A 144179-nucleotide genomic window follows, 5' to 3' on the forward strand; every position below is an offset into this window, starting at 1 on the left:
CAGGTGGAAGAGGGCGTGAGGGAGATAAATGATAATAGAAAAAATAAAATAAAATGAATAAATATTGTACTGTCTTATTTTTCATAATTGATGTCCTAAATTTCCAACAGGAATCGTCTTCAGTAACACAGACATACAGACATGTAATAGGTACTTCAGACACAACCTGTCGAAAAGGATCTTTGGTCCTCAATAAGAGACACCGCCATGCACTGAGTTGCTTATACAAAATATTGCGGATCGCCCGTGCGCCTTATCCTTACCTGTTCCCACCCTTCACAGTCAGTCCACCGGAGAACCATTAGGGCCGCCTCAGCCCCTAATCAAGGCCATAGCCATCCTGTGATCCCACACACCAGCAGGAGCTCTTTCTCCGAATTAAAGGAACGCATCCCCTTTATACCTATTCACTTAGAAAGCCATGGCAGTAACCAGTGTTCTATTCAACAAAAACTATTCTTTTTATGATTATACTCACTTCCGTTTTATGGTTTAAGCTATTACAGATATCCCCACCCCCACTTGCCCACCCGCACCAAGCCCCTGCCCCCCTTTCCGTCTATGCCTTTCAAGTCCTATTATACTCCTCCCTTGCTTTGCACCTTCTAATGGAAAAAGAATTCAAAACGTCACTGTGGCCGAAAAGGTTCCACATGACCTGGTCTCTACGCAGCTCCCTGACCTCCCGCTGTACCGCCAAGTCCTTCGGTTCAACACGCCTCGCAGTTTGTCAGACGCGGTGGTGTCTGTACCCCTGCCAGTCTTTCCTCCGGATGTCGTTGCAGGTAATCCTTTTCCACATTTGCATCATTGCTCAGAGGCTTTCTTGATTGCCCCAAATAAAAGGCACCCCCAATGTTTTCTATATTTTAACCAACTTCATTTTTCCTTGTTTCACTGACCACTCAGCAAGTGCTGCTGTTGGCTAATTTATCGCCTATGTTTTCACTCTCGAATGCAAGTTTCACAAAAGTAAGGCTCTTTTTTCCCTTCTTTCTTTTCCTTATTTTATTTTTTTAATCCCCAGTGCCTAGAACAATGCCTGGCACCTGGAAGGCATTAAATAAATATATGTTAAATGGATTAATTTAAAAGTAAATGACTAAGAGAACAAATAGAAAATACTAACTTAAGTATTAATAAAATTTCATTGTCTGAAACATATACTTAAAAAATAAAAATTCTGAAACACAAATTTAATCTGCATATGTTTTTTCAAGAACAATATAAGTTCTTCTATTTACATGTAATAATTGTAAATAGAACAATTTTATTCTGCTTACACGGAAGGAAACTAATAGTCACCTAAGTGAGTTAGCCTACATTCTGTGAAATGTTAATGATGAAGCTAATAGTATTTGATAGAATTTTGAGATATGCATTATATTCAACGCCATTTGTATCTGTGTCATTTGTCAAAATGTAAAGCATAGATCACTTGCCTTTTCCTCTCTTATTCTATACTTGTAAACATACTCCTCTTCTGACAAGACGATTTTGGAAAAAGATAGAGTTTGCCTACAGCTTTAATTTTATATACTCTGATTCTAGTCTGAAACTTTAAGGTCCTGTGTATTTCTAACAAGACTTTCCAAAACAACTAAACAGAAAATTTTAACACAGATTTCAACTTTTTAAATGAGAGTTATTAAAATAATCACAATACTTACTCTAGAGCTTAATCAAAAAGAGCAGTGTACTGATTTTATAATTGACAAATAGAAAAAAATAATGATTCTAATGTTTATCACTTACACCTTACAAAAATTAATAATATAGCTTCATTTGCCTTTTAATATGCATCCGGATTATATTACCTCTTTTTCCCGAATTGTCACCATTTCTGACAGGAAAGACAGAAAAGACGTGAAAGTAAAAGTTGTGCTAAGTCCTTAAGAGAGCCGGTATGACCGAAGAACACCAGCAAGGTGCCACTAGAATGACATGCCGTTCTCCTAACACTAACAGTTCCTTCTGGTGAATGGATTTCCCCAGAAGAATAGCAACAACTGAGGCAACGAGGAAAGGCTCAGCCAGAATGTGTGTATTTCCAACATCCGCGCACCCCCTAGGTGGGAGGGGCTTGATGCTCAGGTGAGACCACACCTCTGGTTCGTCGTCTTTTACAGCAAGATGTCTCACTGGCCAAGGTTATTTTTGAAAAATCCTCACCTGAGGATGTTTATTGATTTTAGAAAGACAGGAAGGGAGGGAGAGAGGGAGAGGCCAGAGAGAGAGCGAGCCACGCACACAGAGCCGTATGAGAGAGAAACACCAATAGGTAGTCTCCTGTTCACGCCCTAACCGGGGGCCAAACCTGCTGCCCAGGTACGTGCCCTGACTGGGTGGGAACATGAAACCCTCTGATGTACGGGGATGACTTTCCAACCCACTGCGCCACATGGTCAGCGTTCACTTGCTGTTATTGTTTTACAGTAAAACTAAAACATAGGCATAACCTACATGATTAAGGGACATGACACGCAAGCCTTGACAGTCTAACAAGGCTATGGTCTCCATCTGCTTCTGGATTTTGTCTAAATCCTATCTTGACAACTAATAACCCTCTTACCTTAATTCTCTGTAAGACACACTTTTATTGAGCTTTCTTCTAATATACATTCCTTCTGTGATTTCTGCAATGCAATGTTTGAACGCTTTTTTTTATGTTGTCCAATATTTTTAACATAAATACAACATAATAAAAATCTTTAAAGTTCAGTTTGGTGCAGGGAGTTCTCTAATTAAAAAATCGACAGATCTTTTTAAGTAATTGATAAATAATCATATAGCCCATCTTGCTTCAGAAGCCAGAAAATTCAGCTCTAAATTTAAAAATGCAATGCAATATAAACATTTAGCAATATGGTTATCATATTGAAATCTCCTCCACTGACATGAATTTAGGTACCCTATTTCTATTTTAGTATCCTTTTAAAAAAGATTTTATTATTTTTAGAGAGATTGGAAGAAAGGAAGAAAGAGAGGGAGAGAAACATGAATGTGTGATTGCTTCTCACACACCCCAAGCTAGGGACCTGACCCACAACTCAGGCACATGCCCTGCCTGGGGATTGAACCAGAGACCCTTTGGTTCACAGGCTAGCACTCAATCCACTGAGCCACACCAGTTGGGACCCATTGATTCAGTGTATTTTAGTTACTGCCAGTAATTTATTTGGTAGCACAAAGGCTGCTAAAGTTAACAGATTTAAGCAAAAGTTAATCCACAGTAATATTGAGATAATCAAATGAAACAAAATATAAAAGCCCTTATAAACTGTGAATCTTATCTAAAAGCCTTAATTTCTTATAATCAATGACAGTTGTCTGTTAAGTACCTATTATATTTGAGCACTGTCCTACACGTGGTCCAATGTTCTTCCCATACCACCTTTATTACAAAATAAGAATTAAATAATCAATTCAATGTTACAAACAAGAAATCGGTGACTCGTGTTGGATGAGCCAACTTGTTGCAGGTCATGTACAATAATTAATAAATGAGTTGAATATAAGTCTATCGAACGTCACCCTGAATTCTACTGACTGCACTCCCAACACCTCTAGAAAAAGAAGAATTCTCAGTAGATGCTAATAGGATGCAAAGGTGAAAAATCCAATTATTTACCAACTGCCGCATCTGGCGAGGTACCGGACAGATGGTGCCATGGCTATATCTCGTCCCTGTCGAATTTTCCTGAGGTTGACATGGTCTTACAGCTATTTTCTATTTGACTAAGTACCAGAAATACGTGTTGAAGGCTTAATACCTTAATTATTGAGAGGATATTGGGTTCCTCTCTTGGAATTTGTAGGAGTAATGACATTCTTAGCAAAATATCAATAGCTAATGAATGCCTAGGATGTGCCAGGTACTGACTGAGAAACTTTGGGATATATTAGAAAATATGCTTATGTGGCTCCCAGTCTCCCTGGGGGAGACAGACAAAATGTAATACACATAATAAATAAATTAGATAGCATGTCGGTAGTAAGTGTATGAAAAAAATAGAACAAGGTAAGGGGTTAGTAGTGTAGGGAAAGAGAAGGGGAGCCAAGTGTAATTTTAAATACAATTGCCCAGGGAGACAATTGACCAACGGCTGTAGGTGGGGCACAAATTAGATGCATACGAGAGAGAGGCCATTGGCTGAAGGAAGAATTGTAACAAAAGCGCCGACCCTAGCATACTTACAGCACAGTAAATAAGGGGGTGTGGGTGGGCACTGAAAAATCAAAAGGGTCTCACCTCCCAACATAAGAATTTTGTCGTTTGCAAATGGAGATGAGAGCCATCGGGAGCGCTTGAGTACAGGATGACATGGCTCAATAATGTCACCATGTAATAATTTTTATAGACACCAGCCCTGCTGCTGCATTGATGGTACACTTTAGGGGAGCAAAGAAACAGGAAATCATGGGGACCAGTTAGAGGCCATTGTGTTATTTCTGGTGAGAGAGAACGATGGCTCAGGCTAGCGTAGCACAGGGGGTGAAAAGCATTTCAAATCTATATCTATATTCATCTATATTTATGTACCTATATACCTATATAGCTATATCATCTATATCTATATATATATATCTAGCAGCCAATAGAAAGAAGTCCCTAACAGATGGCAGGCAAACCTGCAGGAGGACAGGTTGAGATGTGAAGTGGGATTACAGGAAAGCAAGGGTTAGAGTTGGCTCCGTAGAGTTGCAACCAAGGACTGGACATCCGTCTCATCATTCCCCTGCATTTGTCGGTCATCAGTGACAGCTATGGCACCCATTCCTGGAACTCAAGTATAACGACGAAGCCCACAGCAATAGAGCAGCCCCGATAAACGCTACCCGTTGACATAAGCTGACATCAGATGAGGAAGCTCTTTGCCATTATCACAAGCTGCTGGTTCTCAGCTCAAGCATTTACCAATGTTTCTACTCACTGGTGAATACTTACGCTTTTGCTTTCTATATACATTTGGGGCACAGCTTTAGTTAGAGTGCATTATTTAGATCATTTTGATAGTGGGATATGGTCACTTTAGAGTTATATTTTCTCTAAAAGTGCAGTGCTTTATTTTTGACTTGGAGTTGTTAAGAATTTGGGATAATTTGCACAGTTTATAAGCCACAAAGTCATAATCACATAATATCACCTTTTTCAACTCCATGTATTGATATTTCTGCATGACTTGTTTAGAAAGAATCCCTCAAATAATACCTATTTTTATCTCCCTTTACGCTTTATGTAAGATTTATAATAAACTATAAGTCTGGGTCAACATGTTATCCTAGTAGCATTTGAAGGTCAACGCCAATATGCTTTATTTCTTTAATATAAAAAACTACTTCACAGAAAGTATTCTAATTTGATATGTCTATGTTAATAGGGGGAAGAGGTTAAGTGAAGCATCAAACATGCAATTTAGAAATAAGGATAATGTTCAGAGAGTAGAAAGTGAAAAGACAAGAATGTATCTCTCTTTTGCATTGTTTTTTGTAAAAAGCAAGTAAAATAATTCTATCTATGAGGAAAAATAAGATAAATATAACAGCTAAGTGCCTCTAAGCACCAAGACCATTAATGCACTCATTTCGAACATTAGGATATTAAGAAAGATCTTGGCAAATGGGATGATGGGCAAAACCTGAAAAAGATATGTAACAAGGAGAAAGTAAATTCATAGTTTAAAAACTATGAATATATGAGTATGCAATTTTGTGGGAAAAGTCCAATATCTTAAAGATGAGAAAAATCTCCTCTTGTTTATAGAACAAGTGACAGTGAGCCCGGTCATCTAGAATATGGTGCTAGATCCTTAGAAAACCTTATAAGTGACATTGACAGGTGACGGCTGGAGCCTTGTCTCAGTGACTCTCATACTGAGGAAGGTCTGAGTTGGTCTCTAAGTCCCTTTCCTGGCGCATCTAAGCATTTCTATGAGCCCAGATACTGGCTGATATGGTGCCAGTCAAGTGACATAGCTAAAAATTTCTTTGGTTTTTATTCACCTATAAAATAAAAAAAATATTTTTGTATGTGTGATAAAAATAAGTACATAATGCAGACAACTTAAAATATAAGATTCAATGCATTTGTTTTCTGGGTCATAGAAAATTTTCCTACACATTGCCAGGATGTAATTCCATGTGAAGGCAAACACGGAATTATATTCTTGGAAAACACTGCCTAATATTTAATTACCTTTTTGAAAATTCTATTATAGAAGAGAAATCATGCAATGTCTGCTCTCAGAACACATTGGAATTAAACTAGAAATCAATAACAGAAAGATAACTGGACGATCTCTAAATACATGGAGATTAAATAGCATGTTCCTACATAATATGTCAAAAGATAAATCTCAAGGGAAATTTTAAAATATATTGGACCAAGTGAAAACACAACTTATAAAAATGTGTGGAATGTAGAGAGAGTAGAGCTTACAGGAAAAATACACAGTTTCATACTTAATTCACACCCATATCCGGAAAGAAAAAATGATCTAAAAATCAATCATCTAAATTTTGACCTTAGGAAATTAGAAAATGAAGAGCAAATTAATTCCAGAGTAAATGGAAGAAAATAAATAATAAGAACTGGAGCAGAAGCCAATGAAATGGAAAATAAGAAAATTAATAAAGTCATAATCTGATTCTTGAAGAAGAGAAATAAAATGGATAAGCTGCTAGCCATGCTAAGGAGAGAGAGAGAGAGAGAGAGAGAGAGAGAGAGAGAGAGAGAGAGAGAGAGAGAGAGAAAGAGAGAACACAAATTACTAATATAAGAAATGTAAGAGGGGACATCACTACAGATCCCATGGAAATTAAAAGGATAACAAAGGAATATCATGAATAACTCTATGACCAAATCTTGACAACCTAGATGAGATGGACTAATTCCTTTAAAGATACTATCTTCCAAAACTCATACAAGAGAAAAACAGGTGTCTAAAAAGGCCTATGTTTTTTTCATACATCCAATGGAACCACCACCATGCACTCATGCTGCCATTTGCTGAAAAATGCTTATGCACATGACCGGTAATGATGGATATGCTTCATTACACGTTTGTCCAAACCCACTGAATATACAACAGCAAAAGTGAACCCTAAGATAAACCGTGGGCTTTGGGTGATTATAATGTGGGGGTTCATCCTTGTAGAAAATGTCCCATTCTTATGAGTGATGTTGATAATGGCAGAAGCTATGTGTGTGTGGGTGCAGATAGTATTTTGGGAATCTCTGTATAATGCTTGCAATTTTGTGGTAAACCTAAAAAATGTTCTAAAGTAAAGATGTTTAAAAATCATACTATATTAAAATGATATGCAATAATTTTCAGGATGACTTTTTAATAAACACTGACAATGCCTCTCAGGTTATTTCATGGTTGTTGTTTCTTCAATGACTCATCCTTTTTCACTAAAAAAAATCATATTTTTATAAGGTGTACCTGTCCTTGGTTTCAATACTACACCTCACATTGGTTTTAGTCAAAATACGTCACATCTGTGTATTCATCTGAAAGTTACTGCCAAGAAGACGTACAGAAACCAAGACCCCTACTGCAGTTCTGTGTAACAGCGGAGACAAGAAAGATCCCATCAGAGAAAATGCACAGCCGAAAGGCTCGTTCCTACGTGTCACGAGTGAAATTCCTATGGGTCCACGAGGGCATTGCTCCCTAGCGCCCTGGAAGATCTCACCAGATTTCTGTGGACAGTGCAAACCCAGAAGAAGTAGCCGTGCTAAGCAGAAGCATCAGTTAGTAGCCTTCGGTCTTCTAACCTTAAAAACCCTGCCCGACACCCGCACAGTAGCTGCTGAACTAAAATGGAATCCCCAGGAACTTCTGATGAAGAGGCAGGTGGATGGTTTCCATTGCGATCGGATGTCAAATAACCGTAACACGCTAAACAACGCCCACAACATGACGTCTTCGGAGCACTTTCATATCTCCCTCAATGCATGAAAGAGTAAATGTTAGATATGTCTTGATAGACTTTTGGATGAAATTTGAGTCGTTTATTCAACTGGGTCTCAGAAATCTAAACCTCATCTCCCTCAATACGACATAAAACTGCCTCATTCAGGATCCAGTTTCCAGCTTCAGTGTTTCCAGAGGGTAAAAAAAAAAAAAAAAAAAATAACAAGAAAAAAAACAACACTAGACATCGTTTCACGAAGCCTAACTTTTTCCTATGTTGTGTGTGTCGCTTTGGCCAGGTGAGTCTGTCTGGAAGAACTTCACTTGCGCCACAGGCAACAGAAGGCACTGAGAGAGCGTAGGGGGTAGAGGGGACCAGAGCGGGGCAGGTGACAATGTTGGCAGAAACCTGCAGCTTTCCCGTTCACAGCAGCCCAGCCCCCGTGGAAGACACAGCCTCACCGCCCCACGTCCCGGTTTGTGCTCATTCGTCCGGGACCACAGGGCAGAGGAGACTGGTTTGCAGACAACTTTAAACACAAGGGAGCGCTCTGGCTGAACACGGATGCTCCCTCCTGCCCTGAGTCACTGCCAGGCACCCGGGGTCCCAGTCGCAGAGCGCGGGCCTGCTCACCCCTAGCACCCCTCCCTGGAAACGAGCAGTACTTTGCAATGTCGCTACAACTGAGGGCCAAGCGACACAACCGATAATTTCTGAGATAGAAAATTCACATACACATTCTGCTCTGTGCTTCTAAGAAAGTGACCTGATGAAAACTTTATGTAAAATGTTTTTCTTTTCATAACATGCTTTTTATTTTCAGTGTGTTTGTGTATATTATTGCCCTGATGTTACATGAATGTGAGCGATAATAAATGTTCGGTGAAAGTCTACGTGGCGATTTTCCTGTCATTGATTGCATATTATGTATCAATGAAACACGAGTCTTACATGTAGACACACAAATCCCCAGGCTGTCTCCCAATGCCAAGTCTGTGGCCCACTGTCATTGTTTGGGAATACCCTTCCTCTACTTTCAACGTAGAGGCAATTTATTGACATTTGTTGAAGGAATGCACACCCCTCCCCTCGTCGTCAAAGCAGTATTGTCACACTTTGTAAAGGTTAAACATTCAAACCAACCATCATCAGCAACAAAAAAAAATATGTATTCGATAATACCTGAATCTTCTGATGTAAATGCCTTTTTTCATTTTCTATGGCTTCCCTTGATTTTAAATTGCATACTTTATTCTCCTGACAGATATTTCATTATTTTAGTGTTATTCCCATTGTATTCACAATGTGTTCTTAAATCACTCTTCAAATGTTAAGTTATCAGATCTTTAAATGCATTTACTTCCAAATCCACAGTCTCCCCTCCCTGTGGTTCCCAAAATAGTTCCTGAAAGGGGAGGGCGAGGGGAGTTCTTGAGGTAGGTGACATGTTTGTAATAAGCGCCTCAAGTGACTGTCCCCTGCAATGGGAAGTCTGACTTTTGAGGAGACTTCCTGAAATTGGCAGAACTTCCCCCGGGAAACAACAGCCGGCACCGATCTTTGCTTTTTCTTTGCAGTTCATCTATCTTAACGCCAGCGGCCACTGGCTGAGCTCTCCGATGTAGCAGGAAAAGGATCATTCAGGGAAGTGCCAACAAACACTCTTAAATGTAATGAAAGTGTCTATGTGACGTGGTGGTAATAATAAATCCCAGTCAATGAGCACCTATTATATTTTGTGCCGGTCCCAGCACTCACTCCACATATAATTCACATATCTAATGATTGTTCCCATGACAACACAAGTTGATGATGGAGACTCCTGTCTAGCAGGTGGTCACAGGACTGTCCAGGTATAATGTAAATGGCAGCAAACTGGGTGGATTTGCAAAGAATCTCTGACATGAATCACATTTTTGTGGTTTACAATGTTTCCATGTGTTAAGTTTCTCTTACGGGGGGAGTACTTCTCTAATTATTTTAAGAATAATACAAAAAATTTAGCCTTTTACTCCAATAAATCACATTTCAGTTATGAAAATTAAACATACATGAGAAAGTTCAAAAACTACATATGAAGCCACATATCAAAAACTGCATCTGGTTCATATATTTATATCAAATATGATGATATGTTTTCAGGCATCAAAATGACCAATCAAAATGAGAGGATCCATCCTCACTTATTTTCAAGTGAAATTTTGTGAAAGATATCACAGAATGTCAGTACTATTAATAATGAAATCTTTAAAACAGCTTTCAAAAAGTTCAATGCATTTCAATGTTAAGTATTATAATTTGATTAATTTTAACATTTCATGGTTTAGAAACAATTTAGTTCACTAGAATCTGTGGGAATAATATATTCTTTAAAAATATTAAACAGATCCAACAGAAGAGAGAAAGCAGCTGGGGGGCTCTGGAGAGAATAAGCAAACCACGGGGGAAGACCACTGCCCAGCACATCAGGAGAGCCGGGGGGAGGGGGACTGAACTCCGACACTTGCCTCTGAGCTTTGGGACCTTGAGTTAGTCGCTTTGTCTCTTTGAGCATCAGTAAAATGAGAAAACTGAATGGGATGATCTCACAGGTATCTTTCATTATTCAGCCACTGATTATATTACTCAATAACATTTTTCACAACAATATTTAAGTAAAAGTCTTGCTGTAGATGAGAAAAATGGGGGAAAATCCAACTCTGGGGCAGTGTGTGTAATTGGATAATGAGCTGCTCTCTGGCGGTTGGAAGTCCGAACCTGAACTTGGTGGTGCATTAACCCTCTATGTGCCTGCAGAATACTGTACTCCTGACTTCCGAAGGCGTGCCAGTTTCTGAGACGATGGTCCAACGTCCTTGATATAGCATGACAGAACAGAAGCAGGAGACGTCTAATTTATGCTTTGTTTCAAGCGAAATAAGCCAGTCAGAGAAAGACAATTGCCACATTATTTCACTCATATGTGGACTCTAATGAACAAACTGAACCACCAAGCAAAATACAGACAGATTCATAGATGGAGAGCAAGCTGATAGCTGGGGGCAGGGAGGTGGGGGTTAGGGGTGGAAGGGATTGAGAAAAAATGAGAAAGTGCTCTTGAACACAGACAACAGTGCAGTGGTTACAGGACAGAGGGGTATAAGGGGGTGAAGTGATAATGAAGAAAAATACAATAAAATTTAAAAAAAGAAAGCCATAAATTTTTTTATTATAATACCTTTCTTGAACCAAGTCAATCTTCCTTTTAATATGCTTTCCAAATTTAGCAATGAAGACGATAAAAAGCTTTTCCCATACTACGTTTGGAAATGATGACAGCCAGAGCTTAATGACAAACTCGCGTTCGTGAATGCGTGCCGTAGCCCGCAGTCTGCGGCCACGTCGGCCTGTGATTTGAAAGCCAGTGTCTGCGAGGAAGACTGGCAGGATCGGGCCACATGATCTAGCGCGGCTTCCCATCCCTGAAACAGCTCCTTCCGAAGTGACAGCCTGGGAAATGGTGGCTTTTGGTTTATTTCTCAGGTGCAGATTCATGCTCTGTCCCTACACGTGGCCAAATGAAAACCACAACCGTGCCCTCCATGTTGGAGGTCTGAATCAAGTCCTTCCCTTTTGAGAAACAGACTGGAATGGTGGGTGTACCCCCAGACTGGAGTCCACATCGGGGAATTGCTGGATGTGGGCAAAGCACCTCCTTGTAACCTGTAAGCCAGTGCTCTCCTTTACCACATGATGAAAATAGGAACGTCCCCACCTTGAGGTCATGTGTGGAAGACAAGAGCTGGACCTTTAAAAATGCTAAGCACAGTGATCAGCAAGTAACAAGGGTCAGCCTTCCTTGTGCCACAACCAGACAAAGTCTCTCAAACCAGAGGCACAAGCCAGGCTTTGACAGGTGATGGTCTGTGTTCTGGGTGTCCCTCTGCTTTGCTCCCTGGACTGCTCCAGCGTGGCTGATACTGTCCCCCAAATCAGACTCCTCCACATGCAGATTCTCCCTCTTCCTTCTGTCACATGGACACAGTGGTATGGACATTCTCCAATTGTGTGACACAGAGATAACTAAAAACACTCACTGTCCTCTCAAGTCCTTCTTCTACTGTTCTGAATTATTCCCCAGGGCCCGCATTTTTTCTCTCTCCGGTGATTATTATCTAAGCCACACGTTTTCTTTCTAAAATCTTCTTTTTTATACAATTTCTTAAATTTAATTTAGAAGGTATTTATGAAATGCCCCCAAAATGTTAAGTCCTTGCTCTAATTTTTTTTTTATTTAAGAATTTTTGATATTTTAAAAATGATCTCATGTATTTATTTTTAGAGAGAGGTGAAGGGAAGGGAAGAGAGAGGGAGAGAAACATCAGTGTGAGAGAGAAACATGGATCACCCACCCCCAACTGGGGACCCGGCCCGCAACCCAGGCATGTGCCCTGACTGGGAATCGAACCGGCGACCTTTCAGTCTGCTGCAGGACACCCAACCCACAGAGCCACACCAGCCAGGGCCTTGCTTCTATTTTCAAGGATCTTAGAATGCAAGTAAATTAGAAAAGTAGAGACAGACACTCAGAGATGCTCTGCCTCCCTCTATGATTCCGCTGCAGGCGGTGCGGGCACCAGAGTCTACGTGGTAAACCCCTACAAGTCAACCGTGTGGCTACTTAAATTCCAATTAAAGCTGCAATTTCCGACCTTCCCCATCACACGGCAAGCACAAACTAGTTCCTAAAATTCTGCGGCACACCAAAAAATATATTACATTTTTTGTTGATCTGACCAAATAGATATAATTTCAATTCATTCATATCGAACAGCTATTGTTGTGTTGGCTGTTGTGATTTATTTTATTTGACCATCTAGGGGAAAAGAGGTCAGTGGCCCTGACTAAATAGTCAGGTGTTGCATGTTTAAAAAATTCTTCCAGCACACCAGTTGAAAATCGCATCAAGTAAAATTAAACAAGCAGTTCTTTAATGACACCAGCTAAGTTCAAAATGCCCAGCGGCCACACGCAGCAGGAGGCTACCTACTGGACAGTGTGGGGAATGTGTTCACCGTCACAGAAAGTGCGTTGCACACTCCTGACACACAGCACTTCGCCTTATGTCCTGTTCTGCATTAGTGGCGATGCTCTGGTTACTAAATCAGTTTTCTTCAACAAAATGTCCTTTCACTTTTTCCTAAATAAACAAGAATGCTAACAAATCAAGCGGTAATCTGAGCTCTATGTGTCTCGTCTGTGGCAGTATAAACCCATAGTATATTCTAGTCAAGGGTTTGATTTGGCACGTTTTGATTGATCTATAAAAGGGATTTGGGGGGAGAATTAAAATTGCATTTGCAGAAAAAACTTTCTATAAACAGTATCAGCTTTAGAAATTATTCAAGCGTGCACAAGATAGTGCAGAACACACAACATATGGTGTATGGGGGGGAGGGGGGGAGCCTTGCTTATTTGACACATCAGCACTTTTCACCTGAAAGGCTCTAACTCATGTTTGTCTAACAACACAATAATAATGATAAAATAACAGCCCGATTAAATAACTGTGCACATCTCAGCAGGGTCTTCACAACCATCTTCGGTCTGAATACAAATCTTGAGTTAGCAAAGGGCAAGAATGGAGGGAGAGGTGAAAGACATTTCAGAATTTTATAATTGTTCATCATACGAGTAAAATCATCTCGTTTTCAAAAATTAAAAATAAAAACAAAAGCTCTGCCTCTAACCTCTCCGTACATGCAGCCCATGCTGTGAACCACAGCAGACCTTTTACTGAGTATATATGAGGCAGCCTCTGATACTGAAAGTCTGCAAGCATATCCATTAAATCACTGCCCTTGTGTTCACGAATAGCCCTACAAGATGCTGTAATAACACATTTAATATGATTAAGGAGGGTGGGCCACCGAGTGAACAAAACCTCTTCAAATTCTGACTTGAAGCTGAGGCTTCATTTTCCAAAATTGTATAAAACACCATTCAAAAACAGTCTCTGCCAAGCATTCCCCCTGCATTCCACCTCCTCATCCGCTCGGTCAGTATTCAGCATCACAGAAGTTGTCTCAAAATCCCCACTAGTCTGGTAGGTCTTGCTCTTCCTGTCCTTTAAACACGACAGAACCCCTTCATTTGGAAAGAGTCGATTCAGAGTCTTAAGTCAAAGTCTGGACATCCCTGTACTTGAAACCTTGTCATGGATTCTTCATTGTCTTCCCGCGGTCAGGGGAGTCTTTTCTCACAGGTTCTCAGAACAAAAACTGAAGTCACCTGGACTATCATTATAGCTGGTTCAACATTTATCCTTCACTCTTGTTACCAGATGCAATCTAATTAAACCCACCAGGTGTCTCCCCTCAGGTTAGAGTACCTCCTAGAATCCTTGCTACGAATAAAATATGAAACAACAGAATGCCAAATACATAAAAAACTCTTCATGAAGAGGTTGAAAGGTAGGGTTTTAACATTAATTCTGACGACTGTAAGGAAGGCATGTGAACAAATTAACTAAAAATGTATAGACAGGCAGTGACGTACAAGATTATTCTGTCATTCTCTTATGCACAAATGGATTTATTACTGCAAAATTTCTCTTCTTAACCTAACTGAAAATGTTATTTGTTCATCATGCAGAATATAACAAAGAGCTAAAAAGTACCATGAATGATTTTTCAAATACTTATTATTTTACTTTTACTGTTTTAAGGGTATGTACACACAGACACACACACACACACACACCCATATATATATATACGACATAGAATAAAAGACATATCATGAAATCAATTAGAATTGTCTTTTAAACACAGTCTAGTTCTTTTACAACACAAGGTGATTTTTTGAAGCAATATTCTGAAACTGAAGTTTATAAAAAAGTCCAAAATCATGCCTTACTCTGCAGAATTTGAAGCAGGCATCCTTGACAGTAAATAATTTGTATATTTTGGAAAATGTTTGTACTTAGTTTGGAAAGATTTAACTCAAGTAACAGAATTTCCAGTTTCTTCAACTTCCAAAAATAAAAGTATTTTGTACTGTGATTCCAGCGTGTTATCTGTACATACCGTTTGATATACATGAAATTTACATATAAATCTAAGCAAAATTACATATATAAATAATTAGAATCTTTATGTTATCTAATTGCTTATCCTGTAAATTTAGATGACAGGACAGAAGTGAAATCACTGCATTTGTAACAAAACTTGTATTGGAATTATTAATTCATCTTCAAATATAAAATGTAAGTAATTTTTTTTTTGGTTTCTAAAAAAGGGAGAAAAGAATAATTTATTTTCCAATATCAGTGATTATACATTAAGTTTTTATCTTTTGTATTTAAGTTGTTGCATATAAATCATTATTAGTTAAATGCTTATTACTTCACACAAAACCTTCTGTGTTAATATATGTATTTATATAAAGGTGTTCCCATAAGCACTGGTGTATACAAATGTATTTCTATAATGATCATCAGTCTGAAACCTCAGACTTGATTCAATGACTATCTGTAGTTACTAATTTGCTTATTTATCAATGAATTTGACTTTGAACTTTAGTTTAAACCTAGACTGTATTGTATTTAGTTCCTGTTCCCATAAAAATGTTTATCTTAAAATATAAAATATTATATATTTATATAAATACAATTCACTAATATTATCATAATGTATTTTTATATGCAACCTAGATTTTTCCCTTTGGTAACTTTGATAATTTTTTCCAAAATAACAAATTACCTTCTAGATTTAAAAAGTTAAATAAAATATTCTTAAACTATTATAATTAAATTTATTAAAGTAAACATTAATTTAATAATACTTAGAGCAAATATTGAGCACAAATAGATAACTTACTCTGCTATCTATAACTTAAAAATAATTTTCTATCCTTTATTTTTTTATTTAGTGAATTTTTGTAAGTTAGAATGATATAAAAAAGTAAAAATTCTGACTCTCCCTCCTTGTTTCAACAAAAAATGACAAATATAGTTTATTGGTGAAATAATGCTGACCTCTAAATGACACTTATTATTGTCTTATAATTTGTTTTTATTCAAATGTGATGATTAAGTATTTGCCTATGATATCTCAATTTTTATTAATGTATTTTATACTGATATTTTCTTAGAATTATCTGCAACCCTTAATATACTCTCATTTATGAAAACTACAGAAGTTTTATAATTAGCAATCCACAACACAGTCCATGAGAACTTTTATCTCATTTTAGTGGCTCTATTTGATTTTAGGTTTTCAATCTATGTAATTATGGACCTATGGGCATATGTTGGGATAAATCTCACAGTTCAGTTCTGGAAGGCAACATTATGCTATGTTAAACTCTCAATGTTCTCTTACATCAGATAAAACTACTTCTGTTATTCAAAGTTGACATATTCTAAAATAAACAATCAAAGGAGGAATACAAGGGGTTTTTTTGTATTTGTTTTCCCTCATTTCTAGCAATTCTTAAAGCTCAGCCTCGGTGGGTCCTGTGACATTCCCCTCCTCCGCCTGCTAGGCACACTCCAAGGCTGCCATAACCAGATTAAAGCGATGACACACCAAGTGTGGCTCCAGGCTACAGTCCCAGCTGACGTGCGTCACCTGTCACTGGACACACTACGGCCCGTGACAGGAGATGGCTTTTGCGGAAGAGCTCCTCTCTGCCACACTGGGCTGACAGTTCCAGACCATCATGCATCTGCAGCTCAGCACTGAAGGTTTTGGAAAGTTGGTGATAAAAAGGGGCTAGTGTAGTTAAAATACCTTAATTATATTTCCAAATCACATCACCTTTAAGCAGCACACCCTGTGGTGAAGTGCCGGCCAGTCTTGTTTCTTATAGGCTCCTGAGACGTTTTGGCTGCAGGCTAATTTTGGTTCATGCGTTCAATTTAAAATAGCAGACTTGTCTCCAATTTGGAAAAATCAAACTAGTAGCTTAAATGCAAAAATAAAGATACACTTAGCATATTGTTTGGGTTATCACAGGTTGTAACATGGTCTACTTGCATCATAAAACTGTTCGAACTGGATAGAAAAAAAAAATTTAACCCCAAAATGTGGATGTTTCATTTTTATTGAATTTCTTTTACAAATATTTTAACACGGAGATCTGACTCATTGACCACTACGCATCTATAGGAAAACCAAGTTAAAAACCATGTAGTGGGGGGATGATTCTGTTGGTAACATTGAAGGTAGGCAAAGTTATAAAGTCAAGGATGCTCTGGGGAGCACCCTGCTGTGGCCGGTTTGGTTATGGGTGCTTCTATTTAATGAAACATAAACACTGATTTTCCCTCAATCATTACAAAGAACGGGACAGCAGTGATTAAGGAATTATAACTTAGGAAAACAGATGCTACTGATAATAAAATGTGCCTGTGTTTTCTAAAGAAAATTAGGTTAATTCTCAAAAGCTTACAGAAGGCAACAATCGGTGATAACTTTGCAACGATGAGATTTTTTTCTCTCCCCAAAACTGAACTTAAAATATATAAGAAGTATGTTTATCTGACTTTAAAGCTTGTTTTACAGATAAAACATATTTTAAAATATGGAATCGTATGCAGTGAAATGGGATTACCAAAAACACACTGTCCCACATTTTCTCTCTCCTCCTCGAATCACTTTGCTCCACTGAAAGCAAACTGTTGGTATTGTGAAGTACCGGTGATATCTATAAAAGTAGACATTATATTTTTACAAAAGTAACAGTTTGATATGCATGCAGTTTCTAAGAACGTACATGGTCATAGAACTTATATAGTCATAGAATCATGTAGTGAAGTGATTCCTTTGTCTTGAGAGACTGTAGGTGATTTCTGACAAAGAACTATAACTTAACAGGCTGATTGGTCCATATGTTTGGGGGTTCACTTCCAGCATTTATTTACATCATGTGAATCCTTGGAGTAATGCATACAAATTAGGTATAAATTATTTTTAAGTGATACTGGTATATGCAGTAATAATTATTTATGAAACATTACTGAAGAACCCTAGGAGTTACTTCAGAAAATGAAGTAGCCCTCTTTAAGTGTTTTTACAACAGTAAATGGTGTAGGTAATTAACAGATGTAATGATCTTATTACATGAAATTCTGATGACGTTCTGACTTTTATGAACAGTATTTGAGCTATAAAATAAATATTAAGCACTTACATCTAAGGAAGGCATTCCTGAGTTCCAGTCTACTTATTTCCAAAGTTATGTGGATCTGGGCTAATTCTGACACATGGTGCCAATATAAAAACCACACAGGTGGCAATGCTGTACGCTCATAATGTTACCTGGAGGAAAAAAATTTAAAAGCCTACAACCTAGGTAGATATTACTAACTTTTGAAAATGGGAGATAATTAAGCTGTATTTCAAGGAGAAATAAAATGGGCCAGTCTTTCCATTCTGTTCATAAGTAGAATAAGAAGGGTTTTACCTTAGAAGAGTCCCAATACTTATCTCAAGAACAAAGACTAAACCAGGTGAGTGACGCTTTTTGTTACCATTTACGACCAGAAAATAACTTATAGGAGTTGGAGCCAGTGCACCTGTCTCCAGGATGTCTGGCCATGTCTGCTCTGTTAGGACCTCAGGCATCCATGATGTGCATGTATGCATGTGTGTAGACATGCAATATGCTATGTGTGCATGCTTGGTGTGTGTACATGCATGCAGTTTATATGCATTCCTATGTGTAGGTGCATATGTAGTATGTAGGCATGTCTGGTGTGTCACCCATGCGGTGTGTGTGTGTGTGTGTTCAATGTGTGTGCATGCATGTAATACATGCATTGCATGTCTGGTGTGTGAGCACACATGCAATATGCATACGATGGATGTGTGCCTGTCTGATGTATGGATTGTGCATGCTGTATATATGTATGTAGTTAATAAGGATTCAGTCCTATTTTTCTTTGTTTGAGGACAACACTTTTCTCAGGCTCCCTTCACTCTGCAATTCTGAAAGACACGTGAAAGACCCTGGCTCATATGTAATGTACAAAATATCATTAGGTTCTGTTTTCCCTCCAGTATGTTTTAGCCTCTTTTACTCATCTTTCCAGACCCGTGTTAAAGTAAAACGACTTGTCTTTGCTTTCTCTTACCTCAGTCTTTCCTCACCCACCCAAATTCTCCTTCCTGGATTGCATTTCTCTTTCTTACCTATGGTTCTAAGAATTACCTACTTATCTTATTGAGCATTTCTCTTTTGCTCAGAGCTCTTGGGATATGGACTGATACATACGACTAATGCATTACACTTGTTACCTTTGAAATCTGATGGTAATACAAAGCTGAGTAAGAAAACCATGGTAAAACATTATGCTCTCGAAATACTCACTGTCAATATCATTTGCAAGTGTATAAAACGTGACTTAACATTTTTAACTTATAATATAGTCTTTAAGAAATCACATTAAGGCTACTGAAATAAGTTGGAGGTACATTGCAACAGTTTTAGAAAAGTTGTTTTGTGTCATTAGTATGCTGTGAATACACTCTCAATTAGCAGATCTCAGATTTTTACAAGATTCTTTTTTACAAGTGATTTCTTATCAAATTATAAATATATGAGCAGTAAAATTGAATATTTTTTTTTATTTTTCCGCTAAATTTCTCTTTTTACTTTTCTGAAACAACATAGTAAAGCATTCTAAGTGATCAGTCATCAAGAATTTTAAGCAACACTAGAAACTAAGAATTTCAGGGTTTTTCAAATGCTGTCTTTAGAGCCATTGCTAACTCTGTATAAGATCTAGAACCAAATAACTTCAACAGCAGATCAAGGCATTAAAACAAAAAACAAAAAACATTGTACCACAATATGTCTACATTGCATTTCAAGTTTTACTTAGCTGACTTATTTTGAAATATACGTAAATATTTTTACAATTTTTCAATGTTGGCCATTTAGTAAAACACTTTTAAAGGTTTTTTTTTTAAATATTGCCTTAAAAATCACCTACCCTTTTGCAGTCTGGAGGATTATTTCTTTTCCATTTTCCTCTGTTAAACTAAACTTAATCTTGCCTAAAGGTACAAGTATACTTATATGTGCAGGGACTTCAATAATTCATGATTTTGACATCCAGGCATTCTGTGACTTGCTGAATATTCTTAATTAGTTGGAGAAGGAAGCATCCGTGTGGACTCACAAATTATTTTAAATATGCTTTTAAATATTTTAAATTAGAGCTTCCAATTAAAATTGTACATGTCACATTGTCTCATTTCTTTCCTCTGTTCTTGTTAGGAGACTCGGCCTCAGCTGAGCAGGCCTCCTTGATGTGAGCTGAGCTCAATTAGTTTCTGATGTCCCGCCAAATCGCCTCATTACCTGTCACACAGACACTTCTGACACTTTTAAAGTCGGGCTCCGTGAGCCCATATGATTCTCTTTAGACCAAAAATAATTATTCTCATTACAGTAGTAAAAATAAGCAATTTGCTAATAAACAATACACCAGTACGTTTGTAATATAAATAATAGGAAAGAGACCAATGATGGGACTGATAAATCAAGTGTGCACTTACATGCATGCACATGTGTGTTGGCATGCACACACACACCCATACAAGATAATTAAGTTAGAAGAACTGTGGGTCCTTCGTGAGGTCCTGAGAGGTTTGGTAATGATTGATTTGTCCACCAGATTCCCGAATTGCCTCCCATGTATTGATGATCAGAGAAACTAGGGGCTTTCCAGTCTGCATATATTTGAGTTGAAAATGTGCTTCATCCTAGAGTCATAACAAATACATCTGTGTGAAAAACATCCCTTGTACATTTCATGCACCAGGGACATAAAACGGCTTAAAACAGATACCACATCCTAGAAGAGGAAGAATAAGCAACTACTTCATACAACCTTTACTTGTAAATCCTTCATTAGTGCTGCTTAGGACTTATCAAAATATTGACCCCCAGCTAAAGATTTATGTGGCTTTCCCCCTTGAATATTTAGTCCCACAAATGACTCTTCTTTCTCCCCTGTCCTGCATTCCTCACTGCTTGCATGGGGCAAGAGGCGGCCAGAAAGGGAGACTCTAATTAAGAGAGAATGTTTTTCAAGCTTAGCCCATACAGACGATACATACTGAAGCAGAGACCCAGTTTTCCCCCTGAATGGATGGCGTAAGGTCATTAGTAGAGAAAAAGGCTTGCATTCCATTAACAAGTGCATGGCACTGTGAAATGCTCTAGCTAGAAGAGTTTCTGTCCACCTGGGGCGGTCACCCCAGTTGCAGGTTGGAAGCCCGTGGGGAGTTTATGGAAAATACCTGCACCCGGGCTCCACCACAGACCAATGGGTTCAAAGCCTTAGGGATATTTCTGGGGACATCAGTGCTCTGTTGAAGCCTCCCACCTGATCCTCCTGTACAGCCAAGGGTGAGACTCATGGTTGAAGGACATCTATCCTTACAGATAAAACATAATCATAACCACCAACTGTAAGTTATGGCTTTCTTTGGGCCCTATGTCTACTTTGTAAGTCAACTTCGAAGGCCTCTTTAAAATTAAAATAAACATGAATATAAGTTTGTCTTTCATTAAACATCGTTTGACATATCTGTGTTTTATTAGTAGAGTTTGTATTGACATAGATTTATGAGGTTTATTTAATGTTGTAATGGAATTCAGACAAGCTGCGTACCTAGATATTTGTGTAGCCAAAAATACATTCTTCCCGCTCTGAGATTAAATGCAAGAAGTCTTGCTGTTGCCTTGGATACAAACCAGGGGTAATTATTAGGGGATCGGACCATCTAGATTCCTCCCCCACTCAAGTGTTATGTTGATCTTGCTATACATGCATTGTTACCAGTGTTCTTGGAAAATCCGAATCGCCCGGAGTCTGTGGACGCCGAACAAGCCTTCCAGGAAAGGAGATGCTCTCTCGTGCTTTGGGGTTCTCGCCGTCAGCACATTTCCCTGCGCACTTGGCTTTCAGCACCCCTTCTGCTGAGCAGGCACCACCTGCAGCCGCACGGGAGAGTCTCGGGAAACCCCCGACTGCCCACCAGGCCCCGCTCAGCGTGGCCCATACGCTCACCCTCCATGCCTCTGTGGCGCCCTGACTCTCCAGGTGGGTTGTTTGTTCATAAGTCTCTGAAGGCGCCTACAAGGCAGGTGTTGCAACGTGCGCACCGAGCAATAGTTTCCCCCATTCCCCTCATTTGGTTTAGCCTCAGTATTAACTTACCTTTAAATGTATGACCAATATGTTAGCCTGGCATCTTATTTTACTTTAGTTAAAGGGTCAGAGAGTAAAATTAAAGATCACTGTTATAAATTCAATAGACTTGGAACGGACTGCCGTAAATAGATTCTCTCGAAGAGCCTTCTGTGGGCCTCTGAGCTGCACACTGCGGACTTCCGTAATGAAACTGTAATACCCAGAGAGGCAGTCCAGGGACCCAGGCCCAAGCAGAGCTCGTATGTCAGGGCAGTTCCTCCTGATGGGAAGGAAAGGTAAAAGGACAGAGCCCCCTGCTTCCGGGAGAAATCCGGCGCTAAGGCCCTCTTCCAGGTGGCCTTGGCCTGGGCTTATTTAGGGTCCCCATGGGATGGGAATGATGTGGGGACACATCTACACCTAGCTTTCTCATCCTCCCCCATGGTGGAAGCTGATGGCATTTCCGAGTCACGCTTTTACAGGGGCACCTACTGAGTGGCAGACCGTGATTTTTGTCTCACTAATGTTAAATGTTCCCAAGAGTGAGCAAAGCCGGGGCTCTGACAAGGCGAGAATTTTGTGCTAGGCCACCAAATGCCTGGGCCCGCCCAGAGCACGGGCCCTTCGGTGGTGGTTTGATTTGGAGCACCTGTCAGGGGGACAGCCTCATGTCCAGCCGTTGCTTACCCACCACATTCAATTTCAAACGGCTGTGCTGCGTGACTTCCATGTTTGGCAATTTCATGTTTCGAATCCTCCTGCAGGACTACTGATCAGATGCAGGACTCTGTTCAGTTATATTTCCTCTTCTTTTCAGAACTGCGGGAAGTCTCGGGGCACAGGACGTGTGCAGTCTGGTAAGGGATGGTGTTCCCCAGGTGTCTGTGCGCATTACAGTCCCACGGGAGCTTTAGAAAAGGCACATAGTGGGCTTCTCTTCCCTGGGGAGATTCCGGTTCCCCAGCTCAGTGGTGCCGGGGGTGGGGGTGGGGGACTGAACCGAGACCCTGCTTCTGATTTTGCTTTTCCATCACTTCAGTTGGTTCTAATTCCCTGCCCTGCTGGCCCCATTTTGGGGAACCACAGAAAAGAACCCGAGGGGCCCAAAGAGGACGTTCTGGGTGTCGTGCCACGCCAGGTCCCATGTGGTGGTTCAGCGCCCCACCTGGAGCCCCTACCTGTGACGCGGAATGACAAAAAGTTCACTCATTTGAAGCAGCGCTCTGGGTCAGCTGAGTTTGGAGAAGTCTCCTTATTCAGGGTTTGTCAACCTCGGCGCACATGAGATTTTGCAAAGAATCATTCTTTATCACGGAGGATCATCCTGTAAACTGTGAGGTGTTTGGTAGCACCTGTGGGCTCCACCTGCCCGCCGCCAGTAGCGCTCTCGTGAAAAGCAAAAACATTTCCCGATATAACAGATGCCGCCGGGGTAGGGGAAGTTGCCCCCCCTCACCTTCGATTGAAACACCCACTCCTTTATACGGTTGGTGCAAAAATAATGTCCAATTTTGAGGTTTATTTTAAAAATGAAAAAGCCCATGATTATGAAAATATTTGTTAACATGACCTCCTTTGCTTTCTAGAACCTCATTCCATCTGTCAACGAGCTTATAAATGCCACGCTTGTAAAATTCTTTAGGTTTCGAAGCAAAATATGACTCCAACTCATTTTCAGCCTCTTCTCCCGATGTCAACCTAAGGCCATCAAAATGGTTCTGTGGTCCCCGAAACAAGTGATAATCAGAAGGAGCAAGGTCAGGAGAATATGGAGGATGAAGCAATATTTCCCAGCCAAGCTCTTTCAAGGAATTTTTGGTGAGTGGAGCTGTGTGAGGACGAGCATTATCATAATGGAAGATGACACCCTTTCTGTTGACTAAGGAGGGTCGCTTTTGGTTCAAAGCTGCTTTCAAACGACGAAGTTGTTCACAGTAAAGATTAGCAGTAATTGTTTGATTGCTGTCTAACAGTTCATAATGGACAATTCCTTCCATATCCCACCAATCACTCAACATGATCTTCTCTGGATGAAGTCCTCCTCTTGGTTGTTGAACTCCTCTTCCTCCTCGACTGATCCATGATCAGCATCATTTAACCTTGTGGTAAAGGATCCACCTCTCAGCACCTGTAACAAGCCGACCTAAAAACGGTGCCTGAAGGTGTCGCGAAAGCAATGACTCCCAACAGGCAGCACGCTCTTGCAGATTCTCTGGAGACAGTTCGTGTGGGACCCATTTTCCAACTACTGAAACCTTCCCGATCCTTTCCAGTTGGCACAGCACGGTCGTATGGGCTACATTACATTGTTCTGCAGGTTCCCTAGAGGTAACAGTGGGGTTTTCTGTGACAACAGCTTCCAACACTTTGGAATCAAGTTTTTTTTGGACGACCCTCTCTTGGCTCGTTTTTCAAACTGAAATTCCCACTTCAGAAATGGGAAAACCGCCTCCTGTGACTTCTTTCAGTCACTGCATCATCCCCATAAGCGCTCTGAATAGACTTTGCTGCTGTGCTTGCATTGGCACCTTTATGAAACTCATAGAGTAAACCATTTCTAACGTGGTCTTTAGATAGGACAAACATAGGTGCAAAAAATTGTGGATGATTATGAACGATAGTTTGATAATCTGAAAAAATAAGGTATAAAGTAGTCACTGTGTCATCAAAAAATTATAAGAAGAGGCACAAGTTTAATAAATACTATCTAAAACTTCCTTTTAAAAGAGTCAAATATTACTTTTGCACCAACCAAGTTCTGCTATCTTATTAGCCTATTTGAGCCCTCTGAGAAGAGACCATATCACTCCATGTTTGCAATATCAAAATCAAATTGTTTTCATATTATCGCAGACAATGATGGATAACTGGGGTTACACCATCGGCTGAGCCTGGTGTGTTTGCTCAGCACAGAGGGACCTTCAGTAGTCACTCGGGTCGGGGATGGCCCACCAGCCATTCCTGTTGCCGCCTTCGGTTCACAGTGAGCCACTTACCAAAGGGCCCACCCAGCATGTCAGCCTGATCACCTTGTCAATGCCACACTTTGCTGCCAGACACGCTTCTGGACCCAGACTCAGCAGGACAGATGATTCAATCACATGCCTCCCCTCTTCGCAGGGAGCCTTAGAGGGAGGGCACGTGGGCTGTGGTTTTTCACATCCAAATCTGAGACTAACAGTGACATCAGATCGTTGTAGAACCTTACAGGCTTCTAATAGAGACAGGCTCATTTCATACGTAAAGAGACAAGGGCCTGGGTGATTTAATTGATACATCAATGTCTGTCCTGACAAGTTAGTGTGAGAACCCAGATTAAACACTGCTCAGTCTCCTGACTCAGTCCACTGGTCATTGTTCCATCTTTGCTGCCTTTCTTACTGCTGTGAAAACCATATATTAACCATAATGATTGCTAAAGAAGAGAAGAAAAAGACGTTGAGAGCAGACCCCGTATCTGCGATATTTGTTACTTATGCTAGGCAGCTCAGACATTTTTTCAGGATGTTTCTATTCACTTCTACTGAAATCGATACACAAAAATTAGCCTGGTGAATTGTAACTTATAGATAGAACATCGCGTATGAGCTCACTATGCATTCAGATGGTGACCTAAATGATTAAATACGCCAAACTCTCAGTCTCTTATTGATAGCTTTCGAATTAAATTTTATTTTGTTTTGATAATGGTGAATAATAATGAAATGATCATGATAATGAAGTCAGGTTTTAGAGAAGGCTTGCAATTCAAACTTCGGGATTTTGCAAGAATCTTTCCATTTTCCCTCTATATACATCATAAATGCAGAGCCAACCTTCAGAGTTATTATCCACTTATTAATTAACAATGGTCTCTTCATTTTTCATCCCTATACCCTCTGTTGCCTGTCTTAGAATAATTTCACTGCACCTAAGCACATTTATTAGAGCAGACAGAGGTGGGGAGAGAGAAAGAAGCATTCAGTAAAGTTCAATTTTCCATTCCAAAGCAGGTCCTACTGACCTCACGGGATTTATGCTGCGTGGCACTCCATCTGTGACTGCTGAGCCTCTTGGTCCCTTGATATCAGCTACAATGCCACTTAGTTTTAGGCTAGTTTCAGCAAGTTTCTGTTACATAGTTTTGTTTGGTTTTGGTTTTTTTTGCAAGTGATCACCTCACTCGGTGCTCTGGCCCATCCCACTCTGTTCTTTCCTTCTCTTTCTCTTCTCTCTATAAAGAGTGCATATGTGTTTATGCATTTGACTGTAAATAATGTGTATTGGCATAAACCTTAACCCCGATCTAATGAGAACACTTGACCAGGTCACATAATTCCCCACACTTGCTAAACCCATTCAGGTTCATATGTGTGTTTGTAAGTTGGTTATTTTTAGTTCAGTACACATTTCCCCATAGAAACGACAGTTCACTTATGGCTCTATGGCTGCCGTTTGTAGGTGAATAAATATGGCAAATGTCCTTAATGTATACATTAAGAAACAGAGGCCCATGCACATTAAAGGCTCTTCAAGATCAGGTTCAAGTTCTGACTGACTATGAGAAAGGTATTACAGGCTTTGTGACGTGCATGCCCCTGTGAATAAGCCAGGGCACATGACCTGGGCATGGCCCCTCCCTCAGTGTCTGCCACCTAAGCCTGGGCACCTTAGGAAATAAACCCACTGGGAAGCCTTGACCTTCTATCTGACAAATACTCAAACATTAGTATCATGTGGCAGAAATTGAATACACTGGGAGTAAAATATTATTTTCTTATTAGTAAGATTTGGGTTGCAATAGGCATAAAATAATAACAGAAAGAAGGTTATTAAAACAAGTTCTGTTGGGTGGCACTTGCTGATTTCCATGAGGGAAAATACTCCAGCACCATCATCATCACGTGGTGTCGCCGAGTGCAGTGTGCCAGGTTTACTCCAGAAGAATAGCTTGCACCCCAGTGGCAGAGGCTGCAGGGAGGCTAAGGAAGAGCCAGTGCAGGCCTTAGTCCAGGGCTCTGGGTCAGAAGTGGACAGTCAAGGTGAACGCAACAGCATGAGGTTCTCCACCTCCTCACCATCATTGTCCTTTGAGGATCAGGACCTTGGCCTTGCTGTGGCTGAATGTTCATGTCCCCCCACATCCATATGTTGATATTATAACCCCCTTGCAATGGTATTAGGAGCTGAGGCACCTGGGAAGTGATTAGCTCATGAGGGTGGGGCCCCCAGGGATGGTATTTGTGTCCTTATGAAAGTGATGCCAGAGAGCTCTCTGGCTCCTTCCATCCTGTGAGGACACAGGAGGATGACAGCCATCTATGAACCAGAAAGTAAGCTTTCACCAGGCACCAAGTCTGCTAGTACCTTGAACTTGGACTTAGAAGCCTTCAGAGCTGTGAGAAATATATATCCATTGCTCAAGCCACCCAGTCTATGGCAGGTTTGTTTTATAGAAGCCTGAACAGACTAAGACATGTATCATCTACAAATTAGTTATACATATAAAATCTTAGCCATTTTCCCCACCTTAATCAGAATGCCTTTTTCAAGATTTTTGGGTGATTCCCATTAAATGTGAGAATCAATGGTCTAGAGACTTACCCGCATAACATATCCAGCATTTCTGCACAAGGATGTTCAGTCTCAACAATTCACCCATACTCTACTTCAGAACGTCACTTGGCAACATCATACAAGGACTCACTGTGGCAAAAGGCGTTGCATCCTTAAACCTTCTGTCAGGCCAACACATGCCTATCTCTGGGCTTGTGAATTTGCCAGCCAGGTGAACAATTTAGAAATCAAGGCTCTAATCTCTTAGATGAGAAAATCCCCCTTTCTTCGCAATGCCACAGGGAAATGAAAGGTTCTCCCTGAATGACGTTCCCCTTTGTGCATTGCATTCACTGTTACGAATCAGCCTGTGTGTTTTCCACAGTGGGGGCGGGGGTCACGTATAGAACAGGCACAACTGACCTGCTGCTAACTAGGCACCATGGGTGACTCTGCTGGCAGCGGGAGCAGCAATGAGGGTGTCAGGTGACCCAAGTATGGCCGAAATAAAGGACTTCCTTAGCAGTAAGGAGGGAAGGCCAAGAGCATGTGGGTTAAACAAGTTTCCCTTTCCCGCCTCCATGGGCAGCTTCTGTCTTGTGCTGGACATGAACTAATTTCTGCTCCATGACTCAACTCTCAGAAAATAAAGTAACCCCTCTCTTCTCTACCATATCCCTCCTCCTCCTCTCTGCCTCCTACCCAGGTGTCCCTTCCATCACTGAGATGCTTCTCTCTTAGACCTGGAGGGTCTTATTATTCAAGGATCCCTTATGGTGGCAGAGGTGATATGCTGAAACTTTCCCACTGGGATTTAAGCCAACTGTAAGCTCAGCGCAGTTCTGACACTCGCTGGATGACTTCAGGTAATTCCTTTAACTCTCTGATTTTATCATCACTAAAATGGTTTTGAGCCATTGGAGCCAAAAGAAACCATGAGATCATGATCGTCAATATTTCAGCAGTGTCTTTTTGCTATGTGCTTAGGACTTGAACGTAGTAGCTCTTTTTATTCTTATACCGTATCACTTTATACACATTAGACCCTGTACCAAAACTGCTCTCGACCACCAGGGATCTGAAATTGGTCAAGTTCATGGGTGTCTTTCGCAAACTAGAGTTTATGTGAAGCACTTGACTCTTTCGCTATATTTTCCATACAGATCACTTTCCGATTTCAGAGTTATCACTGTTGATTATAAATTATACTTGCAACTTTTGACCAAGCGTTTTGTTCCTTTCAATGAGCTTAAGGACGGTTACTCATATCAGAAGAGCCTTACCCTCTCTCACGAGTGGGGTGCTCTCCATGTTCCCTGCTCAGAGCTCTAAGTGTCCTGGACAGATTATAAACCCTGGCGTCAGGAAAACCCTGGTTCTTCACTCACCACCTGTAATCTTGGTCGAGACACTTGAACTTCATTATCACTTATGTACAAGATTCATAAAGTTTAAAAGAAAAGTATGTTCAAATACTAAGCATAACATATAGTAGATATTCAATACATAGCATGTCCCCTTTCCTGGTTTATAACTCATGTATTAATTGTTTCACTGTCACGGCTAATAAAAAGCTTGGATTCTACTAAGCTTGCACTGTTAAGTTTTATTCTGTAATGATCTCTTTCGTCACTTATGTATGCCACATTTTACCACGAATCATTGTTCCTAATGACAAATGTCTGCCTTGTGATTTCATTATTCTTAACACTTGAAAACAAAATTTGTATCCACAATTACTATCTATTGCTTTTATAAATGTGTCAGGTCTCTTCATTCGAACTTCATAAAACCTTATGCTTTGTGAAAATGCATTTGCTGTTAATGTGCCTTCTGTAAAGTTAGCATTTGGAAACAATATGTAAAAAAATGTCATTTTTCAAAGGAAGCACTTCAATGGATAATGGAAAATACAAAAACCAAAATAATTTCATTTTGATCTTGCGTAATGCAAGGTGCACATTCCCTTCAAGTGAGATCTATGGAATCATCGAAGAAGAACCTTACACAATTTTGAGATGGGAAACTTTAATTATGCCTACATTTTCTACTACAATTTTGATGGTAAAGTCCAGATCCCTTGATGTATTTACTTTGAGGTGCTATTTAATCAAAACTCAATGTTTTTATTTTTATTTTTGTAAAAGCATTCTGTGTCTAGATATGAAAGAAATCACCGGCTTTACTTTCCTGACATAATCATTGCAATTGAGCTGTTTCCCCGGTGTGCCCATCTGACCTGGAAACACTGAGCCACGTAGAGCCACAGAAAGACCTGGGACTGGAGAGCTGGCTGGAAAAGTAGGACTCGGCAGTGAAGAAGTTATAACGATTTTCTGTGCATTCAGACAACAATGCGCTTTCCTGCCAGGGTCTGTGCTAAGTCCTTGGGGGGCGGGGGCAAAATGAGAAGCTATGCGCCTGCCCTCCGGAGTTCTCCTGTCACGCAGCGCAAGGCCACGGTCACAAAGCAACATATTTACATTTCAAATGGAGGCCCCGTCCGTGACCCGGGGTTGGTGAGGATAGAGATTTCTTCAGGTGTGGATGCCGCAAGCTCCAGCAGCAGAAAACCAACGCCTCGGGTGACCTGAATGGGCTGACGGAGACGTGAGAGGCTCACGGAGCTCAGCCGTGATACGTGAGTATTTGCTCCCCTCTCGTGGTAGGTTTGGAAGTGGAGACTAAGGTGGCTCTCCGGTGTTGCCCGTGACCCTGCAGTTACCAAGAGGCGAATCTGGAGACAGAACACAGAGGCCTCACGGACTCATTAAGCAACGTTCTGCGTTCTCGTTGCCCCTTGGAGCGATCCGCGGAGCAGAGCGCCAGTATGCCAGCGTGTCTCTGGAGCTGCGACTGAACATGTGTCCTACAAATGTAATGACATTAAAGAATGCGTGGTCACTCCCAAAAGACGCAGTGTCTGTAGTGGGGAGCCACGTATGAGAAGTAGCTTTTAGGTTGGAGAAGTGGAAATAGCCTGCGTGGGTTTTTTTATTTTTATTTTTATTAGAACAGTGTGTGGTGCATGGACTTCACGCCAGGTGTTGGGAAGGAGGCTCCGAAGGTTAGATCCGAAACCAAATCGTCGTCGTCGTCGTCGTCGGCAGCTGTCCGTCTCGAGAGACGATGGCGTAGCTTCCCAAGAGTCCATCTGCACCGCCGAGAATGGTTGTGCAGTCCGACTCGGGAGTGACACGGTATCTGTCTCCTCCCGTGTTGAATCGACATCTTGTGATGACGCTGGAGTGTCCTCTCCAGTGAAGCTGAAGCTACAGAGCCTGGGCAGGGTGATATGGAGGGTCTGCTGTTGCCCATGCAGCAGACCCCCCCTCTCTTCGCAGCTGAAGGGCCCAAGGGAAAGACGGAGTCGATACAGCTTGGCTTCAGGTGCGCCGCAGGAGTTGCCGGTGTTGACTACAATGTCAAACCGCCTTAGGGACTTCGGCTCCAGATTTTCTGTCGGGGTTTACTCCCTTAGCCTTTCCCCTGAAGAGGTATGCCGCAAGGCAGCGGAGGTTTTTTGGAGTCAGAGTTTTCCTTCTCTGATGTGCCCTGACTGGAAGATCGAACCAGCGACACTTAGCTCGCAGGCCGACGCTCAATCCACTGAGCCAAACCAAATAACACATGCATTTTACGAGCTTCAAAAGCGGATTCCAAACCAGCAGTCTTAGGGCTTCAGAACTTGAAGGATCAATCCAAAGTAAAATACCATTCGCAGATCAGTCGGCACACGGCCCATGTGTGGCGGGAAGGGAGAGGGAATTAAGAAATTTAAAAACTACATTTGAACTTCTACACTATCAACACCACTGTTTAAAAAAGTACAAACTTTGCAGCACAAAAAGAGGAGGAAGTAAATAATTTCAAGATAAAGGAACTTTTATACAATGACTTAATTTTATAAAGAGGTTGCTAATGCATCTTTATTTCAGATGGGCCCCTACACAGGCCCACGAAGGAGCTTTAGGAAACTCTTAGATCGTTCACAGTTGGGATCTGGCCCCTCCTCCGGGAGAAGGTGGGGACAGCGCCCCTGCCCCTTTGTGGAACGCCTGCTCTCTGCCTGAGCCTGTCCTGTATCCGTGGGCCACTCTGTGAGGGCCAGTGGCCGGTCAGCCGGAGCAGAAAGTGCAGCATTTCCCTGCAGCCCACAGCCAGCACTTCCAGTCGATTGTAATAACTGCTGTTCAGCTTGGCAAGCGATGCTGCTTCCCTGTGGCCACAAAGAACGACTGTGGCAGGGGCCAAGGGGCAGGAGAGGCACTTCCTCCCTTCGCACCTGAAGAACTACTATGGTTTGTCTCTGCAAAGGATTTTGTTTATCCCTGGGTAAAATGTTTACATAAAGCCATGCTGGAACATATGCTTCCAATAGTCTTTGTAGGAATGTTTGCTTGTATGGAAATGGAAACCCTTTTTGAAACCTGTTCATTACTCAGCTTTAGCACGGTACATCTCTGAGCATGCTTAACATATTACAGGCGCGAGAGCGCCTCTCGGGGAGCTCCTACATGCTCAGGGATGACTTACTAGGCAGCAGCTTTTTGACAGTGGGAATTCAGCCAGTGCCCCGCAGCCCGTCTATCGTGCATCACGGATCCCTCTACATGTCGTTTCTGACCTGAGATGGAGAGCTGTACACTTCTCAGGAGTCACCAAAATAGTGCTCAACATCATTACGATCCCGAGCAAGCTGCTCAGACAGAAATGCTCCCATCCCTTTGGTCCGCACCTGCCCGCCCCTCCGTTTCAGCGCGCAGAGCACAGAACTGGGAGATCATGGCCCGCCCACCCCCCAGTGCCCTGCAGACCAGAGTCCCGTCAGAGGAAACTGAAATGGGGCCGAGCAAGGTGCTGAGAAATCCTTTCCCGGTGAGGTGGGAACCTCAACCTGAACGCAAGGAAGAATCCAAGCGAGTGACATAAGCAAAACCACCCAGCAACTGTGCACGTCTTGATGCAGGGAAGAGTCGATCTGGGGGGGACCTGAATCAAGGCAATGGGGCTGGACCACGGTCACGAAGGCAATGATAAGAGATGAGGATGGGGAGCCAAGCAGAAGCAGCATGCAGGGGACCTAGGCGAACTGACGAGCAGTCACATTTCACTTCCTCTTTCTTAGGTGAGGCCTGTCCCTGCCAAGAACCCTCTCCGCACAGAGGACCCTGAAGGAGAAAAGTCGCCTCTCTTCCATTCCCACCTGAGACACAGACAGAAGCTGTCTGCTAGAACTTGAATCTCAGAATATGGCCCTGAGAGGTGCCTTCATTCTTTTTTTCCTATTTTTAAGCATGAATTGGGTTTATTAGGATTTATGTTATACAGCTACATCATGAGAGCCTATTTCTTCCCATTGTCATTCTCGCTAATGGGGATGGCGTCACTTGTGCTCAGGCGTCTGTCCACACAGCTTCGTTATTTACTTGGAAATCTTCATTTCCTGCTGTCAGATACACCAGAACAGACACTGAAGCCTTGTCTGCTAAGCAAACGCTGCGTCTGCTGCGTCCCTGTCCTAGCCCGCCTGTCCTTTGTTTCGAGAAAGATGGTATTAAATTTAAATGCATAACGAAAGTAAAAATAGTCTCTATATAGCTCTGTACGCTGACAAATAATTCCGTACCAAGGTGTATTCAAAGACGTCAGCACAATCCAACACACACTTCTGTTCACGAAGGCATACAACTGAGGAAGATCTCTGTTACTTTGAACTTTCACAGCATATTTTAGTCACTTCTATTTGCTGTAGGGCTAGGGAATCATGATGCTTTAAGTATTTTTAGCTCTATTTCTTAATTATGTCAGAAAAAGTAATTTTGAGGAATTACCTTACAAATTAAGTGACCCAATGTTTTATTTTATAGTCATCTTGGATTTCTTTCATAAATAACTAATGCGTGCACACACACACACGCACGCACACGCACACACACGTGGTGGGGGTTAAGTGCCTCTTTTAGAAATACAAGTGCTCAAAATGTTTCAAATGGTACTTGAGAGATCCCGTTTTTAGACTTGGGGACATTTCAAAATGACATTAAGTCACCTTGGCTATATCTGAAGCATAAACATTTTCTTTCTTTTCTTTTCTTTTTTTTTTTAGTTTGTCTCAGTACATTCAACATAAATCCTTTTACATTTCAAATGCATAACTGATGAAAACATACTCATTAGTTAGTATACAAAGTCCCAAACTCTGACTTCAATCAACGTGTAAAAGCTTGGATGGCCCGAGGATTCTCAAATCCTCTGAAAGGTTACCTGGGACACCAGGCATAAGAAAAGTACAGCAGATTAACTTCATATTTAAAGCATTTATGACTTTCCTGTAATTAAGAAAAAGTAGTGCAATGCAAAACCTACCAAGTTTTCTAAAGATGGGAAGAAGGTTTAAATGCACCCAATATTTTAAACGCAAATATTTGTAAGCCTGTGTGTGTGTGAGGGGTTTATGATGTATCTCTGAAAGTCTTCGGAATTTGTCTTTTGTTAGGGTTTTAGAGTAATACATTTTGTTTAAAATATTAATGATCACTTATTTAGAAGAATATCCAATTTACAACTAATGCTGTCATTTAAATTAATGTGTCTTAAAATGCAACTGACCTTTATCCAATAAATCATGGATGAGTTCATAACTCCTGAAATCTGTTATCCCAGCTCTGGGGCCAATGTCTGGCATATGACCAGAAACAAGTATGGCTCTCTAACCCCTGAACATAGCTCACCACGGAGAAAAGACTTGTGACTTCTATCTGTTTAAATTCTCCTCCTCCAATGTCTAACTACAAAAATGATGATAAAAATATACGACATGGTAGCCCTTAGATGGAAAATGATTGCTTCCAGAATGTTCTTTGTATCTTCCCTTGAGAAAGAGACAAATCATACAAATGTTTTGTCTTATAGGCCAGTATGTTGGACGTTACCTGTGGAGCACTGCTAAGGAGCAACGTCCACTAGACCATCATCCTCGTGTGTTTATAGCACCTGGTCATAGCACCTGACGCAGACTAGAAACATACTGAATAGCTCTGAGATAAAGCAATAAATACTGAATACTCAATGAACAATAAATACCAGATAATAAGAATGCTTTGGTTCCTGATATTTATTAAACTAGAGTTTCCTATTAGGTCAAGGCAGCTAAGGTCATTGTAACAAAGTCCTCCACTTTTCAAAGTGGTACTCAGAAGAACACCTCTGAGCAATGGTCCCTTCCCCCAGCTGAGCAGCATCAAAGCAGAGGGGCCTCTGTTTGGGGGAGTAAGGGAAAGGTGGGAACACAGTGAAGGAGACCATTTAGTAGAGGGTCCCAGGATCTCCAGATACAAGTGCCAAGGTTAACACATCTTTCCTGGTTGCCTGATGTCATGAGAGACGACAGAAAACCACTTCTTTCTTTTCTTTCTCTGTGTGTGTGTGTGTGTATTTTGTTTTGTTTTTGTTTTTTAAACTACAGCCTTGCAGGATCCCAGAGTAGGTAAGAAATGTTTCAGACTCCTTCCCTTCCTCACAAATGTCATCACCCTCTCCGCTCCCAAATCAATTAACCCTTTGTTCACATAGAATGTGTACACGGTCCCTAAACCACCACCAAGTAAATACTCATGGTGAGAAGAATTACACAATTTTGCCGGCAGGTATTCAGACTACTGGACTCCCTGTAGATCATTTTTCCCCACAGAAGGGATACAAAATGAGCTTCCTAGCCACCCCTCAGCTTAAGCATCACTTTCTTTAAGGCAAGAACGCCACTTCACCCTAATTGGTATTGTTGTTTTTTTTTTTTTCACAGTTGGCACTATTACTGCATTCTTGATGCCAGTGGAGCCCACAAGAAGAGGGGCTTTAAACTATCGGAGAGAAGGAGAGACAGATAGTAAACCTGAAATACAAAATTAATTAGAAAGTAATTCATGAAGAGAATATAACTTGCTGATTTTATTGCCATCTTCAAAGCCGATTTTGAGATGAGAAAATTCCCTTTGACTAGCCGAGTGAAACAGTCAAAAATAAATTTTCGTAATTATTTTCTTTCACGTAAGAAAAGCCCTCATTTTCACAGACAGGGGCTTGCAGAACAAATAGCAAGTATAATAAACTTCTAATGATGTGCGAAGGCAGGAGATGTGATGTGGCTCAAACAAAGGTACCACAGGATCGCCCGCGTCTTGGCTCAGGAATCAGCAGCCTCAGCAGGGGAGTCACCCTTGGCTCGTTGGCACACGGCAGGCACAGCCTGGCCGGCCTGAGTCCCACTGCCCATCCACCCCGCCCGAGGCCCGCTGCCTCACCTTCCTTCCCTGACCAAAGGGAGCTAAGACAGCGAGCCAACATGAAAGGCATTTACAACTTGCGACACCTGTACACAAAAATCTCCCTTGACCACTATTCAGGGTCTGTCTTATGTTCTTCTCTAAGAGCTTTTTTAAAAAGCTTCTCAATGTTGATGATGAGAAAGAGGCACATGTTTTGTTTTGTTCTGTTTTGTTTTTGAGTTAAAAAACAAGAATGGAATTTGGAGTGAGCATCATTCCCCATTGCCACAATCACAAGTGTTATATCGTGGGGAGCTATAAATGTTCAAGGCCTTGTGGTGGGAGTAGCTCATTGTAAGCTAAAAACTCAAAACAAATAATGCATTGTTTTAATGCATACACAGAAAAAAAAATGAGATGCAATAGGTAGCTAGTAGCTAGACACAGATACACACATGCACCATTATTTACATTGGCAGAGATAATCTAAGGACATATTCAGGACCAGAAGACATTCCTGACCTTCATGCTGGTCACTTGCAAATCTGGGGTTCTCTATTCACCCTGCTTTCTCCACTGTCAACCTAGAGCCCACATTCGAATCAGGAAAATTCCCCAATAACTAACTGAAGACAATTTCTCTACAGAATGTTCTTTAATTTCTTTAAGAAAAGTTTTCTTTTTCTTTGACTCTTTCAGTAAATATGTGGCATAGCCTTGGCCAGGATATTTAATACCAATGAAAAGACAGCTACATAATACTGATGTGTATGATTTCAGGCATATATGTCTAATCCCCAACATTAGTCTGATAGTTGGAATGGCACGTTTTCAATCACTAGGTAAGGTTGTTTATATATTTTCTCTCTTTGTCTGGAGGGTCTTGGGCTCTTCTTGGCCCAGGTTATTCCTATCCCCTTCTAAGAGCCAGCTCCAGTACAGCCTCCCGTTGAAGTCCTTCCTGCTTTTCACATGTGGAGCATCTCTGCCCACCCTGAGCAACCCCGGACCTGTGTTTAACTAGACAAGACAGCGCTGTGCATTTTGTATCACACCGATCTGTTCTCCTGTCTATCCATCGGCCCCTGCTGAGATCCTCCAGAGCATGATCATTTATTTACCTCTGAGACCTCAGTCGTTACCGTCTGGTTCACGGCATAAAGGAGGTAAGCCCTGTTACCTGAGACAAGTATTATAGGAAGGATGCTGCTCAAAATGTAACCCCTGGGCAGTGCTTCCCAGAGCTGTGAACTTTAAAACCAGCGTTAAAAAGTTCCTCCTGTTTTGGGCCCTCTTTCAGTAAAAAAAGAAAAAAAATTCAGTTTGGCGACTTTAAAAGGACTTACTGTTGTTAAGGCTAGAGATGAAGGAAGGATCAGGAAGAAACTAAAGAGATGTGCTTCAGAAAGAGAAGCAAACAGTTTACTAACAACACAGATTTCATCATTAGTGACAGCTGGTGAAATGTGTCCACTTACAATGTCCTCTACAGGATCTCAAACATGTTTACCCATCTTACCTTTGGTCTGTAGGAATGTACTCTTCCCTGTATGGCATACGAGGAATAATTAACACCTCAGGAAGCAAGATAATGATAAGAATGAAGTTAATATAGAATATATCACCCCAACCACTGAGAGCACAGATGGGTGCATGGTAGCAATCAATCATCTATGTTATAGCTTTCAGAATGAATAAGAGAGTAACAATTCTTTTAAGATGATGCAATTACAGATTTGAACACTTTGGGAAATTTACACATTCTACTGGGTTCTGTAAAATTAAAAAAAGTCTTTAAATCTAGCAGTATGGTAGGAAATATTCTTCAGGTAGCTTGGGTTACTGTGACATTTCTATACATAATTCATCTGAGATAAATTTAGAGCAGTGTTCCCACAACTATTCCCCAGACCAGCATCACCTGTTGTTAGAAATGCAAATTGAGAGGCCTCGCCAAGACCCGCTGAGTCCAAAACCTTGGGGGTGGGGGCGGGGCATCAGGTGCGTTTTAATAAGCTCCGTAGATGATTCTAGTGCATATTCAAGTTTGAGAGCCCTTCTTGGGCTTATTTTAAGGAGTAACGCCATTCATACTTCCACTCTATTCATTTAGAACTCTTCACTGTAGCTTTGCTCCGCCTATTTAGGTGCATGACACCATAGTCATTTCTTTCTTTTCTGAGTTTTTTCCTTCTTTCTCTCTCAGACATGTTTACAGTACTTTGTTCACGGTTGGATTCCTAAATTTTGGATCTGTTGAGGTATCTGACAAATTTACTTATTCTGAGTTCAAGATACTGTACATAAATATAATTTTTCAGGGAAAAAAATCTTAGAGAACTTATTAGTTGGTACTAATTTTATAAATAAAGAAACCAAGACCAAAATATTAGCTACAACTAGAAAATTTCCATAACACAGCAAAATTTGCTATTATAGTTGAAACACATAAAGTCATGTATGTTGAAGTTTTCTTTAAGGGGAATAAGTTTTTGCTATCTTGCTTAAAAACCTTGACATTAGTTTCAAACAAACTTGGGTAAAATCATAGTTCTACAACTTTCAAGTAACTTTTAGCAAGTTATGTCCCTTCACTGAGCCTCAGTTTCCTCATGTTAAGTGGGGATAGTAGGGGTCCTTACCTCATTCTCTCTACAAGGACTGAACGGAACGACATACTTAAAACATTTACTTCCATGCTTCACACTAAAAGCACTCAACTCATGTTCTCTAGTAAAAGTACACATTGGATGTCACCTAGAGGGAACAAGAGTGACACTGGCCAGCTCCCACAAGACCAGCCAAGAGCCATGCAGTTCCATTATTCAAGGCCGATGGATGAGGGAACGGAAGGCAAAGAGAAGTTGAAAGCCTGCATGTGCCAGGCAAGATGGGAAGCAGGCTTGGCATGCCGTCCTGTACTTCAGTGCCAATTCAAGTAACTCTGTGGGGTTGGCTGGAAGGCCAGGTTGTTGGAGATTCTCAAGCTGGGTCTATGCACAAGAGCAATGATCGCTCAGATAATTAGGTCCCAGTTATGTTACCGCTCATGATTTTAGTGTGAGTGAAAGACTAGCCATACCGAGGTTTTATTTTGAGTCCTAGGCAATGTACAGTAGGAGAAAACCCAAAAGGTACCTCATTGGTGTGTTTTTTCTTCATTAATGTGCACACAAGTTTCTCCTGATTTGTTCGATCTAACTCTCCGAATTTGAAATGGAACTTATTACATTAAATCATTGCTAATATTTTAAATGCCTGTCTTCAACCTGATTTACCTAAGGAATGATTAATATCATGTTACTTCATATATCTCTATCCAAATAAAAATCACAATTTCAGTTTTTCCAAAAGTTACCTTTCGGCGTTCTTTGGTTGGCTCACATGACAGACATTTAAGGAGCCTTCTACATGGAGCACATGTCTAAAGGGAGCATTTTAACCGATTCCTTAATAAGCTACCACAGAATCTATGAATGTATTAGTGAAGCGTAGATCATTTGAAAATCACAAACATATATCAAATGGCCAACTTACACCTACATGTAAGACAGGATGTATAAAACTTCCCTCTGAATGATTTCTTTTTGGTACTGAGCCTTAATAGATAATAAAAATAGATTGTTATGCATGCTAATTTCATCAAACTATTTAAAAATAGGTACTCCTTGAGCATAAATTGAAAATATGAGTGATTTCCCCCAAATTTCTAACATATCTTTAGTAAAACACATCTTTAGTAAAAATGGCAAAGGTCAATTTTTGATGAATGAGTTTAGCCTAAATTTTTGAAGGAGGAATAAACGACTTATGTTATATCTTAATTTCCTAGTAACACGATAATATTTACAATATTTTATAATCTAGAAAATGTCTCCTTCTATAGCCGATACTTTTTACAAAAACTGGGAAACCAGTAAAAATGTGACTAAGGATGAAAAATCTCCTTGCTGAGGACCCACAACTTCAAAAATATAGGTTTGGCTAGAATGACACTCCCAGAGGAATCCCAGTGCTTTCAGTAAGTTAAATGGGCGTGTGCGTAAAAGCATTCCAAGTTTCAGATTTCTAACGAATACTTTCAAGTAACTTATTTGCAATCCAATGATACCACTCACTTCCTTAAAAGTTTGTGCTCAGAGTGATTTGTGCACACTGATCTCCCATTATTTATTCTAATTGGCTTCATCTCACAGAGGCACAGTCAGGGATCTGTTACCATAGAGATGTGTTCGAGGTGCCAGGAGGAGGCCAAGTTGGCTTAATCTCTGTGCATTACTTTTGTAACATATCAGTGCCATTAGAAAATAATTAAATTAATTAGGCTGGCCAAACAACACATGATGTTCTTGTATCTAAGGGGAAAAGTTAATCTTGTGTTTTTGCTTACAAGGCCCACAGTTGTAGTTTGTACTGTTTGGCGTGCATTTATTTTTCTCTATGTAAAAGAAAATTCCCAAGACAGATACTCTTTTCTAAAACAAGTTCTACTAAAGCCCAGATCAATACTCTGCAAATTGATAATTATTCATCGGTACCAGGATGCAGACTTGGCTACGAGGCATGTTCAGTTTTCATCCTCAAAGGTGGCCTTGTACAAGATAAAAAGGGGGATAAGCCTAGGTACAGGTAGTAGAATACACTCTGACAGCTCCAGACTGAGGAAGGCTTCAGATGGTGCCAGCTAGAACCACAAGGCTATTGAAAGGATTGCACATGAGTTCCCTGAACACCCGAAATTGTGTCTCAACAGTACACTTGGCACCAAGCATGGGTTTAATGTGTATTTGATGTATCTATGGCAGAGACAGAGATGTGATCGGATGAATGACGGAACAAAGACTCTGTCCACTCCGGGTGGGGTGTGAAAGTTGCAGTTCATAGGGCATTGTCCCCTATCCCTGCCATCAGCCACAGAAAAGGATGTTGTTGCTAATGAGAATGCTAGAACACCTGACTCAGATCTCTAACCTTGACCGTCACGTCCTGTCTTCCTGACATACACAAAGAAATTATTCAACTGACACATAGTTCAGAATACATTTTAATGACAATTTAGCTATGATTTATGTAGACAAAATCTCTACTTGACATTCTTTGAAGATTCATACAAATTGCAAAAAATAACAAGCCAAATATAAACAGCAAAACACATTACAATTAGTTAACTAACAGGGAAGTCTTCTTTCCTTTACTTACAAATTATTGCAGAAAAGGTCATGGTTAGCTCCAAATCAACACATTTCATAAACTCCAAATTACCATATTTCCCTTGCATGAATATTTGGTTACTCCCTCCCCATTTCTTTCTTTCTTTTTATTTTTTTAATTTTCCCAGATACTTCGTCATGTGTGATAATGTTTTCACTGCCACAATATTGACCCCACCTCTCAAGGGTCTAAAAAATAACACCCCATTAGTAACAGCCTATGACTGTGTCTCCTTAAATCACCGTGATGGGATTACCAACCACAGTTGCCAACAAGCAAATAAATACTCAGTTGCTTTTATAGTCTGCAAGAATGAAGTAATATCTTTCAATGAGTACATGCTGTAGTTAAGGCATTAAATGATGGGCTATAAAACATACATTCCTGTCATTTATTCCTCCCATATTTTGTGAGTCCTAGGATTACTCTTGATGCATGGTATGGCTTGATGGTTACTATTGATTCATTTGGTTCTAGCAGTAAAGTCACCAGCTGAATAGAGTGAAGGTCTGAAAATGCTAGTTTTCTGAGCTACATTTAAACTTGAAGCTGAAGGATGTTCAAAGAAACATGGGAGCAAAAACAGAAGTCCTTCCTCCTGAGCAGAGTGCATTTTGAAGGGGCCGTATCTGAGGTTGCTACGCTGCAGAGCTGGAGAGGGATTTGTGGGGGTCTAGGTTTCACAGATGTGAGGGCAGAGAAACCCCCTGAAGCAATTTCCTGACACAATTCAGAACAACCTCCTTGGAGATTCTCTTCAAGTGTTTTTGATGTTTCCTAGTTGCAAGGTACTAGAAGAGAAAGTCAAGAGCAAGCAATGCTGAAGCAGTCTTCATGGGTTCAGAAGGCCCGGGAAGTGGAGCCTGGGTGGGCAGACACCTGTCCTGTGCACAGGTCCTTCCTCTGGGCTGCCGGAGGTCTTGGTTCCAGCAGGAGAACCTGCTGCTCTCGTGGGACGTCTCGATACTTACTCAAGACACAGGGGATTCCTAGAGTGGTCTCAATCTTCCTGATATTTCAATGGCCTGGAATAATCACTCAACACTCTAGGAATGTTCAGTGCTTTGATCCTCTCTTCACCACGAGAGGGCCCTGCCCATGTCTTCTGCCTCACTGCCCAGTTTCTGCAAAGAAATAGGACTTGACCCATAAAGAAACAGATGACTTCTGTACAGCGAAGGAAGCCATCAACAAAACAAAATGGCCACCTACAGAATGGGAAAGCTATATACAGACTCAATATGGAAGGGCAAACCACAGTTTAACTGAAAAACAGGCAAAGTATCTTAATAGAAAGCTTTCCACAGGAGATACAGGAATGGCTAGGTGCCCAACAACGTCACGAATCATCAGTGAAACGTAAGTCCAAGCCACAACAAGACAGCAATGCAGGCCTGTTGGAATGGCTGTCATCCAAATGACAGCAGCTAGCAACTGCTGACAAGGACGCGGAGAAAAGGGAGCCATGGACCCTGCTGATGGGCATGTGAATCGGTGCTCACAGAAACACAGGTCAGATTCGTGGTCACGAGAGGCAGGCACGGGGAATCGGGGGAGGAGGGTGGTCAGAGGCACGCTGTGCCAGTTATAATATAAATAAGGACCGGGGGTGTAAGGCGCAGCATGATGGCTCCAGCTCAAAAGAAAAATAAACAGCCCTGGCTGGTGCGGCTCAGTGGATTGAGCATCGGCCTGCGAGCCAAGTGTCGCTGGTTCGATTCCCAGCCAGGGCACATGACTAGGTTGCACGTCAGGTCCCCAGTTGGGGGCACGAGTGAGAGGCAACCACACAGTGATGTTTCTCTCCCTCTCTTTCTCCTTTCCCCTCTTTCTACAAACAAGTAAATAAATAAATAATTTTCTTTAAATAATAAACAAACAAACAAATAAATAAAAAATATAAACAGGTGTGCGCATGCCCCTGAGTGGCTGTGCCCCGACTCTGCAGATTCGTAAATAAATGCCTCGCTTTGCTCAAAAAAAAAAAAAAAAAAAAGAAAAGAAAGAAAAGTAAACAACAGAGACGTGGATGGATCCTGTTTGTCCCCTGCAGCGTGTAGCCAGGAATGGCCCGTCCTCACAAGTCTGCTCAGACTCCTGTCCCGCAGGCGCCACATGCCCACCTGGGTCGACAGCCAGAATTTAACTTCTGCCAATTAGTTAAATGGCCTCCTTATAACACATCCATTGCAGCCGCCTCTCGCTTCACGCTCCAGATGAAAAAGTTTAATTAGTTGCCAGTCCCTGGATATCGTTACTCTGGTTCCTCCAGCTTCTTGAGTGAGTCCTAATTTTTATTTTATTTTCTTTATTTATTTTTTCTAAAATTCAGTTTTATTGAGGTATACTTGACAAAAAAATATATAAGATATTTAAAGTGTACTTCCTGGCAATTTTATATATGGGTACATTGTGAGAGGATTCCCCCACCTAGTTATATAACGCATTTGTCACCAGACACAAGTTCTACTCTCTTAACAAATTCTAATTATACATTAGTGTTATCAACTAGAGTCACTGTGTTTTACATTCGAAGTTCAGATATTATCCATTTTTAAAGGATACTCCTTACTAGGCACCTAGAAATTAACAATGCTCTGTGTCTTTCTTTAATTTTCTTCAAGTTAAAAGAGAAAGGGCATTGAGAAAGTCACACAAGGCAGGAGAAGTGAGCCAGCCGGGCTGCGTGGGCCCAGGGAACAATGACAGAGGCGGAAGCGGGGGCTCCATCAGAGCTCAGGACGGAGGAGGCAAAGGAACATGCCTGCGGCAGGAGAAGGGGCAGCAAAAGCCAGGGGGAGAGCGCCAACTGCTCTGTATCTTCAGAGCCTGAATGAAATATGTACCTAAAACCACATGCTTTTAATCATTAGCATATAAACAACAATAATGTATTTTAATTCTACACACAAGCTAGGACTATAGAAGATACTGCGGATTAGAAGCCAACAGGGCAGCACTGGTCACACAAAATAGTAGCAGATAGTGTTGGTGGCAGTACATGGAAAGGTGTCCAGTGGGACAGTCCCCAAAGCTCCTTTCCTAAACAGGGATGATGGGAGAATTAAGGGCATCAGCTACTCAAGCGCTGAGGCCTTTCCCACGGGAGGGAAGTCCTTACCCCGTCCGTGAGTGGGCTACATGCGGCATTTGCACACACAGACTGTGTCCTACAGGGTCCACGGCACCTGCAGAGAATTCAGAATCTCACCGACCTCCCCTCATTCTTCCTGTGTGTGCCCTGATCTTGCGGGAGGTCTTGCTTGAAACCACAAAACTGGCTCAACATTGAAGCAGCCTCCATGTCTCGCCTAGCTGACAGGCATGTCTGCAGGACGTCACGTCTGCTTGGCAAGCATGCTGCAGAAAAGAACATTCTTAGGTACTCTAATCACGAAGGGAATATAGGAAAAACGCCAACCTCATCGAGAAAGAGGGAGCAGAGCGGCCGTTCCCAGGACCCGGGTATAAGATGAGCGAGGCCAGAGGATCTAATGCACAACTCGGTGAGTATAGTTGCTGACGCTATTGTATCATTGAAATTTGCTAAGAAAATAGAACTTATGTGTGCTCACTAAAAAAAAAAAAAAAAAAAAAAAATAGAGAAATATGTGTGGTAAGGAATGTAATAAATATCTAACTGGGCAACATCCTTTGACAATGTACGCGTATATTGGATTACCACTATGCACACTTCAAATGTTCTTAATGTTATATTAATTCCACCTCAGTAAAGCTGTATAAAAGTTGATTTTACCAGGCAGGAAAAATTAACGTGGTTTTCTCATGGCAATACCTTTATTCCCTATATAACAGTGATGCACTAAAGCACAGTATAAAGGAACACTCGTCAAAGTGCGGCGTGGCGTGAGCGGAAACCTAGTGAGGAAAGTGAGCCGGGGAGCCCGGTAAGAAAAGGAAAAACTTGGATTCATGTTTGTTTTTCAGTCTTATCCTTGTTGACTTAGTTTTTTTTTTTGAAACTTTTATCAGGCACATGCTATATTAGTATAAAATACATGCAGGGGACTTATAAATAAATAGATATGCATCTCTTGGACATATGTTCTTAACATATTTTTACTAATAGTGTGCCAGGGAAGCCTAGTGACCACTGTTGCCATATATGCACATAAGTATGATATTACGGTTTATATACACGATGTTTACCAGCCCTGTGAACTGGCTAAGCACCCTACGTACCACTTATAACAGTAAATATGGGAACAGTGTATGCAAATAAGTCATCAGACTTCTCATTGAAATATGAACTCCCGTTATTAGCCAATGTGAATACTAGGAACTCTGAAGACTTAATAAGAAAACAAAAATAAACAAAAGAAGTAAGTTCTTACTAACATCTCTAACTTCTGATCTTTTTTGTCACCCCAGATCAGCCACCTGCCAGCTGGGTGTGTCCCGAGGGGATCACTCGCACGTCATTTTAAAAAGGCTAGCCAGGAAATTGGAGGCTCCTTCCCAGTGACCCACGGAATGGTTACATTTCACATCTGCACATCACCTGGCAGATCATAGAGCATTTTCATATTGATTATCCCATATAATATATTGATCACAGGCCTCTGGCTTCCTGGGTTTCCGTTTCCCACATCTCTCAGCAGGAAGTGCACAGCACTGTGGTTTTCACTGATCTGTTGGGTTTTCTGATGTCTTACCTTTCTTGGTGGATTTTACGTTCCTGGAGAATTATGACTGTCCTCGCTAGTCTTAAATATGTCTGTCTCCTCCACTGAGCACTGGGCCTTGCTCAGAGCGGACGGCAATCTAGACTGCTGAGCATTTGCTTCTCACTCTTCCCATCTGGCTTCCTTCCTGTCTGGCAAGCCCTGAGCTGGCGGGGGCTGTCCTCTTTCTTGTAGAACTTTCTTACCTACATGAAAGGGCTCCTGATACCACCCAAATATCCATCCCGCTCTTTCTTCCTTATTCTCCAACTGCCTCTTCGTAGTTTCCATTTTCTGCAACAGGGAACTGTGTGTTTTGTAAATCAGTATTGTGTTCATTGCACATACATCACACACATCCACAGAGCCAGCTTTTCTGAAAATGTTTCTCTACATCGTTGAAGTGGAGTTAATTTAAAAAGTTGTCACAGAATTTGGAAGTCCATGGTTTATGTTGGTAGTGGATTCTATTTGGCAATAATTATTCATTTAACTAATATTTATCGTGGGTTTAGCAACAGCAGCAAGTGAGGTGGAGAGCGTAGGTAGCTGGGGGTTATACCGCAGGAAAGGTTATACCCAAATAACTATAACACCAAGTAGACTGAATGAAATATAAAAGATACCTTTGTTTTCAAGTTCACGGGAAGAAAGAGTATATTTAACTAATGCTGACAAGTTCAATAACAATCAAAATGATTCATAAAGTTCCTACTTGTGCACAATACTTATTAAAAATTAAATTAGTAAAAACATAAAAATCATCCCCTGTGTTTTTATGAGCATATAATTTTTAATAAAAACATTTAGGGCATAAAGAAGAATGAGCATTCCACACAAATGCAAATTAAATATTAAAAGTAGTAGCAGAGAAGCGGGAGGGTTGAAAATTTTATATTTCTCCAGCTGCCCCTCATCACTTAAAGTGACTTAGAGACGTGGCTCCTGAAATAACACTGTGCAGGCGACGGTCATAAAAAGGCAGGGAAGATGGGAAAAGTCTATTGCACTGAAGCAGCCCTAGCATTTTGTTCAAGGAGATGAGAGGGCTTTGAAAATAACGCCTTTGCCTCTCTTCAGCAAAGTGTGACTTCAGCGCACGTGTTCCTCCAGGGACAGTGACTGCATTGAGGTGTGGCCAGGCAGACCTGTTCTCCACAGGGGAGCACAGTGACAAACAGAGAGGATGTCCTAAAAGAAAACGCTTGCCAGGTCTCACCACTCTGTCCGGAAGACTGACTTCAGGGTCCCAAGTTATTTTCATTATAACTACTCACCCGGCCCCATTTTTTAAAAAGCCACTCCCTCCAATTCTGGGAGACGGATGCAATGAACACACTGTCCTCTCTGTTTCCGCTCTTTGACTTCAGGCAGTGAGCCAGAATTTACACCTCGTCGGCATTTCATGATTGCATGGAAATGCCTATGCCAGCTCCCATCCACAGGTGAGCCTTTGACATGAGCCCTCCACAGCGTCTCGCAGACAGGGGTGCCTTCAACAAACGTGCTGCGGGGGAAAAACCTTAAGTGCCCGGGAATGGAAATGCTCTGGTAGACAATATTTTTGCCTCCAGGGTACAGAAAACTTGGCCAAAAGCCAGTGTCTAAATAAATATTCATTGCATCTAGCCGAAGGCATCACCATCCTATTTTACTAATAAGGACGTTGTTTAGAGGCGGCCTCAGAAAGGTCAGAGCCTAATGAAATAGCACTTCTCTCTTTGAATTTTCCTGAAGAAGTGAGGAATTAAGAATGTGCACTTTGTTGCCTAAATGAATTGAAAGAGTCCCCAGCGTGTCAAAACAAATAAATATACGTTAATTGCCTACGGCTGACTCGTAAGAATGCTGATGGATGCTCATGATTTTCCAGGGCTCGGGCTAATTAGAAAGGCCAATACCCCTTTGAGTGTGTTTTCACATCTATGCAAATGACCTGTTTAAAATGCTATTGTACAATTAATTCATAAACTCTTTCTTGAAAATTTGTATTTGGAAAAAATTATTTCAAACTGTCATTCTTTCAAAGCTTCTGAACTAATTGCATGTAAAGTTGATTACTGTTCGAGCCCATTTTCTGAACAAAAGTGTCCTCATTCAGCCAGGCAATTATTTAGTAGGTAAACCGCTGCGGTCCCCGTTTCCACGCCTGTGTGTGGCAGGAGCGCTGTAACTGCTGACTCACAGAAAGAAAGCATATTGAGACGATAAGTGTTTTATGCCATCTGCCTTCTATTGTCCAGCACCAGGCAAAGCAGTGACCTCTGCAGCCAAGGTCACAATGGTTTGAACAGAGAAACACACTTTTCTCAGTTTCGAAGGCTGACCTCATCGTAAATGACCACACTGTCCTATAAAAAATCGCCCTTTGCACCACCATCAAAGACGGTATTCGGGACAGACTTGGTGACTGACAGGACCGCAGATCTCTATCTGTCTGACATTTCCCACATTCTCAGATAATACACATTGCGAGGCCTGGATAAATTTCACGGTGCTGTGAAAGGCATCCCCTCAGACAAAGAGAAAAACGTATTCTGTCAAGATTTTGACATGTGTTTTGTAAAACGTGTATGAAGTTTTCTTGATTTCCATCTATTCAATACATATAATGAGACAGGTAGTACTCACAAAGTTAGTCGTAGTAATGATTATACATATATTAATATATTCTTTGTATATATGCGCAGTCACTTTTCGTTTTGCAAAATATGCTGTCCATGTTTACATATTTCATACTAATTATAATACTGAGGACTTGGTCAGTTGGGTATGCAGCTTAGTCATTCTCAATGTTTAAAGGAGTCAGTTATATAAAAGGAACACCTATATTCTAATTTTATGCAGCTAATTTAGAATTCCAGGCTCCTTACCTCTGACCAAAATATTCTGTTGTGCTTGGTTACTTTTTTCCCTATAGAGTCAGGGGTTTTCTTTCAGAATACCATTACAGGGCATATGGCTAATGCGACAGCTCAATCAGTTCATAGTCTAAATAAATATAAAATCAAAATTGAGACATGAATTCAGCAAAAGTGTTATCGAATGCTATGATAGGGCCAAAACCATTCTAAATGCTACATGAAACGAAACTCCACCCCCAGGACGTAGATTACGGAATTAGAGAACCATGGGCAACGTTACTTCCCGATGCTAGAAAACATAATCAGTGAGGAACTAATAATCTGTGCCCGGTCTCGCGTGAGGGTACAGAGGCGGGCAATACCCTTAGCGACTGTGCAGAAGAAGCGGCCTGAAGACAGGCCACGTGAGCCAGGGGCACGTGGTCAGCAGCGCGCAGAGAGCGCAGGTTCCGGAGCGGGGGCCGTGCTGGGGAGAAAGCGGTTCACGTTCGCAGGAACAGGCTGAGGAGGAGGAGCGCTGACTGATCACCTGCGACTTCTGGATGCAAGAAGAACAGCGGGGTGTTGCGCACGTGAGCAATAACACGATAGGTGATATTATTTTGGCAGTGGCCAGTCGAGTGCAGACTGCAGGCAAAATGGTTGGAAATAGATGGCGCTGTTGACGTGGAAAACGACAGGGCAGAAGCGCACCTGATCCACTCAGGGCGCCGAGTGCTTGGGGATTTAATCTCTGTCCAAACCCTTCGTGACGCCCAGCGAGGTGACATATTGGTTCCTCTGATTTCTCATGCTCTCTGGGAAGTGACTTCAGACTTCTAGACCCTGTTGACTATTTATGTTTGATTGAAAAATAGTGGTGGTATACAGGATATCAGAACCAAAACTCTCACTGGCTGCAGAAACCCCTGTTACTTTTAGGGAGACGACAATTTACCGCCTACACTTAACACCTCACTGAACACATAGAAGTAAAGCAGAGACAAGAACTCGGATTCCGGGTGCTAAGAGCATATGTAGTATTAAGGGTCCCTAAAAATTTAGTCACAGATGTATCATCTATTGAGTGAAATTTTCTCATGGATGCCAAATTTTGATTAAGATTACTTTTATTTTTACTATTATTTATGTCTTTAAGAACACAACTCATACTTACATATGACTAAAAATACCCAAAATGTATAAATAAAACTGTCAAGCCTCTAACTCGAATTAGCAGGCTGAATGTATGATCACTGATGACGTTGTTCAGATGAAACCACGTTACCACTTGCAGCGTGACTCCACCATGGAATGTCACAGTGGCAGCTTTTACAAATCCCACGTGGCTGTGCTATCAGTTGTCATCTACCGACTGAATTTTCCCGGCAGCAGCCTGTATTCTATCTGCACTGAGACGTTAGTTGGTAGCGTTCTAGGCTTCAAATAACTTTAATGTAACGGCAAGGCATTATTTTGGTGACATTTCTCTTTCTCCTCCTGTGATTTCTTATCAATTATGGTAATTCAATTTTAAATGGCACGGCACATAATATTATAAGGTGGTTAATCAGGATCTCATTAATATTAAGATTGTTACATTTTAAAAGATTACTACAAAATGAAAGCTTATAAACAAACACTTATCCATAAAAATTTCTTAGGAAGTACTTGGATCCCCAAAACGGTTTTGAGGACGCCCAGTTTCCGGAGACACCGACTCTGTAACCTACACATAGAATGTTGAAAGTCCTAAGGAGAGAGATACTCTAATTGTTTTTGTTTGTTTTCTAGGAACAATAATTACTTTTCTTTTGGTTAATCAGAGGTAGACATAATGTGAGATTGTTTTTAAGAAAATGATATATATTAAAATCTGACACTTCCATTGTATGAGTTGCTACCTTCAACACACATTTTCCTCAGAAAGGACAGTATTTATGTTAATTATAAAATGCTCCAGATTTTCATTCTAGCAATCGACTTTCACTGGGCTTTTTGCCAAGATGTGGAAACATGCTGATAACTCTGGTGACAATTTTTGTATCATGGAGGTCACTATCATAGTTACAAATTGACTATTTGAGGTGTAGGAAATCTCTAATTCTACAGTTTTAAGAAAAAGGAAAACAAAAGCCTGGGTTTCTGTTTTATTTCTATTTCAACTCTTTCAGTTATTTGAGGGTATAAAAGTATGCGTGAGTGATTGATGCGACGGCCACATGGTCATTCTTACATTACGTGGGTGCACGGGTGAGGGACAAAGATGGACTGGCATCACTCAACTCTGAAGCGAACGAGAATAGCCCAAGGACACCGTTTAATAATTCTGCCAGCAGTTCAGTATGGCCCACAGTTTTGTCCCCAAGTGTTCTTGGGTGTGTGGGACTCACTCAGCTCCTGTACTCCTACTTCAGGGACACGGCCTTCATGTCCCGAGTAGGGACCGCCTGGAAGAAGGGGTGAATGAAGCATGGCCAGTGTGAGTTGAGGGGTGTCCAGCACATGGCCCTGAGGGGCTCCTAGGGCTGCACCTGGCCTGGCTGCTATGCCTAACCGAGGTCCTGTTGCTAATGATGCACAGTGAGTCCACAAAACTTAAACCACATCCTTGTGGAAACCTAGAACCTCGAGATTCACCCTCCTGCGTTTTCTTTTAAAGACTTTATTTATTTATTTTTGGATAGGGGAAGGGGCGAAGAGATGGAGAGACATCATTGTGTGGCTGCCTCTCCAGCGTCCCCAAGGGGGACCTGGCCCGCCACCCAGGCCTGTGCCCTGACTGGGAATCGAACCGGTGCCTGTTTGGTTCGCAGGACAGTGCTCAATCCACTGAGCCACACCAGCCAGGGCTGTCTCGCGTTTTCCAGCGACCTGCCTGAGGTAACACAAAGATGGTGCAGGCCGAGAACGAGCAACGGAGAGCAGTTCTCTGAGAACAAGCCCGCAGCATTAGTAACAACATGCTGCCTGGAAACGGCTTCGACTGGTGCACGTCTGGGAACTTCTCCTAAGGAAATAACACGGGGTGTGCACACGCGCGGAGGTGCTCAGGAGGGGCGGCCACTTGCAGTGACACACAGCAGACAGGTGCCCGCGTGGGCGGGTGTCCGTGCAGCCCGCAGCGCTTACAATGGAGCAACCTTGTACTGAACGACTCGCCCTTGGGATATGAAAGGGCAGGCAATGCAACGCCCCGAGTCAGCGCCCAGCCAGAACCAGAGGGCGCACGCAAAGGAGGGTGACTCTCAGGCGGTTTAAGAAAGGAACCGGGGGCAGAGAGGCAGGCGGGCTTTCCACAAGGCCCGCGGGCCGCACACAAGGACTCTTCCCATCCCACATGGCAGGGGCACCGGGGAGCAGCCCCCGGAGCCCAGAGGAGCCGTGGGGGGCAGTGCGCACCGGTGGGGACTGCGGGTCACGGGAAGAGGAGGGGCCAGGAAATGAGCGCCTGACCTCCCTCTTCTCTCCCCTTCTGGTCTGCTCACCCGCTGAACCCAAAGAAGCCAGAGAACTGGGGGAGCCTGGTGCTGCTTGGGGCAGAGAGCAGGCGCCTACGAAAGGGGGTCGGCACACACCTGCACAGGTGCATGTACCTTTCTGCGTCTCAGTACGTTCATGGGAAAGTCTAGCAGAACACACTGAAATGTCAAGGGGCGGTCTGGTCCATGCCGTTTCCTCGATGAGCGTTCGCTTACTCGTGTTCGTGTGATTATACAATTCCAGTGTCATATCTATGCTCGTCTTCAAGAGGAAGGTTTTACACTGTTTATATTTGTTTAAATTAAAACAAAAAACTTAATCCTTGGGAATTTTGAGCGAAGAGAGGTGGCATATGAACTCCCCTAATTCACTCTCCAAATATGAGGGAGACAGACATTTAGTTCAAGGAAAACAAATGTATAAAAGGAAATGGAGGAACGAATGCACGTGGGCTTTTATTGCACAGAGCATGGAATTCACTGAAATGAAGGAAAACGTACCTGTTTTTGTGCTTTAAATATTCGCCCGAAACAGTGGTAGAATGATTTCATAAATATGCTAATGACCGACTTCTCAGTGAAAATAAGTCCAAAGCGGCAAGGTACGAACAAGCGTGAAGCGTGGCCGAGGAAAGGGGCGCGCCCCACACCAGGAGGACCCGGAGCGCTGCGGCGCAGGCGTCCCACGGTTGCTGGGAGTGACTCATGCGCCCGTGGGAGAAATGGAAAGGAGATGCCGTCTCGAACATGACGAGGAAACCAATAACGTATGATGTATGATTCCAAGAATGTGTGCAAGAGAGGACTTTACAGATTCAATGAAAATAACTGTCCGGGTTTTTCAGTCTTCCAGAAAAAAAAAAAATTTGCGTGAGGAAAAATCACATTTATTCAGAAAGGTTAACTTTAGATTTGAGTGCTTCTCGTAGGGTTACAGTGTGCATGACAAACAGACCCTCGTGTCCAACTTCTACCCTGTAATCCTAGAATAAACTCATGGCACGGATAATTTCCTCAAGGAAGATTTCACTCTTATGATCATCTAGCCTCTGAATCTGAGTTTATCAAAATTAATACGGCACCATCATTCAAAACAATTAAGAAACAAAGAGAAACCAAAACCCTCATTTGTCTGGCTGAGGAAGAGATGCGCTCTATGATGGGGATAATCGGTAACTTTGATACAAAAAGTAGTCACTTTTCAGTCACAATAGAAAATAAATCAGCATACCATTTTGAGATAAAAAACAAATGTCAATGATTTTCAATCCTTAAAACGACACTTATAACTCAATTAAAATTTTGAGATCCACTGTCTGTTTTTTTTTTTTTTTTTTCTTACCAGAATTAGTCAGCTGTGTCCATCAAAGTGCAGCAAGCAGGGCCCCCTACTATTTTCTCAAGAACTAGTCCGTTATTCCAGCACAGAGTTCTAGTTAAAAATGAATATGTCATTTATTCTTTGTAAACTATTTTCCTTTTTGCCTCTTGCTCTAATTTATTTCTTGTCAACTCCGCGTCTGCCCTGGCAAGTAGCCAGGTGGGTCTGGCTTCTGGAAGAGCTGAGTTGCTTTACCACATGCAGTAGCTTTGATTTGCTTTTCTTCTTTCTCCTATTTTGATAGGAATGAATAAATCCATCTCAGAGATGGCATTTAAATTGCATTTACGTGACTGGCTCTGGCGTCTGAAATTCTGAAATACTAGTATTCACCTATCTTTGCTTTTCTGACTGCCAGGTCACCTCTTCTTCACTTTCCTGGTCAGAAACACAAATATAATATTACCTTCTAGCCTTAACAGAACTGTTTGAGGTGTATGAAAGTTGGTGACAAGTAAAACATTTTTAAAAATGTAAATCATGCTTAAATTTTTAAGAGAAAGGAATGAAATGTAAGGGACCGGAGAAGAGCATAGAGGACATTTAAAATAGATATAGAGGAAAATGTGTTTAAGTTTTCAGAGGAGGCTTGGGTTTCAAGTCATGTGTTAAAGCTGTTTATAGGCACTGAGAGAAGGTAGGGAGAGAGAAAGAGAATAGGAATGAGAAGTCTTGTGTGCTTGTATAACTTTTATAGTAAGAATGGAGAGGAAGCAACCCCCCTTTTCATGGTTTACAGGGCTGCTTATGAAAGGCTTTTGGCCTCAAATATTCCCCATGCCACAGAGATAGATCATCATAGTCCCTTGAATTTTGGTTAAGTCACTGCAAAGGCTCATTAAAGTGGAAATATTACCAGGAAGGCTATTGAACCATTCTGACTATTTTACTACCCAATTACCCAGCAGCGTTTTAAGAGAAAGCATTGCAAAAAGGTGTCTTCCCAACTGAATGAATAAAAGCAGCAGGACAGGACCCTAGCTCCAAGTTTCAGTAGCTAGTGAAGAAGAGTAGGTCCCTGAAGAGCAAAGAGTCAAAACAGCACCACTGAAGGACAGACGAAAAAAGGAGTGAACTACTTAAGATACCCAAAGAGCCACCCTATGGAGAGTTGTTTGTGTTCACAAATGCCTGTGTGGCACCCCCCTGGGTGTATCCATGAACACCACCTACAGAATCAATAACCTCTTTACCTAGAAATTGACACGGGGCTATGCCTTTCTTTTCAAATGTCAATGCCCTACCAGGTCAGTGCACAAAGAAAGAGCAGGCCATCATATTATAGTTTTGTCAGAGCAGTAAGGAGCTGGGAGGCTGTGTGTACACGCAGGAGATTCGCCCTTAGAAGAAGGCAGGGAGCTGGCAAAGCACTTCTGGCATCTTCGCATCGGTCTTGCCACACAGGAACGGTAGCCCCGCCCCCTTACCCGCGGTTTCTCTTTCCCGCAGCTTTAGTTCCCTGCAGTCAACTGCCGTCCGAAAATATTAAACGGAACCATCCATAAATAAGTAATCATATAATTCCAACTGCACACCTTTCTGAGTCGTGTGATAAAGTCTCACATCCACCTAGGCTGTCTCCTGCCCAGGACATGACTCAGCCCTTTGTCTGGGGTCTCCACCCTTCAGAGGGGCCCTGCCCATTAACCACTTAGTACCTGTTACCAGACCTTCCACCCCTTGTATTGTGGTGCTTTTATTCTAGGCACCTTTCCAGCAGCCTGACGCACGGTCACAATGCCCACCATCACCTCCCCGCTCCTCCTCACCTGCCCTATCATAGCGTCCCAGCAGGAGGAGCACAGCACTGCACAGAGGTTTTCAGAGACCACACTCAACTTTCATCACAGTATATTGTTATGTGCTCTATTTTACGATTAATCATTGTGACCAACCCACTGAGCATAATTTATAAATTAAAATTTACCATAGGTATGCATAGAAAAACACTGCATATAGGTTAGGAGCTATCTGTGGATCCATGCACACACTGGGGGTCTCAGAATGTATCTTCTGTATATAAGGGGGGTATTGTATTGTTAAGCCCCGTTTGAGAAGTGAGGAGAGCATCCCAGAGAGGGTAACTGGCTGGCCTGCTAGTAAGAGCCGGAGCTGGGTGTACAAGTGAATTTTAATGGATTCCGATGCCGCAGCATTTGTATGAGGTGGAGGAAGAATCAGGAAATGTTTGAAAATCTGACTTCACTCGATTGTTTTTGTGAATTGTAGTCTGAACACTGATTATGATAACTTGTCTATCATAAGTTTATAGAGGTAAGATTAAACTTATTAAAAAAAAACCTGTTGTAATTTTATCATAGTTACTATCCACTTTGACATGGCAGAATTGGTGAACTGTGCTTTCAAACATACTTCTTGGTCACTTATTTAACATTTTATGAGGGCTCCTACTATATCAGTGAGGGGATTTAAAAAGTAACAGTTTTCTTTTCTTTTTTTCCCAAAGCGCATTTCTTTACTAACTAAATAACTTGACATAATGGTAGGTATGTTGTGAACCAGGCTAATATGCCAACTTCGCCTGATCATAGAAATATAGACTAGGTAATAAAACAACTCTTAGCTGAATAAGCTGTAACTTACAAGTTGACCGATCTCAACAACGTCATTAAATATACAGCTGCTCTGCTAGTACAGCCCACACAAGGGTTCGCTTGCCCCGAAGGCAATGAGTTTCTCTTACTACAGCATCCACAAGGATACAAGGAACAACTGTAGTCCACCAACCAATATAAACAAGTGAGCCCAGGGACCAAGAGCAGTAGCAGAGAAGGATGTTTGCCAGGAAGCTGCTGAAGGCATCTCGGGAAGATACAAACCATGACTTTTTTTGAGAAACAAAGCCTCTGTGTCAGGCACACAGTAACTAATAACCCCATCATGTCAGAACCGCCTGACTGAATGCTGAGAAATAAAAGCACAGACTGGCCATTTCTTGATACATAATAAAATATAGCATATACTATATTTAAACATTTAGTTTACTTTTAAACCTCATAGGAATCTTTAAAATTTAAATACTTGGTTGAGACAGCAATAAAACTTAACTTACGGTTAAACCAAATAGATTACTGAATTTTATAATATAAATGCTTTCAAGTAAAGAATATATAGTCTTATTGGCAAATACTTTTGTGAAGACACAACTGTTTTTAACTTTCAAAATGACTAAGGCATTCTGTAATCCTAACCAACGAAAGAAGTAACAAAGAAGGGCCATTAACGAAAAATGACAGCCAACCCCAAGTGGCTGCTAATTTCCATGACAATTGTTCAAAACCATCCAGAACTGAAACAATAGTGATCAAACTGAACTGTGCTTCCTGTATTTTCCTTCAACAGGCACTGCCTTTAAAATCATTGGGTTAATTGGTTATTCTTACTAAAATAGGAAAATGTACCATCCTCTCCTTTATACACAATGTGTGCACACCATGAACCATAATCTAGAGCTTAAGATAATTAATACTATAGAACCTTGACTTTGAACAACACAGTTGTCAGCCACTGGGTCTGAAATTAATAGGCTCTTCAAAGCCATAAATCAGAAACTATGATAATTGTGTATAATATTTCTTAAAACGCACTTACCTTTCGGAAGAGAAACACGCCTCTCGTAACAAATTGCCTGTTAAAATAAAACATTTCATTTAGTGGTATTCAGTATATAACATAAAGGATGATACACTGTTATACTTAGCACAACTACAGGGCAACTTTAAAAACTTTCCTTGATCTCATTTATTTTCTTTTTTCCTAAAAATTGTAATCACCTCCGTGGCCGTAATAATCAAACACCTCTGTGTTGAATGCATGAGCACTGTAACCACAAAAGCTAATGAGTTTCATGTCTGAGAGCAAAAAACAGAAATTACAGGGCACATTATCCAGGTCATGGATGTAGAGTTTCCAGCACATTCCATTCACTGACTATAATGAGAAGCACAAGAATTAATGTCTATACCATATATTTTAAGAGTTAGGGGTCATAGCGAATTTCATTTCTACTAAATTAAAATAAAATACCACCAGCTAGAAGTTATTAATATGAGATGAACTCTTTTCAAGTATTAGTTACTTGAGTTTCCTATATACTTTTCACTAAACTGCATTAAAGTCTGTGAGAGTTTTATTTACAAAACCTCACAAATATCACTGAGATGAAATAAAGTCATGGCTTCACACAATATGCAGCAAAGAGTGAACTTAAACAAACCAGCTTGAAACAATATAATCTTTTATCCCAATCAGGGGCAAAGGGATGATAGGCTGGGATAGAGCAGTAGAACCAGGAATTCTGCTCATACTTTCTTCCCAACAGGACCTCAGCCATTTTCTCAGAACGGAAAAACAAAATAAGTAGGAAGAACATTCTTAAGAATTCTGCTCATTTACACACGTAAGATTCCACAGATGCATTTTTTCAAACTGTCTGTATGTTACCACAAATGCTAACATTCAGGTGCCTAGAGTTACAGAAAAAATTAATTTTAACTGAGTTTCACTGTATCCTCAAAACAAGTAAGGTCCATGGGCTGGAAAAAATGAATAACGTTTCAATAACGAGTTTATCAACAGAGATGATTCCTTCTCCTGGAGCACTGATTCTCTCTGGTCTGATCTGTGCGAACATCCAGCCAAACCCCCTCTCTGAAGGGCCTTCTCAGCAACTGAGCGCAATGCTGACGAAGAGTACACAAAACAACTCAGGTAAATGTTCACCTGTCCACAGAGATGATTTCTAGCTGTCTCTTTGCTGTGATATCATGGAAACATTAAGGACAAAAAACACTTTTTTCCCTCAAATTTCAGTCCTGTGAATTCTTGGCAATAAGCAGGCTGCTTTCTTCTGCACCCACCATGGTAGCTCATTTCGCTCTCTCTCCTGACGGCTCTCAGCTTAGCGTGCTAAGGGGACCCCACTACTCCCTGCTGCCCACGTTCCTACACCCATCCCCGGTCCGTCATCCGCACCGAGGTCACAGTGAATCCTTTTTGTATATAAAGCAGATATAATCAAGTTTGAACACTGTTAAAATATTGTAATATTTTTGTCACTGCTCATAGAAAGGATTTACAATTTCTTGGCATCCTTCCCAAGGCTTGGTGTCCGGAACTCTGCCGTCTTTTTGGGTCTGATTTCTGACAACATGCTCCTCCCTCATATACGGCAGGCATTGGCTTTGGTCCTCAAATAAGCCGTCTTCTTCCTGGCCTGAGGGTCTGCACCCCACACGTGCGGCAGCCGAGGAAGCCACTGCACATGCGGACCTCTGACCTAAGTTACATATCTCACCCCTTCTCTCCTCGAGGAGTCTTCCCGTGAGTCCTAACCCGGGTCCCTTCTGCCATCTAGTGACTGTGTTTTGCCCGGTTTTCCTTTTCCAACTGCCACAGAGAGAAGTTCCCAGCTCTGCCTAGGTCCCCTAGGGTTAGAGGGGACATATATTTACTGTCTAGACTGGGAGACTTTGAGACTGAAAGAAAGCATTGGACGGATGAGACGCTGGTACCTGGATGTGGCCCGGGGCCGGTCCCAGCGAACCCGGGCGCGCGGCCAACCCCCTGGGGAAAGTCAGCGTGCGCGTGGGTGCCGACAAGGTTAAAGCTGAGCTGGCGACATGCAAGCAGTTGACAAACTTCCAAAGCGGATGCTTGCTCTCATTACGTGTTCCCCAAAGTATGAAATGTCCCCCGTGTTCCCTTCCTGTACTAAACGACTATAATAAAAATTTCTCCGAACATCATAAAGCCAAATCAAAATAGTAAACAATGAAGTCACAAGGTTTTCAGCAGCTCGACCGCAGCCCACATCACAGCCGTCAACTAACCGCTGTGTGGACTCGTTTCCGGGCCAGCCAGGAGCTGCTCTTTCTCTGCCCCGTTGTCCCCTTCCCTCTCTGTTGCCAACACATCTGCAACCATCAGCTTATTTCTCGAAGGACTGAAGCAACCGATACTACTCCCTGCCCCGGCCCCCACTGGCATGAGGATCGTCTGGATCTGAGGACAGTAGAAGATGGGCAGACACGCAGTCCTCCGAAGCACTTCCTGCCTCCATGGTAAGCAGGGCAATGTCAAGTTCTCCTTGAGAGCATCTTCATGTGAGCTGTGAGCACAACTGTCGTGCGAGGAAGAGCAGGGGCCTTCCCTTCAGGCCATCGGCTTTCAAATCAACTCTCCACAAGACGGGTTGAGAAGAAATGAATATGTGACTACCAGAGTCCCTGGAATAGGTCATCTTTTTTACTACATGTTTAGTAACCTGGTTAGGCCCATGTCCCTCTCTGAGAGTGAGAGAGAGAGAGAGAGAGAGATAGAGAGAGATAGAGAGAGAGAGTGTGTGTGTGTGTGTGTGTTGCACACGTGCTACTGGATGAGCACGGTAATTGATTTTTCCTTCTTCAGAGACTAAAGTGCAAGTGTGAATTGTGAAGAGTAGGATTTAATCAGACATTTGCAAACTCATAAAGGCCAAAGGCATAAAGAATCCTGACAGTCCTGAGCTCTGCTCTGTAGATCATGTTGGCTGAAGCCTTTGGGGGAGACAGGAAATGAGGCTGAAGGGTGAAAGGTCCAGGTCATATGCCATGTGACAATGTTTGCCCTTTTTTTAACGGAGTTTAGGTGATCTTAAAGGAAGCTTGATGACATGTTTTTGATTTTGATAATCAGGTTAGCAGGATGGTGGACGGTGACAGTGGGTGAAACAGGTCTTCTGAGAGGCTTTTGCAGTAATCCGAAGGGAAGGAAGAGATTCTCAAGGCATTTCAGAGGTCCGATGGCTACATTGTTCTGACCATCAGAGAGGTTTATAGAATATCTTTCCAATGTTGGGCGTGAGTCACTGAGTCACCGATTACCAAATCAGTGATTAGGAGAAAACTAAGAACATAAGAGAGTAACAGAAAGAGAAGCTGTGAGTTTGTTTACAAATATATAAAGTTTGAGATTTTTGGAGTTCAGCTAACATCTCACTCAGTAGACGGGGGTCGATACTTGGATGTACAGTACTTTAATTTCATAATAAAGGAAAGTAAAACTAAGGGAAGTCATATTTTCTGTCTCAAGGCCATAGAGCTACTATGTGTAGAAGAATTGTATTTCAACATCCTTGACTCCAAATTCCATTCTCATAGAACCGGCCTTCTGATTTTGTAAAGTCATGCCAAATACCACGATATTTTCATCTGTAATGCAAGAACGGCACTTACCCCTTTGATGATCTGAGATGGATATTGTGGAATTAAGACTTAGTAAATAAAAGCAGAAATCTCTCAAGTAAGCATTTTCATTCCCATGGTGCAAAATGCTCTCAAAACTAAAATTGTTGATGGGAAACTACCTTTAAAGAGAAAGTGAGTGGGTCGTGCAACACTTCCCTGCCATTCCTCCCTCATTGATTCCACTTAATTAGGGGATCAATACCATGTCCATGTTTGCCTTGCATAGGACAGTGGATATGGAGTATGGAACGAGACCAGATGGCTCTGCACGTTCAATCGGCTACCTCGCGAGACATTCACTCTGCATTTTTGTCATTTCTCCCCATTTCAGGCTGACCTCGAATATGCTTTTAATGTAGATTTTTATTTTTGCATTTCATGGTTGTTATATGAATGTGTTGCTGCTGAAAATATTTCATCTTAAGTCTTTTGTGAAAATTAATATGGTTCTTTGTGGTTATAAATAACAAATAGATTTTTCTTGATAGAAAGGACAATGAAAGGGATCTTTGTTATATTCTCATTCCTAAACTTTGTTCTTATTGAATTATTTGGATTGTTAATCACCACTAAACATAAAAGACTATTCCATGAGCATGTCCTGTAATGTCTGGTTTGCTCTTTGCTAGAAATGTACCATTACACTCCCAAGATACATTGTTAGAGTGATTTATTGTCTGGTCTTCACCCTCCCCCATTCTAGTTTTAATTGCAGGTCTTGCATTTTCATAGAGGGAAAAATAATTTTTCATGCCTATCATAAAGCAGAAGTATTATTTATTACTGAATTTAGTGAAGAGTTGAGAAATGTTTAATTGTGTAGTATATATGACAAAAAATTCACTTGCAGAATTTTAAAAAGTTGTATTTAGAAAGTGTTTAGTTACCTTATATGTTTAAAGCCATTTAAAAAGTTAATTACATAGTGTTTATCAAAAACAAATAGAGGTAAAGGGTACTGACTTGGGAGCCATACCACCTGGTGTCAAGGGCATCTCAATACTTATTCTTGTGTGGCCTTTGGCAAATTATTTATCTCTCTGTGGCTATTTTTTAATAAAAAAAGGAGGAGAATAATCATTTTTGCATAGGGTTATTATGAAGATTAAATGAGTTAGTTTATGTAAAGCACTTAGATTATGGCTTGGCACATAACTAGACCTTAATATATGTTAGCTTTTATAATGATTTGAGTGACTCTATCATTCTATATTTTGGCATAGTAATACCCAAAGGATATTTGCTATATAAGCGTAGGCTTTTCCAGTTATGAAATGATGCCATAGTGCCTCAATTATGCTGAACTCAGCAGGAAATTAGCTACCGTGAAAAAATATGAGTAGCACGTGTATGTGTATGCTGCTCAATATATATCAGGAAAGCCGAAGTATGTTGGACGTACAGAAAAGCCCCAGCTTGTCTTAGTTCCGGCAGGATCCTAAAAGTGACACAGAGACAAACAGGAATCTACCCTTAGGCAACTTCTGATCTAGTTGGAAAGTCAATAAAAATATATACAAATTTGTATAATATAGTATTACTTCTATAAGAAGATTACAAGGAGAAGGCATGCAATTTTTGGCAGAAAGACAAACTTCTGGAAAGAATTTCTATCCTGTATCATCTTATGTGGACCATATTATGCTTTGGCAATCTATTTAATTCTAGAATTATGGACTCTTGCCTCTCTAATAATCTCAAGCATCAGGATTTCTAATGGCTAATGTTTTATTTCTAATTATTTGTGTTGCTAAAAAAATCACCAAGTAAGGTGAAACACAGTAAGATGACATTGTGGAGACTTTACTAGTGTGTCCTGAAGTGATAACAATGAACAAGCCATAAAATTCCAGAAGAGCTGAAGCGAGAGTCATGCACTCTAATTTAAAATTATACCACAACGCTACAGTAATCAAAACAGTATGGTATGCCATAAAAACAGACACTGAGATCAATGAAACAGAATAGAAAGCCCAGAAATAAATCAATGCATATACAATCAACTAACTTACAATGAAGGAGTGAATGATATACAATAGGGAAATGATAACCTCTTCAATCAAAAGTATTAGGAAAAATGGAGAGCCACATGCAAAGAACGAACCTTCCACCATACATAAAAATTACCTCAAAATGAATCAAAGACTTGAATGTATGACCTTAAATCCTAAAACTTTTAGATGAAAACTTAAGACAATAAACTCTTTGTCATAGGTCTTTGAGATTATTTTTGGATTTGACAGCAAAAGAAAAGGCAACAAAAGCAAAAAATAGTAAGTAGAAATAAATCAAACTAAACACCTCTGTACATTGAAGGAAACCATCAACAACATGAAAAGGCAACCTACTGAATGGGAGAAAATATTTGGAAATAATGTATCTCAAAAAGAGTTAATATCCCAAAAGAGACAGACCTCATACAACTTGATAGCAAAATAGCAAACAACCTAATTAAAAAATGGGCAGAGAATCTGAATGGATATTTTTCCAAAGAAGACATGCAGACGGCCAAGAGATTCAAGAAAAGATGCTCAACATTACTAATGACCAGAGAAATGCAAATTAAATCCAAAATGAGATATAACATCACACCTATTAGAACAGAAAATATCAAAAAGACAAGAAATAAAAAGTGTTGGTGAGGATGTGGAGAAAAGCGAAGCCTTGTGCACTGCAGGTGGGAATGTAAATTGGTGCAGACACTGTGAGAAACTGTGAAGTTTCTTTAAGAAATTTAAAAAATAGAGATGCCGTATGCTCAATTAATTCCTTTTCTGGGTGTTTATTTGAAGACAAATAAGACACTAACTTGAAAACATATCTACATGCCCATATTCACTACAGCATTATTTATTGTACAATAGCCAAGATATGGGAGCAACCTAAGCATCCATCTATGGGTGAATGGATAAAAATGTACTTTACTCAAGAATTGTATTCTGATATGATGAAGAAGGAAATCCTGAAATTTGAGACCATATGGATGGTCATTAGGGCATTATGCTGAATGAAGTAAGTCCCTCAGGAGATACCATAAGACTTTCCTTTCCTGTGGAATCCAAATGAAAGCAACAAAATATGACAACAAGTAAGTGTGAAACAGAACAACCGAGCTGGCGGACACACAGAACAGACTGGCGGCTGCCAGAGGTGAGAGGGAGCGGCATGTGGGAGGAGGGCGATATGGCGAAGGGTGTAAAAAGCACACATTTCAAACTATAAATCATGGGAATATAATGCAAAATACAGCATGGTGGCTACAGTTAATAACACTGTATTTTATATTTGGAAGTTAGTTCCTAAGAGAGTAGACATGAAACGTTTTCATCAGAAGGAAATAATTTACTTGCTGATGGTTGTTAATAAAACTTATTGCGGTGATTATTTCATAATATACATGTATATGTAACAAATCATCTATTGTACACCTGAAACTAGTATAATTTAACATCAGTTATATCTGCTAAAATTTCTATTAAAAATTAACAAAACAGTGCTGAGGACTGTGACTAACACAAGGTGATGGTCAGTGTCAGTGGGTGGGAGAGGCCATTTTATTTCTCATGGCCACAAAAGCATAAAAGTGCATTCAGAAAACAAGACACTCGACCTAAGATAGGAATGAATGGCCAGAGTGTCTTGTGGCAGAACATTCCGGGAAGAAGGAAGCACAAGAAGGAGGCCTGAGGGGAGATAAAAATGCTGTGGTCTGTGAAGCGAAATCTTCTCAGAGCGAGCAGTCTCGTGAATATGGACTAGGAGATGCGGAGGGGACCAGTTCATGACTTCAGGGTCACCGTCCAAGTGCTCAGGCGCAATGTTGGGGTTTGGGAGGAGGAGTGATAGGGTCGATTTGCTTTTAAAGAGTTCTGCAGCTGAGGTGGGACTGGCTAGCAGAGGTCAAGAGCCAAGTCAGAAGGCCAGGTAGGAGACTCCCTCAGTTGACCGAGCAAGAGGCGACGGCGCTCCTACCACGCAGACGGGGAGAAACTGATGACATCCGAGTACAGCCTGGGGCAGAGCTTACGGGGCGTGTTGACGGATTGGATGTAAGGAAAGGACAAAATTCAGTCCAGCTCTTAGGGTTCAGGGAGGCCAGATAGATTACGCTGCCATTTGCCAAAAGAGGGAAAATAGATGATTGGGGAAGAGAAGAAAGGGACATCCCAGCCATGTGAAGTACGAGGACCGCACTGACATGTCCGTGGTAATGCGTGCGTGATCGGGAACAGAAGACGTTCGGGCTGCAGGGCTTCCAGCCTCCACGCGGTTCAGCTGGAGGCTGCGTGTCGGCCGCGGGCACTGCACGGCGGTCCACAGAGCCCCTCGCCTCTGTCTGCGCGGTCACGGTGCCTCCTCACCCCGCTGTGACCCACAGACGTGCCCTCCGACACCACCGAACGGGAGGGGCGCACGACTCCTCCGGGCTGAGCCCCACGGCGCTAGAGACACACAGAGGAAAACAGGGCGGCTCAGTGTGACCCCGGGAAGTGGCCGGTCTCGTTATGGAAAAAGGCGGAGAACACAGTAGAGGGTTCAACCCCAGGAACGTCGAAACCAGTAACCGAACAGAAAAGAGGTTCCAGCGAAAAAGACAGGTTGACAGGAATTGAACCCGATGCACGTGATGGGTTGAAACTCTGGAGAAGAAGCTTTTGCTGGCAGAAGAGAGTAAGCGTCTTGGTCGATCCGCGTGAGCATGATTAGGTGGACAAGGACGGAAAAATAGCCCCTTCCAGGTCCGCATATACAGAGAACTGGTCTACACAAGCCACGAGGCAGCCTAAGTACAAAAATTTCAATAGTCTTGAATTATTGTCGCAGGAGAGGATGCTTGGGCTCAAGTCTAACAAGAGCTTGGAGGTGCCTGGTTAGCAGCCTTTCGTCAACATAAACAGTAGCTGTGTTTGAGGCTTGGTACTCAAGGGGCTGGAGGCGGGGGAGGCCGGGTGCTCACAACCCTCTTACCAATTTATACCAGGGGTGGGGGTACCCCCAGGCAACCCCGAGCTCCCGCCTGCTGTCCCCTGTACCATGGAATATAACACTTCATGAGCATGTCCAACGTCTGAAGTGCTGCTGGCCGAGGCCATGGCACAGAAAAGGGCCACGCGTTCCTGAGAGGGGTTATCATGAGGACAGAAGGGGTCCTGACCAGGACGCTGGGCTCTAAGGACAAAGAGTCAGGGGCACGCTACCCAGGACTCAGCACATGTCTGATAGTGGGGACTTACGTGTCTGCCACTTGGACCTTAGGTGAACTGGGGACGGGGCTCCTAGACGTCTATGGACTGGCGGGCCGCATTTCCAACAAGCTGTAGTGTCAATATTCGGGGAGGGCCAGAGGAAGCCTTGCCACCTTCCTCCCCAAACCACAGTGGCCTGTATTCCCACACAGCACAAGGACAGCGGGAGGAGAAAGCACTTGGAGACGGTGACTACGTGGTGGTGGACTAGCAATGTAGCCTGCAGTGATGGCAGCAAGTTCAGACCCCCATGCCCACCAAGGGAAGTGCCGATCCAGATGTTTGCTCCATCGTGACTCATCCGATTGTGATACTTGGGGTAACGGAGCACAGATGAGGGGGGTGTGTACGTATGATTGTGGAAGACATCTGGGAGGTGAGAAAATACAGAGGCTGAAGAATTCAGCCACAAAGGAACTTTGTTTATATATAAATGCTCCTTTTCTTTTTTCTGTAGAGTTAAATGTTCCACGTCAGAGGATAGGATTAAGGTTATGGTTGAGGTCTAGGACTTAGTATATTAGTAGCTATTGGCAGTTTATAATTTTAAAAACTGTAATAATTCATAACCCCACTAATCAATTAATACTGATTTCCCTAAATTTCATCATTTCTATATCTGAAGACTCTTCAATTTTGGCAATCTGATGGGTAAAAAAAATGTTATCTCAATTTTGTTCCAATTTGTATTTTATGTCCCCTATTGAAGGCAAATGTGTATTTCTAGAAATTGCCTATTCATAATCTTTGGTTATTCTTCCGATAGCTTTTTAATCTATTTCACATTCAGTTGCAGAAAATCTTTTATATTTGTGACATTAATCTTGGGTGACTCTAGTTAATAATACTGTATTTATTTATATTTCAAAAGATCATCTCAGTTAACATGGATGTATTTCTGCAAAAAGCAATTCACCTGTCCCCATGAGGGCTGCTGTGTACCTGGTGCCAGCTCCCAAAAGACGGAAAACTTAGACACTCCCTTGTGAAAACTTTGGAACGAGCCCCCAGAAAAGACTGACGCTCCTGTTAGTAAGTCAGGTGGAGGTCCAAATGATTAAGATACAGGTTATTAACATGATCTTTTTTTAGAATAGCATTGGCTAAAGGAAAAACAAGCTAGTTGCTTTAGGATAAGGATCTCACTCACCATTCCTCTGCTTTGAAAGACACTTGGGTCTTCCTAAACTCTCATAATGAGATTTTTCATTTAAGGTAGATTTCCAAGCAAAATGTTTTCCCTGCATGCTACAGTGTGTGAAGGGAGAAAAAAGTCTGTAGCCAAATATATTCGGAAATGATTTTATATAGAGTGTTTCTACGGAAGGATTTCGCAGACCCTCTTAAGTGCTAACATTTATTATAAAACTCTAAGTAACACTTGAGTGGGCAGAATTCCCTGAATTATTGCACGACAGCCCTTTGAGATTTCTTTTTGAAAGTACACCACCAGAGCTAGTATTTATGAAAAGAAAATGTTATAAGTGTGGACAAGAAAATGTCTACACGCTTGCTTGCAAATTAATGCCTTTCCTTGTGTAGCTGACTTAGATTTGCCACCTTGGTACCACAAATAACTGAGAAACAACAGCAAATATAAAATTACCACTGAAAATTTTTTGAAAAGATTCATAAATTCAACATGCTTTCAGTTGGAAGAACTTACAGGTAGTTGGAAGCTGTAGGGTCATTGTGTGGTGGGAGTGGCATGTGTGTGCTGTGTGTGGTGAGTTGTGTATGTGTTTTGTGCGATGTGTGTGTTGTATGTGCATTGTGTGCATGTTATGTGTGATGTTTGTGTTGTTGCATGCATGTGTCATGTGCATGTTGTGTATGTGTATAAACTATGATCTCCATAAAGGTTATGAAAAGGGGTCATTTTTTTTTAACTCAAAGAATATATGATGTAATATGTACACACAGATGATAACTTAATTTATTGAGGAGCCTAAATAGGCAGAGCTAAAGCACAATACTTCTAATATTTTAAAATATATCTAATATTACTTTGCTTATATTTCTGATCGATTTTTTTCTCATTTAAAAATCTATAAGCCTTTTATCTTTCCAAATGTATTTGTTGTGATTTTCAGGATCTACCCTGAATTCATTTGTTGGTTCTAAATATAATTATAAAAATTAGTTTAATTTTTACCCAATCAAATTCATATTTATGAAGAGAGGAGGCAAAATTATAAGGCACTAGTAGGATTGAGAGAATTATCCCAAATCACCTATGAGAACGTGACTTGCTCGTTGTCTATTTAAGTAGCATTTTTATTGATAAGATATAAGTAAGTCATGGATACTTATTTACTTCTGGGGACATAGGCCTGCCATCATCCCTGTGGTTTTCAGTGATTACTGGTCCCTTGCCTCCTCAGCCACAGCAACATTTCTTCAAATAAGCAGGACTATGCAATGCCTATTAGCTGTGGCCAGCGCCTCAGAACATGAAGTAAACATTTTCCCAACAGCATGTCCAATGAATAATGCTGAAATCAGACTTTCTTTTTCTCATTGCAAATGCCTCAAGTAGTTGGCTGCTTTCCAATGGGCTACTTTGTGAGCACGAATATGACAACATGCCAGTGATTCACAGGTGCCAGCATGTGACAAGCAGATACGATAAGGTGAGGGGAGCAGTGGTCTCAGCTCCAGGCGATTGCCATGAAGACACCTGCGTACAGAGGGCTCACTATCTGTACCACACAGCCACCAACTCTAATAGCCTGAGCAGGAGAGGGACTCATCTAAAAATGCAAATGGGTGAGAAACTAAAACCGGGTTGCATAGTAACGTCTTAAGCATATTTCAGGGCTCTATGTTGGGAAATCATAAACTTCAGTCTTGAAGAAATGTTGTTTTGTTATATTGAACATATGTTGGGCTAGCCTGAGAAAAATGTAACAAAATCTTAATTCTTTAAAACATTCCTTTTCCAAACCTCTAGCCTCATAAACAAGGTCATATTACGTGAAATAACAGCTCATTTCTTATTTGTATCGTAATAGAACCTTATTTTAAATGAACGTGTACTTCATAGATTAGGGACTATAATTACATCATGAGAACAGAGAAAATAGACTGTAAACTTGCATCTTAGAGAGATCAGCTATACCTTCATATAAACCACTTCTCAGTCTTAAACTAGAGCATTCAGGAATAAAAGAATCACAAACACACAAGGCTGTGTTACTGGTTGCATATATACATTTACATAATCCCATTCATACATTCTGATTTCTGCCAAACTGGGTTGTCAATGTAAGTCATATGAGCTCTTTTATGGCCCGAGTTTATATTTCAGTCTGTTTCCTGTCAAATCCAGAATAGGCTTTTATTAGACATAACATAGTACAGATAAATACCGTTTCACCAGGGTGATAAACTTAAAGGCATTTATATGCCAAACTAGGTGTCAAACATTGTTCACATTATTTGTAAATAAAAAGGTAATCTTCCCTTTAATGCCTATATTATTGACATTATTTGAATGTATCTACACATTTTAAATAACAGTGGTGTTTAAAAAAAAAATTATTCAGCACAGGAAAGAGAACTTTACCCTGGCTGTTTCCCTAATTCATTTTTAGAAGTGTTCATGGCGAGCTATAGATTGAGAAGTTATTTAGAGATGGTAAGCTCCCTGCGAGAAGGGACCATGCTTGTTCACCATGGTATTCTAAGACTTAGCACAGTGCCACATACACAGTATATGTTTAATAAGTATTTGTGGAATTAATTTATGAATAAATAAATAACAGAAGCCAGCCCTGAACAACATGGTTCAGTTGGATGGGCATCATCCCGCACAGCAAAGTTTGCCTGGGTTGCGGGTCCCTGGTTAGGGTGCGTAGGAGAGGCAACAGATAGATGTTTCTTTCTCACATCAATGTTTCTCTCCCTCTCTTTCTCCCTCCCTTCTCTTCTCTCTCTAAAAATTAAAAAAAAAATTTTTTAAACCCTCTTAAATAATAGAAGCCGTTTTAAAGAAAGAAATGGGGTCTAATCAAACAATAGTGCAAAATATCCAAGTTCAGCAATTAATAAAAAATATAAACTACCATATGCCTAATTATATAAATTAACTTAAAAATTGGAAATTTTTGGATAGAAATTACTCAAAATATTTCTGTGTCATTTTTTTTCTCCCTTTAGGGTGGCACACGGGGGAAGAGACCCCTTTACCGCATAGCAACTACACTTCCAAAAGCAGTTTCAAAGATTTTTAAACACGGTGCTACTTATTTCACGGCAACTCTATGGAGAAAGGCTTGTTCATCACCCGACTTCAGGTTTTCTCGGCCAGTAGGGTATCCAGACCTGAGACAAGGGCCGTGTGATTCTCACAGTGAGATGTTCGATTATACCTGCGCCCGCACACTGCAGGGTCTGACAGCGTTTGCTGATTGTTATTATTGCTCACCACACTGGAAGCACACACCGAGTTCTGTAAGCACGTTATTTTCCCCTCTGCACAGACAAGAAAATGTAGACTCAGACAGGTAAGGGAGTCCCCCAAGGTCAAACACTAAAGAAAACGGTGGGTCAGGGCTGGCAATGACCAGGCAGAGCCAACACCATTCCGTCAGCGTGTCTCACCTAGGTGGTCGGAGAACCACTATGAGCGCGCCCACTAGAAATCAAAAGAAGAGCGACACTGAGGAAGATAAGGGCTGAAGGCGAAAAGAGTGTTTGCTGCGTTCTGGATGAGCGGTGCAGAACCGGTGCAGAGGAGTATTTGGGGGACGCCAGGTGGTGGCGCACTGAGGACTTAATACAATGTTCCGAGGTGGAGATAATAGATGAGCTGGCATCCGGGGAAAGGAAGGAGATTCACTGGTTCCGCGTGGCGGGGCAAAGGAGAAACAGTTGATAGCAGGAAGGATGGATGACCCAGGTCTGGATCGAGCCTGAGCGGCAATGGTCCAATCAGCAAGTGAGAGAGGGATTTAGGAAACGAGCCTCCTGGAGTTGGAGTTGGGGGTCAGGGGTGCGAGAGCTGTCTATACGCCTAGGCTCAAGTGAGGTCCCACTATTGACACAAAACAAACAGGCTGCCAAGCAGATTTTCATACTGCTTTCATATAAAATATCCGTATCTCCTATAGCCATTCCACAATGGTGTCTCTGGTCATTGTATAGATACATGTTTATTGCATAACACAAGACTGCTGAGATTTATGGACAGTTTATCCAGTCACGTGAGTGGACACACACTGTTCCTGCAGTCGGGGGTCAAGAGGAAAGACTCAGCTCTGGCCTCGGGGCCTGAGAGTCTGGCAGGTAGGACAGGTGAGGTTTGCTTCAATCCAGGATGGACTGAGAGCTCTGGGTTTATGTAGATGGGAGACTGAAGCCAGCAGGTGGGAAGGGCAGGCTTCCGAACAGAAGTACCAGGAACTGAACACCAAAGTAGAATTTTAATGCTGAAATACGCACTCATGTATTAGGGTGTATGTATACGTCTGGGATATTCGTCTGCAATCAATATTGTATTTCAGAACCGGGGTCTCTCCGATCACATCATTCGGCTATTTGAGACCACGACCTAAGTGATGGGCAGGTTTATAAAATGTAAAGTTTGCTTCGCTCTGAATCTCTAGGCATTGATTTGTTGGATAACTTCCTTTTCAGATGGAATGACCTCGAAATCATGAAATTCAAAATCATAATGCTTACTATCTGGTGTGTACTTTTATTTTTGAGGGCCAAATGTACAAGTTTAAATTTCAATACATATACAATGAAATTAGGGTCCATTGGGGCAAATGTCTTCCCTGGATAAGTGTAAAATAATAATAACAGCAGAAACCATGTAACATGTATTCCTCACAATATCTCTGAGTTTTTATAGATGAAGAAACTGAGGCACAAAGAAGTTAATGAACTGGCTTCTCTTCCCCAATTGACGTTAAAATGACACCTTTGTTAATAGGACGACACTGAGAATATATCATCACAAAACTGGTAAGGTGAGGAAGGGTGTTATAAAATATCAGTGGATGACCCCAAAAAATCTTAATACTAATAATGTGATAAAAATTTAAAGTTATAAAAAAATGGCATTAGCACAGCTAATTCTAGACACAAACCAACCTGTAAGAGCAATTAATTTTCATAGATCATGATGAAGGGACCAAAATCTATAAGATAACAAAGAATCCTGATCAGTATCATGTTGAAAGAACTTTTTGCTTATTTATTTAGTTTGGAGTATTGCTACTGTGATCAGCATCACCTCATAAGATTCAAACTTTTAACATTAATATAATATATTTAATAATTTAATATAGCAAAGAGATATCATTAATATGTGAAAACATTCATATTTAACATCCCACTAGAGGTTATTATGCTAAAGTGTCCCAGAGTATAAAAGGACGGTACTGTACAGGTGACAAATGAAGTCTATACCAAAATAAGACATCACCAAAGCCTCTCATTTAATGGACTTTGCAGTATAATTACTTTTCAACTAAATAAAAGGGTTGATTTCTATCTCTTTCTTTCCCTCCATTCATCTATCTCTATTTGCTCTCTCTCCTCCTCTATTTTCCCACATAAGCATGTATAACTTAAATAAAGCTTAAAAAATATGAAATATTGAAAACCTTTGCATACTACTTAATATTAAAAACTGCCCCTCAGGGATCCTTCTGTTAAATTGCACCTTTGACTACTTTTATGCAATCTAATATTAAAATCATCACAGAGCGGGAGGCCAGTGTACCATGCAAGAGAATAATGAGGATCCTCATGTTGGCACTGGGCAGAAGATCCTTGAATACCAGTCAAGGAATTATCTACTTCATTCAAAAAACAGTAGGAAACCACTGAAGGTTTCTGAGCGGGATGACAATGGCTGATGTCAGTGTTAGAAACAAGTCTCCCAGCAGTGCTCGAATCCTTCAGAAAAAAGGAACTCCAGGCACTGAGAAAATATTTAGGAAGCCCACTAAGTTGTGCACAGAATAGTCCATGTGTCTGTTGTCATCGATCACATTCAGATTAAAGGTATTTATATTGTTTTGTAAATTAATCATTAAAAATGCTGTCTAATATCACAGATCGTGGTCTCAGGCAATAATTATTCTTCATATGTCATGTGACCATCTGAATTAAATAATATGTTTTAAAGAGTAATACTACTGAAACATATTTTGAACAAAAATATGCTTTAGAGGGAGAAGGCTAGAGGAGAGGCAGAGAGACAGCGGGAGAGAGGAGAAGAAGGAAGAAAGAGGATTGGGGAAAGGAGAGGGCGGGAGAGAGGGTGAGGCAGAGGGAAGACTGTCAGAATCCTGCGAAAACTTGTCTACTGCGCTGAGAAATTATTCTCTAGCGCATTGCGTTCCGGCTGCATTTTCAGAAATTATATTCTAGTACTGATCAATATTTCAACCCAAAGGGTGATATTTCTCTCCATAAATTTGATTCCCAGTCAATATTTCTTATATATAATATGATCTAGGTAGTTCACTGTTAAAAAAACAAACAAACCCAGGTTCGATTGTCTCATTAATGCGAAGTTTCTTTAAGCATCTGCCTCGTAAGGTGAGTGCCGGAATTCAGCTGTTGGGGTGAAGTGTGACATAGACCCACTTGTCATTCTTTCCTCTTAGGCAATTTCAACAAATAAACAGAGAAGCCATTTTTTATAGTCCCTGCCCCTCCTTCTATTCCTGTTCATAAAGAAGACTGTGCCAGTTACTTCTCTAAGAGGACAGAATGGGGCTACTTTTACAAGTCAAAATATGCCACAACCACAGTGAAGTTGATTGAATACCGGTAGGTGATCAAGACGCGAATGATTCATTCTGAATACATAGTTACTGACTATTTCTTGAGGTCATATCCCTAATGTTTAAAAAACCTCTAAGCTTGTTTTAATCGGCTCAGGTTGGATTCTAGCACCCAGCTCTGCAGCATAGCAGGGCACTGAAACGGCCAGGGAAGGTGGCATCTGTAAGTGGTCCATCCCCGCCTCTAACTCACTCATTCAGCTCCAGAGCAGTCCATCATTCACGGGACCTGTAACACTCCTTCTCTGCCCCAGGAAATGTCATGTAAGTCTTCGGTCCTTATTTCCCTCTACGTTCTTTACAAGTCAATACAAAGCTTTTAACTTGTTGATGTTGCTTTGAAACCCAAATCTGTCTCTTACTAAACTCATTCTTATCCCCAATGAACAGCTTCCTGCTCATCATGGCCCATTCATCACTGGACTTACTGATGATGTCTGGAAACTTAGAATCTTGTGTAACTCTGCTTGTTCTATCAATCCCTAAATCCTGGACACCATTTTGTGCATTTCCCTCTGCAGAATCTCTTTGATTTGCTTCTTCCTTCCTTACCATTTTAACAGTGGACTTCTTCACCCCAAATGACAGCAAGAGCTTTCTAGCTGTCTTCTTGGCTGCCCTGCCTGTCCACCCTGCTTGCTGCCACGCCTTTAGTCATCTGAGAGACCATTATACGTATTTACCATGACTCTCCTGCTCTAGAACCCAACGCAGCTGCCGTTGTACCTGCCTAGTTGTCTCTGGAACCCATGAAGGGTCTTACCCAAGAGAAGAGGCTTGTGTGAATCTGCAATGTTAAATATTCTATCAATTATGCTTTTTAGATTCATTTTGGGGTTAAATAGAAAACGAACACTAATGGGCATCTCCTATATGCATGCTGTCCCATTCCCCTGCCATCCATGAACTTCTCAAGTAGGGGTCTTGCCTACTAATCTTTAGTGTCAAGAACACAGCATAAGACCTACCTAGTGACCAGGCAAACATTGTTGACCTGAAATAATGATAATTTCTGAAGTAGGATACAGAATACCTCTTTTTATAAGATAGGAATCTAACATTCCATAGGTTAAATACAGTATAGTTTAAATAATATTTGATAAAATTATATTTCAAAAGACTGGATTCACAGAAAACTCACTGTACACCATTGAATAAAAAAAGATAAGATACATTTTAATAGTATTATTGGAGGTAGTTTGAGTTAGAGACTCCCTTAAACAAGATTGAGGAATCCTAGGGTTTTCCTGGCCACACATTGAGAAGTGATGGGATATTAAAAATGATTCTATATGTGGGTTGATTGTCTGGAGTTAAATGGTAAAATTTGCATAAATTACATTGTTGTTGAGGTTTTTTTTTTATGTCAATGGTTACTATGAAGATCTTATTTCAGTATGCATCCAATTTTGCATTCTCCAAGGTTTTTGGGTGTAATATTGTTTATCTTGGGGAAAAAAAGATGTTTTCTAGCCATTAGGATTAGGAAATTCGAAGGGAAGCAACCTTTTCCTCTAAAAGCTACTATGCTCTTCTCCAACATCACCTTTGCCTCCTTCACTCATTGATGCTCTCGAAACCAGCTGTGGAGGCACAGAGTTTCAAATTACGTGGGAGAAAATCAGATTTCTATTTCCCTCATTTTCTAGGAAGCACTTTCAGGAGATACAGAGTCACCTAAACATGAAGGAAGGAAGGAAGGAAGGAAAGAAGGATGGAAAAAAGGAGGGAGGGAATAAGATCCTTTCATAAAGGATGTTGTTTAGATATTTGGATAAATATTTTGAAAACTTTAGACTTAAAAAAACTAGTTCTACAAAATAAAATACATTAAAATATTTTAATAAAGTCCATTTTTCAGGAAATTGTTTTTAATTTACATTTTTAAAAGAAGAGAAAAACATTTTGATAACTTATCGAAACTCAAGATGAATATATTCACTTTTCATCATTTTTTAAATTAGATTTAGAGGACTATGATTTCCCATGAAACAAGAAGATAATTCCTTATTTTTTAAACTCTAAATATACAAACCACCATGATAGGTAATTTACAAGAAAGAAGACACACGAGGTCTCTAGTACTGAACACATCTGATGTGTTAAAAATAATGTTCCCCTGTCTAATGTGATTGTGCATCATTTATCTTTCCGTCCAAAGCTCCTAAACAAGGATTCAGCACAGTAGCGACAATAATGCTATTGCTACTTATTAGTAATTCGTCTGTGCCAGACACTGTCCCAAGCACATTACACACACTGACCAATCTGCCCCTTACAATACCACTTTATGGTAGTCGTTACTAACCTCACTAAATAGTCACATTAACTGAATAGCAGCGAGGTTAAGTAATTTTTCCAAAATTACAGAGACCATAAATTTGGCATCAGACTTTGATGCCAGGCAGCCTCTATTGAGAACTGTTCTTTCTACCACCAGACCAGATTGCCAAACTTGGAAAAGAGAAAATGCCTAAATGAGGGAATTAAGGACATGTTGTTCTTCTTAAAATTTTAATGTAAACTTGCTTTCTCGGTACCATTTCTACAAGAAGACAGGTGACCTGGTGTCAGTAATGAGAACTGACCAACACAAAAAGACAACGATGGAATTCTAAAGCTGGCATAACCAGGGGCAACTCCATGAATTGGGAGCCAGGAAATATTTTGTGTCTGCCCCAGCCAGCGAGCCCCAAGTGTATGGAACGACTTTACACATAATTTCATAGCACATTCTTCTAATCTCTTCTCTCATTTCCTTCCATTGCTCGATCAATGGGCTGCAACGGCCACAACAAAACGTTACAACCAAAACATAGGTTGTGCCTAGAGATTGTCTTGATCGCACAGGTATGCCTGATTAAGCTGGTAATTCAATAGGATTATCTATTCCTGTAGTCATTTGAATTTAAAGAGTTTTCAGTTTATTGAAGTTAATAAAATATGTGTCCAGTATTACTGTCCACGAGACAGCTCCACTTGACTTTCTCCCTGACAACTTTTCCCCAACATTTCCGTGATGGAATTAATCATTTTGTCCCCTACTTTCTCTGCCTTCTCTCTGCCAGCCTCTAAGAACAGTGCAGCTTCCAAAGGGGTGGTCTTGCCAGAAGCCTGCGATCCTTCTGAGATGTGCGTCTACGCCCTCGCCTCCCAACCGTTGGCCGCTGAGTCCTCAATCCTGCCTGTTAAGCAGTGGTCACTGTCACCCTGGAGGCAACCCCTGCCTCCAGAGTGGCCCAGACCAGTCACCAGCCCTCCCACTGCTACACAGCCTCTTAGAGACATCCTGTTCCCGTCCTGGCCTCCCTCCGACTGTCCTCCAGCCTGAGCTGTCCGTCCCCAGAGACGATACTTTTAAATCACAAATCTGATCATGCGCCACTCAGTGTCACATCCTCGGGACTTCCCATCCTCACAGAATAACAGGAAAACTCTCCAACCTAATACACAATGCCCAACACCATCTACTCCCCTTTGCCCTTCCGGTTTTAGCCAAGCAGCTCTCCTCCTCCAGACTTGTCTTACACTCTCCTCCTAGTCGCTCTGCAGTCTGGAAGGCACACCGGGCCCCCTGCCTGCCACCTCTGGGCCTGCCTGGGGTTTTCAGCCAGCTTCTTCCTCCGCCTCGCTCCTGCTCATTCTTGACACTGCATCTCCTGTCAGGAGCTCTCTCAAACCTTCCATTTCACTGCCTTTGTTCCTCCTGTCAGCTGACATCAGGGGCACTTTCTATGGCAGACAGTGCCAACTGTGATACAGGGCTTGTTTGTTTGTTTTTTGTCTGTTTTCTCCTTCTCATGAAAGAGATGGTAGCATGCACATCCTTGTATTGCAAGTGCCTACAGCCCCTGGTACAGGATAGCTGTCCAATAACTGTGTTTAACAAAGGTCCACATTATAAAGGAATTCATATTACCATTGTTTTCTTTTCCCTTTGCTATGTTTTACAAAAATAAAATAAACCTTTATATTGCATAATTTGCATTATGCTTTATTAGCTTACTCAGTGACTCTTACTTTGAATTCTTAAGAGATATAAATAACTATTTGAATAAAAACCAAGTTATATGTTTAATATTGGATGAGTTAAAATATTACTTTTAAATGGTAGCTTAATTGTAATAAGCTAAAAATAATAAAGTAGAATCTCATGTCTAAGTTTAAGTAAAATGGTACTCTCTGCTCCCTTTAAGAGAATTCTAAAATAATTCATTCATAAACTAATCTCTAAAGAAAAGAATTTGTCCTGGTTTAAAAATGTTTGAAACAGCATTTATTCATATATTTTAAAATCTGCCCGCAGTGCTTAGAGGGGTTTTTGGAAGACGTCAGCTCTCCTGTCTGGGCAGTGTGACACATGCTCAGATCACAGGTCCCGAGTGAGCCTTGCCTGGATTTAAATATCAGTTCTCTGGGACTTCCCATCTGCAATATGGGGGGAGTTACTTACCCTCACTAAGCTTGCTTGGTTGGTTGGTTTTCAGCTGTAAAATAGGGTCAACCATAGTCTTTCTTGGGTTCTTGGTAGACTGATATAAAATAAGGCATAAACAGAACTAAATGCACCACCGGACATAATAAGGCTCTACAAGTGATACCTTTTGTGCATTTTATTATCATCTTATTACAACCGTAATGTTATATTTAAAACTGACACGCCTTTGGAACGTATCCCACCAAGCTCTGCCTTATTCATTCCCCACGTGTGCCTGGCTGGCAGCGCTCCTGGGCTGCAGCGTTATCAGCCTTGTTTTAAGAGGCAGGGAAGTATTTTCAGCGTCTGGCTCTTCAAAACCAGCTGGCCTGCTTCATAAACCCTGCCTCTTGGTGTCCACATTCCCCAAGTCAGCAGGAAACTCATAGGGAATTCATGGAGAAGACCCTGCTGGCACTGAATAAACAATCGTTTATGATGCGACCAGGCCACAAGTCGCTGCCTTTCTCAAGATGGCACACCCTTGATTTAACAACTGTTTTTGCCTAAATGACTCCAGCAAGACTTTCAGGGATGAGTTCTGCACTGAATACTGGCGCACGAGCATCTGGTTAGCAGTGCGCCACGATGAATGGATCGACTTCTTTTGGGGATGAGGGCATGCAAATAGCCTGGATAAAGTCCAGAATGGACTAATGATGCAGACTGCCAGCCAGGCACACTGCAACCCAAATCACACACACTCTTGATTCCCAGCAGTTGGTGTCAGAGCCAAAGACAAGGGCTAAGAGAACACCAAAGAGAGGGAACATAATCTGTTATTCCGTAACTCTGGACACTCTCTCTCTCATAGTCCACACCACGTTTCTCTTTCTATTAAACTATTTGTGCAACTGTTTTATCCACTTGCTGGGTTACGAATTCCATAAAAGCAGGCTTTATGTCCAATGTTGCTATGTATGTGAGGTTTTACTTTTCTATTTACTATAAGAATTCTGAAAGAATGTGCTAAAGGATGATGAATTTAAATCAGGAACTAACACAATGCCCAAATTGAAAACACATCTTTAAGTAGAATGTTAAATTCTGATCTATGCCTTAGATACTAGACAGCAAGCAAAATAAATATGAATGTCAACCACAATCAGTGAAGCCATTTCAATAATTTAAAAAAGACTATTACAATTGATTTCTCATATTTAAGTAAGACGAAGAAGAGGTTAAAAGTAATGTTCTGGGGCAATTATCACTAGTCTTCAGTATTTAATCAGAATAGGGGAACACAGTTCCTTGAATGGATTTGTAACTGATAATGTCCCCAAGACGCAATCCAAGACATTAGAAGGAATATGTTTTGATCAAAATGAGATAAAATAGGGAATAAAATAGGAAGCAGGAGAGAAACTTATTTGTAGATAAGTCACTGCAGCTGAGGAACATGTGTGGAAAAACTTGGATCAGATATCCAATGGAATTTTTGTTTGTTTGTTTGTTTTGGTATCACTGATTGACTATGTATCTCTAGAGAAGAAAAGAGAGAAATGAAGAGTGTGATAAATGTAATGAGGTCTATAAAATCCCTACAGACTAACTGGCTTTATAATCTAAATCAAATTACAAGGTCTACACTCAATGAAGAATTCAATTAGGCAAGATCAATTATAACAACTGTATATTTCCATCAAGTTAAAAAAGAGGGACAAAAGTGTATTACATCTATATTAAATGTAACTAGAATTAATTTATATTTTATGACAAGATGCTTGGGAACAGTAAAATCTGACAACAGTTAAGAATTAATTTGGAAGTTCCTAGTAGACATTTATCCATATAAAAAATAGAGCTAAGTTATAACTAATTCAGTGCAGGACAGCTACATATGAGAGCTGGCAAATTGTTTGGCTTGGTTAATCATCTTTTTATGCTTTGCTGAAAAAAAAAAATAATGGGAATGACATCTTCTTAATAGGCAGAAAAGTGTATTTCACTTATTTTTTATCCTCTGTATCAGTAATAATCGCTAATATAGAGAAAATCCTAAAGGCTCATAGAAAACCTCTTAGACACAATAAACAAATAAAGTTGCAGAATACAGAATCAATGTGCAAAAACACACTGCATTCCTATATACTAACACTAACAGTTCAGAAAAAGAAAACATCCCTTTTGCAATTGCAACAAATCGAATAAAACACCCAGGAATAAACTTAACAAAAGATGTAGAGGACCCATATACTGAAAACTATAAAGCATTCTTAAAAGAGATTGAGAAAGACACACAGAAATGGAAAGATACTTTGTGTTCATAGGTTGGAAGAATCAACATAGTTAAAATGGCCATATCACCCAAAGCAATAATACAGGGTTAATGCACTTTCCATTTAAATTCCAATGTCATATTTTAAAATACTAGAACAACAAATCATCATCCTTGTATGGAACCACAAAAGACCCTGAATAACAAAGGCATTCCTGAGGAAAAGAAAAAGCTGGAGTTATCACACTACCTGACTTCAAGTTACACTACAAAGTGACAATAATCAAAAGAGCATGATATTGGCAGAAAAACAGACACACGGACTAATGGAACAGAACTGAGAGCCCGTAAATAAAACCACATGTATGTGGGCATATAAATTTTGACAAAGGAGACAAATATACACAGTGGAGAAAAGAAATCCTCTTCAATACATGGTGCTGGGAAAATCGTAAAGTCACATGCAAAAGAATGAAACTAGGCTACAGTGTGCCCCACGTATAAAAATTAATTCAAAATGGATCAAAGAACTAAATGCAAACCTGAAACAATAAATTACATAGAAGAAAACATAGGTAGTGAACTTGTCGACTTTGGTCTTAGAGAAGATCGTATGAATTTGACCCCAAAAGCAAAGGACTTAAACACAAAATAAATAAATGAAACTACACCAAACTAAAAAGCTTCTGCGCAGATAAAGAAATCAACAACAAAACAAAAGGGAAACCAGCCAAATGGGAGCTAATACTCGCAAGCAACAGCTTCAACAAGGGGTTAATAACAAAAATATACATGAAAACTCAAGACAACTCAACACTAAACAAATAATCCGATTGAAAATGGGCAGAGGACCTGAACAGACACTTCTGCCAAGAAGACATATAAATGGCCAACTGATGCGTGGAAAAAGGCTCAGCTTCACCAGCTATCAGGGAAACGCACACCAAAACTACAACGAGACATCACCTCAGCCCTGTTAGAGTGGCTGTCACCAAGAAGACAGGCGATAACGAGTGATGGAACGGTTGTGGAGAAGAAGGAGCCCGCATTCCCTGCTGGTGGGAATGTAAACTGGCATGACCACTGTCTGAAGATTTCTCAAAAAACTAAGAGTAGCTACCCAGAAACTCCTCTTCTGTGTATCTACCTGAGAAACTCAAAAATATTTATTAGCAAAGGCAGAGGCACCCCTGTGTTCACTGCGGCATTATTCACATAAGCAACGGCATCAAAAGCAGGCTTGCTTCTCTCCAACAAACACAATTTATTTAAATGAGGAAACTTGTTTTCAATGGAAACTCCTGTGTCAGGTATGATCTCTATACGGGATTTTATTAATTAAAAAATGAATTTTAAAAATTCATAAAGAACATAAATATTGATATTGTGAAGGAAAACAACAACATAACCATCTGTTTAAATCTACAAAACTACTAGCCAGTTATGGAACTGCTTCAGGAAGTGAAACTATTCTAGGCTGGGAGTGACCGATGCACCCTTGTTAGCCGGAGGCTCCCAGGCTTAGTACTGAAATGCCCGCATGCCAAGAAACTCCTCAATTCTCTGCTAACCAGGACAGTTGGTCACCTTATAACTAGGGTCTACCAACTAGCATGGAAGAATCTACAATTCTGAGAATGGTATTGCTCCTTTAGAGGTGAAAGGTAAGATTCTGGAGAAGACACGCTTTCCAAAGCCCATATGGTGAAGAGTTTATCCAAGGGTACGTGGAAATGCTCCATCTTAGGGATGGAGAGCCACGTGAGGTAGCTGATTAATGAGGGCCTGCTCATCCCAATATGTTCACCAGGTCTGTGGTGAGGGCCAGACGCCAGCCACTACTGATTTCCAAAAAAGAGTGAAAAACCTGAAAATTTAAGCTAGGCCATCTGTTCTGGGATACAACTTGGTATTAACTCTCAATCTACACCGATCACGGGGTGTGGGAGACAGCTCCAGAATATCCCTCTGTTGTTATATTGACAAGTATTTCCAAAGCGCTCAGTAAAATAGTGGGATGCATTACTACAGTAAGACCTAGCTGGTTCATAAGATTAAACATAGCCCATGACTATTGGAAGGTTTACTGGCACTTATGACTATCAAAATTTCCTTGTTATGTGCAAAACTATTAAAGTAGTCCTCAGCATATTCAATTATATAGGGACAGAATGTGCATCTGATTTAAGACAGGGGTTTCAGGAAGGAAGCTGATTACTCTATAGTTGTGTTACATAATATCATGCACTGCTACATTTTACCAATGGTATTTGATCTGAATATTCTTTTCCTTTTTCTAATCCTCCCTGGAGGATATGTTTATTGATTTTAGAGAGAAAGGAAGGGGGATACAGAGAGAGAGAAACATTGTTCAGTTGCCTCCTGTACTTGACCCAACTGGGGATCAAACACACAACCTAGGTATATGCCCTGACCAAGGATAAAACCTGCAGCCTCTTTTGGTATTATGGAATGTCATTGCAATCAACTGAGCCACCCAGTCAGGGCCTGAATGTTTCTTGATTACATCAATTACATTTTTTCCTAGTTTATATATTTACACATATGTGATGTGACTCTCCTGATTGACTAATCCATCAAGGTCATTAAAATAACTCTACTTAAATCAGCACCCTATCTAAAGGAAATATAAATTAGGAAAAATGTTCAATCTTTAAACCACAAGAAGTATGAAATAATGGTAAATCATTAAATTAATTTATCAAGGGCTGGATAAGCGTGGTGATGTAAGTCTTTGCCAAATAGAAAAGTACCTATCCGTGTCAAAATGTAAAAATTTAATCAGTCTTTTAAATATTTTGGTAGCATTCATATGTTTAGTTGCACAGATATTTGGATTCATTATATAGACAAAACATCCCAAAGACTGCCTGAATTGACTAAATTCATTCAGCTCTCTTTGAGATCGCTATTACTATGTGGACAGTTTAAACATTCAACAATTTGTCAAATGCCATTTTTTAAAAAAGAGTTCCAGTCCTGGAAATCTTTAGATGCCAACGTGTTTTTTCTCTTCTTTTTTATTTGAAAGAAATGAGTAAGGGGTTGATGCAGAACAATCATTTATCCCGGTCTGTCTATGTATAGATGTAGGACCTTGGCATAATTTGATTTTATCACACAGAGACTGCAGTCAAATTAAGACCATGGATTTTCTTATTTATTTTTTTACCACTCAGTGGGAGTCTCCTGAGGAACCCTTCAATTACACTCAACAATGAACTGTAACCACCTTCCGTTTGTCCTCAACTTTAACATTAGTATCATTGTGAAACCCCATCCAGTAGCTCAGGACCAGGTTTCCCTTCCCTCTGGGATGGAGCACAGTTCTCAGCCGGTCGTCCATTTCAGGCAACATTCAGCTCGGACGTCATGGCCAGCTGTGTATCGGTGTTGGACGAGAATTTCAGAAATCACCATTTTGCGGGCACTTCAAAATACCGAAAGAAGTAGCCTCAAGGGCAAGATAAGAAATTATAGAATATTCTGCTGTATCAGTGTTATAAATGTTATGTTCTTATATTTCTCAGCATAAAATGTATTTATACTTCACAATTGGAGAACTACCTCTTGATATATGAAATCTCAAGATTCTATTTATTGCTTTAACTGCTTATTACTAATTTTTGTGTAGAAAAAGTCCCTTTCTTCCAAAAAACCCCATTAAGTTATCAATTGAAAGGCTTTTTATACCAAAAACCGCAGATTTTAGGTAAATGAATGGGATTATGGTTTAGTAATTTGTTCTCATTTACTTGGCCCCTATCCATCCCCTCATCTTTCTAAGTCCATTGTTTATTTGTAAAAATCACTGCAACTTCTGAGTGTTTGTGGCATTGGTAATCTCTCCTTGTTTCCTGAGCACACATTTGAGGAACAAAATGAGTTTATCTTCCTTTAGTCCAGCTCATTCTCCCCTTTGCTTCATGTTCTCAGCTGGAAAGTCAAGTCTATCTTCCTGGACACACCAGGCTGGGAAAAGGAAGATTGCCACTTACTGAAAAATCTCTAGATTCTAGACAATGTCCTCAGGTTTATACTTGTTATTATCTCGGAGGCACAAAATCTGTCTTACTGATGAAGAAACAAAAACTCTGAGATGAAATACTTAGGAACCTATTCAAGGGCATATGGTGTCAGAGCCGATGTAGACTAATCTAATCCAGTATCTTTGGTCTTTTCATTGCACCTCAGTCATCTTCATCCTGGGAAGTGTAAATTAGATTACAAACATTGCTTAATCCCTTCAACTTAAAAGAGCAGATTTCTGAAATTCTAGCCCAACTTAAATAGTTTGCAACCCAGTTGAATGGCAAGATACCCTGGTTCCCACTTTTGGTCTCTGTGATCTTGAAAAAACCATTTCGTCTTTTCAAATATAGCCACATATCTTTTTAATTTAAAGAGAGCTCTTTATACATGAAACTCCTATAATGACATCTGGGATACAATATTGTTTTCTTCCACTAATCACTAAGTATTATTTTAGTGAATTAGTCTTGATTGCACCTATTTTAATATTTTTCTGTTTTGAACACAAAGGGTTATAATTTTTGACTCTTATTGTTTGAGAGTTCTGTTATATCATTCAAAATAATATAAAATGTAGTCACTGAACAATATCAATTTGAGTATATGTCATATACACAAGGCTTTAGAGAAAACTACTAAAATATTAAGAGATTAATTACATATCCACAAATGGTGAAGATAGAACCTCATAATAAACATAGAATTCTGAAATAATTGAAGGGTATAATTCACATAATTTTATAAAATAATAATGCTCATGTAATATGCCCACACAAAACAATTTGTAGCCAAATAATTTGTAGAAACGTATGTGTTAAATTCAAAAACTAAATCATATTGCATATCATGCAAATAAAATTAATTCAGTAATTGCCATTACTTCTACTTCTCCCTTTGAACCAAACAGAACAAGCTACTGGCCTTGACTAATACACAGAAGACACAATGACAGCTGAGAGCTACTAAAAAACAAACAGCAAAATAACTTTTCATGGTTTTTGTTACTGCTCTTTATCTGTTAGTAATTAGCAGCATTTGTGTCTTGAATTTACATTTTCAGAAATAGGGAAATCTCTGAAATCAATTTAATACAAACTATGTGACCTCTTCTAACACAAAGTAAATATCGTATCAACTTGGTAAATGAAACACAGAAACGGTAAAAGGACAGAGCATATCGGTAAATGGAAGTTCTTCGCCAGGTGGAAGGGTCAGGACTACTGAATACATCATCAAATACAGATAGAAAGAGAGAGAGATAACAGCCTTTGATGAAAATGTGTGATGCCCCAAGGCTGAATCAATTTTGTGTAATTCATTGTTTTTAAATGCACACAAACCAAACAGATAATTATGTGTGATTGCTTTTGTTTACCTTATGTATAAACTATATTTTTTTGAAAAATATAAGCTTTTTGAATTATAGTAGAAAGTAATAAAGTGTCATTTTAGTAAGGAAGAAAAAAGGATTAAGTACCTTTCTATAACAACTGCAGAGAAAATATTAAAATATATAATTTCCATATTAGTAACTCAGTAACATGCATGAATTAAAAATTAAAGATTCTGAGTATTATAATTGGTGAATAAGCATTTAGAACAGTATTGACAATTCTAGTCACAGTGTATAATATTTAAGCTAATTTATAGTCAGTGAATGGAAGTAAGTGTTTTTGTTGGAAAGCAAGTGAAAACTTTTAACAAATAACTAAGCACCTTAGAGATGAGGCTGATAGCTAAAGAAAAGCCAGCTTTTGAAAGCAGACGTGTTCTGATCCTCTTTAAAAATATATCCTAAATGAAAAAAGAGGCATGTAGCTCTTACTTTAAATAAGCAGATGCTAATGAAAGGCAACCAAATAGCATCATGGCCACATTGTGCATGGACAGAAAATTGAAGGCATTCTTGATTTATTACCGTCACTATCACCAGCACCAACATCACCAAGTTCTCCATCATCATCATCATCCTCACTCAAATTATTTTACTTCACAAACTCTTCTAACTCAAGGATTGCAATGCGAGGAACAAAATGAAGTTCACCAGAACTGTGGAGGGAAACATAACGTGGCAACACAACTTTCAACAAGACAGTGCATGCTATTCACGGCAAGGCGCGGCAGCATCGTGGAGAAGGCAGGAATCTAAGTGAGCATCATTCAATGACAACAGAAATAGAGTGGAGCTTCCAAGGGGAAGAGACAGAAATATGAACAGCATCTGCCCCTGCAGACCACAGACGCAGCTGCTACCCAGAAGACATACTGCCGGTGAGCTCTCGATGCAAACTATTTGACCATAAATCAGGACAACGGGAACCAAGTTATCTTTATGCTTTGAATTAAATTCCATTAAAGTCAGTGCAATGTTCAAGACCAAGGACTGTATGTCAATCACCAAAACACAAACTTAATTATTTGCAATATGATTTTATACACTCAGGGTTATTATTTCCCAGAACTCTAATGACCTGACCAAAAGACATGTGGATCCCAAACACATTGACAAATTAATATTTCAAAAAGGCATACTAGGCAATACTCTCTTCAGAAGCATATGAGAACATCTATTTCACAGCACCATCATAGCTCATATTAATATTATTTTTAAAAACTTGTCACTAATTTCTTATGAAAAATGACCAGGACCATCTATATATTTCAGTGATCTGTCTTTATCGTTGAAGAAGGCCATGAGCTTAATGAGGGTGCCAGTTAGGTCTTACTTATTGTTGTGTGTTTCTACATGCCTGGTTTAAAGCACTCAATAAATTATTGATATTTGACTGAATAAATAAACTGTTTTCCTGAGTCTCAAGTGTGTACTTAATTGACCATGATCTACCTCCATTGGAAGAACTCAACATATCATAACTTAAACACATGTTACTTCTACACTTGATTAGATCCACAGTCATCCTCAAAGTCACCCACATTTGACACCTTCAGAGTCATTTTTGGGTGTTCTTCCTAGTTCAAACTCTATATTCCATAAACCACCAAGCTGCATACATACATTTGTAAGTATTTTTCTACCGTATCTTCTCATAGTTCTCAATTGCCTTGTTTTATGCCTAAACTGTAACAACAGTGTCCTAAGTGGCCGAGACACTGCAGACTTCACTTTCTACCTGCCCAGGGATCACATGGGGGATTCTCAACAGCAGCCCTATTGCTGTAATGAACAAGGTCATTCTTTGGTGTGGAGTGTGTGTGGTGTGTTGTAGGCTGCTGAAGAACACCCCAAGCTTTTCCTCACTAGATGTGGATTAGGACTCCCCAGCTGTGACAACCAGAAACGTCCTAGACATTATCAATTAACCCCTGGGAGGCAAAATTGCCCCTAACGCCACCCTACCCTCATTAGGATCAGGGATCTGCATTACAGCTTACAATAGTTGCTGCTCTTCTCATTTCCTGAGCCCAAAGCCCACGTTTCTTGTGACATTCAGGTTCCTTGGAATCTGACCACTTCCTCGCTTTCTCAGCTTTATTACTTATTATACCCTATTTCCATTTTGCTCATATCTTTTCCCTCCAATTAAATAGAAATCTTGCTATGCCTGGAGCATAACGTGTCTTCTATTATAAGTAGAACCTACTCATTCTTCAAGATCCACTTCATGTGTCAACATTCTATGATTCCTTTCCTGGTTCTTGTGATCCAATACCTCTCTTATACTGTGCTTGGTTCCATCATATTATTGCTATGCTGGTTACTCTACGAGAGCAAGGGTCGCTTTGCATTGATCTTTGTACACCCAATTCTGAGCAGAGTGATCAGTCCATGGTGAGCATTCAATAAATATTTGATAAATTCACGTGTACTATCGATTGTTTTAGGTGTGCACACATTCACACCTCAATACATCTCTAAGTTCTGGTGTCATTTAAGAGCATGTCACTCTACATACTGATACAATAGTCCCTGTGCTAGCATAGGCAGCTGGATATGAACAAAAGAGAAGGGAACAAATCTGGCTAAGGTTAATTGGGTCTGAAGCTATAGCCTCACACACTCCAGGGGATAGCAGCATTGCCCGCCAAGGGAAATGATATCCCTCCCCCTCCCCCCACCAAGTAGGGAAGAATGACCAGCTTTCCAATCCCCCCAGGGTACAACCAGTCCACTCGCCTGAACTATGGGGGAAGGAATAAAAACAAAGGGGAAATTCCTTTGCTGGGTGCATGCCCAGTAGAAGCCGAGAGAGTGCAGACGGAGGCAAGCACATTCCCAGTACAAACCCAGATGGCAACGAGGAGAGGTAAATGCATGCTCAGTAGGAGCCGAAATAGCACAGGGGGAGGTTGGTCCTGCTACTTTGAGGTGAGTGTAGTAGGAGCCAGGATGGTGACCATAAAGGGCAGATATCTAATCTGGAGGAAAGACTGAATTAGTTAGGGGGAGGACTCCCCAAAATCCTGTGAAAAAAAACTTGCATATGTGAAAGTATTCTTATATACTGTATATATCTGTATTTTTGGTGCAGTCCATGTACTGTTATTTAAGAAAATTAAGTAGAAATTAATATAATGTGATTTAAAAGGCACTTTGTACTCATAATGTATAATTCTAATTTTCAATCATCTTTGACTCAACTCTCCTGCCTCTGAATGTTCCCCTATTTCACCTGAATAATAGATAGTTGGGTAAAATTTTCATTTTTGATTGAGTACGTGTAAACCAAGCACTTTGCCAGTTTATTGCCTTCTACTTAACTGCAAGAGAAATTTAAGAGGAAAGTAGGAAATGGACGCAGCTTAGAAGTCCTGACATATATCCCCACCGCCTGTTCGCAAAGAGGAGAAGGATAATGATGAAGGGCCTCTAGAGCATATTGATGGGTTCCCCTGAAAAGGAAAGGAGGTCGTTAGAAGCACTGACGTGGAGAAGCACATATTAACTATGGTTTGGCGGAAAAAGCCATCAGCCATTATCTGAGTTTGCACAGAGGTCAACATTGTCGCAGAGGGGAGTTCATCCTTGGAGCCTGTTTTCCTCATATGCGATTATCTGTTAGTGTGAGCATTGCGAGGCAGTTTAAGATCACCAATACATATCAATAATGTATTAAATCGTCTCCCTTAGACAGGTGACAAATGCTGTTATTTCCACATGAGCAATAGAGAGATACAAGAATATATTAAACGACTTGATCATCACAGCAAAATCAAAAAAGGAGGGTTTCTGTTAGATACCATTCACAATAAGCTATTCTCTAGAATTTAATAATTGGCCTTAAACGTTGTGCAGGCCAGGCTCAGACATAAGAGAAGCCATCAGTAACTGTCTACGAATAATGAAGTCATATTAAGTATAAGAACTCGGGTGTCAAGGATGTTCTGCTTTCCCAGGGCAACCCACACACAGTGCCCTCTACGTGGAGAGTTTTCAATGAATACCCTTAAATAAGAAAAGAACACAATGTCACCCTTACCACGGGCTCTCCTAAGCAATTAATTATAAAGCAGTATTATCTTCTCTGGTAATAAATATAACATAGAACTTTATTGTATTGCTTAAAGTAACTCAATGTGGGCACTTCAAATATCTGTCTGGTAGAGAGGAAAAGGAACTTGTCCTGTCTGGAGTCCAAGTCTGAGTTCTAGCTCAGCTTCTGGCTTAGCTACTGACTCACTGCGGCAGCTGGAAGAGTCATTTTAGGAAGGTTATGCACTCCTACTCTTCGCGTTTTTCAAATTTTGGGTTAAACACAAAAGGCATATGAAGTAGGGAAGAAAACAATTTTTGCAAATGTAAGAGAATGTATACACTCTTCTAAATGTCAAAATCTATGGATGAAGTGAAGCTGTTAAAATGTTCTCACCCTTTAACCCTACATTGGGATTGCTTAGGTGGTACAACTGTTTTTTGGAAGCGGATAGGGAGAACCGACTAGACAGCTTGAGAAAAAAATATGGCATTGAAGGGAGCACGCTTTGCTACCCCAAATAAAATATTGTCAGCATAAGTATTATTTTAAGCTAAGGACAGTCAACCCTGGCAGTTAAGGATAAGTTCTTTAGTTCTCTCTCATCTGCCTGGTTTACATTAGAAATTGGCTGGGACCAGGAAGCTACCTACTCCCTGAAATACCTTTTTCTTTTCTTTTTTTTTTTTACTAAAATACTTGTTTACATAACAAGGCAAACTTTGTTTTCCAAATATATCCTCCTTTCCAATCACCTTCCTCCTCATCGAATACATAAACCTGCTTCCTTAGCTCAGGATATTATATGAACTTGAAGTCCCTGGCTGCATTTTGGGTCTCATATTTTTATGGGACTGCCATATCTACATAATTAACTTGTTATCCTCGTGCTAATCTATCTTATAACAATTTAACTATTAGGCCAGCCAAAGAACCAAGAAGAAACGGAGGGAAAATGTTCTGCTTCTATAGCTTAAAATGTAAAATTTGCAGAAAATACAGTCACCTTCTTCCAGTGACAGAAAATGTAAAAATCAGAAGGGGAACATTTTGACATATACAAGTATAAAAGAACCATGGCGTCTCTTTATGTTTGGAGTTGCTTATAGGTAACGAAAAAATATATAAATGATAGAAACAGAAATGATGACTTTTTTCGGGGTTTAACAGCAGAAAAAGAATGTTCAAAGAAGCCAGCTTCTATGAGCCGAATCACAATTTCTCATTCACTATAATTCAAAATACTGGTTCCGAAACGCAGCGGAATGCAAACGGGGGAATGGCGCACCATGAGGATGCAACAGGCAAAGAGAGGTAATGCACTTAAATAAAATCGCACATGTGTGTACATTTGCATTGTAACTGAAATGGGAATCTCCGGGCTGAGCATGAAGTTGTGTTAGGTATAGAATACAGATGGAGAAATTTATGACTCTGGTGGTGCTAACTTGGCAGGCTGCTGAAATGGCCAGTGTGAAGACATGGGTACTTGAAATATGAAAGAAAAATAGGAGGTAGAAAGGAAGTATTATAATTTCACTGATCTCTGTAGTTATTTTTCTAGTAATTTCATCCCCAATGTTAGAAAGAGTAAACTTATATTTCCATTAAACACTTTTAAGAATGCAGATCCTTTAAAATAAAAAGAATAAAATGATTACCTTCTCTTTCTAATTCTTGAATCACCTCGTGTTTTTTTCCTACTATAAAATTAAGGCCAAGAATTCCTTATCCATAAAGTTCAAGCGAGAATTGGTAAGTACATAAGAGTGACTGACAGCCCTCAGCAATGAAAGAAAAGAAGGCTTCTCCATCTTTAGTACCTTGAAAATGAACCATACAAGACAAGGTACACATTTTAAGAGCAATTTGCTGACTATTTGACAAAACCCTTTCATGCAATTTTCCTCTTCCATTGAGAAAGGAGGAAAGAAGTTGGTGGTTAACATATAATCGTTACATTTTACACCCGGGAGTTTGGGAACAGAGTGCGTAACAAGACTGGGTAGGCTATCATCAGCACTTCAGTCCAACAAAAACATAGATCCTCACCAGTGGTTAGCTGTGTGGGTGAGAATCTGAGCATCAGACGGTTTTTGTTTCTGAGCCCTTGGTAACATAACGTAAACAAGATACCTGCACTCCTACTGCTGACATAAGCCAGGAGAGCTTACCATGACTTACAAGATTTCTCATCAATTAAACATCAAATAAAACTAACGGTTATACATTAAACAGGATACCACCACCCACACCACCTCTGATGCTGTAAGTCACAGACAGTCATAAACCACGATATCCCTGAAGCAATGTCTAGGATATCATGTTACTACAATTCGCTTTCCTCAGCACGCTAATTTTCCACGATGACATGTTTTTAAGAGCGTACCTAGACAAGAAGAAGAAATAATAGACATGTAATTGAAAAAGGAAGAAGTAAAACTGTCATTATTTGCAGAAGACATGATACTGTACATAGAAAACCCCAAATGTTCCATCAAGAAACTACTAGAACTGATAAATGAATTTAGTAAATTAGTAGGATACAAAATGAATATGAGTTGCATTTTTATATGTCAATAACAAACTAACAGAAAGGAAAATTAAGAAAACAATCCCATTCACAATTATTAGGAAAACAGTAAAATACCTAGGAATAAAGCTAACCAAGGATGAAAAATACCTGTACTCAGAAAATTGTAGGACACTGAAGAAAGAAATAGAAGAAGATACAAATAAGTGGAAGCACATACTGTGTTCATGAATAGGAAAAAACACTACCACTAAAATGTCCATATTACCCAAAGTAATCTATAGATTAAATGCAACTCCTATAAAGATTCCAATGGCGTATTTCACAGAACTAGAACAAATATTTCAAAAATGTATATGGAATCACAAAAGGTCTCGCAGGGCAATAGCGAGCCCGAGAAAGAACAATGTTAGAGGAATCACACTACCTAATATGAACTTATGCCATAAGGCCATAGTAATCAAAATAGCCTGGTACTGCATTAAAACAGACACACAGATCAATGGAACAGAAAAGAGGGCCCAGAAATAGTTCCTCATGTTTATAGTCAATTAATACTCGACAGAGGAAGCAGGCACATACAATGGGTTAGAAGTACTTTATTCAATGAACGGTGTTGGAAAAAGTGGACAGATATGTTCAGAAAAATGAAACTAGACCACCTTCTTACACCACACACATGAATAAATTCAAAATGAATTGAAGACTTAAATGTTAGACCTGAAACCACAAAAATCCTAGAAGGAAACAGAGACAGAAAAATCTTGGACATTTCTTGTAACAATATTTTTTCTGATATGTCTCCCAGGCAAGGGAAACAAAAGAAAAAGTAAACAGATGGGACTACATCAAACTAAAAAGTTTTTGCACAACAAAGGAAAACATCAGCAAAATAAAAAGACAATTCACAGAATGGGAGAACATATTTTCTGATATATCTGAAAAAGGATTCATATCCAAAATTGATAAATAACTTTCAAAACTCAACACCAAAAAAAAATTAAAAATGGGCCAAGTATATGAACAGACATTTCTCCAAAGATAATATACAGTTGGCCAATACACAAGTGAAAAGATACTCAATGTCACTAATCATAAGATATACACAAATTAAAACCACAATGAGATACCATTGCACACCTGTCAAAACAGCCATCATCAATAAATCAAGAAACAAGTGCTGGTGAGGATGTGGAAGAAGGGGACCCTTTTGCACTGTTGGTGGGAATGCAGACTGGGGAAGACACGGGAAAGCAGTGTGGAGATACTTCAGAAAATTTAAAATGGATCTGCTTTTTGCCCCAGCAATTCTACTGCTGGAAATATATCTGAAGGAACCCAAAAACAGTAATTTGAAAGAAGATAAGCCCCCTTCTGCTCACTGCAGTGTTATTTACAGCCAGCAAAGTATGGAAGCAGCCCGAGTGTCCATCAGTAGATGAGTGGACAAAACAACGGTGGGACATTTATACAACAAAATACTAATGGGTCATAAAAAAGGAAGAAAATGTACCCTTTTTCAACAGCATGAATGGACCTGGAAAACATCATGCTGAGTGAAATAAGCCAGTCAGAAAAGGACAAGTACCATATGATCTCACTCACATGTGAAATCTAATGAAGAAACTGAACTAACAAGGAAAATGGAGAGACTCACAGATGGAGAGCAGATGACAGCTAAGGAGGGAGAGGTTGGGGGTGGAGGAACTGAGCAAAAACGATAAAGGACTCCTGGACGTGCACAGCAGCGTGTCAATCATCGGTGGAGGGGCGTATAAGGGGCCTCAGTGGTAATGGACAATACAATAAAAATCAGATTACAAAAAGAGTGCACCTATAGCGCACAGTTGGCTCGTGAGGCAGTCGTACCTGCCCATACCTTTCAAAATGAAGACCATGTACTCCCGTCTGCTCCTGGGCTCCCTCACTCAGCAGGCCCCATGTATACATACCCTGACCCATCCCCCATTGATACCTAAGCTTCCAGACGGCAACACCAATAAACCGTGTGTGGCGATGGTGGTTTGTGTAACTTGCAGGCCAGGCCCATTAACATCCCTCAAGGTCTATCATCCCATCTCTGTAAACCCCTGTCTATAAGTTCACTGTCACCTCAAAATACAGATGTTGCGTATGGGACCTTTGTCAGTCTAGGTTCACGGAGTAATCTACCACCATTCTGACCTGCTGCCACTCGTGTGGGTGCAACATTCCTGAGACAGAAAGCTCCGGAAACTTTGGGTTTATCTGTCACAGTGCACAGCCCTGGCTTTGTTAATGCACTTGGGGGGCCTGCCTGTTTGGAATGCTCTGCTCCATGGCATAAAATATTTGTCAGTGATTTTTGCACAGGTTTCTTCCACAAAATATCAAATTTCTGAGCTTCACTCTGACTGGGCCAAATGCAATGATATATACACTCATAAGCAGACTAATTAATGGATCTGAGGACAATCAGTTTCTTTAAGCATATACGCATGCTGATAAGGGACCCAGCCACAAGGGCACACGATCTCAAACAATTTGGAGCTTGTGTGGCCTAGAATGAGAGGAAATTCAACCTGTGAGATGAAAATCGGCAAATCTTTGCAAAGCTAGGGATAAAAAGATGAGTAATTCCAAGTTCTGTTATCCTTAGTACACAATTAATGTTACTGGTAACAAATCTAGGCTTTGTTCTGATCAGCTTCTACAGCAGTGATTTTCAACCTGTGTGCAGTAAGAATTTTTAAAACGTACAATACCAGCCTATCTAGTCAGGGGCACTGAGCTCTTTTCCTTTATATTGTCAGATAAAAAATGACAGCAGCCAACAGAACAATAGCCATCCAGTGTGAGTGAATCCAAATTGTAACTATTTTTTGTCAGACTGGCAAAAATGTATTTTTTTTGGTGTATTGTAGAATTTTAGTAATCAGTTTATGTGTGCCATGAGATTTTAAAAAGGTTGAAAATTGCTGATCTAAAGACATCTTATGGTCCAAAGATGTTCTGAAATTTAAAACATCCTTACAATGTCATATTTATTAACTTTGTGGCTTAACAGCTGTACATGACAATTTTATATTTGACCTAAGCTACAGTGCAAAACCTATTTTTTATTGCAAGCATGTGTTTTTGCATAATTATTTTTATCTTTTCAGTTTAGGGGAGACTGGCAAGTGTCTTATCTTTTCAAAGTCCACTTTTTATAATTTTTGTTCTTTTACTTTTATATGATGAAGTACCGGTAGGCAAGAGTGACAGATCCTTGGCTTAATGGTTTGCTTCCTCAAACTTCTGCTCAGAGGTCACTTACTAGCAAGCCCTCAAGACACTCTGCAGGAAAGTGCCATCTATAACTATAACTCTTCATTCCCTTAAGGGACTTAAATTCTTTTGTAAGGTATATTCATCAACTGACAAACACCATATTAATTTTTTGATTTGATCTTCTCACTAGAATGTATGTTACATAAAGTCAGGGATTTTGTTTATGTCTGTATATCTGTCAATACAAGGCATATAGTAAATGATAAGTATATTTGGATCTGTAGCTGACTTGAATGCTCATTTATTTACATTAATTTCATTCACATATCTGGTTATAAATTCTCAGATTTTGCTGTTACTATAGTGACAATATGATTAACTGTCAATATACAAGTGGTATTAATATCAGCATGTTTAATCCATTTTTAAAAATGTCCAAGTATGTCAATGCCAGCTATGGAAAAGCTACTCCATAAATACTTCTTTAAACTGTGACAGAATTTATTGAAATATCTTATTTCTTAAACATCAATTTTCCTTTTTAAATATTGAGGTTTGTATGAAGTAAATTATTAAATAGCTTATATTTAAATGATTATCATGATAAACATAAACATATAACTTTCTTTCTTGCAAACTGACTAAAAAGGAGAAAGTGAAAAGTAAAAAGGTACATTAGTAAAGAAAAAATACACACACAACTCACACAACCTGTAAAGGGATCCAGGAAGGAAACATGAATTGGTTGAAAAAATTATTTTGTTGAAGCATTTTGAAAATAAGACAATAATATTTTTATATTTGGTAATTTAGATATATGCTCTTATGTTCTATGATTGGCTGCAATTCCTTAATATGTCTTCCAAAGGTGGGGAATTATATGTCAGACAATGGTGTGAACAAATCCACTAAAATAATTATGCCAATGGTGACATTATTCTATATTATTAATTTCCCACTCGTCTAATAGTGAAGCTCTACCTATTTGCTCAGACCCCTCCCATCAATCTGCAGACTAAAAAACTTTTAATGTGAAGTTTCAAAATATAAATTGATAAATAATAAGAAGGAGCAGACATATATCCATCTTGCTGTTTATGAAATAGCACAATTTCTACATTTTTGAGGCTCTGTGTTCTCTCAAATTCCATCCCACTAAGACCCTAAGAAATCCTATAAATTTTGTGATAATTACTACTATAATTTGACTTGTGGTTTTAGTATATATGTATTCATAAAAGATACCATTTATATTTTACTACATAAATGTTATACTCGCTTACTGGGGGACCATAGAGAAATGTTGTAAATATATTAGCTAAAATAATACTAGTTGACTAACTTGGTATCTAATTGGTAATGAACTGGCACTTTCTAAGGAAGCCAGAGCCAAGATATGACCTCTTTACACTCTCATAGCCACTTGCTTTGTTTATGTTGTTGATGACTCTAAGAACAAAGAGATAGAAATATATTCTGTGCTCATGGATTAGAACAGTTCATGTCCATATTACTCAAACCCATCTACAGATTCAATGAGACTCCTATCAAAATCCCAATAGCATTTTTTCACAGAAATAGAACAAAAAAAGAATCTTAAATCTTTTATGAAATCACGAAAGACCCCAAATAGCCAGAGTAATTTTGAGAAAAAAGAAAGAACAAAACTCAAGGTATCACCTTCTTTGATTTCAAACTATACTACAAAGTGATAATAATCAAAACGGTATGGTACTGGCGGAAACCCACACAAACCAATGGACCAGAAATGAGAGCACAGAAATAAACCCGCATGGATAACTGATTTACAACTAAGGAGTGAAGAACATACAATGGATAAAGGAATATGTCTTTAATAAATGGTTTTGGGAAAACTGGACAACCACAATGAAAGAAAGAAGGAAGGAAGGAAGGAAAGAAGGAAGGAAGGAAGGAAAGAAAGAAAAGAAAGAAAGAAAGAAAGGAAGGAAGGAAGGAAGGAAGGAAGGAAGGAAGGAAGGAAGGAAGGAAAGAAAGAAAGAAAGAAAGAAAGAAAGAAAGAAAGAAAGAAAGAAAGAAAGAAAGAAAGAAAGAAAGAAAGAAAGAAAGAAAGAAAGAAACTAGGCCACTACCTTATACCATACACACATATTAATAGAAAATAGCTTAAAGACTTGGATGTGAGATATGAAACTGTAAACTACATATAAGAAAACATGGGGTGCTAAGCATAGATTTGTCTCCAACAACTAGGGAAACAATTTTTTTTTTAAAGGGACTACCTCAATATAAAATGTTTCTGCACAGCCAGGAAAATGTCAACACAATGGAAATGTGCCCAACCAAGTGGGAGAGGACATGTGCAAATGACGCCCAAGGGGCTAATACCCAAAGTATATAAAGAACTCATACACCTTAACAACAGTGAGAAAACACACAACACAATTAAAAAATGGGCAGAGCATCTCCATGGGCATTTTTCCAAGGAAGACACACACATGGCTGGTGCGCACATGGTAAGATGCTGGGCATCACTAATTATTAGGGGAATACAAGTCAGGACCACAGCGAGCTGTCTCCTCACAGCTGTGAGCATGGCTAGCATCAAAAAGAAACAAAACTAGCACGTGTTGAAGAGACTGTAGAGAACAGAGGTGGCTCCTGCACTATTGGTGGGATTGTAAATCAGTGTGGCTACTCTGGAAAACAGTGTGGAGAGCGCTCAAAGGATTAAGAAAGAGCTACCTATGACCCAGCTATTCCCCTTCTGTGTATGTGTCTGAAGAAGAGGCAAACATGACATTGCAATGATTTATGCACCTCCCTGTTCAACGCAGTATTATTTACAGTAGCCAAGGTACAGAAACAACCTGAGTGCCCATCCACTGGTGAACGGATAAAGAAGACGATGCACATAAATCACGAAGTACTACTTGGCTATAAAGCAAAACATGAAATACTGTCATTTGCAACATGGATGAGCCTTGAGGGTCTTACTCGAAGTGAAATAAGACAGAAAAAGAGAGGAATGATATGATCTTGCTCACGTGGACTATAAAACAAACGCAAAGTAACAAAGGACCAACAAGAGCTCATAGATGCAGAGAACAGCTCAGCAGTCACCAGAAGGAACAGGGGTTGTGGGGAGGCAAAATGGGTACATGGTGTCAGATGTCCGGTGATGGGTGGAAACTAGACTTTCAGTGGTGGGCACGTTGTAGGGTGGCCAGATATTGAATTATAAGGTTGCACACCTGAAACTTAAACAATGTTGTAAAGGCCAGTGGGGAAAAGGGGAAAAAAGGAAAGAAGAGAAAAACACGAAGATGGCCCTAGGCTATGGAAAGCAGGGGGCTGTCTGGGAAGTCCCAGGTTGCAAACAGGAAGGCACTGGGTTCCCGGGACTAGAGATGGAAGCATGGGGAGTCTCGCTTGGAAACAGTTCCCGCTGCGGGGCAGGTAGGTGAGAGATGATTTCTCTCGCCCTGCAATCAGAAGACACACTAAACACTGTTCTGGGTCCTCAGCAATTAGAAACTGATATTTCCAAGTAGGTCCTGAATGTGGAAAGTATAGGAGGAGAGATTGTTAAAACGATAAAAAAGGCACAATTTTCCAAAAAGAACTGTTACATTTAAAGTAAATTGAGAGGCTCTTTAGTATCAAAACTCTGTTGCTGTTTCTTGAGAGGAGCACGAAGCTTGTCAACAATAAAATTGAACTTACACATACCTTCCTTCCAAAGAAAAACTTTTCAGAGAATGAGAGTCTATAAACTCCCTATGAAAGAGTAAGTTTTCTGTTTATATTTAGCATGGGAGAAGAAAAACCTGAGGAAAAGTTCAATTCAGTGTTCTCAGAAACCAAAAGCCTCTACTACAGAAATTAAATAGGAGATAGTTCTATTCCCCAGCTGCCTCGTCTAAATGACACAGTGCATTATTCTGAGCACAATAAGTAACTCCCTAAGAGCACCATTCTTATGCATGGGTGTGAACACTCAGCCATCGGAGATTATTCACTCAGCAGACCCTGAAGTGAAGCTGTACAAGGTCCAAGGGTTTTCTCCGAGACGTTTGCTCCGAGCTCTGTGTTCAGTCTTAGGAACTACATTTACACCTGCCATGGCAACTGCTTGGCAATTCAGTTCAAAATCAAGGGGAACTATTATTCTGTTACTCAGAGGGTAAGCTGGTTTGTCTTTATTATCTGCCTCTGAATGACATAACACCTACTTCAGGGCTGTGAATCACAACCCTGATTTCTGAAGAATATGGTACTTGGCTGTCTTGCTAGTAGCGGTGGTGAGGAGGTTCTGCTTAGCTCTCCGGTCACCTCTTCTTACTGCTGCCACTGCTTGTCACCTGCTGGCTGCGGCTGATTTCTCCCTGTGCCCAATGCTGTTGCACACCCATTGCTAAGTCCATACACTAGGCTCTCTTGTTTGCGTGCACCTGTTTCTATAAACTAAACTATAAAATTTCAGGCTCAAAAATATTTTTTTAACAAAAGGGAAGCAGAAGAAAATTACTTTTTTTCTTCTTGTTTGCATTCAGATACCTTTACTCTCCGCTCTTTACTTGAAAAGTTATCTGATGAAGTTACATCAAAGTCTTTGCACTGTGAATTCTCTCGAGCCATACTGAGTACTGCTGAATACAGCTCCGTTATTCTAAAGAAGAGGTCGGCAGACTTGTTCTATGTAAGGCCACAGAGTGAGAACTTCAGGGTTTCCCGCCTATATGGTCACAGCTAGTCATCTCTGCTGTTGTAGCACAAACATGGTCGTGCACCATGTGTAAGTGAATGAACGTGGTTCTGCTGAAAAAAAATAACATTAAGTGTAGACACTAGAATGTGGCTTTCGTATCTTTTTCACAGATCACAAAATATTCCCTTTTCCTAAATGTAAAAACCCATTTACAAATGTGAGAACCTTTTCTAGTGTGTAGGTCCATTAAAGAGAAGCCCTGCTCACCTTTGGACTATGGGCTGTTTGCACGTCTCTGCTCTACAGGACAGGGTTTGAACTCTGGATCTTTCATGTTTTCTGTGAAGCAGTCTGTAATCTCCATGTTCTATTTAAACAAAAATAAAATGTATAAAAATGCCCTAAGCATCACTATAATATATGTTCCTTTTACAAATGCAGGCAATACATTTTCCCTAATTATTATGTGTGTTCAAGCTCTTTGGCGAAGCTCTCTCAGAAACCAATACATTTTCTATGCTCGAATCTTTTGAGTAATTTTTTCTAAGATGAAAGGGTCGACTCTCTGCATTGTAATCAATGCAAGAAACACGTCATGAGCATGTGGGTCTACCAGCAACTTCAAAGACTCCTTGGATTAAACCATGGGGTGCAAACCAAAAGAGAATCAGCCCATGATCCAAACCATCACGTAGCTACTGCACACCCGGGGAAGAAGTCAAGAGCCGGAAAATGTTAGAACTTAAGCTCTGTGCTACTGTGCACTATTGCAAGCAAGAGAATTTCACAATTAGTTTGTCTCAAGATACCCATATTTCTCTCCGAAACACTGATAGGATTCTCATTTCTATCTTTGCTGTTACTAAGTAAATTGCACCCTTAGAAATTATTGCTTACCTCAATCAACTCTGCTACAAGGCAACCTGTGAGTAAATTAAATAGCTGAAGGTCACTTATGAAAGCAGTGTAAAGAAACAAATCTCTATTCCAAATTTTAATCATGCATAAATATTTCCCCCAACATGTCATGTATTTTTTGTTAATATTACCTATATCCCTGAGAGAAAGTTAATGTTCAAGTATCTTAATAGTGGAAACCAGCAGAGAGAACCTCAGATCCTCATCAAGGTCGAACCACCATTCAATGTCAGACATTCCACTTTTCCCAGCATGCAATGTGTGAACCACACCTGGGTCTGAGCAATACTAACAGGGTTAGTCACACAGACCAATGGCATACGCAGAAAATAAGAATAAAAGGAGGTAAAAGAGAAGTGTTTAAAAGGAGGGAAAGAGAAAAGAAAACACATTTGGTTCATGCTTCACTGACCAGTCACCAGAACCCCCGAATATGCCACATTCTATTTTATCTTATTTTTCACCACATTGCTTACTCTGCCAGGAATGTTTCATGCCTCCAGGCCAAATGCTCAAGAGTCCAAAAGGACTCGTCTGATCTCTCCAGGTGACAGAGACCCCCGGCCCTGAGCTCCCGTACTGCCATGTACACATGGAGTTCCAAATTCCACTTCAAAGGGCTGGAAAGAATATTGCATGCGCTGGAGTCCAGGCTTACTTCAGACAAGGATCTTTCCCTCTTTACATTGGTACCCGCTTCAGCTAGAACAGGGGTCCGCAGAGACAGTTCACAGCCAAAGGCACTAAAAGCCAGCGCAGCAGCCCAGAGCCGTGCCAGTGAGACCCCACCCGTGACAACAGGTGCCGGTCTGGAGAGATTCCAGTTTCGTCTCCTCATCTGGCAAAATACAATGGCCCACCAGGGGAGAATCAAGGCAGCATGAGCAGCGAAGGCCACTTAATGTTAGCAAGAATAATTAAGATATTAGTGACAGTATTAATGAAAGAACAGTATGTTCGGCTGCCTGTCGCTTTGCTGAGCGTGGCATGGGTGGGCCGCTCCTCCCCAGCTTTTGAGCAGGACGGAGGGACCTGCTGACCCTACAGAGCAGAGCCTTTGCCCCCTCCTTCCCCTCCTTCCCAAACCCACGCTCGGAAACCTCCCCACTCCGCGTGAGAAGGCAGTTTCAGGTCTGAGCAGCCCTGCCGCCCTTCGGTCCGACCTGGATGGTCAGGAAGATGGAGCCCTGCGGTGGTCGGCAGCGTTTGTGTCACTGAGAGTGGAGTCATGCCCAACGGCCACCACGCACACGTGGCTTAGGGAGAGAGAAGACAAAAGGCGGGGAGACGGAGGGAGGAGCGCAGTTCTGGGCGGCGGATCGTTCCGGTGTGATATTGAGCACGCGCTTATCGCTTGCTCTTCTGGAAATTTCATTTGCGAAAGCTGAGAACCTTGTCACATTTCAGCTGGTATGTAAGCGCGTCCTCCACGGTTAATGGGAGTGCCGTAAAGCGATGATAAAGCTCTCAGCGGAAGCGGCCATGTCAGCAGACTTAATATTTTAAATGATTAAATGGGGTTTTTATTTCAAAATAATGTTCAGATTTTAGTTATTTTAAACAAGGTCATTGATGACTTTTACACTCTAGTATACTTATTATCAAACTGCCTAATACCCCCATACCACAGAGAAGTAGAAATTTTTGTCTTGCTTTAATGTAGAAAACCCAGTTTTAATGAAGCACTGAAATTTCCCATAACGAGCCACAGATTATGCATTACAAACACACAACCCTTAACAAAATACCATTGGTAAATCTAAAAATCACCAGTTTTTATGTTCAAAGATTATTGAGAATATTTGGAATGTACCCAGCATTATTTGTAGCTCCAATATATACACACTTCACCAAAGATTTCAGACTTACAAATTTTTGTTTTAAATATATACCTCAGATTTGTTAAAAACATTATTTAAAACTGAATTAAACAATCAACTAAATCATCACATACGTGAAAACTGTAAAATAATTCAAAATAAAATAGGAAATGTGTAGTTCATTATCTGCAACACATTTATCAGTTTATAACTTTAATTCCAGATGCTATTACATCTACACCATTGTCGTCCAGGTAATTTTTATTTACAGGGTACAGCGAAAGACATCACCACCATTTTGCCAGCTTTTTGCTATTTTACAGGAAGCTACATTTTGTTTACATTAACACCCCTGATGAGAACAGCTGGCAGTTACCCCTTTGAACATTTTTTAAAGTATTAATTACTGGAGTTTAATTCTGTTGTGTTGCACACCAGGTGCTTTAAAAAGGTAACACGTTCAAGCTCAGAGTGAGTATTTGCGGCTCATTTATAGCAAGATTGTTAAGTGGAGAAAATCTGCTGTCATTTTGATTAATTCATTTGGGATGCATCAAACTTCATCATTATTGATAACTGTTTTTGTAAAAGTTCTCTGATATTGCTTCACCTTCGAAAGGGGGGATGACATGTCATACTTATTAGTAATCATAGAGCTGAGATGGTCTTCCCTGTAGTTTAAAAGCAAACGTGTCCATGGCTGTAGGTACTGCACACACCTGATATCACCTCAGTTCTAGCTTTTGTCCTTGTTATGATACAGAAAAACAAATTTCTTCCTCAACTGTTTTGAGATAGAATTTTGATCAATAGTTTAAAAGTTTATTGCAAGGTTTAAAGAAACATATTTAAGCATGCTTATAAAACAAACTGATAAATGACTAATAATAGTTACCATGTATTGAGTGATAACATTTTGGAGCTAAATTCTCTACTTATATTTAACAAACATTATAAATTTTATTCCAGAAAAGAGATATAAAGAAATTAGTGACAAGATGTTAAAAAAAAAAAAAAAAAAAAAAACTTTTCAAGAACTGTTTTGGATTTAGGAAATCTCACTTTATCCATCTTTTCCAGAAAGATGAATGCTTGTAAACGAGTCTCTGACAGGTCTGTGGAGGAGTATCTGCACCCACCTGATATTCTCTAATTGAATTTCTACCTTAGGCATCCTCCCAGGCGCTAAGGCTACAGCAAGGAATGAAACCAACACACTACTGTCCTCAGGCAACTTCCATTAGGAAGTACAGTAAATAAATGACACATGTGGGTGGTAGTGCTTTGAAGTATCTGCAGTCAGGATGCAGGAGATAGAAAGTCCTAGAATTATTGGTGGTTATGTTTTTAAAGATCTCACAACCTCACAAACACATCTCTAGTATTTCTTACAATCTGTGAAGAATCTGAAAACTAGCTAGTTGTATGTAAGTTAAATGAAGGATTTATACCTTTTGAGAAAATGTTGTTTTCTGAAAATGAATGATTTTGGAGGGTTTTTTTTGGGGGGGGTGGGGAAAAGAGGGGTTAATAATTTTTCTTTAAATCTTTTCCTCAGCTTGGACCTTTAAACATGTTGACTAGTATCGATCTGAAGCTTTAGCCCTCCTTGCATATTGTTTTAATAAACTATTTTTTCAAATGAATGAATGAAAAATAATAGTCACTATGTAATAAGGACATCATGCATTCTAGAATATTTGTTAAGAAGTATCTAATTCTTACAATACTCTTGCAAGACAGGTGCTATTGTTTTCATTATGTGGAAAAGAATATTTAAATTACAAGTCACTACATCACTTTCTAAACTTCACATAGCCTTGAATATGTGGAGACCTGAGACGTAAGCCCCACCTCTGCGCTGTGTCCAATACACTACACCATCACCCTTGTATTATTTTATTAGTCCTATACTACTAATAATAAGTTAGTGGGTGTTTATGAATTTAAAAAGGTATTTTGACCATGCTAAAACTTATATTTAATGTTGACACTTCAAATTAAAGTTCATACAATAAGTATAAATTAGAACTAAAAGATGATGACAAAACTAAAGGAAGAAAATATTCCAAAAGAACTTAAAGTATAAAATCCTTCAAGAAGGCAAAAGGTTAAAAGCAACTGGTGGAAAACCATTAACATTGGTAGAAGACAGAGTGAAGAATCAAAACCCAGATCTTGAAATTATCATACTTTTCAAGCACAGAACTGAGCAAGCACTGAAGAAATAAACAAAAGATAAGAAATGAGAATATAATTATATTCAATTTGATATATTTCTATTATAGCATCTGTCACCTGTACATTGCATAGCAACAGTCGATAAAATAATAAAATATGTCATTAAAAATCACATTCTGTCTGGACTCCTGTATGAGACACATACTGCCGATGGTTAGGCAAGTGACAGGCCACAGTGACAAGTCCTGTTCTTGTCAGGTGTAGAGTGTTAAGTTCTCCACCAAAAGGAGTTAATGGGGCCTCCAGCCGTAGTGCATCATGGGCTATCAGGCCGTACCTTTTCTAGTGTTCACTGCACACTTGTCAAAAAGGCAGCATTGTTGATCGGGAAGAGCATGTAACCTGGGCACAGATCAGGGTTCTAGTCTTATCCCTGCCCTTGTCTCCCTTGAGGTAAACAAATGTCTGTTGAGCTCGAGCAGGATATAAAATGGAGGGTTGGACTAGAGAACCTTGGGACTCGATTATGTTGCAATTAAAAAACATGTATGTGTGTACATTTTTGTCTGTGTGTCTGTGTATATGAATGTGTGCATGTATCTTTGTTTTCTTAAAAAATGAAAAAGGTAAGGTATTCAATGCAAACGAATTTTTCTTCCAGCGTATGAAATACATTCTTAAAAAGAACTGTACTTGGCAAATGCACTTGGTCATAATTCTGCAGTTCCTTGCAACAGGATTTCATTTAAATCATGATGAAAGCTTATGAGGAATGTTGAAAAAATGAAATGACTATAGACCAGAAACACCTGGAAAAGCTTATTAAGAGGGCCAGCAGGCTGAAGGAAATGGGTGCATAATTGAAGGACTCTTAATGCACATTTTATGAGCACATTTGTTCCTGCAGAGCCCATAAAGCAGAGAAGTAGCCGGCGCAATTTCTTTATTTCTGAAAAGCAGAAAGGATCCAAATATACATTGGGCTATTACTATCTAATTTAATGACCACTGTGGCAAATGTCATAGAAACAATTTAAAAGGATCCAGTGAAGCATATTTCACATTTTGATTAAGGCAAATACAAGCTATTTCACAAAACTCATCACTTTTCTTTGAAAATGCTATTCCTGTATTTCTGGCGCAAGATAATACCATCATAGGGACACTCGCAAAAGTCTCCTTGATGATTTCAAGCTTTGAGGGGAACCTTGGACATTGTATGACACCAGTCATTACGTAGAATGTGCACATTCTACATGCATGATGCTAATTTAACCTCAGTTTCGGAACACGTGGAGAACTTTGTCCTGAAACGTTTTCAGCCGATATCATGAATCACTCTGGAAAACAGCTTGACTATCAAGCAAAGTAAATGTTTGTGGAACAAAGTTATATTATTGTGAAATATTAAAACATTCATACAGTTGCCTATAAACAAAGCAAATGGAGTAGGATAAGTTCTGTTTATATTCTGAACTTAAAAACAAGGGGAATAATTATTTATTTCAATTTCCTACTTTGACTCCCAGAGCATGGAGATTAAATATATAAAAAAAGATACCCTTATAAAGGGAGGACTTCTTTACTGAAGCACATTACAAAGACACAATGTTTCCCAACCCTAACAAAAGGTCAACCATCTAAAAAATGATACCAAATACACAGGAAGGGAAATTCATATTGTCAACAAACAGCTTACATTTAAATACAAAGTTCACTAAATCATATATCAAACATAAATAGCAAGAAATATAATGACTCAAGAGTTATTGAGAATAGTTTCAGCCTACACAACCTCTTTCAGATAAAATTGATCATAGAAATATATATTAACTTATGTTCATGACAACTTCTGACAACCTCAGAAAAGAAGCAGTGAAATAAAGAGTTGACTACTCATCCCTTTCAGTCTGGCCTGCAAAAACAAAAGAATTAAAAGAAAACCTCTAAGCTAATGTTGTTACGTATTCCACAATGAGTTTATGATGGGAGAAACATGACTATGTAAAGATCTACCAAGAGTGGATTTTATCCTACTATTCCAAATAAAAATAAGTGTTCTCAATGGCTTTGAACTTTCTAGACAGTAGTATTGATCCCATTCCTATCCTCTCTTTACTGATGGACATCCCCTTCCCTAAGAAAACCTCACAGACCAAGTGCAGACGTCAAAGTTGCCTTCACCTGGGAGAAAGTCCTTTCCAAAAGACATCTCGAGACCTGACACGTAATCAACTGTGGCAGCCCAGATGTCCTCACATTGCCCACGTCCTAACCCGTTGGAAGCTGACAATGTGATTTCCTACATTGCAATGGAGACTACAGCTCTTGAGATGGGAAGGTTATTCTGGATCACCCAGGTAGGCACGTTGTCATCACAAGGATCCTTGTAAGGGGAGGCAGGGAAGGTAAGTCAGAAGGCGTGATCCTGTGATTGTGTGATCGTGGAAGCTGAGGGAGAGGCCCGTGGGGCTAGAAGCCTCTAGAAGGCCAGGAAATGCATTCTCCCCTGGGGCCGCCAGACTTCCAACCTCCAGAACTAACACGTAAGAAATCTGTGCTATTTTAAGCCATTATTACGGTACTTGTTAGGGCAGCGATCAGAAACTAATACACTGCACTCTGGGGCAAAGGCAACCAACCCTGAGTTGCTTGGGTCCTGGTCCTTGAGACCCATTCTCACCTGTAGTCCATGCCTAACATATCCCTGCATGATCATCCACGCTGTTGAAGAGAACTGAGGGCTAATGGGTAGGTTGTAAATAAAATAGTTATTTTTATTCCATGGTTAACAAGTGCCTATTAATCATGTCTATGCTTACAGCCACTGAAGGTTAAAAGACACTTTTGCATATCCCATTATGCAAATAGCTGGGAACAGCACCGGATTTAAATTCCCCTTTAAAACCCACGGATTCTTGGTGAAAACTGTATTTTCAATACAATACACGAATAACCAGTTTTTAAGCGCCGGGAGGCTCAGTCACTGCCTTGATGATACTGAAGAAAAGGGAGATAAATCTTCTGTCTGCAAAGATAATTTTACAAAGCCAACATAGTTAAAAATTTAAACAAAAAATATTCTGTGTATGTTGGTATATCAGACCCTATATTAGTCACAAAGGTGAGCACAGCGTGGTCTTTCCTGATTGTTAGTTTGTGTTTTCTTGGTGCTCAGACTGTTGTAGAGGAAGCCCCTGCACAAAGAAAGGGAAGATGCTAGAAGTGCCGATTGCTGGGGTTATCCAAGGGCTGTTGGCGTGGCAGGTGGACGACAGAAATTGTTAGAGACCATTATTACTAAAATGCATGGCGTAGAGGAACCAGTAACCTCTGTGAACTTTTTCCCTGACCTCTAACCCGGGGTCGGTGGGGGGGTGGCTGTCCTGCTTTGAGAGCTCTGTCACCGTGGGCTGGCGTGACTCCTAGAATACAGGGACGATTTAGGTAACCGTAAGATGTACTGTTCCTTATCTGCCCTCCTCTGGACTGGGGGTCCTCAGAGAACAGGGATGTTGCCATCTGAATGTCACCTGGACTGCAGGTAAGGAAGCTGCAGTTACATTTGGGGTTATATGTTGTCACTGTAAATATCTTCAATGCCTGCTTTCATCATTTAAGTTATCATTATAAACTATAAAAAATGCACCTAGTTCTTGTCACAGTAAAGAGTGATTGGGAAAGATTCAGAAAGTAAAGCCATGACAAGAAAAGTTTTTCTTGAACTTTACTTTTTTCTGTAAAACATACAGTCAAAAAGGAATGTCTTCCTATTTTTTCACAAACTAAGCATGTGCAAATTATGCAAGACTTTACAAACTATGATTGTCAAATAATTTATGCATATTTTCTGAGTCATCTCATAAATTTTAAAAAATTATAATAATATTATGTTAAAAAATCTAAATTGCATTTTAGGACTATTCCCCTAGGTATCTTGATTTATCTACTAAATTAATGAAAGTATTAGCTTTGGTAGTATCAGAAATGCCTGATATATAATATTAGTTCTGAAAGGCATTTTTTTTCTTTTTCAAAATCTATTTGTTCTGTAAGCATAAAATAAAACTTGAAGTAAACTTTTAAAGTATAATAATTATATGATGTTTAAATGACAGTAATGACCACAACCACAGTATGCTTGCATCCACTAGGCAATCAGCTAGCACTTTACATATGTTAATGTTAATATGGGTGGTTAAATTTAGTAAAATACTTCAAACCTAAATGTTTCCTTTTTTTTACTGGGATACTACATTCCCACGTTCCTATACACAGGGGTTTAACTAGCCTAATTTGTTCTGATTTTAGTCACGAGCAGAAAATGCCAGGTTTCTAATTCAACACATTACAAAGAAAGGTCACGTGTGTACACACACACACACACACACACACACACACACACACACCCTCTCCCCCCAAGAGGCATATGGAGGCTTGCTTTTGTCAAGGTGAACTTCGGAAACATGGCCTGAGGATGATGGATTTCTGATGCTAACTGTTGTTCTGCAGGTATCATACCCTTCTTGGTCTAGACAGTTATGACGGAGGAGGTGCTCCAGCCATAATCAATTCTGGCGCAAGGGCTGCAGCGCTAGGAGGTGAGGGGGAAAATATGGACCAGGCATTGCATCCATAATTGATTACCAACCTGGCGAGTATTCCACAAACCCCGATTTCAGTCATCGCTCATTCCTATTAAACAACTTTTTCCCTGTTGCTCTTTTGCTTGTAATGAAGCCTTTCCATGACTTTCTAAAACTGGCCTGTTAAACCACAACAAAGTTCTTTCACTGCAATCCGAGCAACTGAAGGCTCTAGAGCCCGCCTATTTCCTTGGGATTTCAAACTCCACAAACTGCGCACAAACAATGCGTTATGTTTTTGAGACTACTGAACATTAAGTAGGAGATAAACTTTCTTTGGATGCCACGCATGCGATTCTTTTTTGCATTAGTAAATACAGACATGTCAACCTCTACAGAGCAACTGGTGGAAGGGTTAGTGCTCTGGAGCTGTGAGAAATAACAAGGAGTTAAAATAGTATTTTTCAGGTTATGGTCTGACAAAATGCTATAAGGCCAAGAGAACGTTGTTCTAGCTTTTGCACTCAGCTCTGTGCTACGTAATGGTATGTATTTATTAGACTTTGTGATCGTATCTTTAACATGCATTAAGTTAATCTATATTCCATGGAAAATACAATTTTGCTAAGACCTCTGAGGCTCTTAAAATTTCTTAGCTGTTTCTATGCATTCACCCTTTTCATTAATTGAGGCCAGGTAATCAAATCTTTATCAATGACCCGCTATGCATCAGAAACAGTACAACGTGTTCAGGAAATACTCATTGAGAGAACCAGTGCTTGGTTGACTAAATGAATTTATCCCTATCTAAAATTGTCTCCTGGCATAATGATACACTTCTGCTTGCTCCCTGGGGGTGAGGTGGTTTTCTTTTATGTAACAAGTATTAACGTTTACTTAATGTGCTCCATGTTTAGGCGGATCTGCCAGAGACCTGAAATTAAAGGCTGTGCCAACTGCACACACCGACTGGGAGCTGTGTAGGGAATTCGGCCAGTAGACTTGCTTTCCATCATTTCGGAGGACAGCGTGAAGGAGGCTAATGCATTCTGGGCAATGACACTTTTTGAAAAAAAAGAAAGACTAACTGGACATGTGGACGATAAGCAAGAAACAGCCAGGTAAAGAAAATATTTGTGAGTGGGCGTGAAAATGAGTCCAAGCGGAGGGAAGGGCACATGCAAACGTCATATGCCCTGATTTCCTCACATGTATGTGTGACAAGGCAAGGGGCACCACGTCACGGTGCCGGGTGCAGGTAAAGCAGAGCAGCCGGCTGGCATGCACAAGGGACAGGAGACAGTCAAGAAACACAACTCAGATGTCAGCAGAGTCTAGAGGCCTATGAGGTATGTTAAGACATTTAGAATGTTTCCTTCAGGCAACCAAGAGCAATTAAGCATTTTTTAGAAGGTGATTAGACCAATTGGATTTGCACCCCGGCAGTGTGGGGAAGGGAAGAGAACTCAGTTCAGCCAAGAAAGCACTGGTCTATAGTCATCACAGTTTCTGCTGTGTGACTCAGTTCTACCCGTGGGCCCTTCGACCAGACACACATTTGGCAACACCGTGGTGAGAGACCATGGCAGCAGTTACCTGGGGAGACCTGGGGAAGCTACAGCTTCCCTGAAACTGTTAACTTCCAGTGAAAAAAGTACTAGAAAGGAAATCTGGGCATGCATACATTGATCTGCTAGTTTCTTTCATTCTAAAATATACTTTCCTTCTTTTCAGTGATCACATATTAATTTCATTATTTTGACTTATTAACGATATTTTAAGTTTATATTCTATTAAAAAATAAAAAGTAGCTACTATTTCAAATTTAAACCTGTATTTTTTACATAATGGATGAAAATAAGAAAATAGTGATGCTAAAAGGTATACTTAAAACAACATATCTTTATCTGTTTGAAAACATTAATGTTTATGTGTATTTATATGTCTTTATCTAGATATCCATTTATCTAAATTTCTAGATCAAACCTATAGTATTCATTGCTCTAGCATAATTTATTAATGAGATTATAAAGTGTATTAGGCTTAATTTTACATATTGCATCTTTGTGTTGTGCTTTTTAATTTTGTAATTAATTTAAGTCTATGAAATGTAATAGAAGTTACTTCAGACAGCTTTTATTATCTTGATGAAAACTAAGCCTCTCTTCAATATTAAGTATATTCTAAACTTCTTTAGACAGCCATCAGAAACATATATATGTATAATATATATATGTATGTATGTGTATATATATATATATATATATATATATATATATAGACTGGCTGGTTTGGCTCAGTGGATTGAGCGTCGGCCTGCGAGCTAAGTGTCGCTGGTTCGATCTTCCAGTCAGGGCACATCAGAGAAGGAAAACTCTGACTCCAAAAAACCTCCGCTGCCTTGCGGCATACCTCTTCAGGGGAAAGGCTAGGGGAGTAAACCCTGACAGAAAATCCGGAGCCGGAGTCCCTAAGGCGGTTTGACGTTGTAGTCAACACCGGCAACTCCTGCGGCGCACCTGAAGCCAAGCTGTATTGACTCCGTCTTTCCCTTGGACCCTTCAGCTGCGAAGAGAGGGGGGGTCTGCTGCATGGGCAACAGCAGACCCTCCATATCACCCTGCCCAGGCTCTGTAGCTTCAGCTTCACTGGAGAGGACACTCCAGCGTCATCGCAAGATGTCGATTCAACACGGGAGGAGACAGATACCGTGTCACTCCCGAGTCGGACTGCACAGCCATTCTCGGCGGTGCAGATAGACTCTTTTTTTTTTTTTTTTTTTTAAGATTTAATGTGTTTTATTGATTAAAATATTACATTTGTGCCACTTTCCCTTCCCTCTGCTCCCCTCCACCCGGTGGCCCCCTCCCTCCAGTTGTCCCCCCCTTTTAGATTATGTCCATTAGTTGTGCTTACAGTTCCTCCCAACCTCTCTCCGTCTATTCCATTCCCTCCTACCATGATCTCCAATTCCTATATCGTCTCCCTCCCTCTCCCCACTCCCCCTCCCTGTTGACCTCCCCCCACTATATTTCCCTTACCCACAGTTCCTTTTCCACTCTCGTTGCCTGTTTCGTTTGCCTTTGTTTCATCTCCCTAGCTTCTGTTTTTTAAACCAGTCCCTTTAACTTCTCATATAACAGTGGTTTGGATCTAATGAACTCTTTCAGTTTTATTTTGTCCTGGAAACACTTTCTCTGTCCTTCTATTCTGAATGACAATTTCGCTGGATAGAGTATTCGTGGTTGTAGGTTTTGGATTTTCATTACTTTGAATATTTCTTGCCAGTTCCTTCTTGTCTGTAGGGTTTCCCTTGAGAAGTCAGCTGATAGTCTAATTGGGACCCCTTTGTACATAATTCTTTTCTTCTCTCTTGCTGCTTTTAAGATTCTCTCTTTATCTTTAATTTTTGACATTTTGATTATAATGTGTCTTGGAGTGGTTCTCCCTGGGTCCAGTCTCTTGGGAACTCTCCTTGCTTCTTGGACCTGCAAGTCTATTCCCTTCCCCAAGTCTGGGAAGTTCTCCTTTATTATATTTTCACTCAATTTTTCAAGTTCTAGTTCATCTTCCTCATTCTCTGGCAAACCAATGATTCTTATGTTGGGCCTTTTATAGCTGTCCCAGAGGTTTCTGATCCTCTCATTGTTGCTTCCCAATTCCTCTCGCTGCATTGGTTGACTGCTAGTTTCTTCTCCATATTCCAGTTTGTTGAAATGGACTCTGGATTCCTCACCATCTGTCTCATATGTGGTTTTGTTCCTTTCGTTATGAAAGTTTTTCGCTTCTTTCATATCTTTTTCCTGCTCTTTTGTGAATTCTGTAAGCCACCTGATAACAATGGCCCAGAACTGAGCCTCTGACAGGTTTCTTATCTGTTCATCTGTCAGGTTCTCTATCTGGTGTCTGGTGAGTTGTGTTACCGGTATTTCTAAAGTTGCCTGCCTCATTTTGACAGATGCGTTTTGTTTTCCTGGGCTGGCTGTCGGGAGCAGGGGGCAGTGCCTGCGTACGCGTCACAAATCAGCGACCGGCAGGCGCGCGACCTATTTCGCAGCCCTGTGGTGCTTTCTGTGGGGGCGGGGGTCCAAGATGGATTCACACAGTTATTCAGCTAGGAGACCGGGATCCGTCCTCCCGCCCCCCTGGGCCTCACTGTTCAAGGCGATGCTGCGGCTGCCCCCCAACGCCGGAGTCGCGCAGGAGTCGCGCAGGAGTCGCGCAGGAGTCGCGCAGGCCAGGGGCTTGAATGCCTCCAGGATTTTTCGCCGCCCCGCCCCGCCGCTCCGCAAGCAGCTTTGCCTTCTTTAACTCTTACCTGCCCAAATGGCACCGCTGGTTTATAACTTCATATGTTGGGCTTCCGTGTAGCTTTATTTTCTGGAATTTCTAGTTATCCTTTGTTTTGAAGTAGTTGTATTCCACTATAGTTGTAGAGGGAGACCTAGCGTGTCCGTCTAAGCCTCCATCTTGGCCGGAAGTCCCGCAGATAGACTCTTAAGAAGCTACACCATCGTCTCTCGAGACGGACGGCTGCCGACGATATATATATATATATATATATATATATATATATATATATATATATATACACACACACACACACACACACACACACACACATACACATGCATATATATCTTAATTTATGTGTGTGTGTATATATACTCCAGAAAAATGTTCGGCCATTGTTAATACAATGAGAATGGTTTGTGTAACATTGATGTAACCCGGCAGCCAAGGAGAGTGGGGTGGACTGGAATGCGCATGCGTGAACAATGACGACTTCACTGTACTAGTCAGTGGGAGTGGTAGACACCATTGAGTGAGCATGTGTACTGTGTGGCCGTCTCATTCAAATGACTGAGTGAGTAGAGCAACAGATCTGCATCAAATTCTTTTTTGTCACTGGTTTCTTTTTCTTTTTTTTGAATTTCAACCCTCTGCTTTAGTTAACCTACTATTCATTCTTTCCAGTGTATTATTTATTTCAGATATTGCATTCTTTTTTCTGACTGGTCCTCTTTTATGGTTTCTATGTCTTTTTTTTTTTTTTTCAGGCTGTTGAGTATCCTTATAATCATTATGCTAAACTATCTAATAAATTGCTTGCCTCCATTTCATCTAGTTCTTCTTCAGGAGAACACTCTTCTTCTCTCACCTAGGGTCTGTTTCTTTGTCTTCCCACATTGGCTAATTCTTGGTATTTGCTTCTATGTATTAGGTAGATCTGCAAGACTCTGGTGCACACTTAAGTCAGACCTTTCCTGTGACTAGCCGTGGGCAACCTGCCTGGAGCTATCAGTGATCCACAGCACGTGGCTTCCTCTGCTGGGTCTGGGTGTGTGGAGAGAGAACTTCTGCATCAAATTTTGCATTAAGCTTGAACACTTCTCCATGGAAACTATTTACATGAGTCAGAAGCCCACAGCTACGGACAACTGGTGACTGGCAGCTTCATCACAACAAAACACCTGCTCATGCATCACGTCTCATGCAGAGATTTTTTATGAACTTCAAATCAGCTAGGTGACTCAGGCCCCACATGGCCCAGATTTGGTGTCTTTTGACTTCTGGCTTTTCCCAAAATTAAAATAATCTTTGAAAGAGACAGATTTCAGGAAAATAGATGTGGCAGCTGATGGTAACTGGGAGAACTGTGTGAGGTCCCAAGGTGCCTACTTTCAAGGGGACTGAAGCATCATTGTCTTACATACAATGTTTCTTGTATCTTGTGTCTTCCTCAATAAATGTGCCTATTTGTCATACTACATGGGTGGATACTTTGTGGACTGACCCCGTGTATATATCCTCATAGCAAAAAAGTACTGACAGAGGAAAACTAGAAAAGAAGTACCTGGATAAATGATAGTCGTGACAATTGCTACCAAAGTAGGATTGAAAAAGGCCAAAGGACAGTTTCTCAGGTGTCCTAATGTTATCAATATGCCTCAATTTTATAATGCAAGACATTTTTGCAACAGGGTATATGCATTAGGCATTGTTACTTTGCTATTGCAATTAATATTTTTAAAGGTTCTTGAATGATGACATGGGATCTTTAAAAAAATAGAAATAGAAGATGTACCAACATGTTAAGTATCTTTACTCTAGGGTAGGCTACAATAGTTAACACCAGAGCCTAAATAACCTTGTCCAATAAATCCCAAACTGCAGCAGGCATTCACAACTCTGTATGATGCTGTCTGCTTCTCCTCCACTTATTTACCTGGTATTTATCATCTTTAATGTTTAATTTTGCTTCACACTTTTCAAAGGGTTTAATGTGCTTTATAGACATACATGTAGTTCAAGATAAAATATAAAAGGGAGTAGAAAATTGAGAGGGAAAAGCAGGTCATTTTGGTTGCAATGGCAATGGTAAAACTACCTTCTATGAGTTCAGACCTTTGCCTAGGTCTAAGACCAGAACATTCTATTCCAATCATAGATTCAACACACCAGATAGCCTTCCTTTGGGAATTGTATATTTTAAAAGTAAATCATAAAATCTAGGCCACAAATCTCAAATTTCCTGACTTTTAATTTAATACTAGTGTTTATTTATTTCAAATTTTTTATTTTCAAGAGGTAACACTGATATTCCTCACTTCTAAAATCAACCACTTAAATAAATTATCACAGTTTTCCAAGCCAGATGGCATTGCAACTGTCTTTTTCAAATAAGGTATAACGAAACCAGTTTAAAAAAAATCTTTCAGAGTGAAATTACAAGTGTAAGTAAGAGGGAAAATTCATCTCTCTTTTATCTTTCTCAGTAAATGCATGTGAATAGGAATCATATTTCTGACACCTAAAAAAAGGTCAAAGATTTTCATGGTGTTAAGGATCATTGCTAGATGTGATTCTGAATAGTTTATAAAAACCAAGCAAACAAATATATATACATATATATATTTTCCCTATAATTTCCTTTTGTAAATGTAGAATCTATGATTATCACTGAAAACAAAAAGTAATTGAACTTCTTTTCACACACATGCCTCCTCCTTTGACATATCTTCAATGTGCTACCTTTATCAGTAGGATAGTTAACCCCGTATCTGTGTACTAGGAAGGAACTACCTTATATACTGCCTTTTTACTAGATGCATAACATACGCCAGGCACTGTGAGGGGCACAAAGGTGTAGAAAATCATTAGGTAAAAGACAATAGCACGAGATGACACTCAGGTAGATCCTGCTAAATGATTATATGTGAACAGTTGCACGATACAGGTGCTCAGCACCCCTCAAACAGAGCGGGAGACTGCCATCTGAATAAAATCATGAAGAATGGCGTGTTGGCTGGGTTGAGAAAAGGAGAGAAGAAAAACATACTTCGAGCAGAAACTAGGAGAAATAACTATATATATTTGGCAGTCATAGGGGAATTATCTTGCAATTTGATATACAAAGAACAAGTTGGAAAAGTGTGAAAGAATTATACAAAAGATAAACATCTGAAAGAGAGTTCAGACTTTGGAGGCAAACTGAAAAGGCAGAGATAACCAAGGAAAGATTTCCCATAGGTTTTTAAAAGAAGTTATTTTAATAATAGAGAAAATACTTCTGTCTACCAAATTCTCCCTCAATACTATTAACTGGTCTTTTTTAACAGGCAAAATTCCATGTTGAAAATCTTATACACAAACATTAAAACTTCTATGTTTAAAGTAAAACACCACGTTATTTCTTAAATCATTTAATTGAGTGCTCAAATGTGTGTAAACAACTGATAGAAGAGAATTTACTGAGACAGGAGGATGAATTAATTTTCAACGAGCCATGTTCACACTTGTGATTAATGGTTAAGCATTAAGAGTAAAGTAGGATCATAGAGCAAATCATCTTCAGGATTTCTGCAGTCTGGCTACAAGCGTGACGGTCAGACACTGTGACTGTAACAGCCTGCCTTACATTACGTAAACACTGGCTAACATTCATTGAATGTCTATTGTATGTTAGGCTCAGTGCATTATCTACATATCTCATTAAAGCACATTAATTCCTTAAAGTAGTGTATAATACCCCCATTTTAGAGAGGAGTAAAATTAGACCTCAGAGAAGTGAACTGTATAAGCTCATTTGGCTAGCAATGGGTAGATCTAGGATTTGAACTCAAGTTCCTACTTAACAAGCACTTTATAGTTATTCTGCTAAAACTGTGGAATTAGAGAGGGAGAGAGAAGAGAGAAAAGGAGGGAGAGAGAGAAGGGAGGGGGTAAGGGAGAAAGAAACAGAAAGACTGAGAACTGCGCCTTTTCCTGGATGAAAGCAATCCTCCCAAGACGTGTACTTGACGATGTGGATTGTAAAGTATTATTCAATTCTGTGGTTATATAGCAACCGTTGGGAAATAAAATGGTGCAAAATATTCAAATGCTCATCACAAAAACATAGATATGTGTATAAAGAGACTACCGAAGTAATGCTATTTAGCTACTTAAAAGATTCCTTTTATGCCTGTAATATATATGATATTTGCATTTTGATTGGATAATGGTGGTCAGCAACATGTTCACTAGATCAGAACAAAACCTCTCCTGAACGTCCCCTGCCCATGGAGTGGCAACATTACACTCCAGCTGCCCCTTAGCTTTTTGTCACATTGATCCAGGCTCAAATGCCAGACAGTTGATTTGTCTTTCAATATCATTAATGTAGGCACGTTGACACTACAAAGGTTTAAATCTTAATGCTGTGAAATGGATAAGTATGATACCTTTTTCCCCTAGAGAGTGGAAGGTACAATATCAATCTCTATATTTCCCCTTTATTCTATCTTCTGCGTACAGCAGTTTATGAATGCCACCAATGAGTTCACATGAAAATTCCCCTTAGATTATCAACAGACATCATTCCAAAACCAATGATCCTAGTGTTGTGGGTGTTTTTTTTTTTTTTTTTTAACCTGGAAATTAATGCCCATAGTACATGCACGTTTCAACAATTATGTAGGCACCGCCATGAAGACATGGCAGCAGCTACGCACAGGTTATTTTTATTTACTCCACATGCTAACCTAAGGGCAAAACCTTCGAGGAAAAAAGTCAGAAGTCTACTATGTGTCTAATATTTTTCAGAATAAAGGGACAAGTAGCTTTTTAACTTAAATGAAATTCAACATGAGATATTGTCCAGCTTTCCCACCAGAAATACAGCCCTAACCTGCTCAATAAATTTCCTTAAAGTATCTGATAGAAAGACACCAAAGGTCATGGCTAAAGATGCATCTGCCCACCGCGCTATGAGGAGGTCAGAATTACATGGCTTTTTTTATTTATGGCTATCAATCCACACTGCAGCCAGGCACTGCCTAATGGAGTCCCTGGTTCCTGGTAACGCATTTCAAGCTGCCAGAATGTGCAACTGAAGGAAAAACAGAACATAAATTTCTTCAATACACATAGTAAGCAGCAGGTGATCACGAAACAGTTTGAACAAACATGTTCTTCCTCCCCTACCACCATGAGGAGAAATGCCAAAATGCCAATGGATCATTGATAGTCTCAATTTTCAGTAAAATTTTAAGGCAACTTATTATTATTATTATTTTTTTTGCTGTAAATATGGTAGAACTCTATGCTTGTTTAACATATTGGATGATATTTTCCAATAGTTGCAGGATTTCAGTCAGGATATTTTTTCCTACCAGTAATCGAGTATTTGTTTAACTTTGTTTTCTAGGTCATATCTTCTCAGGAAGTTTTAAACAAGTCTCCAAAGTATGCACAATCAAAAACAAAAATCAAACGTGGATATCAGAGCAACTCTTCTTTGCTCAGCAACTACCTTGTCAACTGCTTTTCAATGAATTTTGCATGAGGGTTTGTTCACTAAACTAATAAATCAAAGTAATGACATCAATGGTGTATTTTTCAAAAATACATTTTAGGCCCTGGCCTGGGAGCTCAGTTGGTTAGAGCATCTTCCCAATATTCCCAATACACCTAGGTCATGGGTTTGATCCTCAGCCAGGGCACATACAAGGATCAACCAGCAAATGAATAAATAAGTAGTAAAAACAAATTGGTGTCTCTCTCTCTTTCCTCCCCATTCCTCTCTCTCTAAAATAAATAAACACATAAAATTTTAAAAACATTGTAGCTACATTGACACTTCCCTGCATGAATCCTCAGACACAAACCTAAGTTAGTGTGGTAAGATCTAAAACAAAATTAATTCAATCAAACCAGGTGATATCTGTAAGAGACATTACAAATTTCAAAACAATATCAATGCAGATCTGAGCAGACATCAGTTGAGCCAGGCAGTATCTATAAAATAGTATTAGAATATAAATGACTGAAAAATTGGGAAAGTGATCAGAAATAAACCTGATGCTGCTCAAACTCAAGAAATGTAGAGAGGGGAAAAATCACTATGCAAATCCTAAGGGTAAATAAACAGAATAAAGTCTAGCCCATCACTAAAATAGCTTGAATTTGAAGTTTATTCACTGGCTTATACAGGATTCTAAATTCTTTCAATTTGCCTTGCTTTACCCTTGGTTACTATGAGATAAAATTACGGTATGTAAAGTATATTTATTCACATCAGGCTTAACTAACCCAGAGAGGCGAAGTTATATTATCTAACAGAATCAGTTTTTGATACATAATTTGCTTACAAATATTAAAAATATCTAATTAGAGCATGTTCAAGCATGAAGTACTTTTTCAGGCTATGAAAGCAACCATTTACTTCATGCTGCTCAATCGTTTTCTCATTCTTCCTGATGCTCTAATTCTACGGGAACAACACTATGGCTCTTGTGCTTAAACCATCAAATGCTGTGTCATGGACCGAATTTGTGTCACTCCCCAAAATTCATATGTTGGAATCCAAACCCCATGTGTGCATGTGATGGTGCTAGGAGGTGGGGCCCTTGGGAGGTGACAAGGTCATGAGGGCGTTGCCCTTGCCAGTGGAGTTAGTGCCCTCATAAGCTGATGAGAGAGACTTCAGGGAGCTTTCTTGTCCCTTTCACCACATGAGGACATGCAAGAAATAGGTGACAATAAAGCAGGAGGTGGGCACTCACAGACACCAGATCTACTGCTGCCTTGACCTTGAACTCCTCAGAACCCAGAACCGTGAAAAATAAACATTTGTTGTTTAATTCACTCAATTGATGGTAGTTTTGTTATAGCAGCCCAAAGAGACGAAGAGAGTGCACAGAAAAAATGGACCTTTCTATGTATAGTTTGCTTCATTTTATGTACAGTTCCCTCTTTCCTGAGGGACGATGCTATATCCTCTGCGGAATGTGCCCTTCCCTGTCTCTCTGTACTGCTCTTTCTCCTAAACAAGTCATAAAAAGATTTGAGGGTTTGAATTGGGAGTGGGGTGATGGTGGGGATAAAAAATTGCCTCTCATAAACTTGTGGGCATATGGAATCCTATAGTAAATGCATTATAAGCTCAAACTGGAAATAAATAATTACTGGCAGAATGTAATCGATTCCAATTCATAAATGTTCTTGGGTCACTAAATATCTGGTGTGTATTAGTATAGAGGTAGGAGAAAATGCAGCTATTTATAAAGTGTTAGATTTATGAAAGGGATTATGTATAAAGAAGGAAAATATCTTACAGGAAAACAAAAAAAATGAGGGAAATTCTTGATTGAATATATTATAAATTTAATACATTTTGTATGGTCAGCTACCAGAGCAAGCAGAGAAAATGTGGCTCGAAAAAGGGCACATCAGGCAAGTCTGTCCACACCTGAGCAAAGCTAGCAGGATACCTAGAATGTTCAGAAACCTACATGAACTGTAAAACCCGGAGGCTCACAAAGAACAGGCATGATCTTGAACTCCAAATGTAATATTGAAAGGATCTGTTAAGTGTAGTTTCTATATTACAGAACTAGTAAGACATTTTGAAGTTTGTGGGAGATAATGTAAAAAAAGATACCTCAGAGAATACATTTGCTTTATTAAGGGAAAAAATGAAAATCTGAGAATTCTTTTCACCCCCCAAGGTGTCAGAGTGGGAAATGATAGATATTAATGTAGACAGTGCTCCGGAAGTTCCGAGACTAATTCAGTGAAAACATAAGGTCATATGTCAAAAGCCCAGGGGCAGTTGATCTGGACTTTGAAGGATCTAACAACAAACTTTGTCAATGGCAGCTGAGCCTGATCTTCAACTTGAATGTGTGGTTGTTTAGGCTGCAGGAACCTTAGGGAGCCAAAAGGCATTGCCTTTCCAGGAAGGGTCCCCTTAGCTCCTCCCCCTCCCGGTGGGAGGCACAGGCCCTCTTTTCTGGTTTGCATTACCTCCTTATACTCTCTGCTGGTGTTGACTTCGGGTATCCACGAGCAAGTGGAAAACCCTCCTCGTTAAAATGGATGCAGTGCCGGCAAAGAACTGAACTCCTGACTATTAAGCATCGGCTGTGTCAGGCAGTGGAGTTTATTAGCGAGTGCAACTTTCTTCGTGAAAATAACTTAATGGAGAAAAATGCTAATATTAAGGAGAAACAGAATGAATATCATTGAACTGTAGGAAATGTATTGGAATCATTTTTAAGAAGATACATAGGTATATAGATCAATAGGACTTAAAGGCTATAATTTTCTTGAGTATCTTTCAAGTGGTTAAGTTCCCTGTCTATGTCTGTTTAATAAAGGCCGTTGCCAAGGGCAGTCGCAGGAGAACGACCCGTTTCATCAGACGTGAAAACACTTAAAGGTAATAAAGAACCAGTGATGCTTTATGGCCATTTCTCTACCTAAGAGATACAAGGTCTAAGCGATACTGATATAAATGCCATTTGGTTAATTAAATATGAACATAAGGTAAACAGTTGCACTCTTTATCATAAATATGCCCTTATTCAATGGGAATTAGGTCTGACTAGCATTTTAAAAGCTAATGAGTCTTGGTTCCAGCTTTACCGGGTTTGTCTCTCTAAGAAAATCCTGCCAATGGGGCCCCAGCTACCGGGAGTTAATTAGGCCTTCTGGGCACCGCAGCTTCCAGCCAGGAAGGCAAAGCTCACTGCCTGCTCTAATGAACGCTTCATTCCATAATCGTAGTATGTTTTAATATCGTAGGCATGACTCTATTTAATCAACAAATATAACTGTGGCTTAAACAGTATCCTAATTTCAGAAGGGAAAGAAAATTATCTCATTTCTGTCACTGGTATATTATTTATCTAACGGGGAGCTGCCTCACTTAGAGATATTAAAAGGCGGACTCACTGAGTGTTTTCTTGGGCACAGCATGCTAGGACTTGGGGAAGAGCTGTTAATTCATAGCGCCGCCACAGGAGTGCACCGGAGCCGGGAGGACACTGAGTTTCTTTCCATTAAGGTGCAAAGCCCGATTCACAGGTTTTTAAAAGCAGAAGATGTGCATAAAACACACAGTGACAACGGGCCACTATTAGCTTGGTGCCACGGCTGTCTGTCCCAATAAGCATATAAATAAGCAACTCTTATATTACTATTTGATGGCTATCGCCAAAGAGTAAATGAAAAAGAACTTTTCTTTAATATAAAATTTCCACAGTTTATTTATCTGATGTTATGTGAATGCCTAGAACATATGGTCCTGTTAATATTTTTAAATATATTTACTAACAGGTAAAACTGACCTGCCAAATGGCAATGTCTTCTTTTATTACTCAGTGTTTTTCAGAAAATCTTAAGAAATCGGTACCTTAATGGCAGCCTTATAAGATATAATAAGTGAAATAAGAAATGGAGCCTGTAGCTGATTGTGTTGAAAAAAAATTCTCTTATATTGAGCAATTTCAGTTCTGAAACAGTAAAGTTTAACAAATATTCATGAAATTGTTCAAAATTTAATGACAAGAGTGCCCATTATCAAAGCAGTATTGATCATTTGGAAATAGAAGACAACTTGAGAATCCAACAACAGAAAAGTAGTTCGATAAATTATGGTGTTCGTATTCTAACATTTTCCAGCCAGTTAAAAATGAAGTGGGAGAATAATTACTGATGTAGTAGATTAAAAACTAAAAATGCAGGTAACCCACTAAAAGAGGGACCACCAAAAGAAGCCACAGAAAAACACTCACACAGGAATTAAACACTATAGGCATTTTCATTAAAATGTAAACAGTGGGTTAGAACTGGATGTGAGTTAGAATATCAATTACTTTTCACTTCAATTTTCTCTTAAACTACGATTTTCCATGTTCTAAAGTTAATATCAGTGTTCTACTAATAAAGTAAAGCAATACAATTATTTTAAATTTGAAGAGTATACATGATTCCTAACTCTCTGTGTCAATGCATGTAAATCACAGCCAACCTTAAGCCATGGTATTCAATGTTCAATTTTCTCTGGTTGACAGAAAACAGAGTTGCCCCATTACTTCACAGACCACGGAGACCTCACATAGGTGAATACAGCAGTCCCTCTCTATATCGTGGTTCACTTACCGCGGCCTCACTGTATCGCGGGGTTTTGAAAAATATTATAGTTAATTATTTATTGTGGATGTTTTGCTATATCGTGGGATTTTGCGGTGCTGTATACGTATGTTGTTAAAGTTACGTAGGTTTAAGAGTGTAGAATATGTTTAAGAATATAAGTAGTGTTTAAAAAGGTGTGGGAAAGGTTAATAAGGGATTGGGAAAGGTTAATAAGGGACTGGGAATGGTTTATAAGTGTGTGGGAAGGGTTTATAAAGCCTTAAAATATATATAAACACTAAAATAAATGTAAGGGTCCTACTTCGCAGATTTTCAGCCATCCCGGGAGGTTGGGTCTAGAACATAATACCCGCGATAAGTGAGGGGTCACTGTATTATCTATTGGATCTGGCTTAAGTCAAAAAGGAAGGGAAAATAAGCTCGTCCTAGTGGTCCATTTCAAATAAGGAAAGCTGAGCTGCACTTGGCAAAGTGTGTCTTCTGGAATGAGAGACTGATGTGTAAAACGAAAATGGAACTACCATCGGCATCGTTATAGAGAAAGCGTTACAGCTAAGAACCCCTCGGCGAAGGGCGGAGAGCTGGAGTACACCGTTCGAGAAACACTCAGCATACAAACGTAAACAACTCTAAAAGCTCCTGCTGGCAACAGATTTATGATACACACACCGAAAAGGAAAATAATACAGCCTGAGACGTTTGAAAGGATAGTGCGGGCTGTCAGTCACCACGTTTGGTTTCTATCCGGTCACTGGAAATATCTTCAGGTACTGTTTTATATCAAAGATGTGGGGAGAAGGTTCAGAAAGGTTTAGAAAATCTATCCACTTTTCCCCTCCCCTCTCAGCGGTAGGTAAGTAGGCAACTGAACTGAAACAGCCAGGGCATGGATGGTTCAGGATTTTGTCTCTTTAGTGATCAATTGAGATTGTTCCATGCTCAATTTAACCAAAATAAACTAATCCATCAAACGGTACCTATCCTGCTGCTACGCTCAGAAGGCGATTTAAGTAAAACCAAGTAGCACCTCAGTAGTACTTGCCTTGTAATGTCTTTAAAACAACAACAACATTCTAACAGGTGTCGTTTCTAGCACAGTCACCCCCAGGGTAAAATTTAAACACTCACAATTGTTTCTCCCTGCTAACAGTTGCTTGGGCTCTTGCTGTCTGTGTTCAGCATCTTCATCTGGACACTCAGTATCTTCGGGCTCACAATAACTACATGAAAGCTCACGAGTGACTTCATGCTTTGTTTTAATTTCTTTTGAAGCAAACTTGCCGACGATGCGCCTTCTGCGTAAGGAAGCGGAGGACGGGGTAGAGGGATTGTACGAACAGCACAGACAGACTCCAGCGCCCGCCCTCTCCCAGGAGGGCGCACAGGACGGTGGAAGGGACGGACTTGAACCAGACCGGGGAGACGGACTCCCACAGAGCGAGCGTGAGGGCTCCGAGGAAAAGGCCGCGCAGAGGGCAAACGCATCTGTCACGTCCTCCAGGGAACCGCGAGTAATGCCCCGTGACTGCAGCACACGGACTGAGTAAGGGAGTCAGGCGTGCGAGCGCAGGCCGGGCAGGGGCCACACTGGAGGCCAGGTTTGTGATTCTTCTTCCCGAACTCACCCAGGCTATTTCTAAACCCAGGCCTGTTTATTTTCCGTTATTAGCTTCCCCTTGTTTTGTGTTTCCATTTTACTAAGTGATTCATAATACATACTCTTAAGGAAAATATGATCTGGAAAATGAGCGTCTACAGAATAGCAAAAGCATCTAGCATATTAATGATGTGTCTTTCAAGTGAGTCTTTTTTAATAATAAAAATTATCACCAGCACAACTGCAGTTGTACGAATGCAATGATGGGTCCAAGATTAGTATGTTATACTTATATAAGTATTTAAAAACTCATTAATAAATGATATATAAACACCTGTTTTATTTTACTTATTTTTCAGTTATTTCAGTTACCAAAAGTGTATAATATGTCAGAAGAAACTTGTAGTATATTATTCATGCACATATACTTCAAATTTTATTGATAAGAACACAACTTAAAATCTGCACTACTCTAATGCAAACTTTAACCCAAATTTTCAAATATAAATTGAATATTTTCACATGTAGCAAATGATATAACAAATAATTTCTTCATTATTTTGGACAATACAAAGTTTATTCTCTATCAGTAGGTACAAAAACAATAAAGTGATTATAAAATAAATGATAAAGATAACTCTAAAGACAGTTATATGAGTAATCAATTTAGGCCATATTTGGGAGCCTGAAAAGCTAATATGTACAAACATTTATCAAACTTTAGTTTCAAATGACTTTGAATCAGTATCAGTTGCTCAGAAATAATCTATATTCTACCACTGGGTGTGAATTTTGTTTGACCAAATGCAGATATGAAGTAAAGAACCATAATGTGTTCAAAATACAATTGTGGTTTAAAAAGATTGGCATTTGTTTTCAGTCATAAACACAGGGCCACCGTTTGAGCTATAAAGAACAGGATGAAAGTGGAGAAACTTATGTCTGCGAGAAGAAATGAATTTTCCACTCTTAAATTTTGGTGTTAAAATTCAAAATAGAAAATAATCCATTCATTGACAGTGGCATGCATAGTTATCAAGGTTTCTAATTTCTGGAGCATTAGGAATGTCCCACCTATTTTAGGTGCTTCCCCTATGTCGTAATAAATTCTTCCACACTCACTTCTCTTTCTAGGTGACTTTTTTCTACAGCAGGGAATTCCCTAAAATGGAGGAAAACGAGTTTCTGAATACTTAGAACTTTGTCATATAGAACGTTTAATAATATGTACTGTGACCACTGAGATACACAGACTGAATTGTCAAAAAAAAAAAAGCATTTCAAAAATGTGTTTCTTATGCTTCAACTTGGCATTCAGCAATTCCAAAGTCATTCAGTGAAATGTATGTATGGCCCGTCTTCCTCCGCCTATCCTCACCTGCTTACTTATCTCTCCTGGGAGAGACCATGTGTAATTTAATTTCCCTAAGTCTTTGTTCGTGTTATTATCAGATCACAAAACCCTCTGAGCTTTTTCCTCTCCTCTATCCTGTCTGCCACCAACATAACCACCGAGCACAACTTTCGTAAGCCATTAGAATTCTAGTCATATCTCAAGGACAGGAGCAAAATATGCTTTATTTCTCTAGAGCTTTCCTCAGCCTCTCCTGCTTTATGCCAAATTAATTGCCCCATATCAATGCCTCCAACGTAGTTTCTTCTTTCGTTTTACAAAATTGTTGTATCTGTATTTTGGTTGCTGCTCTTCATTCTTGCCTCTTCTACCCAACGGTCAAGACCCTGAAGCTAACAGACCGATATCATAGTTAAAAGAACAATGTATATTGCACTGAACACCCTTATCAAACAAGCCAAGACATCTGGCAAGTGGTTCAAACTTTTTTTAATAAATATTTTATTGTTGTTCTATTAGCATTGTCCCAATTTCCGCCCTTTGCTCTCCTCCTCCAGCCCCCTCCCCCACTCCCACAGTCAGTCCCTTTCTATTCTCAAACGTGAATAATGTAAGAGTCCGTCACAAAAATGGTATTATAAGAGTTACATTAACTAGAACATTGCATTGAAGTACAACACCTGAGATGAAGAAAATCTAGAAAAACTTAGTTATTAGCTTAAAGTAATGACCATATACTAACTACAGACTCATCTTGTGAATCCTTCCCAAAGCCTAGCGCAAGGTTTTACATATAACGAACACTCAAATATGGATTTAAATTGATATGTATAACTGTATTCTCTCAATCCTGAAAGCCATGAGCAAATTAATTTTAGCAGCCAAATTATTCAGGAATTCTAAAGTTCGGGATCCTTTCCTTGGGTTGGTACATTTGCATTCGTCATCTGCATGATTTTAAGTTTCAGCTGTATAGGCCCCCAACTCCGCTTGATACTGTCTTTTATAGATAAATAAAAAGCCTATTTATTTCACCAAATAACTGAAATAGGGTCCCAGAGTGATACTAAAATCAAGACTCAGGCAGGAGAAACACATAGAAGCTCCATACCACTGATCCCCCACCCCCCTAGAGTGCTGAGTGCATCTCAGGTAAGGGTCCTGGGAACATTACATTCTGACTGAGTAAGCGGGGAGTGGGTATGGTGGGCATGACCTGAACTTCCATCCTGGGGAGAGAATTTCACCCCCTATCTCTGAGCTGCAACAATCTGGCCGTTCCTTAAAACCACCAAGAATTTCACCATGGCTGATTTGCTACAAACGCAATGAAAAGTCTCTTTCATGGAGCTGAGTCTCAGGTTCATGTCTATCTATGTTGCAATAATGAACTCTGATAATGTGAATTAGTTTAAAGCATAATTATATATATGAAGCATTAAAATCTCCCTTTGAAAGAGAATTCTGTAAGGTGCTGAAGGGGCTTATCTGTAGGTTTTAATCCTATAGTTCTCTAAGCAGTACAAATTTTCTTTCTATAGCTTGCTTCTTCTCGAGTCTATAAGTCCACACTTCATCCAGCTTTCTTTTGCTTCTGTTTTTCAAGAAACAAGACCAGTGTCTTGCAATATTTGTTTGTAATTTTGGTTGTAAAAAAGGTTCTAGATTTGAACAAAGACACCCGATGACAAGAAATCAAGGCCTCCGCCCCTGGGAGGCAGCACTTCCCGCCCATGTGTCCCATGACGATGTGTCACTTACTCACAGGTACACGTCTCTACTCCCTTGGCATTGAAACAGTGGAAGCGGTCACCGAATACAGAAGATGTGTTCACAGCAGTATGGCAATTAGAAGGGCTTTCCACGTTAAAATGTGCTTGTTATATGCTCAGTTCAGGAGAGTGAAAGAGAGACTGAAAACTAGTTACCTGATTTCAGACGCAGGCCAAACACATCAAGAAATATGTTCCTGTCTAGTTACAGGGCTCCCGGGTGCTTCTGGAAACAAACTGACTCCCCTCGCGTTGCTATAGCTACACTCGTGTGCCTTTAAAAGGACTGCAAAAATGAATTCCATTATATTGAAGAACAAAACACCAGAGACATTTGAATTGACGAAATTTTAAATTTATCTCCTTACAGAATACCCATAACTTTTAGTCACTTTGCAGGTGAGTGGCCTGTTATTGTAGTTGTTCTACTCATTATATGCATAAATTTCTCCAACTTCTGCTATTTGCACAGTACAAAAGAAGAGGTGTGTGCATGCTGAAACATAATGAGAATCCATCACAATGAAAAGTTTCATAGCTTATGTAAAATATTTAGTTTTAATGGTCTCGGTTCTTCCATTTGGGGATAGATATATAATTCTTTGTAAGGTCTTATAAGTTGTGAAGATTGCCCCCACTTTCTTGTGTAAAATGCCTGGGGATTGTGGGTTTAACTTCTGTTGATTGTGATGGTCAAGAAAATTTGGTAAAATGATTGGTGAAAAAGGGACACATCATTTTCTAAAATAATCAGAATCATTAAAAAATGTCATCACTACTTTAAGGTAGAATAAAATATCATAGTTCACTTATAAACATTAATTTCATTTATGTAACTATTCAGCTGCTAATAATATTTCAAGATACTGGCCTATGAGCCAAAATATCCTGCATTTTCCATTACCTATTTTCAATTAATTTCTTTAATTTTTCTCATAAACGAGGCAGCTTCATGCCACATTTATGAGCATAATCTTTTATGACTGAGTTCTGGACTTGAAACTGACCTATTAAATGGTGTTAATCATAATTGGTTGGCCAAAAAGTCCATTTAGTTTTTTCTAGAAAATAAAACACATTTTTCCTTTTCACCAATAACTTTATTGATTTGATATTTTGAGTATTTCAGCTATCTCCTGCAGGGTAGAAACTTGATTGTTCTCAATGAATGTCTCGATTTGATCACTATCAACATCAACTGGTCTACCCAACCACAGAGCATCGTCCAGCGAAAAATCTCCAGCACAAAACTTTGCAAAACACTCTGACACAATTGATTAGTCACAGCACCTCCTCTATATACTGCACAAATCTTTTGTGTGTGTGTGTGTGTTTCAGTTGTATTTTTACCTTTCTTGAAATAATAAAGCATAATATGCCAAAAATGTTTCATATTTCCTTCCATATTCAATGTTAAAATAGCTACAAGAGAATTTACCAATTTTGATGTGTTGTTTTTTTTTTAATGCATGCTGATATAGTCTAACAACATTGCTGCAAATGAAGTTAAAGACAACTGAGCACTACTTGGGGTATCTTATGGGAAAAACAAACAAACAGAATTTTTTGCCAACCTAATAGAATCTACTTCATAGATTTGGGTTTAAGGTTCAATAACAAGTCTTTGCAAAATGCTTTGCCCAGAACTTAGCCCAGTATAGTCTCGGTAGGTGTTTACTGTTTTTACTGCAGGGAGGAAAGTAATAATAATGGCAATAACTTCTGGCACACTTGACTACCTGTTACATGACAAACTGTAGAGACAAATCCTATCTATCCCTATGACTGGAGCTCTTGATAGCCCTACTCTTGCATACAAAGCTTTGTTTTTCCGCTTCAAGTTAGCATTACTTCTCAAGCAACGGCATTTAACCATGTAAAAACAAAGCAAAAGAAATGCAAATAGTATCCGTTGTTGTCCTGTAGTGGTCCTTCAGGTAATGTTGACAGTGAGGACAGTATTGTAGCAGCTACGTAGGGAACATCATGTCAGAGGGTCAGCAGCAAACCAAAGGCACCTGCGTTCTAGCAACACACACATACCAATTCTATTCAGATGGAATTTATATCTACATCATATTCACTTCTATATCTAATGCAGAAGGGTAACATGTAATTAGTATTTGATCAATTATAGTGAATCAATTCTACATTTTTGCAAATTTGTCATGTTAATTTGATAAAATCCCTTCCAAAGCCACTATAATAAGACCATCTTCTCCACTGTGACATATGGTAACTATCTCCCACCTCTGTTTTGCATCCTGTTCCCCTTCCCCCAAATAAAATCCAGTTTCTGTCATGTTTGCCACCATGTCTCGTTCACTTTTGTCTGTCTTAGACTGCTAGGACCACAGCCTGGCATATAACTTTTCATTCATTTTTAGCTTCCAGTTTTGACTCCTTGATTATTCACCTCCCCTTTCATGCTGCAAATAAATTTTTCATTTAAATGTTCTTTCACCGTTTTGTTCTGTCTTTGAAATATCAATTGACCCAAACTGGAAATTCTATAGTATATTATGTGGGTAGAGTTCATGATAATACAAAACAGTTCTCTCCTACATAAGTGAGCAAAGCCTATGATGAGAAAGCAGGTCAGTCTATTACATGCACACAAATAAATATTCCTAAGTATAATCCTGTTCTATAGACTAATACTCCTCAGGCTTCCATGTGTATGCAGGTCCCTTGAGGACATTTGCAAATGCCACTGGAGTTCATGGGATTTGGGTGGGGCCTAAGAATGTGCATTTTAGCAAGCTCCCAAATGATGTTCATGATACCAGGACAAGGACCACACGTTGAGTGGCCGGGACCTACGGTAAGCCCAATTCCTTTCTTTATTTGGCGAATAATAATCCCATTCAACCTCATTTACATAATTTTTATATGTTCTTCTGCAATTTTTGTCCCATAACTTTCAGTCTTCAGAACCCAACATATTTCCTGGAACTTTTAATATTGTGAGGCCATGACACTCTAGTAGAACCTTTCATGAACTCAATAATTTCTTACAGAATATTTATATATACTTATGTATTCTTACAGAATATATATACTTATATATTATATATTATATATATATAAACACACACATATATATATTCTGTTGATGCATGTTAGTCTCTGTGTATCAAAAACATCCAGAATTTCCACAAATACAAAATGTACTAGTTTCAGCTTTATGATGATTTTGAGAAATTTTAACCTAATTGCAATGCTTTTATTAAAGTGTTCTACTTCACCTTAAATGTAATAATTTTCGATTCCCAATGCAGCTATATGTCAAGTCAAATGTGGTGAGATACATTTGACGTTGGGCTTAGACATACATGTATCATTTACATTTGATCGGTTAGTACACATACTGCATTTAATAGTTCTTTCATATATTTGCTTTTTAGTTTTGTTGATTGGGACTTTTTTATTTCTTCCTGATCTGAGAGACATGACTTAAATATGCAAATCAATTAAGACATGTATTTATAATTTGATTTTCTTCAACAGTGCAATAACACAAATGTAGAAACATTACTTTCTAAATCTATGGGGATGCATAATGCAAAATTATAAATAACTAAAACCATACTGAATATGTTTGAATAAAATTTTTACTGCTGATCTTTCCTGTATTTAATTATAAGGCATAAAATGTATTTTTCCTCCAGGTGCTGGATACCTTAAATAAAGAATGCTATTTTTATGGTACATTAAAAAATAATTTAGAATATGCATAAATTATACATCCTTTTTTGAGTTTCACATCATTCTCAACCATAATGCTGGTTTGTATGCTTTTCTGTCCCGATGACTGTAGGAAAACTGAAACATTAGCCAGCATTTGAGATGACCCCAGAAAAATCCAGATGAAACACACTTGGACCAGAAATAAAGCGAAAGCATCTGATTAAATCTAAATTGCTCTGATATAACACTATCTAGTCATGTCACCATAAAGGAACTGCTGCCGGAATCTGAACTTACCTTACCGACACCAGAAGAGTTAAGTGGTGTTACTAACATGTGAAACTTGGGATATTTCTATAGGAGGCAAGTGTATTCAACGTCTCCGCGATTTGCCTCAGAAGTCTTCTTCAGTAATCATTATTTATAAAGCTCTCAGGGAACATGGAGAGAGGAGAACGTGTCCTCATGGGGGTGTTAGGAAACTACATTAAAAGTCTGGATCCCGGAACCAATTTCTTGGAAAGGGCTTCCCTTTCCTCTTACCCCATCCTTGTTCCGAACATCTAAATGAACTTCAGAATGTTCAGGGCCCAGTGAAATAAGAGAAAGAGCTGCGTTTTACTATATTTGCCAAGGTGCAGTTATACACCTTGTAGGACACCCCATTTAAGTGTCTCACTAAAAGATCTGACTTACTGGGCCAAGGTGGGTTTGGGGGTTGGCAGCTCTGTGAGGTCTTACTCAGCTCATCGCTAGTGCACCTCTGAGACTCACGGTTGCTGAGTTCTCTTCTTGTTTGAGACTGTTATTAATAAGAATAGATTCTGTAAGATGTAGCAGAGAGGCTGTCTGGGTGGAGGAGAATCCTGGGCAAACTGGCAGAGTACCAACCAGAATATCTCTGCAGAGCGAAATCTGAAAGTCAAAATTCAAATACGTGTGGGCCCCAGAGTCTGACAGGTGTTCTGGAATTCCCTGTGGCCTTTTCTTGTGTAGAATGATTTCTGGACTAAATTCCCCACACAAGTTCCTTTTAGGATCACTAACAAGGATTTGGAATATAGAGCAATTAGAATTACAACTCTTGCTACATCCAGCAAAACACACTTAAATCTCATAAACATTATATTGAATGAAGAGAAGCCAGACACAAGTACTAGCTGAATAATTCAATTTACATGAGGCTGAAACCTGTCAATAATCTATGAACTAGGATGTTAGAATTTAGGATAGCGGTTCCTCTTGGGGCGGGGCACGTGGTAAGTGGGAGGAGCTTCCAGACGCTGGGATGCTCCCTTTCATTTTGTGACTGAGGTGCCAGTGTCGCAGGTAAATTCAGTTTGGGGATATTCTTTAGACTTCCCACTTATTTGCACACATGTTATACTTCAGTAACAGTTTACTTAACATGGTTTGGGGCAATCGTAGAGGGAAGGGAAGGTATTGCTCCATGGTCTATGGCGCTCATTGTACATAGGGTGCGCTGTGGATCTGACGGTGCCCACCTACTCACAACGAGCAGATGTGGGCTTATAGGGTCAGGCATTCGTAATCACAAACCAGGTTCTTTTCTGAAATGGAGTTCTGGTTTCACCATGATAGCTTTCATTTTGTTTGAAATTTAAAAAAAAAAAAAGGAAAATAATTTTGACATCTGAATGCACACCAGGAAATATCGGTTTCCTCTATTGAAACTTATCAAGAAACTGTGCCAACACCTGTGTTCACTATTTATTCACTGGTTGCCAGCAATTGTCACATACGTGGCAAATATCCAATGTTGCTTTCAGAAAAAAAAAAAAAAAAAAAAAAAAAAACAACAACAACTAAAGAAAGAAAAGAGAAGAGAAAGAAAAGGAGACCAGACCTTTAAGCATCCCTATTACGCCCAGAAGGGAGATGAGCCTCCCAGTGTGAAAGTAGCTCTGGGGCAATGACCAGTGAAAAGAAGCGGGTTGTCTAAGGGCAGAGCGCGCGTCCCGTCATCCCACCAGCGACGCTCCAGCTCCCCTGTGCTGCCCGGGGCTCCTCAGGCCTGCGCGCCGCTGGGATCCGCTGCCAGGACTCGGGACGCAGGGAGTCTATAGGGTGGCCCGGGAATCTGCGCTCCCAACAAGTTCCCAGGGGGCCTGAGGCGGCTGGTGCGGGGACGCACTTTGGAACCACCGTGGCGGTGGTGGCGCGCCAGGCGGCACACAGGCTCTTTTCCACGAGCGCTCAATCAGGCCTTCGATTAGACACCATTCCAGCCACAGAGCCTCGTATGGCAAAGGGGCGGGTTTTGATAAATGCATTTGAATCAATAGATGGTTGAAGGAAAGGCTTTGTATAATACTCACTAAGACGACACAGCTCCTTTGTTAATCTAATTAGGCATCAATGACTGTTACAGAATCAAAGGCGGGGAGGTCCACGTCTTCACTTTACAGGTGAGGGAACTGAGCTCCAGGGAGTTTAAGCGACTGCCTGAGGGTCAGGAAGCCAAGCCAAGAAAAGCTGCCTCCTAGTATTTTCTTTACGTAAAAGAATAGAGCCTATTAAGTTATCCAGGGAAACTCGAGGCAAATCAGACAATAAAGCATGCATCTTAGTGTTTTATCTCTCGTTGCAAACCAAGATGCAGAAAATATAAGGAGCTGACTTGGTACGCTCAGCGTGTTTTATGCTGATGACGTGGTTGTTCTGGTGGAGAGGAAGAACTTTCTAAAACACAGCCCCTGTCCATCCTGGTCAGGGGGACAAAATTCACACATGAATCACACACAAGCTACTAAACAGCATTGATTGGATGTAGCATGGTCCTACTACACATATGTGAACATGGACAGAATCAGAGATCATCGGCGATTATCAGGTTTCTCAAAAGAGGTGGAGTTTGAGCAATACAAAAAAAAAAAAAAAAATGGAACAGAGAGAGAGGGAGGCAGGGAGGAAAATGGCTCCAGTTTGGTGAAGTTGATGTGAAAACATGCAATTTATAGTGCAGGTGGGGGGCACATCGAGAGAAAGTGAACTGATGGGAATCAGTAGAATTCCTACCTTGACAATCTGGGATAAACCGGGAGTCCCTCAGTGCTGTGCAGTAACTGTGGTTACATGGAAAGTATACTGCTCAGGGACAGGGAGGGGTAAGTATGTTACTCCCCCTGTTACCAGGCACAACGCCACATCGCCCTGGAACACACTCCAGGCACAAACGGTCACTGAGGAAACGCCTCTGCCCCAGACCCTTCTAACACCGTTTATCTGAATTATCTGAAGCACCAATACCATTACAAACAGCACGGACTGGGTGATCTGGTGCAATCTGAGATTTCTAAACGTGGTTGCCTGCATCTGAGAACTCACGTCCTTCAGTTTGTAGCCGCTGCCAGTGCCCCCATTTCCAGAGGGCAGGCGCTTCTGATCCCCGTTTTCCAAGAACCGTTCACCCGACCATGGGACCCGCCCTCCACCGCGTACCCAGCCCTTCCTGTGAATTGCCGTATTTTTCGCACCGTAAGATGCACTCCTGCCAAAAAAAACTGGGGGGACATGTCTGTGCATCTTATGGAGCAAATATTGCATCACAGACTGTCATGTGTATTACCTGACCTGTCAGTGAAGGATGAAACCATTGTACGGTCATTTAAAAAATGTAGCATTAGCAGGGCCTTAGATGGAACTGAAGATGGTATCATATATGAAGAAAGCGAAGAAAGTGATATCAGTGACTGTGAGCACCAGAGCTTCATACATTCTGACATGAGCAACAAGGAGCTCTTGGGGTTCCCAGAAAACCAGAAGAGGACTTAAACCTTAAAGTCTCTCCTCATTTGTTAATGACAGTGATGATGGTTCTTAATACCCCTGTTGACTGCTGTTCACATTACATGGTCGAAATATTATTCTATTTTATTAAATATTTTAGTACACCATTTGGTTCAGAACATTTTTTTCTTGTTTTCCTCCTCTAAACCTAGGTGTGTCTTATGGCCAGGTGCGTCTTATGGAGTGAAAAATACAGTGTCTTGGTCTATGGCAAGAACAACCCAACCGTTTTTCAGTCTGTTGCTTGATTGTAAGTCAACATTGCTGTCCTGGAAGTTACCTGAATCTCAGTGCAAGGACTCCCTGGACCGTTCCCTGAGAGGTGACCCACATCTCTGTTCTGCCTACATCCACAGACTCAGCCATTCGTGTCCATGATCCAGCTAGTCCATCTGCTCGCGTTTTTAATAAATTTCCAGCACGCTCATTACTTCAGAAGGTCCTCAGTCTCAACACGGCCATTCTGACTGTTATTTATTCTCTGTCTTCTCTGATAAAAGCCTGTAATTGATTTTGAAAGGCCGCCTTTCACCTCAGCGCACTCAGCTTTCTATTAGGACTCCTTACGCCTATAGTTGGAGCTCTATTGTTCAGATATTCCACTTAACAGGATACATTCTAGGTGTTACTCAGCAACAACCTCATCTTATTAACCTCCACCAAACTAAGTATATTCCTAATACCACAGGTGGAACTTAGGAAATATGTAAATACTTGTAAAAATTTGATTTTACATAGATTAGTAGCCCTTAGGGCAGATCAAAGTCAAGAATGACTCACATGAAGAGCACCCGAAGGTGGTTGTTTTCAAAAGTATCTGCTAATCTTGTGATATTCCTGATGCTTCCTGACTGCATTCAGTAATTCCAATAACAGTTGTTTGCTGTTACAGATTTTAAATAAATCTATACATATGTTTTAATTACTAGAAATATTATACTGTATATATTTACTTGTCATCTTCCTGAAATCATAGGTTAGAGGTCTAAGGAGTTGAACACCAATATTTAGCTTGGAAAATGCCTGAGAGTTTAACAGGAAAAAAAAAAGGGCAACAAATAAAGGGAGAAAAGCCACTTTAGTTCCTATATTATAAAATCACAAACTGAAATAAATTAAAAACTCACATCGTGTATTATGCTACTCTTAAAAGAAACTATGTCCCTGACTACTAGTTGAATTCATCAAATTATAACACAAAACCAAGTATAAAAACTAACCAAGAATTAAATGATGGTTTTTAAGCACTATCTGTATCACCCAACTGCCTCTATTTCTGAAGTTTATTCATTCATTCTATTAGATTTTGATTATGGGTTGCTTTATTTAGAAATAATTTATTACTATAATATTTGATGTTGGTAACCAACAATTATTCCCAAAGACTCTTTAATTAATCAGTACTTTTATAAATCACAATGAAAATTAAATACCACTTTAGTAAGGGTAATTTTTAAAGATACAATTTTAAAGAAGATCAATGATTAAAAACAACTACAAATTTCAACTAAATTTTTCAAGTTTAAAACAGTGACCAGTAAAGCTGATAATATGCAGCAATCTTGTTATTTTTAAAAATATTTTAAGTCTCTATGCTAGTGACTCACTTCTAAGTTTCTAGTTATTAGAATACGTTTTTCTTATGTTGAAAACACACAGAAGAACTATGCTCAGTACAGGATCACAATGTACTTCTAGTGTTTCCCTCGGAAGGAACTGTGTACACATCCACCCTGCCTCCCTATCTTTCAGGAAGTTTTATTTCAATAAAATAAATGTTGTAAATACTTCTTAATATCATATAGCTTTTATTCTAGCTATGGGCAACTGTATAGGGAAATGTTTTAACTGGATAAAAGAAAAACTATTTCAGATTCTACATTGTCACTCACAGATTAGGTGAAAAGCATAAAAAATGTCATTTAAAGTTGTGCTCAAGGAGCAAACTCTAAGTTTGATTTCCCAACATGATCTACTACACTTGCTCTCTCAATGGGTGTGTAACAGAGACAGCCCATAAAGAAAAAAAAAAGATGCTATCAGAAAGGAGTCTGAGCCTCGAGAATCATCTATAATGTGGATTTACCAATATGGTTTACTTTATGAGTTCCCTGAGGCAAGGGGCTTGCACAGCTGCTGTGGGAATTGACTTCCTTCAGTGTTTGAAACACAAATCATTAACTTGTTACCAGTCTACAGCGGAAGTCAGAATACAACACAGTTTAAATATGTTAACTCAGAGGCAGCCAGGCTTTCTCCGCATCCATTTCAACTATGGAGAAGCCAGTACAAAATCCACAGACTTCCTATGCCTTGGAGGATCTCTTTGTTTTCTCAAGAATGCTGTCTGAATGCGTTCTCCAGATAGTTCAACAATTCAAAAATTTGACAGACACATTCACAGTGAGAAAAATGAATGTGTACCTTCCATATAAAAAACAAGGACCACAGAATCTTTTTGGATAGAACCATCCACAAGATTTCAGTGTTTACTCACTCAAACAGCGCTCTGAACGACAGGCTAAAAAGGTGTGATGCCACCTCAGCTTAAGTGACTCAGTCCTCTTAGGCTAGATTCATTCATTCGACAACGATTTAAGTGCCTACTAGTTCCTAGAAAATGTTCAAGGCATATAAGTTTTTATCAGTGGAAAATGAAAACCCTATTATATTTAAGCTTTGGGAGGGAAACAATAAAGGGAATAATTTAAATGTATACAATGTTAAATAGTGGCAAACACAGCATGATAACTAAAATTCAATAGAAAAATAGAGTAGAAAAAAAGAGTTACATTTTTAAATAGGATAGTGAGGCAGGTCTCATCAAGATTAGAAAACATGTCTTAATGAGAAAGTAAGCCGAAGAGATATGATATGAAAACATTCTAGAGAGAGAGAAAATAGAGGCTAAATTCCAGAGATTTATGATGGCACATCAGATACTTGCTATGGAGTTTGTCCAAGTGCTGAATATCAAATTTTCCATGCCCAGTATAGCATAGTGTATAGTGATTAAATGAGTAATGCTTATAAAAAACTTTGCCCATAACTAGGAAAATAATAATAATACATTACATTTTAGCTATGGTCATGATAAGATGAGACTATATAGTTATTTATTCTTCTAATGTCTCCCCAAGATATCAACCTAAAGTCATTTATCAAGCAGCTGAGATATATGCATAGAATATAATTGGATGAGACACATATATTCAATTCCAGGATTTCCATGGTATGCAGATAAAACACATACAACTACACATGTGGCCAAATAACATATAATTGAGAGGTGGACCCTGTATACTAAGAAGTTAATAAAGCAATGTCAATATTTGCAGCTATTTATCCAACCATGTCTGAAGACAACTTCGATTTTTAATTTTCTCTTCTATGGCACAGTTAGGTTGTAAGGGATGGCAAAATTCACCTGCAGTCCTTTATTGGGCCTTCCTGCCAGAGTACATCTATAGATTATGTGTAGTCTATCATAGCTTTGAAATGTTGCCAGAGAATTTCTCCTCCGCTCACAGAAACTTCTTGTTTTTTGTGTTTTTCCTCATCATACAATCACTGAAGACACTGATTCCTCATTTCTAGAGTAATAAAGATGGCTCACAAAATCAATACCCGTATTATCAATTGCAGTTTGGTGGTCAGATGGATCCATCGTCTTTGCAGGTGCACTTCTTCATTTAAAAAGAAAAAATATATAACAACTGTCAGGTTAGTGGTACGAAGGCCAGCCCACAATTCAAGGGTGCTGACTTGTATTGATTTGGGAGGAACTGATGACTACGAAAGGGACATCAGCCAGTTTCTTCTCTACTTGAAACTTCACACCTGAAATTGTGTGCCTGTACTGTAGTTTCATGTCTCACTCCCAATACGTGCTTCCTTCATTTTGACAACCAGCCAATATTTCCCTTCAAAGAGAGAAAAGACGCGTGAAGAGATGGAACATGAAAAGTCCTGACGTGACAAGAACAGTAGAATAAGAAGTTCATAATAGAAAGCCACCTGCCTTCACACAAGGAATTGACGGAAAAGCTGAAAAGACCCTTTCAGATTCACTGAGAACAGATAAATATTTGCAAAATGCCCTAAAATCACTCATCTTGGACCGAGTTGGGTGACACATATATTTCTGTATAGATCTTTGTGGGAACTACAGATTCACTATGCTTATGACTTTCTGTTCCCTCCAGATAAAATGTGGGTAATGCCTTTGTCAGCACCCACTAAATAGAAAACACACCTCTCTGGGAAACTGCAGCTGGGCTTTACGGCAGAAACGTAGGTGCTTTCCCATCATACATGCCATGATCAAGACAGGGAGCATCTTTCTTTCTGCTCACTGATGCCCCCTTCCACGTACAGGCATGCTGGTCACAGGACTCTGACTTCCGTCTGTCCCACTACTCTGCGGGCGTAGGGGTGGTCTGACAGGGCTGTGTGAGTTCTTTCTCTTGGGAGCAACCTTCCTGCAGGGAGGAAGAATACATTCACTGCTCCACCAGGGGCAAGCTCTTCCTTCCCAACCTCACACCGGTGGGGGGCGGGGGGCAGGAAGGGGGTGGCAGCAGCTGTGCAGATTAATCAGGAGAGAGTGTGTTCCCTGGGAGCATTTCCAGGGGACCGAGAAGCAGTGTCATGGTTCTCTCAGCCCAGAGGTAACCCACTGAATAACCAGAGTGATCACTGCTGGGACCCATTTAGTCCCCATAACACCATCGTACAAAGGACGGAACTGAAATCCAGAGACACTGAGTAACTTCAAAGGCCAACCCAAGAATGGTAAAGGCAGCCGGACACCGGACGTCTTGTCCAAGAGCAGCACACTCAGGAGCGGTGCTGTGCAGCTAGAAGCAACTAGAAGCTTGGAAAGGAAACCACGTCAAAGGTTACAGGCCTGCGCCCAGATCAAAGTCACAGTCACAGGGGAAACTCCCCACGAGGGTCTAAGACCTCCCCACGCTGACCAGCCGATTGCCACTGAAGGGAACTGATTCAGTAAGAAACTGAAAAATGATAGCGAACCCATGACCGAGTTTAAAATCCCTCCTAGCTCAGGCATGCTGCACAGACTTCCAACGCACAGAAGGCAAGCCTGGGACATCTAAGATGACTGATTTTCTTATAAGGAGAGCCTGTCACGCTGATGCACTGGAAGAGGTTCTCTTGACCATTCAGCTGAGCAAGACTGAAGAAATTTTCTCTAGTCCTGGAAGAGACCATAATGGCTATAATAGTCCTAAAAGGCAGTCACCTAGGAGGTGACCATTGTTAGCTCTATGGCATCTGCTATGTTACATTAAAATTTTTAATTAAAGATATGATTTCATATAGAAAAGTTCAGTTGTAATGGACACCGTAGGGTGAAAATTAATAATCAGATAGGGTGTAACTCATCAGAGGGTCTAATTGATTCTCAATGCAATTACCATCAAAACTGTAATGTAATTTTTGTGTTTCTTATTACTTGAAAAAAGTTTTAAAAATCAATGCATTGCATGTATCTGCTAATTATTTGAGGCGAAGAATACACTGGAGAAATGGATATATTATTAAATGCATTCAGAATATTTGAAGGATTTGGCATCTGTTTCCATTTTTATAACTATTTCAGTGCCCCGACGAGGGGATAATGAGGTAATTTTTCTAAGCACAGGGCAGGAGAATCCAGGTGTAACAAATATACTTTGTCTGCATGAATGCTAAACTCAAGGTCACTACCTAGCCGAAAACTTATTAATGCAAATATGCGGAGGGGCATGTCCAGCATACTCTTCACTGTTAACATGGGAGATCTAAGTAATGCAACTGGCTATTTAGAGAAAACAAAGGGTCACAAAAAGGATCATATATAAAATATTTGAGAGTCAGGTCAATGGCTTCAAGTTCATCTACAAAGGAGAACAGTTACAGGGGGTTAAAATGGAGGGGTGCTACCCACGGAAAAAGAACAGCAGCTTAGGGAAAAAGGAAACCTGCCCAAGCTTCTGGGAATCGCGCTGAATGCTTTCTTCTCTCCTCCCCGCTCTTTCCCAGCTCAGCCACGATGGAAAAGGGGTTCTTTTGGAGGTAACGACACACTCATTTCCAGGAATGCTTTAAATTGGAGCTCTCGGGTGAATGATAGAGAAACAGACCACCCCACTTCTCCAGTCTCCCCCGCACACTGCAGCACCCGGCGCCAAACAAGAAACGTGCGGAAGCTGTATCTCCTTGGCCAATTTGTGCATTTTTGTGATCAAAAGCCAGAAATATCATTCCAGGTTACTGCTACCTAATAAGCAGGTCACAGAATAACAAAGTGTATCAAATCATTCAGCTCACGGAGGTCCTTCCAAAAGTAATCGACGTGGACACATTTCTGTCACAAAGGGGTGTCATGAAGCGAAGGACATAAAGTGGCGTGTATTTTACACAGGGGAATTCTGCAAAGTAAAAGTGAGGTCTCCCATTCCTTTGACAGCATTATTTATAAAAACGGGTGTCGTGATTATTTTCGTGTTATTTTTCCCTGTAAGGAGCTGCTAAGTGAACATGCCTACCAACTTCACGCAGTAGTATCTGTTCATCGTAGACTTCTTTCCTTTTTGTTCTACCAGCCTACATTTAGAGTAAAATGGTTTAAGAGAAGTAGCTACTGCTGAACAGAAAGAGCCAGGTTTGGCCCGGTTTGCTCTGTTTCACCCCAGCTTACCGGATGCTAATCATTTTATCACAGAGAACAGCGCATCCTGAGAGTTCTTCAGTCCGTGACTGATTCTGGTCTAAACCTGACTTCAGAACTGATGCGCACTGGCTCCCCCACGAAACAGCCTCACCATTTGTAAAAAGCTACTTAAAATATTAACATTAACATATCAGATTGAAATACAGAATTGACAGCACATTAATAGTAAACTTAGGTAAGCAACACTTACTTTGGAATTGCATTGGTTGAAACATTGAAATTTTATCTATATTTCTATATTTGAAATGACAGTAGGAATATATCATAAAATTAATTTATCCATCAATACTTACAATATACTATTCTAAGGTCAAGTTATTAACAATTTTATTTTCTGAAAGATACATTTTATGAACATTTACTCTCCTTAAAATTCTTATTTACTTCAGATTTATTTTAATTTTATTAAAAAACTGGATGTAAATCCTTAGAAGTAAAACATCTTTAACACAATCTTTGGTCCAATCCAACATAAATATATAGTTTATAATTCACTATTACCCTAATAATACTTTGTGTCACTACCTATTTTCCATCTTCTAGTCTATTCAGAAATAGATTCGTCTTCCACATTCCTCTTATTAAAACATGCCTGAAAATAAGTGTGTTGACTCTATAAATTTTTCACTAATACAATAAAAATGATTAGGTTTTCTAACTGTTGTTAATGGTTATGTTCTTCTAAACTAAAATCTTATTACATTTTCTAATTTTCTGTCTGCTTTAAAATATTCCAAGTGATGCCACACAGGGAGGAAAACAAATGGAACTCACATGCCAAGGATTAGGAAACTTAATTTTAAAAAAAATATGC

This window comes from Furipterus horrens, unplaced genomic scaffold, assembly GCF_987537825.1.
Source record: "Furipterus horrens unplaced genomic scaffold, mFurHor1.1.pri manual_scaffold_12, whole genome shotgun sequence".
NCBI classification, from domain to species: Eukaryota; Metazoa; Chordata; class Mammalia; order Chiroptera; family Furipteridae; genus Furipterus; species Furipterus horrens.